The following is a 121,818-nucleotide window of genomic DNA, read 5'->3' as shown; positions in this document are numbered from 1 at the left end:
TCGTGAGCTTCAACTGCAACAAGCCAGAGAGGCGGCTTTCTGTGAGCTGCCCCAGTGCAAGATGGCAGGTGGTAAAGGCACGGCCCCGTCTCTGGCAGCCTGCGTAGCCAGCCGCGTTGCTGTCGTGCATGTGTGTGGTGCACCCTCAGCCTTGCTACTGGCCTGACCTGCAAACGGGAAAGCAGCAGCCGCATCCAAGGGTCTGGGACAGAGACACCCCCAGGTCTGGGGTGCACCAGGCCGGGCTCCTGCCGCCAGCAAGGACGAAGCCCCGGCTCACCAGATTTGTAACAACCCTTCGCTACTTGGCAGACACCGGCATCAAGCTTTAAGCTTCGCAGTATTAAGTTCACCAACGCCAAAAAGAAACCTGTTCTGTACCAGTAAGACTACGGATAAGAAGTAAATGACTCGTGAGACACTATGGATTGGTTTCTGCCCGTAGCTTGTTTTCCCCACCAGAAATCAACAACAAAGCTATTTACGAGTGGTTACATGGGAACTGATGAAATTGCAGCAAACAATTTTATTGAAATAACAAGCCTGAGAGTAGCGTTCCACGAGGGGAAGTTCTGATGGGGGATTAAACTGCTCGGTTATCCTCAGACATATCTGCACACTGGGCATATTCTTGCAATACGATCCATGGCTTTATCCAGTGCACTTCCAAAAGGAGAGACGAATTTTATTTCCACTGGTGGAGGTGACCTAGAGCCTCCTTTTCTTGTGGTCCTGAAAAGAAAGAGAAGTATCAAATTGATTTTTTGATTACCAACAGTATTCAGTCGAGGAAAACGTTTTGCAATGTTGGAATTACAAAATCGATGCCAAAGAATTGTTTATGGGCTTCTTTGAAGATAGGGTCAAGGCAGAAAACATACAGAAACAAGCTTCCTTTTGCTTTCGTTCCTTACCAGACTGTCCCAAGCATTCTCACTCAGTATTCGCATGAGCTTTTTGAGCGCCCCCACGCCCTGATTTTAAGAGGCAACTCTCCCCAGACGGTTTTCCAGAAGGAACCGGAAAACACGGCCAGAAACAAGACGTTCTCTTTACTCGTTGTCTGACCCACTCCTGCCTTCTATGGGGAACTAAAGACCGTAAGAGCGTGGTTTCGTAAGGTGGAATGACAGGAGAGCACGCCATCATTGCAAAGAGTAGCACCCACTTGGCCTTTCCTAGCCCCTCCCTCTTCTGGTTCCAATAGAAAACTGAACCGTGAAGTGGGGAAAACGGTGCCCAGGAGACCAGCAAGCTGGACAGGCTCGCAAAGTCAGAGCAGAACTGTACCGCCAAGTGAGGAAGAGCAAGTGAGGTGGCCAAAAGCTGAATTGCTACCAAAATAAAGGAATGCAAGTAAGCGTTCAAAAAGCTTTTCATACTTGCTTGCTTTCTTCATTTTTGATTTTGCAGTTCTACCTCTCTTCAATTTTTGCTTTCGCACAGACTCTGTGTATTTGGCATCCTCTTCCTCTTTACTCGGAAGCTCCTACATTAAGGCAACAAAACCATTACTTATTCACAAGTTCTTACACTTCTACAGAACACAGATGAATGTTTCTTTCATGAACAAGTCATGACAAAGGTATTGCCAAAAGCATTACAGTTTCCCTCCACAAAAACAAACCTTCCATCTCAAACTCTCACACCAACCTAAAAGCTGAAATTCAGAAATCAACAGATAACACACCCAGTACGTTTAAGGAAAGCCACTGTGCCTTTTCTTGAAGGCAAAGCAACACTTATTAACCACACTATCTTCAATCACTGAAAGTTAAAAAAAAGCCTGTTCATGCAATAGTCATTACCAAAGAGACCGACTTCAAACTGACCCAGATGAAACCAAGGACAGTGAAATGCTGCTTTTCCTTTCAGATCACTGCTGGGTGTGACGTTAGAAACATACAGTGTACTCTCTGCTACACACGACAGCTTCTGCGTTTAAGGGACAGAGAAGAGAGTGTTCAGTGTACGCCATCGCGTGCTCCATTTACCATCTAACAGGGTAAAAGGCAACGATGAGAGAAAAGCTGAAAGTTCCAGTCGGCAACACTTTGTCAAACTGGCCAGCTCTCACATCCCACAGCTCAACCCTGCACTCTAAGGAGCTGCTTGGATTGCCTGAGACAACACAGCATATTCTAAATAGCTCCACCTCGTGTTTTTATGGTGCGAACAAAGGCAGTATCTGTTACGTATTTCCAGGGACTCAGATGGTCAAGATAATTTAATCCACGTGTAAAGATCTTTTCCCAGCCCTCTAAGTTGTAGAGCTAGCCAACACCGGCAGAAGGAAGAAGCCCCTCAACAGCAGCTTCCAGTCTCCATAGAACCTGCTCATTTTCTTGCCTCCTGCTTTGTCAAAAGTTGCTAAAGCATCATATTATAGCAACACGCCATGCTTCAAAACTAAATCCAAGAAATACCAGTCTGCATAAGCTTTCCTTTTACACTTACAAATCTACGAACAAGAAAGCAGTAAGCAGTTTGCCCTAAGTTTCCCAAGTCTAGAACCATCTTCTCTACAGTGTTGGGCCAAATTCAAGTCTGCCATTCTGATTTGCAATTCCAGTTCTCAATTTAAGGAGGCAGGCAAACTCTATAAAAATCCAAATCCAAACACAGTCTATAAAGACTTTAACTGGAAAAAAAATCACTCACTGCAGCCCAACTTACCCCAACAGTCCATGCTGCGTTCGAGTTCTCCTCCCTGAATGATACTCTAGGTTTCTTTGCTCGTAAAGGAGGAGTGACCGATCGTCCCGGAGACGCGGAGGGAGTAGCTAGGGGAGTGGTGCGAAGGTTGGATCTGAGAATAGACCGAGGAGTAAACCCAGGAACACCAGAAGCAGATGTGGCCAAAACTTTAGCTCTCTAGGAAAAGAAATAAAAGCACTTAATTTAAAACCCATTAAATGTTCGAAACAGAAGGCTTCCCTTGTCAAAAGTAAGAGTTTAAATTACAAACCGAGTTTGTACCAGCAGGGAGGATGTTTAGCCTCTGCACTGCTCTTTTTCCAAAGGTACGAAAACCTTAACGATAAAAAAGCCCCGTGCTTTTTATGTCTACAAGCTTTTGGTTTGGTTGGTTGTCACTGGTGTGTTGCGTTGGTTTTTTTAATACAAACCTTAACCACAGGAGGAGTGGTAAGTAAATTCAGCTCTGAGCCTCCTGAAAAATTATTTTGTGAGATGGAACCATGCATATTTGATCTCGGTGGGCTGGATGGCATGAACGAAGTGGAAGCTCTGCATGGTGACTGTGCTGCAGAACATGAAGGAACGGGATGGACCATCAAATCAGGCAACCTGTTAAGAGACACGATTTAAAAGAGGAAAACAGATAAATCAATGGGGACAAGATCATGCTGCGTTCGAGAAATCTGACATGACACAGCACAAAAACATTCAATCAACAAGAAATATGGGTAAGCCCTCAGCTGTTCAGGTGATGTATCAGGCCCAGGAAGAAGTTACAGGCATTTCCTTTTTGTAATTATTTCTCTACATTTCACACTTAATTTCCCAAATCACTGCCTCTGAGGCAAGAGTAATCCCATTTCAAGTTGCACGAGGCATGTAAGTCCCATGCCAGAAGAAAACGTATCTACATTTCTACGCGGGGACCACTTCCAATTCTCCACTTAGTCGTGTCCCTAAGTTGGCCTTTTGGAAGCATTCATTCTGTGGATGTACTATAGCTGGAACGCTTCCATGAAGATTTCGTAACTGGCGTCCCAACAAATGCATCGCGCCACTCTGCACCAGGGAGAGGATGTGTTATGGCTGGTGGTCCTGTAGCTCGAGGTCTAGAATTAAAAGGAAAATGTAACTGACTGTCATTCCCCTGAAGTCCACACGTACCAGAACTCAAGTTCATTTGACCACGCCACTCGTAGGAAAGTCATCTGACAACTACGAGCCTCCTTCCTGCTCTTTATAACTCTGCCGAATTTTAAGCAAAAAGGGCAGAAACAAAGCAGACACTGGGCAGGAGGTGGTAAAACAGGACTATTTGATCCCACAATCAAGTCTATCAATATCTGTACACCCATACCTTGATGGTAATCATGGTCTTAGTTTCAGCTACCTAAAAGCCTGTAAACACACTTCCCGGAATGTAAACATATATGTATTTGCATAAATGAGATTACCATAGCAGAAAAACTGTCTCTCCACACAGTACTTATGAAGTATTGATTCTTAAATGTAATATGTTGAATGTGCAAAAAAGCCAAAGAAGGCTTTAGTCAGGTGCACCTTCCTTCTGGCACACAACATAACGTATCTGAGCAACTGAATGGTAAGGCTGTCTGACTAAGAAGATGTGTATTTATTGCTCAGTTGCAAAGAAACTGTTTTAAGTGGGGTCGTCAATGGTGTGTAACATTGAATAGCTTCATAGAGTAGCTTTGGAGTAGTGCCATATTTTGTTCAACATTTAGCTTCAGCTGTAAGCAAAGGTGTAGAAACTTATTCCTAGTGTTTCAATGGATAGTACAAAAAGTACAGGACGATTTTTATTGAGAACTAGCAAAACCAGTTAGTAACACCTAACAGAAGCTTGCACACTTGAGAGAACTTTCTCCTGGAGCAGGCTGCAAAGGTTGGCATCCAGGCGCCTTTTGGGTACCTCCAGTGAAGGAGACCCCACTACCTCACTGCAGGCAGGCGAGTAAGGACAAAAGACCACATAACCTCAAGACAACGGTACGGAGTCAGGTGACCTTTATAACACGTAGATCAAGACTGAACTTTGTTAAAAGGCTGCTTACCTATCAACTCGTGAGAAACCGGTTTCCTGCTCATTTCCTTCCCAGACTTCTCCAGTTTTGCACAATACAGCACTGAGGAAATTTTCTCTAGTACACAAATGTCCTGCATTAGCTGGGTTTGTTACTGTGGATAATGGCGTTGGTCTTGAGACTGGAAAGCAAGAGGGGAAAAATATCAGCCTGGTGCCATCAAAGAGGTGGTTAGTTCTCCACCATATTTCCCCCCCTAAAAGTTACCTTCTCTTACGACCGACGCAGGCAAATGGTAAGGCTTGGCTCTCTCTACGGCCAGCTTCCTTTGAATTCGTGGAAGGATCTTGCCATATTGGGGTAACGCAGAATTTCGGGCAACTGCCCTCTCTCTCAAGCGAGGATCATGATCATTCTGATGAAGGAAAAGAATAAAGGAAAATATTAACTAATTACAAGTAGTTCATTGCACAGACCTCTCCGTGCTATTTCGCATTAGTGAGCAGATTTCCTCTACGGGTGTGGGAAAACACCTCCACTGCACAGAACAGCGGCAAGTTCTACCCATCCGCACACACCGATTTCACCTGGTACTTTTAGCAAAGTGGAAGGAAGACTGGAACAGCAACAGAGCCTACAACTTGAAGTTAAAACAATGCTGGCACTCTGCAGAACCTTCTTCTGATACACCTGTTATCACCTGCAATTTTCTGATATCACCTGCAATTTGCAAACGACTTACTACATAGCAGGCTTTCCCTTGTTCTTCCTGAAACGCCAGTGCCCTGAATATACGGGACAACTGGAAATTACCCTGGACAACATGATGTGAAGATTAAAACAAGCAAGAAAAAGCGACCTACGCACACCACCTGGCCGCATGACAGTTTTCAAATGCAGGACCTACGACTTCCAAACCACCTTAGAAGTTTGAGTCACTGGAAAACTATGATTCCAGAAAACAGCAAACGCGTCACAAATCCAGAACACAAGTTCATGTAACACAAAATGTAATCTGGCTATTTTGAGAAATAGAGGTTAGACAAGAATTTTTGTCATAAAAGCCGTGAAATGAAAGTTGTGGAATTGGAGAGCACACTATAACTCGCAGAAATTAAAAAACAAACAAAACCCACAGAAATTTAACCTGTGGATTGGCACCTAGCCTGCTCTCAGCTAGAAAAATACAGTTGCGTGCAAGACACGAGCGATGACATACAACCTACTCGTCATCCCACAGGAAGGAGTGACACAAACAACTTCCAGTAATCTAAGCCACGCATAACATACGTATCTCAATAACGGAATGGTAAGACTGGCAGATGGGAAAGATACATGTTTATTCCTCAGATGCAAACAAACTGTTCTCAGTGGGGTCAACAGTGGTGTGTAACATTTAATTTATAGCTTCATAGAGTAGCTTTGGAGTAGTGACGTATATTGGTCAACATTTAGCTTCAGATGTAACCAAAGGTGTAGAAACTTATTCCGAGTGTTTCAAAGACTGGTATGAAAAAAACAAAGCAAGATTCTGAACACCAGCGCTGCTCCTTAAAAACTTCTCCAAACACTCCCATGAGGAAAAAAAAATTCATTCCAAAAATCTGTTATGGCTCTGCCTTTTCTCTTTTCAAAGAGACGATGAACATTTTTCCTTGCTCCCACTTACTTGTTCGGTGTCTGTGAAAGGCAGCTTCAGCAAGTCTTCCATCAGGCCCATCTCCCGGCACGTTTCGTACATGTGTTTTAAGAGGTCTTCTAAGTTTGCCTGAGTGGCATGTTGGTGCAACAGACCCCAAGCCTCCACCATGCACCTGTAATTAATGTTTCAGACGTAAAGGGATGTTAATAGCATAACCAAAGAGATGCCCCAAGAGTCTTGTACTCAAAGTTTAAAGGAAGCTTAGGGGATGATGATGTCTATTCTTTGTTCTCCATTTTCACAAGATTTGCGTGATAAAATGGTGGGATATATTTCTTTACCTATTGGAGAGCAACACAGTGAGGAGAAGTTGTACTTCCCCGCTGCTTGCCGTGGGTGGCCTCATCAGCTGGATGTATCTGAGGGCTTGCCCATGCTCCCCTTGGCACAGGAGGGACTGAATAATTCTCTTATGTTGCCATGATGCGGTTTTGATTGTAGCAGGATGAAAGAGCAGGGCCAGTGAATTCTGTACGAGTTAGAGATCGGGTTTTTTACTACGTAAACACAAGCACACGCAACAAAAATCCTCAAAAGCTTCTTAAGTAAGGGTGAATGCATGTTATTAAACAAACAGAGGTGACTAATGAAGCAATTGATACAGGACAGGTAAACAAAAATGCAAAAAAACCATTCAGCTAGCCATACAGAACAAAGCGAGTGTTTTAAAAGGAGTAATTCACCCTCTCCTAGGTTAATGAAAGCTCTGTCTACAAACACCACTGTTTAGAAACACATTACTAAATACTAAGCTACTCTGTCAGACAAGCAGATTATATCAACGTCATGACAGGCAAAGAACAACCTTCAGCATCAGAAAGAACATGAATGAGGTTGAAAAGTGCCTTCTGCACTCTTCTGTCTCACATCTTGCTGCTGTGCTCATGGCTTTCATATTGAAAGGACCTAAAACACTCTTTGTGAGAAAGTGCTCATCCGCTCGGGCTGCTGAAAACAACCTAAACGGAGGGCTTTGAAAATTCAGATAGCAACCATTATTACAGTTGATTTCGTCTTTAATCGATTTCCTGTCAAAGTAATTCGAACAGAATTGCAAATCATAATTGACTGCTGAAGATGTAGCAGTATTACAAAACAAGCTTCTAACATTTTAGCACTTGTTTTTAGCTAAGCACCCATATTGAAAAATCATTTTCTAGATTATAGCTTTGTACTGCAATGTATGTCTAACTCAACTCTACCATACTTACTTCGTAATCATCGTGATCTAGAAGCCAAAAACCTTCAACAAGCTTAACAAGACCCCAGGGGATGCCAAAGGCAGTTGCAAAGGAGTCGACTGAAGTCTCTGTCTCACTCGGAAAGGAACGCTTGATATCCAGCAGCAAGTAAATTGTCTGACATCAGGTATCTCATTAAGGCTAATCAGTTTGTAAGACCAAAACTTTATCACATTACCCTTAGAAAAACATAATGAAGTAAGAATAAGAATATAAAGGAAGCAGGTAGCAGAAAATACATTCAACACATTGAGCTTAATTATTACAGCAAGTAAATTCCACAGTTGGTTTTTTCCCCTCATTTCCAGCGTCTATAAAACAGTGTAAATTGTGGCATCCTTACAGGACAGCTCAGCTCCGAATGATTAAAACTGGATTTAAACCAGTATGCGGGTCACTCATTGGTAGCGTCATTTTCTCTTTCTGACGTCCGTTTTTAGGGACATCATCTAACAAGACAGCTCCGGGCTATAAGCGTTTCTAAGCCCCTTGCTCTCTAGGCTCCCCTCGCGGGTTAGGCAACAAACAGCAAAAGCAAGGCTGTGTATTTCAGCAGCTTAAAAATTAAGTTTCTGCCCCATGACTTTTCTCTTCTCCCTGTTGCTTATTCCGTGTGCCTGCACTTTCAACGGAACCAAAGCTGTGAGCTGCGCTGGAAAACCCATGATTTCAGCAAAAAATCCGGTACTAGTAAACCACTCTTAGAAATCCTTTTGCTCTGAAACAGGATATTTTACCACATCATTCTAGTAAGAAGCCATTTGCTACAGATAGGAGGGTTTTAAAAAATTTAAAACAGTGTTTAAATTTGGAGAAAAACTAAGGACATTTTATATCTTCAACCCTTATTACTAAAACTGTTTTCTCCCTATTGGAGAAGACTTTTGCAACCAAACATTTAAGAAAAAAGTCATCAAAAATCCACAGTACAAAGAAATAAAACAGCGCTTCTGTCTACAACTTAACGCTAAACTAAATGTTTTCACTTGCATCGTCTTTGAAGCATAAATGAAAAAATGTCATGAAACAGGTCAGGGACAAACACTGAAGAACATTTATGTGCATCCCCTGAAGGTGTAATAAAAATATCTAGAAAGGATACAATTGCGTGTTTGCAGTTTTCTTCAATGCTTTCTAGCAAATAGAGATCCAGCAGTGCCTGAAATGAAAAATTAACAGTTCTGAAAAAACGCCTGTCTTCCCTAAATCATTGGCTTTTGGGTGGGGTTTGGCGGGGAGGGCGGCCGTTTGTTGTTGTTCTCAGTGAACAGGACACTCACATGCAAACTGGCAGGCGGGTATTTCCCAGTTCCTCCTGCATCTCTCCGCCACAGCTTCTCCACTTGGTCTCCTAACTGGGAAACCATTCCATCAACCATCAAGCAGTCCGAGTCCCATTTTCCTCTGGAACAAAAGGTAGCAAGGATTTGGACAGAGTTAAACACTAATTCCAGCCTCCCGGTGTAACGGCTTTCCTCCAGTCTTCTGCTGACTGCAGCCCTGCCCTTTAATCTCCCGATGGCACAAAGCAGAAAAAGGACACTAGAGGCTCTGTGCTTCGAAGGAACACACGAGCCTGTATGTAAGTTACTTGAGAAGTAAGCCAAGGAAGATGAACTTTGAAGTCAATACCTCCTACCCTGCAGCTTCCACCTTAACTCACCTTGCAGCCTCTTGGTCACAGTGCCATCGCCGAAGCTTGGTCAGGTCTTTATTCAGTTTTCAGTACAATTTCCAAAGAAAAACCTATTATCAGCTAATCCAAGGCATGCCGCCTATGTGCTAGGCAGCTAGTCCAGGAAAGAGAGCTGACGTTCGCAAGTGACTTCTGTCCGACAGCCAGGAGAGTGCGAGGCGTGCCAACTCCATGTACCTCCAACCATCTTACGAAATCACACCACGTACTTGTGAGAAGGGGACTTAGGCCAATACAGTTATGACCCTCTATTACCAGTCAAGGACGGAGATGATTGTTTGTTAAATAACACGCTTTCTTCTGCTTCCAAAACAATTGTTCTGTGAACACCCTGCTTTGCTGAACTGGAGGTGACTGATCCTGTCCTAATCACATGGCCTTTTTCAGCAGTCAGAAATTATACACATTAGCCAATGAATAAAGTAGACTCCCGAAAAATGATGATACCAACCAGTGGTACTAAGCAGCGGTAGATATCAACGTTTTAACACAGGAAAGTAACCTCTCTGTTCAACAGAACACACGTGTCACTGAAGTCAAGAGTATTGCTGGCAGCGGCATTACGCATAGCCCATGCAACTGTTGAGATAAAAGCCATTCCCTTCCACTTCTGAATTTGCCGTGGAAGTGTTCTAGAGTCTTCCTCTAGCTCTTACCTTGATAAACGCTCAAGTTTCTGTCGGTGACCAGTATAGTAGCTCTCAATCAGAGGATAATTGTAGAAAGGTCTCGACAAACGCGTATCGTCATCTACAGGCAACAAAGTAGAAGCAAGTTAAAGCAGTCATATCACACTTGTAAACGAAAATTTTTGCCTAAAGAGACAGAAGATCGTACAAGCTAAGCATCAAGAAGCCTCCAACTCTGAAAGAAGCCAATCCTCTTTCCGCCTTTGCTAAAAGAACTCTAAGAGACAAGACTCAATTCCTTCTTGCCCCAAGTGCCGTTTCAAGGTTACAGTTCACGCAGCATTCACAACATGTAGGGTAAGCTGAAGTTCACTATAAAAAAACCCACCCAGTTCTCAAAGGGAATGGTTTTAAAACATGCCGCGTGAGCATCTGTGAGACAATTAAGGCTGACAATGGAATTTCTAATCCATCCAACTAAAGAAGGATTTCCAAGGTGTACTTTCTCCTCAAGCAACTGATAGAAAGTTCAAAACATGCAGGTAATGCTCTCACTGTAAAAACAAGCATTCCGGTACTTGTTGTTTAATAGTACTTTGTTTAAAATCTCAAGTAGTTCAAGCTGTGGACACAAGCAGCGCCTTGAAGTCAGGGGTCCATTGCTATTCCTAAAATCCACCCAGGAAAGAAACTGCCTGCCTCATTCTATGCTGTGTACTTGACAACCCAGCAAAATCTCAACTTCACCCACAGAACTTCAGCACACCCTGCCACTGAAGGCACTGCACTTGGGACTGCCGGGTCCTGCACTTGGGTCACAACAACCCCATGCAGCGCTACAGGATTGGGGCAGAGTGGCTCGAAAGCAGCTCAGCAGAAAAGGACCTGGGGGTGTTGGCTGACAGCCGGCTGAATATGAGCCAGCAGTGCGCCCAGGTGGCCAAGAAGGCCAACAGCATCCTAGCCTGTATCAGGAATAGTGTGGTGAGCCGGACTAGGGAAGTGATCATCCCCCTGTACTCGGCACTGGTTGAGGCCCCACCTCGAGTACTGCGTTCAGTTTTGGGCCCCTCGCTACAAGAGGGACATTGAGGTGTTGGAGCGTGTCCAGAGAAAGGCTACAAAGCTGGTGAGGGGTCTGGAGGACAAACCTTATGAAGAACGACTGAGGGAGCTGGGGTTGTTTAGCCTGGAGAGGAGGAGGCTGACGGGAGACCTTATCACCCTCTACAACTACCTGAAAGGCGGTTGTAGAGAGACGGGGGCTGACCTCTTCTCCCTGGTGACAAGTGATAGGACAAGAGGAAATGGGTTCAAGTTATGTCAGGGGAGGTTTAGATTGGATATTAGGAAACAGTTTTTCACTAAGAGGGTTATTAAACATTGGAATAGGCTGCCCAGGGAGGTGGTGGATTCACCATCCCTGGAGGTGTTTAAAAAAAGGGTAGATGGGGCACTTAGGGACATGGTTTAGAAGTGGCTTTTGTCAGGGCAGGTTAAAGGTTGGACTTGATGATCTTAAAGGTCCCTTCCAACCTCAGCAATTCTATGATTCTATGATTCTATGAACCAGCACGACTTCTTCCTGACGAAACCGTTACAAAAACATGGCTAAGCACGCGTTCGTGGGAGTCACTCACTGGATGGTCGCCTTGTTGCAAACGTATGACAGGTCACGCTTACCTAAACCCTCTGGAAGGAGACCGGATCGACAGAACCAGATGACCACTCGTGCATACAAAGAAATGAGGCCGGTTACCGCTTGCTTATTTGTCACGTCTGCAAAACCTGAAAAAAGGCAGGAGATGATTAGCGTTATGCAATTCTGTTCATTTTCACAAAACTCCCTTCATCCTACTAAACCAAAAGTATAAAAATAGCACATTAGAAATCTTTGTCTTTGCGTTTTTCACGCTGTATCACTTTCTTATTTGAAGAAAACCCACACTATCACCACCAAAACAAAAAGCAATCCCTATAAAGAACCAGACACACTAAAGGCTAAAATAAAAAAAAAGCCCCAAAGCCTGAACTACTAAATGCACGCAGGAATAAGACATCTGTTTCTCACGTAGCAGAGATTCTTCTGATAGCAAAGGGATATTCTTTTCTTTTCTCAATAGGCCAAGAACCATTTCTAAGAGAAAAAGCTGTAGAAACTCAAGTAACTTACTTTGCACGTTACTCGTTTACGCTTCCTTCGTATTGTTTAGCAATTTGCAACACGGTGTCTGCATGCAACTAGAACTTGCTAGCTAAGAACTCAAAGGAATAATTTTCAGCAATACCACATTCGGTTGCTGTAATTTCAGCCCAGTTGCCTACTAAGCTTCTCTCTGAATGTAGCCTCCCCCACCCCCTTGCATGAGCTCCACCATAAACTGTTGCCCTGAACTCCATGCGTGTTTTGTGGTGGTCCCAAGCGCTCAGCTTTAAGCCCCTTCTCCCAGCTAAATGTGACTGTCTTCCAATCCTCAAAAACAACAAAAGCCCATGTTGCCACAATTCCAAATCTTAATAAAACATACCAAAGATTTTGTAGCACTACTACAAACCTTTTTCAGTAAGCTCTTGTGCTTCTGTGAGAAAACAGTTTAAGACCGTGCTAAGGTTGCTCAAAAGCAACTGGCAGCGCTGGAGAGACCGTAATGTCTGGGGGTCAATGAAGTTGCAAGAGCCATCAAACAGCGGAACACCTTTTCAAGAATAAATATTAAATCGTTAGCCGACAGAGCAATTCCAGAGTTTCAAGGCGCACTTCAAGGACCGCGTGCAATATCCTATAGCGGCATATTACTGAGGAAGCTCAATCAGAAAGAACGACTTTAGGTTTGCAGAATGACTACACTAGTACTCACAGATTTGGTCAAATTCTTCCTTTGTAGAGATCACTTGGTTCCATGTCCACTCAAGAACAAACCGTAAATTACCAGCAGACCTTGGCTGCTCTTTAAACAAAGAGAACAAAAAAGAAATGAATCAACTCCATTGATTCATTTGGAGGCTCCAACTCAAAGGCTCCAACTCAAAGAGGTACCACGTAAAAAACCAACGTTCGAAGTATTACCTTCAGATATCCAATGTTTAATGCATCCAGTCAGAAGTCCCACAGAACCTGTCTGGACAGCAGCTGACAATACTGCTTCCAGCTGCTCCTCCTAAACGTAACAGACAAACTCAAATGAGAATCTTACCTACTTGCACCATGTGAACCATCAACAGTAAATGTTTCTTTCTAACTGCATACTCATTCAGACATCACAAAGTCAATCAGGACACAGGCCAGGAATGCCACGTCCTTTCTCTTAATTCCAGCCACAGGCTGGACTGCTCACTGCTCTGAGGAACACATTAACACACTTTTCCTCTGACATTTCAACTTACTGCAGCCTAATTCTAATCTTTCTTCGCGTGCCTCTGCATTACAGTCTTCACGTACTGAGTTCCAACTTACTACGTCCAGAAACATCCTCTGCTAATACGCGTTACACATCTGTGCATATAAGTTTGCCATCAGGAACGCAGGAAGGGGACAGGACAAACACAACTGTGCAACGTTTGCATGGAAACAGTGAAGCTACGGCCAAGCAGCTTTCTAGACTATGAAGACATGAAGCAGTTCTGACACCCAAAACACTACGTTGGAATTTTGTAACGTGACAGAAAAGAAGCGAAACATTTACATCCTAACGGTTTAAATGTTAGGCTCTTCAAATACTGTATTATAGTGTAGTGGTAATCCTTACAAGGATAAATCACAGCTATGCACAGACGCGCGATATTAAGTAGTAGCTTATCTCAGCTGGTGTTCTCGTACTTCTCTCAGGTGAGAGGACCCTTCGTAAGTTTTTACTTTGGTTTTTGGGATGGGATTTGTTTGGTTGGTTGGGTTTTTTTAAACACATTCAAAAGTATCTTTCCCCTCTAGGCAAAATCATGACATTCAAAGCGACTTCTACACATGTAGAACACACATGTGATATTGCCATCTTTTTCTGAAAACTGGTTTCAGACAAGGAAACAGACCATTGGCCAGCTTGCCAAGAAATTTCTTTGAGCTACCACACTGTGCAGAAGCGTTCATGTCCTAACACACGTCCACAAATGTGGTGACGAATGCAGGAGACAGGAAGAGGAGGGCAGCGGGAAGGCTGCTCTCCCCTTCCTGCTGATTGCTCCAGGGAAAGGTTGGTGCATTGCAAATGGAAAACCTATGGCAGGGGGAGTGAAGTCACTGTGGTGGCATAAAGCACATAGAAGGTAGCGAGTGTCATGAGATAAAGGTGATTAAGGTGTTGCAGCTGCAAGAGGGCAGTCTCAGAGGAGCAAATTGGGCTACTGCAGCACAAGGCAGAGGCTACAGAGCTGAAGATCCGCCCGGAGAGGATGCAGAAAAGGCTACCGATGAAGGGAAAACGAGGGCAAGCCGTGAAGAAATTGCCAGGGAGAGCTGACAGCAGTAATCCTTTACCACAGCCCACTTCCTTGGAAGCAAATGACCACGTACAGTGCAGCAAGCCGACGTCTGCAAGAGCTCGCATCCCAGTGAGACGCCCCCATCGTCGGCTACTGCACTGAACCGCTGCTTTGAGAAACTGACAGGGATGGGGGTTACTCTGGGGGACACATGCGTTATGTTGGGCATGACCAGCACTGACTGCACGCTTCCTTGTGCGCATCTGTGTGTGGCACCGAATTAAGAGAGGGGTCTCTAAAGACAGATCTCTTAGGGCTGTTCCCAGTCAAAGTCACTACTTTGGATCTAAGGATACGATTACTTCTGCTAGCTCAGGTCACGCCTGTATTTCAACGAAACTTTGAAAAGAATCCAAAAATTGGAGTATCGTGTCTTGTAGCCCCTCCAGCCCTGTCAGACCAGATGGATGTATTTCCCCCTTGATTCCCTCATAGGCACTCACCTGACTCAAACTGGATGGCTGGACATCAACTGGTCTTGGAGACAGCAAGCCAGCTACAAGACACCTATTGTAGCTATCCTGAATGGCTTCCCATATTGAAGGACCAGATTTCTTCAAAAAATTCAAGGTCTGAAACATCAATCGAAAACCACAGATTAAGACAGCATTGTTATTCCGTCACTACGCTTCTGGATAACCTCTAAAAGGAAGAATCTAAATGTTCACTGACACCGTCAGACAGCCTGAACCACTAAGATGCTTTAGGTTAGCAATCTGCGTAATTAAGTCTTTTCTACCTTCTCTGTCTATACACAGGCCTTGCTCTTTCCCTCAACACTGACACAAAATACATTCTATATAAGCTCAGCTAACATGCAGCTTCACGCTTTGGAAGATCCTTTCCATGCCTATTCGTATGGAAGCCGATTCATGTTGGAAACATTTAGTGAGCTGAAACTTCACTCAAAATTATCTGTCACAATCTGTGCCGTGGCTCAGAAGTTATAATTTGGCCGAGTTTGGGAGAAAACAAAATTTTCACTCCTCAAACAGTTATGTGGTTTTTCATTTTCTCCATTCCCTCCTTTTTCAAGAGAGTTGGGGATCAAAACTCTAACTCAAGACTATGCAGGCAGTTCGACTGAGGGGCAATAAAGAAGTAACACCTTTCCCCGCCTTCTACAGTGGTTTTGTTCTTGCTCCTGGAGCAACGTTGCATTCCTTTCTAGACATTCAATCCCCGATCGTGCTTCAAGAGGAGACAACGGCAGTTGTACAGTCCCAAGAGGGGACCTAAAACATTACCATTTGCATACAACTGGCGACAGGATACAATTGCAACTATGCGTGTGGACGGGCAGGATGAGCATGAAACGGTCCCTAACACGGAAAGCAGTGCAACAGAAAACTTAGAAAAGCTACATCTCCTGCCACTCGCAATAAAGATACAGTAAAAGATCACCTCCTTCTGGAAGCCGGTGCAAGTCATGTGAACGACTCCGGAGGTCAGCAAGCACGTACCATCTGCAGAAACAGGGAACGTTTGACAACCTTCCGTACTCTCACAGTTATGCCATGACCAGTTTACAGTTTTTACACACCGGTATCTAGAAACATATAACTGAGTGCTTTGAGCTTCAGTTCACAGTCATTTCAGGCTATAACCAGCACCACTTCACCGGCTACATTACAAAAGCACCAAAACTCAGCCGGCTGTCAGATATGTTCCACAATAGCAAATACCTTGTCAGTACAACGTGATCAGAGTTGGGTTTGGGGGGGACTGGGTGTTTTTTTGGTTTGGTTTGGGTTTTGAATGACAAACAATGACTGAACAAGAGAACCAATGAATGGCATTTGACCTCATTTTAAGCTTATCACTCTCAAAAGCAGTGAAATACCTACCAAAGTTATAGTTGCCTGGATGAAAAAACCGCTCAGGTGGTGGATAAGAAGGAGGAACTCCCCGACTTAGACTCCGCTCATGGACCAGAATATCCAAAAGGAGCTTCGGAGAAGTCACGCTCACTACGGTATCCAGCGACCACAGTGCAAAATAGGGGCACTCATGAGGGAATTCTTCCGGCCTTAAAGAAAACAAGCGCGTAAGCTAAATGCCGACATTCAAATGAATTATTGGCAGGCATATGGAAAACTACTGAAGAAAAATCTACCTTAGTGAATCTGGCATTTGAGCAGAATACCAGCGATTAATGTCAAATACACCCAGGTAAGTAGATGGTTTTCCCTGACCGTACGTATTCACTTGCCAACTGAAGACTGAGACACTGGTGTCAGGAGACGTGACTGTAAAAGACAAGACATTGTTTCTGACTTGTAGAAAATACGATAGATCCGATAGTTTTAAAACACCACTTTCTATTTTGGCTTCATTCTGTTCTGTCACTCGTGAAACACAACACTTCCTAAGAGTGATTACAGTAATTACGGAATAGCAAACATCTCTGTGATAGGTTTCAGTCACACTGCCCCTTTTTCTTGTCCCCTCGTCCAGATCACTGGTCAAGATACTAAAGAGAAGTGGCCCCAGTGCAGTGCCCTGGGGAACAGCACTTGTGACGGGCTACCATCTGGATGCAGATGCGGACATCGGTTTGAAGAAGGGAAAAAATTCTGGTAACATTCCTAAGCAATGGAGAGTTTGAACTTCTTGTTCAAAGATGGCAGCTGGAGGAGTAAAACGACTGACCATCATCATACAAACGGCCCCACCATACATCGCGATAGCATGTCAGCAAGCATAAAATAAAACCCACTTTTTCCCTTAAAGAAGTCCCACATAACTTAAGCATCCATTTTTTCTTCGTAAATAATCCCAACAGTCTAGTCTATGCAGATAGGCAAGACTTTCAGACTGTGGGGACAGAACAGCATTCGTTGCTTAGGTTCCAAAAGCACTTCTTTTAAAATCACCAAACACAGACATCAGAACAAACCTTCATTTACGCTATCCTCTCCGTCAACGTCGCTGCGGAATTTTTCGACAGTCTGGCAGCTGATTAATTTAGTACTAGTCTGGCCTCTCAAGGGAAAGACTCCACCCGTGAGATCTAAACTGAACTTTTTGCCACGGTATTCCAAAACCTGGGGGAAAAAATCAGAGAAGAGAGCAAAGGTCATTCTAAGAGAAAAACATACATTATGGCTAAATATGAAAGACAGTCTAACAGAATAGGCTTATTATACTGTGTATTTCGCATGAGCCTATTTCTGATGGTAAATAGAAACTGCGCCTGACATGCAAGAGAATGCAGTGTCAAATCGTAACGGGTAAGTTTGGCTGTAAAGGCTTTGCACTTTTTCAAAATTTAGAATTTCCCTAACATTATTCAGATCTAAACATGTTTTGCAGAATTCCTTGCGACATCCAAGAATGTTCTTTATAAAAATAAATATATCGCTACAAAGAGATATCTAAAATGATGCAACACACATGCATGCAAAGCTCTTTGCTCCATGTCTTGATTGCAGAACTGATGAAGTTAGAGAAGCCCCAGCATTCGAGCAGCTAAAGCTGTCAAGAGGTATTTTCTATGGGCACACCACCAGAGTGACCGTGCACCCCTCTCTAGTTACTGTGAGAACTTCATACTGATTAGCAATCTTCTTTCAAGCCACGTAAGCTATGACAGCTCCTCCTCTCATCTTGTCAGAGACTAACGGGTGAAATATCCCTCAGCTCCTTCACCAAGCACAGCCAACAGCAAAAGGGAAAACCAGAAAGGACACCGGGTGCACGTGGCCAAGGCTTTTAGCATCACGAATTACTACACAGTAAACAAACTAATTTTGAGATACACAGAAACCCCGGCACGATTGTGTTGAACCTCTGATAGTGCCATTTGTTAAGTAAGCGTGAAGTGAAATACCGTCTTTCCAAATACAGCATTCATTCAAACTGTCTACCATACAACACATGAACGGGTGTACTGGGGACAAATAGCAGCTCTATAATTAAAAAAAAAAAAAAAAGAGGGAAAAAGAAACCCAACCCACACAACCCATAAACTGATAACGCCACATTCTACCCAAGTTTCCTAAACTTGCAGAGCTCTGAAATGAACTGGCATGAAACCACACATTCCCGTATGATCTCATAGGATACATCTAATTCACCTAATCTGAGAAGAGGTGAGCTTTCTCTTAATGATTCCAGGAAGTGTTACAAATAAATATGAAGGTTGTCTAAAAAGAAAAATTAAATAATTAAAAAAAGTCTTTCATAACTAAAAAGAAAATGCTTCTGAAGCAAAGCAGTGCATTTTAAACTTTCCACGCCGGGCAAAGTCATTCTAAGGAACTCCATTGTATGGGAGATGTTAAGTAACGACTCCATTGACTAGCAAAACACAAAAACAAGTTTTCAAACGAGATGCACTGGTCAAACTCTGATATCAAAGTAGAGAGTGTATACTCTGCCCATCCGCAAGCATTGTGCAGAACGAGGGTAAAGATGCGCTCTACAATCGTGATTTGATGCACCAGATTTAGCAACTGCTGCGACAGTACAAAAAAGGTCTTTGGAAGCATTACTTAAACATACCTTTCTGTTTAATTACTTAAGCAGACTTAAACCAGCCTTGAAGGCAATGGAGACGAGAGTTTGACACGCATATAGAAAAACACAGTACCACATGTTCCATAAGTCCTATTTGTGACTTTTACCATGACACACAGTCAAAGAGGCACTGCTTCATAGCCTCAAACCTAATTCCTGGAACAAAAAGCACTGCTGTATTGAAAAAGTCTTTTGAGCTCCTATGAACTCTATCCAATGAACAAGGATCAACAGTAGATTCCTCCTTCTTTACTCAAACTTGGCCTAGCAAACGGGAGACACTTAAATTTTCTACCCCTGAAGATGGACAAGAAACTTGACTCAGACAGCCATGCAGGCAGACAGTCATGTAGTACTAACCAATCTGTGACTACAAGGAAGTGTTCTGAGACTAAAAGTATCCGCTGTGGAGCACAGGTCCCGCACATCAACAAAGATAAAGAGATAGCATCCAGCACGCGATGAATCACTGGAAGATCCTTCTACTTGGTCACCGTGATAGATAATGCATTTTAAAGAAACACCACCTTTTCCAAACACCTAACCTCTATCTATGCAAAAGCAACAGTGGCAAATGAGGAAGCACCTTTCCTACACATAAGCAAAACACTCAAAATCTAAATTAATCCAAAAAAATCAAAAGGCACAGTCCCTACAAAAACCAGAGTACCACGATACAAGAGTCACCCCTGTTTCGTTCCATAGCTATTGAGAATATGCAAGAGAAAGTACCAAATCAGGAGGAAAGACTTGCTCTGAACTAAGATTACTGTCCCCTCAAAAAGATTTTGGAAGACTTCCAGGCGTACAACTGAATGGAATTACACATCTAACAGATGCGCCTTGTCTCTGTTAGCTATCTGAGATACAATGATACCTCACATCTGTATTTTAAACGCATCCTCCTTGGAGCCAGATCTAACATTTAGGTACACTCTTCTGACCAAATTACATATTTTCCTGGCTTTAAGAGTAGATTGAATAGGTCACCCAGCCAAAAAGAAGAACGAGTTATCTTTACAGCTACTAAGTGTCAGGATCAACACTGAAGAGACACTGTAGGTGCATTTCATGTGAGAAGTCCGGCTGACAAAGCTCTAAGGGAAACCAAGAATATAAAACTGAAGATCAGCAAAGACTAGAGTATGACTGTATTTTAAGAAAGGGAGAGAGACAGAAGCTTATTCAAGTCCGAAGCTTGGTTAAACCAAGCGATTCAAGGCCCAATCTTCTCTTCCTACATGCCATTCGTTTGGTATTTCAGAATAATTTTATTTGCAAAAGCCGCGTCCTCTTCAGGAATTTCATTTATACGGGCTCTTTGCAGATGAATCTAGCTGGAACACACGACACTGCAGTATAAAATGGTACGCCTTCTTTCCAAAAGGTATGGACAAAGGCCGTGCCCAAGAAGACTCAGCAAAACATTATTATTTTTTCAGCCAGCTCTGAAGTTTGATGGTAAATCTCACCCCTGTAACTCAACTGATACTCCCTTAGAGAAAATTACTATTGTCTGCTTTTCCCACGCATGCACCTCTTACCTCATACATGACTTGTCCTGAGGCCACGCGTTTTCTGTCACCAAACGCTAACTGCAGCAGGTGTAAACTCACCACATCGCCTTCGCTGAAAAAGGGATAAATTATGAAATTTGGTTACAAAGCTGCTTTATAGTCCTCATTGTCGTGTTAGTAGACCTAGACGTTTTCTTAATAGCATGCTCCCGCTGAAAAGAACACCACCTCTTCCCAAAACATGATCATCGGCCACATTTAGCCACTGAAACATGAAGGAGGGCGTTTTGACACTAACAGCTTCAGGGGCAAAAGCCAACCGTACAATTGGAAAGCTGTAATATGTTGTATGGACTAAGAATTGTTGGAAATAGTTCTTCACAATGAAGAGTTCTCCATCAAAACTGCTTTGAAGTCAAATTTTAAAAGACTGCCACTCTACCAACAGCTGAGCTGATGGAATCGCTTGCTGATGCAGAAAGAGAGATCTCTCTGCCCTTCCCTTACCACCAAAGTTCCCCTCCCCCTCTTGCACACCCTGCACCCTTCCAAGTCCGATTTGATTCAGCAGAACAGCAGGAACCCATTGGCTTTTCTGCTGAATCGTTTTCTGCCAGGGGAGCTGCACTGGCTCACCAAGGCTCCACAGACTGCTGACGCTGGCACAAGGCCATCGGCAATACTGTCACCGCCGCCTTTAGGGGCGGCAGGCTGTTGTGTGGGCACGTCTGGTGTTCTAGATCTGCAGCCTCAACTGCTCCTAGTGGTATTTTAATACCACGGTGTGACTATCAAACAAATGATGAAGCGGTCATCGAGGAACAAAAGCAAACCATTTGAGAATGCGAGCAGAAGAATATGGCCACTGTTGCTTTGCCTTCTGACAGAAGGCAGGAACTAGTAGGTCCCTCTTCACGTCTGGTAAATCCTGTAAAAATTGCATTCTAAGTTTAACACCCTCCGTACCGGAAAGAATCGCAGACACACAACAAATACACATGTTCAACTGTATGGGAACAAATATCCTTAAAAACAAAAAGAATTAATTCAGTGGCTGATAGTTTTTATTCACCTTTCCTGCGTAGACTGAACAGCCCACAAGTAGCAACAATTGCGAGGATCATTCTCAGGCTCTTGAAAAGTGACAGCATAGACAGGAATCCTCCCTCCTTCAAGCTGAGAGTGGTGCCTACAGGTTTAGGGGAAAAAAAAGCAAAACGAAAAAGAAAACAAAAGGTGAGCCTAGTGGCCCAAACACAGGTAGTTTCTCGTTTCTTGGACTACGTCAAGCATTGTTCTTCCTGACTTCTGAACCTTATTTGTACCTCCACACTCTACTCTTGCCACCTAATTATTCCTCCACTGTCTATTTATGCATCCAACAGCTTCTGGGGAGTCAGTGCAGATCTGCTGAAGGGAATCCCAACCAGAAGTTAGCCAAATATTTCAGGTGAGATTGCTCTTTCGGCCAAAGCTGACATGCAGGAAAGAATACATTTTTCAGGCACAGGTCAGCTATTGAGTTTTCATGTCTCACTAGTTTCACCCTGGACACTTTAGAGAATATCGGCACCAAAATCACATCACTGACATACTTCAGCCTTTCAATGGATGCCCCAGTTGCAGTAACCGGTTCTGAAAACCCCAGGAAGCATGCTTTCCACAATTCCTCAATCCACAGGCACAATAAGGAAAACAATCCTAGTCCACTGGGGAGAAGGCGGACCACTTGATCCAGGTATGACTGAAAAGTTACGTCAGAAGAGGATTTCTGAACGTGCCAAGATTATACTCATACTCATTTCAGTCCCTGAAAAAGTTCTCTTTACATCCACATACTTCCTTAAGCAACAAATCGAGAGCCCCACACCTCCAGGCATGGCCAAGTGTAAAGGCCTACTTACTCTCTCTTCAAAGTTTTCATATTCCAGAGCGACAGGTAGCCATCCGAGAAACCCACAACGAGCTGGTTGCTTCTGCTTATGTAGCACAGGGCTGATACTGCTGTTCCGGAAGCATTTTGTAGTTGAAAACAGAGACACCTCCCTTCGCTGGTCGCAGTTTCTCTTCTTTGTGCAACTTCAGCAGGATTTTTAGTGACAACTTCTAGATCTACACACACAAAACCAAGCAATAAATGAATACGTTATGCCACTTAGGCTGCATTTTAGGCACTGACGTGACAACCCCTATCATCTAATGCTACCGTGCCAGGCAAAATAGCCATTTATGCAACACTTTTTTTTGCCATTTCCATTATGTATGTCTTCAAAGAACATAAGAACTCTCGGATCAGACAAGTATTCTCACTCACATTTGAAAGCTGGGTAAAAGCGTAACCTTAATAACGTAACCAAATTCTTCCTGGACTCTGAAAAGCAGGAGTTTGGGCCTCGTGATGAAATTTGAAGTGGCACCTCGTGTTTGAAGTGGCACCAATTTCTGAAGCTGCTGTTGTAATAGCCAAAACGGTGTATGCAATCTGAGTACACCTATTCGAGATTTCATTCATCCAAATGCATGGGTGTTGGTAAGTGGGGTTTATTTTAAAAAACAAGCCCAAAATTTGCCCCAAGTCAATTAACACAAGCAGAAGAGCATTCCCAGGAAACAGGGCTCCTCCAACACAACTTCCTACCAGGCGGCCGCACCGGCTCACGTGGCAAAATTCCTACACCTCTCTGGCAAGAATCATAGTGGCACAGGGATCTTGGTGGGAGGGGGCATTTACAACACTGCGAGGAGCAGTCAGACACTCCCAGGTTTAATCAGGTCAGGACTATACGATGTCAAACTGCCACCTGTAACCAGTCGTCAGAAATGTCTGACACAAGGGTCTTCAAAGTGGGATGCATACTGTTTCGTTAGAAGACAGAAGTTTTCTTGCGTTTAAATTCATGTGGAAAAACTGCAGGCTTACCCAATGCTTCGATATCATTCTGAGTGCAGGAGCAATCATCCAAACTAAGGTCAACCAGAAGTAGATGGCCAGCATCTGTAGCCACTGCTGCCACCCCAAAGAGCCATCGCAGACTCTGATGGAGGTGCTGAGTGCTCACGCTGGGTCCTCCGTGATTCGCTATGGGTTCTATAGCGGTTACCTACAGGAAAACTACAAGTTACTATTTGAGCTCTTTGACAAGCTCAATAGAAAAAGTAAATACAGGAGCATCAAAGCATTGTTTGCAATTAGATCAAGAAAAGAGACAAAGACAAAAAAGCCCCGTACAAAAACCTGTTACTGCCTTCCATTTACTAGATTTCCTGCGGGTAAGTGACTTAACTTCAACTTAAATGGGGCATTCTATTAGTACAGCTTAGCAATTTCCATTTCCTACTTCGCAGTAATTAACTGGAGGAAAACACAGAAAATCAGTTATACGCAAGAAACTTTATCGTATTCAAGGGGCTTAAGACAGACAAACACAACTACATCGAGGTCTCCCACCGCTCACAGCCCACCAGCACCGCGATACGGTCTATGCCTTCTTTGACAAACGGGCGTTAGGATAAATCAGGGCTCGAGAGTCAGACGAGGCAGCGGCCAAGTTGCATGGGAGACACACCATTTCCATGGGAGTGAAACGTATTTAGAAAGCGTTGAAGGGAGAGACCAGCTTAGTAAAATTCACACTAGTCCGCATTTAGAAGAAAAGTAACAACCACATAAAGGAAAAGAAGCTTTAAATGCACACCAGCGCTTTCACGAATGTTGAGAAAAATGTTAAAAGCCAGCCTAAAGCAGCAGCTTCTCAGATAAAAAGGTGACTCCACCTAAAGGAGGAAGCTCACACTGCTCTTTCACGTGCCCAGCAGTCTGCACGCAACTGTCTCACAAGGCGAAGACAGACCTTTCAGCACACGTTGCAGCACATCCCAGGACAACACTGACTGCTAGAGCAGAGACACGGTATTTCTGATGGAAATCAAGCAATTAGGGCCAAAAAAAGGTGCTTTTCAATGCCTTTTTGTGGAAGGAGAGAATCAGGTAACTCTGTGCTCTACAATAAAACCAGAAAACTTGTTTTACTCTCAGCAAACTCCAACAATAATGGCACATTAAGCCCAAGATTTTACAGCAACACCATCTTGACTGGATACTCTCAAGTGACAGGATGTTAACGCACGATAGAAAAAATACCTCCTACAAAGAGACGCTCCAAAGCTTGTCCTAAAACAGGCCTACCCAGCACCTAACAACATCAAAGCTTCGTTTCTCCAATTAAAAAGTACCTACCCTCCCGGGAAGAACAACTGCTTTAACCACTCTTGAGAGTCCAAGGTCGTACAGACAGAGAACACTTCCCTCTGCGTCTTCCAACCCAACCAGCAGTCCAGTTCTCTTCTCCCAGGAAAACTCCTTCACCACACGAACAGTGGGAGGCTGTTCATTGACTCCACTGAAACGGTACGCAGAGAGCCGCTCTCCTGTCACAGAGTTCACCACCTCAAGGTGAGGACCACGTGCCAACCACGCCAGGCCGTTTCTCCCTGTGAGAGAAAAGAAAGAGGACTGAAGCAAATGTCCAACGGAAGACTGAAAACAGCTGAAAAAAAATCACAGTGCCTGCCCCTTTCCTTCAATAAACGTACCTAGCAGAGGAAGACCGACCTACCTCATTCTAGTCAATGATTCAAAATCACCCGTTGAAATCCCCAAGCAATCCCTCCTAAAATTAACCACCTTGTTATTTTGCATTTGTACTTGTCATTCCCGCACCGAAGAATCTGGGTTGTTTGGGATAAAGATGACAAGGTCCTGATCGACAGCCTTTATACCATATTCACCTTGGTTTTGCTAGAAATGATCTAAACGCATATGGGAATACAAGTCTTAGAGCGTAGAGGAAGAATCGAAGGCATTTTGTTTCACTGAACTACTGCCAGCCCAAAGGAAGTATGAGCTCAATCCCTGCATTTACACTCAGGTAGATAGATTCTACCTGGTCTTAACAGAAGCCTAGACCTCCAGATAGGCACCCAGCTCTACTGTCACATCACCTGGAAAGTCCACTTCAAAGTTTAACTATACTCACGTTTTAATATTAGCATTTGTCATCGCTGAAGCACCCTTTTTGTTCTCTCTCTCTAAACAGGATGCCTCTTAACAGCACCAACCTGACACAGCTGATACGATGACCTGAGGCTTCAGGTAGCCTCCAGGCAAGAACAACTTTATACCGAGACCAAATTTAAAGGAAAATGCTCACCTCCAGAAAACCTCCCGCACAGCACCGAGCCGAGGGTTCCCTCATCTTCCCCAAGTGCCTGAAGAGTCACCTCTGGAAACTGCAGCAGGCTGCTCGTTACCTCAGCTGTTAGGTCTCGCATTCTTCGCTGTAAATACAGGAAAAAATTGCACAACTAGACTCACGTCAGCCAGAACTATTCTTGAGAGTGACAGAAGTTTCATCAGTATGCAGTGAAAAATCCCCTAGACATCACCTCTAGCTCTTTTCCTTGCAAATAATGGCACTCGGGAGACTTTTTGCTCTCCCAGCAGAGCAAAAGGAGAATCCTTTGCTTTTCTGATGCCTGTGAGATCACCAACAAAAAGTGACCCAGACGTATCAACAGAGAAATAACAGGAAAAAGCCCAATACACTGAGTTCAAGTCTACTCACACAGGTTAGGAAGATGGGAGCTGAGAAAAATCAGATTTTAAAAAGCTTCTCAGTAACAGGTACAACTTTCCATTTGTCCTTTCCCTTGATTTCGTACTTTACCCTTTGTTACTTATTGTCAGTTGTCTTCTAGCAGCCAAAATTACCATTGGTCTTCACCTTAGGTACTTATGACTTCCAAACTATTTCCAAAGAAAGGAGCGTACCACGAGTCACACGCTGAGGATAGATTTTTGCATTAAAAAGCTCCAAGAAGAATAAACATGGAGAAATTACATGTTCAAGCAGAATCACATTCAGCCAAGTCAGGGTTCAGGGACGTCAGTTTTGACTGACGGTAGTACCTGAAAATCCGTTTCAAGGGCCAACAATGCAATGGGCTTACTGACAAAAAAGCTAAAAATATGGCCAGCCGCAGCTGAAGAGGTGGTTTCACAAAACATGCTGACTTCCCTGCCACCAAAAGAGAGGACTTGCCGCCGCCTCCCATCTCTCCATCTGCTCCTTTGTTCTACTACCGTACTCCTGTGGCTCACCTCGCACTGCCTTAACAGTGCCTTAGAGCACTTTAGGAGCCAAGTTCACTCCCTGAGCAGGCAGGAAACTCACCCAGAAAAGCAGGTGGTGTTCCACCAGCTTCGAGAGCTCAACTGCCTTGCAGAGACAACCAGCAAGCATAAGAGGTGGCACAAGGAAGGAGGCAGGACCACGCATCGGGAAGAAGGAGAGGGAATTTGTCCATCTCCTTTTTGTGGCAGTCAGCCCGGGCTGCTAGCTCATACCCGGGTGAAACGGCACACTCAGTTTGCAGGGAGGGCTAAAAACCCCTTCACTTTTAGAAAGGACACCACCCAGGACACAGTCAGGCATCTTTTAAGGCAACTTTTAACTCCCTCTTGCACGGAGAGACTCCCTAGCTCTCTGGGAAAGGCTGCAGCTGACAGGCGTCGTTCTTTCACTCTGCCAGAGGTGGAAGCTAAAGTGATTTCAGGGAAGGGTTATAAAAGGGTTTATAAAAGTTATACCAATTTTTGAATTGTTGTTAATGACTGGTTCCATGACATTTTCCCCAGAGAAACAGGAAGCAACTCACAAGCACTGGAGGAGCAGCAGATGGAAAAGTCACTTTCTGCACTCTCGTAGTCGTCAGGTTCGGTGAATTTGCACTTTGCCGGATTTTACTCCTGCAGAAAGAGGATTTAGCGAGTGAGTGAGCAGGTGATTTAGGGAGTACCACCGGGTCAGGTCTTTCCCGCTTCAGCAGAAAGCCTCCCCGCTCCCGGCGGTTTAGGCAAAAACCCTACATTTCATCCAAGCCCTAAGCTGTAGTCTAAAAAGCCACCAGCGTGACAGAGACGGTCTGTACCAGAATCCTACAGTCGGCCTTATTTCACTCAAGTGCAGCCTACAGATTGTCTTGCCGAGTTTGTGCAGATGCTCCACAAGCACAAAGCTACAGCAGAAGGTGAGACGAGGAAAGAATTTCAGCTCTCTACCCCAACAGCCCCCAACAGCGAAGACCCTGTGTCTGATGCAGACCACAGATGTGACATCCCTCTCCATGAAAAAACAAACAAAACCAACACAGATCAGAACTTGACGCTGGAGCCACTTTACCCAGCTACCTCCTGCGGTTATTCCCTAACACGACTATACTTCCGTTCAAGAGTTGCAGTCCCCGTCTACCGTGGCGAAGCTCGCAGCGGTTCCCAAAGGCACTTCTGACCTTACGCTCTTTTTTACCTTGCTCGGTGCACCTGCACAGACAGACGTAGGCGCTGAGTGTCTCAGGACAGAACATACACGCAGCCTTCCCAGCACAGGGAGACAGTGGTGAGCAAGGCACTCCCAGCACACCACACCGCTCGCCTCTCCCAGCACGAATTCCAGAATCCCAGCACGAATTCCAGAATCCCAGCATCACAATGAAGAGAAAGGCCTTCCAGAATCACTGGAGGTCCTCTGGTCCAGCCCCCCTGCTCAGGCAGGGTCACCTACAGCAGGCTGCCCACGACCGTGTCCAGGCGGCTTTTGCGTATCTCATTCTGAAACATACTTTGACAAAGAGCAACCTGACAAGCCCAACTGCAAATGCATTTGCAACACGTGCAACAGGCCCGGCTTGTTGGTGACTCTCTCCTGCCAATTTAAGGCTTCTCTCCACCACACAAGTCAAGCAATACCACACCAGCAAAGCCTTGTCACCATTAGTTCTCTAAAACTGTATCCGACAGCTTCCTAGGTAGAAGGCACAAAATTAACAGAAGCCTGATTATGTCCGTTTCACTGTCTTAACAAAGCAAACCCCAGGCAGATCAATGCAGGAAAACCAGTTGATGCAGCAGGTGAACAAGAAGCTGTCCTCAGCAGAACAGGGTACGGTACTGTGTGCCCAAACGCCTGTGCCAGCTGCCAGCCAAGACCGATACAACCATCCAGAGGGAGCACCTGAACGACCCCGGTTAGCCATACACCCCACACAGGGCTCAGCATTCCCGACAGAATTAAGTCCCTAATTTTTATCAAACCCCCATCATTTTATCAAACATGATCAGGAAGCAATTATTAGATCTGAAAGACTGACGCCACGCTTCCTTTCTATTGGCAGAAGTTCCAGACCTGGAGTCACGGTTTATTAAGGAAGGGCAGAGAGGGGCGTGAGTAACAAATCTTAAAGATGACAAAAAGGGGAAAACATCAGACTCAGAAGACCAGAGGTTAATGGATCTGGCCGCAATGCCCGTTACTGGGAAACTCGCCTGAGCCACAGCAATGTGCTGGTGCTCCCACTCCTTCCAGGCTTCCTCCGGACGGGACTCCCACGTGGCCTGTGTGCTCCGGATCCGCCACTCATTCCCAGCCAGCAGAAACTCTTCTCCCTCCTGCCTGCAATAGCCTTACTTACACTGGGTTTGGGCTTTTGTCTTGATCAGCACTTGATAAGGGAACTGACTCTGAGCAACTGGATGTGCCCACGCCAGTGCTGCAGATGAGGACAGGGACCATTTCTCAAAGGCAGAGCTGTCTTCTTTTCTTCTCAAGTTTTTAAAACCAATGTGTCTGTGGAGAAAAAAACCAAACAGAACACCTTTGAAAAAAAATCCCAAGTCACAGCTATTAAGTACTACTCCTGTATCGCCAGGCAGAAATGCAGCGGTGCTGCTAAGATGCCTTAATAGAGCAGAGCACCAGCTGGCCAGCAGGCAGTAAGGGGAGAGCAGCCGCTGTCAGGGAGCGCCCACCCCAGACAAGGCTTCTGGGGGTCTTGGTTCACATGGGCCTCATCTCCGGGTCAGATGGAGTCCTAATTCAGACACAACAAGGGGTCTGCGTTCATCGGCACGTGAAAGCAATTCAGCTCTTTGCAGGACTGAACTGGTGCGGGAAACGTTAAATCTTCTGCTCCTGGTATCTCCTCGTAGCCAGGCAGCTGCAGCCACGCGGTCACTGAGCCATGAACCGCGTTGGGACAGCAGACATCTAAGTGCCTGAGCTCTTTTCAGGGGAGCTGGAATAAGAAGGAATAATTAGTGCTGGAGTCCCAGCGAAAGCCTGTCTGGAAGGACTGCAAAGAGGGCCGTTTTCAGTTCTGAGCCCCAGAAAGGCCAGGAGGAGAGAGGGAACCTCCTCTTGCAGAAGGAGACGAGGGACTGGGGAAGCGGCCGGGAAGCAAACTGCTCCTGGGCAGGAAGGAATAGCTCTGTGTGGCACTGTCGCTGGGATCCGGCATCGGGAAGCAGAGACAACCAACGCCTGGCAGCAGGGGTCATCTGTACGCTCTACGTTTCAACTCTGTGCTGCATTGCCGGCAGAGAAAGGGAAGGAAAGAAGCTGAATTAAGTCACGCACACGAGAGAGACCCAGAATTCTCAGGAAAAAGAGCTACCTCCGTCACATAACTTAGCTGTCAAAATATACGCCGTGCGTTAATAAGAATACAGAATAAGCTCTTAATATGCTGCCCTCCCTTATTGGCACATTCACCCTTTCCTTCCTCCTCAGCTGTCAGTCACTTTGAGCTGGTATCTCTTCTCATTTTGCCCAGCACCTGACCGCAATTGGCACCGAGACCAGAGCGGGAAAAACTATGAAAGTGTGCCTTTCAGCGTATCGTCAGGTTGACAGAGTTCCTTCGTAACAGAGGTCTGCTGGAGTCTCGGCTGCAGTCTGTGAGCGTATCAAACGTATTACCTGCCATTGCATTTTGAAGGAGGTTTTTAAAATTAGTTTTAAACCCTACCAAAAATGAGATAGGGATTAACATGGAAAAGATGACCATAAAGTCCTTAAACATAAAAGAAGAATCCTAGTGTCTTAGCAATCTGGCTATAAACTAACTCTTTTTAGCAGGTTAGCAATTTAGGAGAAAGAGAGACAGACAGATGAGGAGACAGAGGTGGTTTTTGTCAAAGTGAATACCGAAGGTGCTCAAATCCTGGTAACTCTGCCTTACGCTAGCACCAACGTAAAAAGAACCCTCAAAACCACGTCGATGGTATTGGTACAAGTAACAGTTGAAGAATCTGTCCTTAAATTTGTTCAAAACAGTAAGAAAGTTAGCATTTGAAGAAACTCAGGTAAGCTGTTTGAAGACTGTCAGCATTTACAGTCAACATTTTCGCATGTGCACGTTTTCTATTTGTATTCTTCCATCTTTCATTTGATAGTACTTGCTTTAAGAAAAAATACCTCTTCAAAGGTGCTGGAGTATACAGTTAATTCACCCGAGACAAAGAGGACCCTGTGGGGGTTTCATCTTATTTAGGAATGCAACATCTGGTGCACAGGACCAACAGTAATCGCAGATTACAGGAAACAAAACTACTTGTTTTATAATACTGCCTCGCTTTATGTAAAGAACACGGCGTTTATATAAAACAGGTGCTTATAGTTTTATAGCTGCATTTATCTCTATTTAGTTAAATTTTTCCAAATATGCAGAGAACTCTTGCAAAAGAAGCGGGGTTTCAATCTCTAACGTAGAAAGCGAGAGATCGATTTTGTGTCAGCCACGTTTCTGTTCTGAAAACAGAAATGGTCTCCATTTGAGTGATGCATTAATAGTGCTACGAATCTTTTAGAATCATAGAATGGTTTGGGTTGGAAGGGACCTTAAAGATCATGTAGTTCCAACCCCCCTGCCCTGGGCAGGGACACCTCCCACTAGGCCAGGCTGCTCAAAGCCCCATCCAGCCTGGCCTTGAACACTTCCAGGGAAGGGGCATCCACAGCTTCCCTGGGCAACCTGTTCCAGTGCCTCACCACCCTGACAGTAAAGAATTTCTGCCTGATATCTAATCTAAATCTACCCTCCTTCAGCTGTAAACCGTTACCCCTCATCCTATCGCTACACTCCCTGATAAAGAGTCCCTCCCCATCCTTCCTGTAGGCCCCCTTTAGGTACTGGAAGGCTGCTATAAGATCTCCCCAGAGCCTTCTCTTCTGCAGGCTGAAGAACCCCAACTCTCTCAGCCTGTCTTCATAGGAGAGGTGCTCCAGCCCTCGGATCTTCCTTCTTAACCCCCTTTTTTCTTCAAAAAAGGAGGACAACCCAGAAAAGAGAAAGAAGGAATGTACTACAAGAGATGAAACAGCTTGGCCAGTGTTACGGCAGAGCAGCCGGGTGGCTCAAGCAGCAAAACGATGCTCTTAGGTCCAGGCAGCACCCACACACTTCAGCCAACATGCCCAGAAGGGTCACTTTAAGAGAGCATAAAGGATGATTTTCAAATTACAATGAGCAAAAAAGAAATCAATGTACACAGAAAACTAAGATTTGTTAATACGGAAGCAAAGCGACCTCATTACCTGGTCATTATAGATTTCCAGCACGTTGAAAGTGTTCTGTAAAGACAAGAAGTAATTAGAAGGTAAAACAGACAGGCAACAAACAGCAAAAGCTAGGCTCTGTATTTCAGCAGCTTAAAAATTAAGTTTCTGCCCCATGACTTTTCTCTTCTCCCTGTTGCTTATTCCGTGTGCCTGCACTTCCAACGGAACCAAAGCAAGCACCGTGAGCTGCGCTGGAAAACCCGTGATTTCAGCAAAAATCCGGTACTGGTAAACCACTCTTAGAAATCCTTTTGCTCTGAAACAGGATATTTCACCACATCATTCTAGTAAGAAGCCATTTGCTACAGATAGGAGGGTTTTAAAAAAATTAAAACGGTGTTTAAACTTTGAGAAAAACTAAGGGATTTTATATCTTCAACATTTCCTACTAAAACTGTTTTCTCTTATCAGAGAAGACTTTCTAAACTCCATCGTAACATACGTTTCAATACACCATTTTATTGTATTTTTGTTGTATCTTCCCCTAGCCAAATGTGCATGAGGAAACCGCTAGCAGACCTCAGGGTGGGCTAGCCAGTGAGCAGGAGGAAAAGCCATCTCTGGAAAGATGCGGTGTCTCAGCCAGAGGTCAGAGACGGAGCCCAGAATTGGGGCACAGACGACAGCTGGGCTCAAGGCTCTGCTGATCCTCTGGGGCTCTGCAAATGTGGCTGCGTGGGGGAACCTGCAGAGTGACAGCATGCCTCTGGTGTCACTCGTGAGCTTCAACTGCAACAAGCCAGAGAGGCGGCTTTCTGTGAGCTGCCCCAGTGCAAGATGGCAGGTGGTAAAGGCACGGCCCCGTCTCTGGCAGCCTGCGTAGCCAGCCGCGTTGCTGTCGTGCATGTGTGTGGTGCACCCTCAGCCTTGCTACTGGCCTGACCTGCAAACGGGAAAGCAGCAGCCGCATCCAAGGGTCTGGGACAGAGACACCCCCAGGTCTGGGGTGCACCAGGCCGGGCTCCTGCCGCCAGCAAGGACGAAGCCCCGGCTCAGCAGATTTGTAACAACCCTTCGCTACTTGGCAGACACCGGCATCAAGCTTTAAGCTTCGCAGTATTAAGTTCACCAACGCCAAAAAGAAACCTGTTCTGTACCAGTAAGACTACGGATAAGAAGTAAACGACTCGTGAGACCCTATGGATTGGTTTCTGCCCGTAGCTTGTTTTCCCCACCAGAAATCAACAACAAAGCTATTTACGAGTGGTTACATGGGAACTGATGAAATTGCAGCAAACAATTTTATTGAAATAACAAGCCTGAGAGTAGCGTTCCACGAGGGGAAGTTCTGATGGGGGATTAAACTGCTCGGTTATCCTCAGACATATCTGCACACTGGACATATTCTTGCAATACGATCCATGGCTTTATCCAGTGCACTTCCAAAAGGAGAGACGAATTTTATTTCCACTGGTGGAGGTGACCAAGAGCCTCCTTTTCTTGTGGTCCTGAAAAGAAAGAGAAGTATCAAATTGATTTTTTGATTACCAACAGTATTCAGTAGAGGAAAACATTTTGCAATGTTGGAATTACAAAATCGATGCCAAAGAATTATTTATGGGCTTCTTTGAAGATAGGGTCAAGGCAGAAAACATACAGAAAGAAGCTTCCTTTTGCTTTCGTTCCTTACCAGACTGTCGCAAGCATTCTCACTCAGTATTCGCGTGAGCTTTTTGAGCGCCCCCACGCCCTGATTTTAAGAGGCAACTCTCCCCAGACGGTTTTCCAGAAGGAACCGGAAAACACGGCCAGAAACAAGACGTTCTCTTTACTCGTTGTCTGACCCACTCCTGCCTTCTATGGGGAACTAAAGACCGTAAGAGCGTGGTTTCGTAAGGTGGAATGACAGGAGAGCACGCCATCGTTGCAAAGAGTAGCACCCACTTGGCCTTTCCCAGCCCCTCCCTCTTCTGGTTCCAATAGAAAACTGAACCGTGAAGTGGGGAAAACGGTGCCCAGGAGACCAGCAAGCTGGACAGGCTCGCAAAGTCAGAGCAGAACTGTACCGCCAAGTGAGGAAGAGCAAGTGAGGTGGCCAAAAGCTGAATCGCTACCGTTGTTTCTTAATGACTGCAACCTGGCTCTGTTCAGGGGAAGAGTGGGATTCTTTCCCCTTCTCAGACACTTTTTCAAGCATTTCATGAAGAAGTTTAGCACTTTTCTCATTTTGCTCAGCTATTGTCTTAGTCATTTTCTCCACCGCCTCCGGGCTGGAGCCGTGGCGTTTGCCGGGGCCCGTGTGGGGGCAGCCCATGCCGCTGGCGGCGGTGTCCCTACGGCCGGGCCGTGGCTTTGGCCTGTATGGGCGGAGGCGTGGCTTTCGCCGGGGCCTCTGGGCGGCGCAGCCGCCGTGGGCCTGGCCGATGCTGGGGCCGGTGGGGGGCAGCCGATGCCGCTCGGGCTGGTGTCGGGGCCGGTGGCGTTGTTTGTGCCTGTGTTGCGGCTTGGGCAGTCACCTGAGTTGTTTGAGTTTCTGCTGTAGCTTTCCGTGGGGGGGTTGTCTGAATTCCTACTGCAGCTTTCGGTGGCAGGGCTGCCCGAGTTTCTGCTGTCTTTGGCTTTGGCCCCGGGGTCTGAGTAGCAACATCACATGTCACATCATACTCACTCCTGCACCGATATTTAACAATAAACCAGCCCTGCAACACACTCGGGAAAACCGACAACAGGATCACGTACGAATGAAAGTAACCTTCACTCTCGAAACGGCCCGAAGGTTTCTCATCCCGATTCTGTTACTGTCGCTTTGGCATCATCACCGAAGGGCAAAGTCAACTTTCCCCAGGTACGACCAAGAGCGTAATTAGGAAAAGAACCCATCCCGAAAGTGTAATTAGGAAAAGCCTCCATCACGAGATGCCCAAGATAGGCAGGCAGAACCGTTATCCAAGCAATTATTTTATACCTCTGAAGGCAAACCCACGCCAACGTGGCACGCTTAGACCACCGCGTCCAAACACAAACGAGAAACAGGCCATGCAATATATTTGACCGCTTAAACCCCACTGCGTCCATTAACTTCATACAAAGCTCTCTAAAGGCACGATACCAGATTTCACGTAAGACCGACATGCTGTGAACTCTCTGTTCTCCCTGAACAAGCTGGAATTCAAACTATTCAGGCAATCTATCAGAGCTGCGTTCGTGCCCCACGTCGGGCGCCAATAAATCTGTCGTGGTTTTGGCCGAATTGGCCAATGGCCGGCGACAGATGCTCCCCCCCAACCTCTCGTACACGGAGAGGAGGAGGAGAGGTAGAGAGAGATTTACGAGCTTAGGAGAAACTAAACTGCTTTCATGAAATCCTAATAATAAAATCAAAAGGGAAATAATGAAATAGATACAGTCCATACAAAACTGGACGAAGCTCCCAGGATGACGTCACCGCACAAACCTCAAATCTCAAATTCTCCTAATTCCGAGTGTTCCTGCAGGCAGGCAGGTGACGTTACAGAAGGCCTAACATAGCCGTTTAAGACCAAATGCAAGTCTGCCATTCTGATTTGCAGTTCCAGTTCTCAACGTAAGCAGTTTGAGCAAACTCTATGAAACTGCAAGTGTAATCACGGTCTGTAAAGCCTTTAACTGGAAAAATCACTAACTACAGCCCACCTTACGCCATCAGTCCACGTGGGGTTTGAGTTCTCCTTCCTGGAAGATATTCTGGGTTCCTTTGCTCGTAGAGGAGGGCGAACTGATCATCCCGGAGATGCAGAGGGAGCTGCTAGGGGTGCGGTGCGAAGGCTGGGTCTGAGAAAGGACTCAGGAGGAAAAAAGACAAGATCCTGGGAGGGCACGTAGCCAGGACAGCTGACCCAAACTGACCAAAGGGATGTTCCATACCCTCTGCCGTCTGCTCAGCTACAAAAGCTAAGCGAGAGGAGGAGGGCTGGGGGGCATTCCTTATTACAACGCTTGTCGCTGAAAATTACTCTGAGGTGTAAAAAGCTCTCCGTCTCCTTCAGCTGCATCACATTCAACAATGTTTATTGACAGTCAAACAACATGCTAACTATGACTCTGGAGAATCCTAGCTGTATGGACGATCGCCCGATGGATGTCCTTCACTTTATCCTGGTGTTGCCGGTGCTGCTTCTGAGGTTGGTGACTTAAGCGCACTATCTTCCACCACCTACAGTTAAAAAAAAGCCTGTTAATGCAATAGTCGTTACCAAACAGACTGACTTCACACTCACACAGATGAAACTGAGGACAGTGAAATGCCGCTTTTCCTTTCAGATCACTGCTGGGTGTAAAGTCAGAAACATACAGTGTACTCTCTGCTACCGATGACAGCCTCTGTGTCTAAGGGACAGAGAAGAGAGTGTTCAGTGTAGGCCATCGCGTGCCCCGTTTCTGGTGTTTCTGTTCCTGACTACGATTTGCCACCACTCCTGGACAAAGTGAGCAGTTTTACAATGCGAGCTGTAGCCACAACTGGCAGAAATCATCCCATTGCAGTACTTCCTGCACTGACGACAAATGCCCACAGGGCGACCCACTCTGCATCTAACAGGGTAAAAGGCAACGATGAGAGAAAAGCTGAAAGTTCCAGTCGGCAACACTTTGTCAAACTGGCCAGCCCTCACATCCGACAGCTCAACCCTGCACTTCAAGGAATCGCTTGGACTGCCTGAGACAACACAGTATATTCTAAATAGCTCCACCTCGTCTTTTCCCGTTCCCTGTGCTGAGCAAGTATTCGTTCCTTCTAGATCCACGTGAAGATACTCGGGGTTTTATGGGGAGAACAAAAGCAGTAACCGTTACTTATTTCCAGGGACTCGGATGGTCGGGATAATTGAATCCACGTGTAAAGACCTTTGCCCAGCCCTCTAAGTTGCAGTGCTAGCCAACAACGGCAGAAGGAAGCAGCCCCTCAACAGCAGTCTCCATAGAATCAGCTTATTTTCTTGCCTCCCGCCTCGTCAAAACTTGCGAAAGCGATATATTATTAGCAACACGCCATGCTTCAAAACTAAAGTCAAGAAATACTAGTCTGCGTAAACTTTCCTTTTATGCTTACAAATCTACGAACAAGAAAGCAGTAAGCAGTTTGTCCTAAATTCAGTGAGGGCCCACAAGCCAAAACCAGGCGCTTACATCTACATCAGTACCCACCAGTTATAACGCAAGCAGAAACACCTTCACTGCGCTGCTACGGGAATGACTGCGGAAGCTTTGTGACCTGCTGCCTTCTTCCCATCCCAAATTTTCCATTGACTCCCATGAGGGATTTGCGTATTCCCAAGTCCAGCCCCGTCTTCTCTACAGTGTTGTCCTAAATCCCAAAGCCGAGACGAGCTGAATAAGTGAATGCATCTAAGGTCTCTTCTTGTTCCTGTCTCTAGTGAGGGACTGGCGGGTGCTGTTGAAACCCAACTGCTTGCTCTCCTGTTTGGATCTCAACAGGTCCCATTTTAGAAACATCCTCAATTTTAGAAACATCCTGCTGAAGAAACAGCACGTTTAGCAGCTATAAAAACGACAGCATCTTTAAAATCCACCTTGTGAGAAACTGGTTTTCTCCTTCATTCCTGCCCAGGATTCTTTAATTCTGGACAATATTTTTGCCAGAAAATTTGGTCTTCGACGCACATTTCCTGCTTTCGCTTGTTTTCTTACTGGAGTTAATGGCTTTGGTCTTGAGACTGGAAAGCAAGAGGGGAAAAATTTCAGCCTGGTGTCATCCAAGTGACAGGGAATTCTCCCCTCTATTTCCCCCCGCTAAAAGTTACCTTCTCTTGAGGCCAGTGCAGGCAAATGGTAAAGCTTGGCTCTCTCTACGGCCAGCTGCCTTTCAATTCGTGGAAGGATCTTGCCATATTGGGCTAATAGAGAATTTCTGGCAACTGCTCTGTCGGTCAAGCGATGATCGCCGTCGTTCTGATGAAGGAAAAGCGGAAAGCAAAAGCTTAACTAATTACAAGAAGTTCATTGCACAGACCTCTCCGTGCTATTTCGCATTAGTGAGCAGATTTCCTCTACGGGTGTGGGAAAACACCTCCACTGCACAGAACAGCGGCAAGTTCTACCCATCCGCACACACCGATTTCACCTGGTACTTTTAGCAAAGTGGAAGGAAGACTGGAATAGCAACAGAGCCTACAACTTGAAGTTAAAACAATGCTGGCACTCTGCAGAACCTTCTTCTGATACACCTGTTACCACCTGCAATTTTCTGATATCACCTGCAATTTGCAAACGACTTACTACATAGCAGGCTTTCCCTTGTTCTTCCTGAAACGCCACTGCCCTGAATATACGGGACAACTGGAAATTACCCTGGACAACATGATGTGAAGATTAAAACAAGCAAGAAAAAGCGACCTACGCACACCACCTGGCCGCATGACAGTTTTCAAATGCAGGACCTACGACTTCCAAAACCACCTTAGAAGTTTGAGTCACTGGAAAACTATGATTCCAGAAAACAGCAAACGCGTCACAAATCCAGAACACAAGTTCATGTAACACAAAATGTAATCTGGCTATTTTGAGAAATAGAGGTTAGACAAGAATTTTTGTCATAAAAGCCGTGAAATGAAAGTTGTGGAATTGGAGAGCACACTATAACTCGCAGAAATTAAAAAAACAAACAAAACCCACAGAAATTTAACCTGTGGACTGGCATCTAGCCTGCTCTCAGCTAGAAAAATACAGTTGCGTGCAAGACACAAGCGATGACATACAACCTACTCGTCATCCCACAGGAAGGAGTGACACAAACAACTTCCAGTAATCTAAGCCACGCATAACATACGTATCTCAATAACGGAATGGTAAGACTGGCTGATGGGAAAGATACATGTTTATTCCTCAGATGCAAACAAACTGTTCTCAGTGGGGTCAACAGTGGTGTGTAACATTTAATTCATAGCTTCATAGAGTAGCTTTGGAGTAGTGACGTATATTGGTCAACATTTAGCTTCAGCTGTAACCAAAGGTGTAGAAACTTGTTCCGAGTGTTTCAAAGACTGGTATGAAAAAAACAAAGCAGGATTCTTATTGAGTACTATCCAAACCAGTTAGTAACACCCAGCAGAAACTTGCACGCTTGACAGAACAGAACTTTCACGCTTACCATAAGATTGACATTCATGGATTGATTCAGCTCTAGTGCTGCAATGTAGTTGGCACGCTGCAGATGGTAGACTAAAAGGAATTCTTGATTCTGAACACCAGCACTGGTCCTTAAAAACTTCTCCAAACACTCCTATGAGAAAAAAAAAATCATTCCAAAAATCTGTTATGGCTCTGCCTTTTCTCTTTTCAAAGAGACGATGAACATTTTTCCTTGCTCCCACTTACTTGTTCGGTGTCTGTGAAAGGCAGCTTCAGCAAGTCTTCCATCAGGCCCATCTCCCGGCACATTTCGTACATGCGTTTTAAGAGGTCTTCTAAGTTTGCCTGAGCGGCATGTTGGTGCAACAGACCCCAAGCCTCCACCATGCACCTGTAATTAATTTTTCAGACGTAAAGGGATGTTAATAGCATAACCAAAGAGATGCCCCAAGAGTCTTGTACTCAAAGTTTAAAGGAAACTTAGGGGATGATGATTTCTATTCTTTGTTCTCCATTTTCACAAGATTTGCATGACAAAATGGTGGGGTATATTTCTTTACCTATTGGAGAGCAACACAGTGAGGAGAAGCTGCACTTCCCCGCTGCTTGCCGTGGGTGGCCTCATCAGCTGGATGTATCTGAGGGCTTGCCCATGCTCCCCTTGGCACAGGAGGGACTGAATAATTCTCTTGTGCTGCCATGACGCGGTTTTGATTGTAGCGGGATGAAAGAGCAGGGCCAGTGAATTCTGTACAAGTTAGAGATCGGGTTTTAAAATCATTTTCTAGATTATAGCTTTGTACTGCAATGTATGTCTAACTCAACTCTACCATACTTACTTCGTAATCATTGTGATCTAGAAGCCAAAAACCTTCAACAAGCTTAACAAGTCCCCAGGGGATGCCAAAGGCAGTTGCGAAGGAGTCGATTGAAGTTTCTGTCTCACTCGGAAAGGAACGCTTGATATCCAGCAGCAAGTAAATTGTCTGACATCAGGTATCTCATTAAGGCTAATCAGTTTGTAAGACCAAAAGTTTATCACATTACCTTTAGAAAACCATAATGAAGTAAGAATATAAAAGTGGTAGGAAGCAGAAAATACATTCAAAACATTGGAGCATCCAACGCTCAATTATTACAGGAAGTAAATTCCACAGTTGGTTTTTTCCCTCATGTCCAGCGTCTATAAAACAGTGTAAATTGTGGCATCCTTACAGTACAGCTCAGCTCCGAATGCTTAAAACTGGATTTAAACCAGTATGCGGGTCACTCATTGGTAGCGTCATTTTCTCTTTCTGACGTCCGTTTTTAGGGACATCATCTAACAAGACAGCTCTGGGCTATAAGCGTTTCTAAGCCCCTTGCTCTCTAGGCTCCCCTCGCGGGTTAGGCAACAAACAGCAAAAGCAAGGCTGTGTATTTCAGCAGCTTAAAAATTAAGTTTCTGCCCCATGACTTTTCTCTTCTCCCTGTTGCTTATTCCGTGTGCCTGCACTTTCAACGGAACCAAAGCAAGCACCGTGAGCTGCGCTGGAAAACCCGTGATTTCAGCAAAAATCCGGTACTGGTAAACCACTCTTAGAAATCCTTTTGCTCTGAAACAGAAATTGTTTTATAACCCATCATGGGTGTTTTAGACAATTTTAAACGCTGTTTAAATTTGGAGAAAAACTAAGGACATTTTATATCTTCAACCCTTATTACTAAAACTGTTTTCTCCCTATCGGAGAAGACTTTTGCAACCAAACGTTTAAGAAAAAAGTCATCAAAAATCCACAGTACAAAGAAATAAAACAGCGCTTCTGTCTACAACTTAACGCTAAACTAAATGTTTTCACTTGCATCGTCTTTGAAGCATAAATGAAAAAATGTCATGAAACAGGTCGGCGACCAACACTGAAGAACATTTATGTGCATCCCCTGAAGGTGTAATAAAAATAACTAGAAAGGATACAATTGCGTGTTTGCAGTTTTCTTCAATGCTTTCTAGCAAATAGAGATCCAGCAGTGCCTGAAATGAAAAATTAAAAGTTCTGAAAAAACGCCCGTCTTCCCTAAATCATTGGCTTTTGGGTGGGGTTTGGCGGGGAGGGCGGCCGTTTGTTGTTGTTCGCAGTGAACAGGACACTCACATGCAAACTGGCAGGCGGGTATTTCCCAGTTCCTCCTGCATCTCTCCGCCACAGCTTCTCCACTTGGTCTCCTAACTGGGAAACCATTCCATCAACCATCAAGCAGTCCGAGTCCCATTTTCCTCTGGAACAAAAGGTAGCAAGGATTTGGACAGAGTTAAACACTAATTCCAGCCTCCCGGTGTAACGGCTTTCCTCCAGTCTTCTGCTGACTGCAGCCCTGCCCTTTAATCTCCCGATGGCACAAAGCAGAAAAAGGACACTAGAGGCTCTGTGCTTCGAAGGAACACACGAGCCTGTATGTAAGTTACTTGAGAAGTAAGCCAAGGAAGATGAACTTTGAAGTCAATACCTCCTACCCTGCAGCTTCCACCTTAACTCACCTTGCAGCCTCTTGGTCACAGTGCCATCGCCGAAGCTTGGTCAGGTCTTTATTCAGTTTTCAGTACAATTTCCAAAGAAAAACCTATTATCGGCTAATCCAAGGCATGCCGCCTATGTGCTAGGCAGCTAGTCCAGCAAAGAGAGCTGACGTTCGCAAGTGACTTCTATCCGACAGCCAGGAGAGTGCGAGGCGTGCCAACTCCATGTAACTCCAACCATCTCACAAAATCACACCACGTACTTGTGAGAAGGGGACTTAGGCCAATACAGTTATGACCCTCTATTACCAGTCAAGGACGGAGATGATTGTTTGTTAAAAAACACGCTTTCTTCTGCTTCCAAAACAATTGTTCTGTGAACACCCTGCTTTGCTGAACTGGAGGTGACTGATCCTGTCCTAATCGCATGGCCTTTTTCAGTAGTCAGAAATTATACACATTAGCCAATGAATAAAGTAGACTCCCGAAAAATGATGATACCAACCAGTGGTACTAAGCAGAGGTAGATAGCAACGTTTTAACACAGGAAAGTAACCTCTCTGTTCAACAGAACACGCGTGTCACTGAAGTCAAGAGTATTGCTGGCAGCGGCATTACGCATAGCCCATGCAACTGTTGAGATAAAAGCCATTCCCTTCCACTTCTGAATTTGCCGTGGAAGTGTTCTAGAGTCTTCCTCTAGCTCTTACCTTGATAAACGCTCAAGTTTCTGTCGGTGACCAGTATAGTAGCTCTCAATCAGAGGATAATTGTAGAAAGGTCTTGACAAACGCGTATCGTCATCTACAGGCAACAAAGCAGAAGCAAGTTAAAGCAGTCATATCACACTTGTAAACGAAAATTTTTGCCTAAAGAGACAGAAGATCGTACAAGCTAAGCATCAGAAGCCTCCAACTCTGAAAGAAGCCAATCCTCTTTCTGCCTTTGCTAAAAGAACTCTAAGAGACAAGACTCAATTCCTTCTTGCCCCAAGTGCCGTTTCAAGGTTACAGTTCACGCAGCATTCACAACATGTAGGGTAAGCTGAAGTTCACTATAAAAAAACCCACCCAGTTCTCAAAGGGAATGGTTTCTAAACATGCCGCGTGAGCATCTGTGAGACAATTAAGGCTGACAATGGAATTTCTAATCCATCCAACTAAAGAAGGATTTCCAAGGTGTACTTTCTCCTCAAGCAACTGATAGAAAGTTCAAAACATGCAGGTAATGCTCTCACTGTAAAAACAAGCATTCCGGTACTTGTTGTTTAATAGTACTTTGTTTAAAATCTCAAGTAGTTCAAGCTGTGGACACAAGCAGCGCCTTGACGTCAGGGGTCCATTGCTATTCCTAAAATCCACCCAGGAAAGAAACTGCCTGCCTCATTCTATGCTGTGTACTTGACAACCCAGCAAAATCTCAACTTCACCCACAGAACTTCAGCACACCCTGCCACTGAACCAGCACGACTTCTTCCTGACGAAACCGTTACAAAAACATGGCTAAGCACGCGTTCGTGGGAGTCACTCACTGGATGGTCGCCTTGTTGCAAACGTATGACAGGTCACGCTTACCTAAACCCTCTGGAAGGAGACCGGATCGACAGAACCAGATGACCACTCGTGCATACAAAGAAATGAGGCCGGTTACCGCTTGCTTATTTGTCACGTCTGCAAAACCTGAAAAAAGGCAGGAGATGATTAGCGCTATGCAATTCTGTTCATTTTCACAAAACTCCCTTCATCCTACTAAACCAAAAAGTATAAAAATAGCACATTAGAAATCTTTGTCTTTGCGTTTTTCACGCTGTATCGCTTTCTTATTTGAAGAAAAAAACCACTATCACCACCAAAAGAAAAAACAACCCCTATAAAGAACTAAACTCACTAAAGGCTAAAATAAAAAAAAAACACAAAAACCCCAAAGCCTGAACTACTAAATGCACGCAAGAATAAGACATCTGTTTCTCACATAGCAGAGATTCTTCTGATAGCAAAGGGATATTCTTTTCTTTTCTCAATAGGCCAAGAACCATTTCTAAGAGAAAAAGCTGTAGAAACTCAAGTAACTTACTTTGCATGTTACTCGTTTACGCTTCCTTCGTATTGTTTAGCAATTTGCAACACAGTGTCTGCATGCAACTAGAACTTGCTAGCTAAGAACTCAAAGGAATAATTTTCAGCAATACCACATTCGGTTGCTGTAATTTCAGCCCAGTTGCCTACAAAGCTTCTCTCTGAATGTAGCCTCCCCCACCCCCTTGCATGAGCTCCACCATAAACTGTTGCCCTGAACTCCATGCGTGTTTTGTGGTGGTCCCAAGCGCTCAGCTTTAAGCCCCTTCTCCCAGCTAAATGTGACTGTCTTCCAATCCTCAAAAACAACAAAAGCCCATGTTGCCACAATTCCAAATCTTAATAAAACATACCAAAGATTTTGTAGCACTACTACAAACCTTTTTCAGTAAGCTCTTGTGCTTCTGTGAGAAAACAGTTTAAGACCGTGCTAAGGTTGCTCAAAAGCAACTGGCAGCGCTGGAGAGACCGTAATGTCTGGGGGTCAATGAAGTTGCAAGAGCCATCAAACAGCGGAACACCTTTTCAAGAATAAATATTAAATCGTTAGCCGACAGAGCAATTCCAGAGTTTCAAGGCGCACTTCAAGGACCGCGTGCAATATCCTATAGCGGCGTATTACTGAGGAAGCTCAATCAGAAAGAACGACTTTAGGTTTGCAGAATGACTACACTAGTACTCACAGATTTGGTCAAATTCTTCCTTTGTAGAGATCACTTGGTTCCATGTCCACTCAAGAACAAACCGTAAATTACCAGCAGACCTTGGCTGCTCTTTAAACAAAGAGAACAAAAAAGAAATGAATCAACAGGCTCCAACTCAAAGAGGTACCACGTAAAAAAACAACGTTCGAAGTATTACCTTCAGATATCCAATGTTTAATGCATCCAGTCAGAAGTCCCACAGAACCTGTCTGGACAGCAGCTGACAATACTGCTTCCAGCTGCTCCTCCTAAACGTAACAGACAAACTCAAATGAGAATCTTACCTACTTGCACCATGTGAACCATCAACAGTAAATGTTTCTTTCTAACTGCATACTCATTCAGACATCACAAAGTCAATCAGGACACAGGCCAGGAATGCCACGTCCTTTCTCTTAATTCCAGCCACAGGCTGGACTGCTCACTGCTCTGAGGAACACATTAACACACTTTTCCTCTGACATTTCAACTTACTGCAGCCTAATTCTAATCTTTCTTCGCGTGCCTCTGCATTACAGTCTTCACGTACTGAGTTCCAACTTACTACGTCCAGAAACATCCTCTGCTAATACGCGTTACACATCTGTGCAGATAAGTTTGCCATCAGGAACGCAGGAAGGGGACAGGACAAACACAACTGTGCAACGTTTGCATGGAAACAGTGAAGCTACGGCCAAGCAGCTTTCTAGACTATGAAGACATGAAGCAGTTCTGACACCCAAAACACTACGTTGGAATTTTGTAACGTGACAGAAAAGAAGCAAAACATTTACATCCTAATGGTTTAAATGGTAGGCTCTTCAAATACTGTATTATAGTGTAGTGGTAATCCTTACAAGGATAAATCACAGCTATGCACAGACGCGCGATACTAAGTAGTAGCTTATCTCAGCTGGTGTTCTCGTACTTCTCTCAGGTGAAAGGACCCTTCGTAAGTTTTTACTTTGGTTTTTGGGATGGGATTTGTTTGGTTGGTTGGGTTTTTTTAAACACATTCAAAAGTATCTTTCCCCTCTAGGCAAAATCATGACATTCAAAGCGACTTCTACACATGTAGAACACACATGTGATATTGCCATCTTTTTCTGAAAACTGGTTTCAGACAAGGAAACAGACCATTGGCCAGCTTGCCAAGAAATTTCTTTGAGCTACCACACTGTGCAGAAGCGTTCATGTCCTAACACACGTCCACAAATGTGGTGACGAATGCAGGAGACAGGAAGAGGAGGGCAGCGGGAAGGCTGCTCTCCCCTTCCTGCTGATTGCTCCAGGGAAAGGTTGGTGCATTGCAAATGGAAAACCTATGGCAGGGGGAGTGAAGTCACTGTGGTGGCATAAAGCACATAGAAGGTAGCGAGTGTCATGAGATAAAGGTGATTAAGGTGTTGCAGCTGCAAGAGGGCAGTCTCAGAGGAGCAAATTGGGCTACTGCAGCACAAGGCAGAGGCTACAGAGGTGAAGATCCGCCCGGAGAGGATGCAGAAAAGCCTACCGATGAAGGGAAAACGAGGGCAAGCCGTGAAGAAATTGCCAGGGAGAGCTGACAGCAGTAATCCTTTACCACAGCCCACTTCCTTGGAAGCAAATGATCACGCACAGTGACAGTGCAGCAAGCCGACGTCTGCAAGAGCTCGCATCCCAGTGAGACGCCCCCATCGTCGGCTACTGCACTGAACCACTGCTTTGAGAAACTGACAGGGATGGGGGTTACTCTGGGGGACACATGCGTTATGTTGGGCATGACCAGCACTGACTGCACGCTTCCTTGTGCGCATCTGTGTGTGGCACCGAATTAAGAGAGGGGTCTCTAAAGACAGATCTCTTAGGGCTGTTCCCAGTCAAAGTCACTACTTTGGATCTAAGGATACGGTTACTTCTGCTAGCTCAGGTCAACACCTGTATTTCAAATTGGAGTATCGTGTCTTGTAGCCCCTCCAGCCCTGTCAGACCAGATGGATGTATTTCCCCCTTGATTCCCTCATAGGCACTCACCTGACTCAAACTGGATGGCTGGACATCAACTGGTCTTGGAGACAGCAAGCCAGCTACAAGACACCTATTGTAGCTATCCTGAATGGCTTCCCATATTGAAGGGCCAGATTTCTTCAAAAAATTCAAGGTCTGAAACATCAATCGAAAACCACAGATTAAGACAGCATTGTTATTCCGTCACTACGCTTCTGGATAACCTCTAAAAGGAAGAATCTAAATGTTCACTGACACCATCAGACAGCCTGAACCACTAAGATGCTTTAGGTTAGCAATCTGCGTAATTAAGTCTTTTCTACCTTCTCTGTCTATACACAGGCCTTGCTCTTTCCCTCAACACTGACACAAAATACATTCTATATAAGCTAAGCTAACATGCAACTTCATGCTTTGGAAGATCCTTTCTATGCCTATTCGTATGGAAGCCGATTCATGTTGGAAACATTTAGTGAGCTGAAACTTCACTCAAAATTATCTGTCACAATCTGTGCCGTGGCTCAGAAGTTATAATTTGGCCGAGTTTGGGAGAAAACAAAATTTTCACTCCTCAAACAGTTATGTGGTTTTTCATTTTCTCCATTCCCTCCTTTTTCAAGAGAGTTGGGGATCAAAACTCTAACTCAAGACTATGCAGGCAGTTCGACTGAGGGGCAATAAAGAAGTAACACCTTTCCCCGCCTTCTACAGTGGTTTTGTTCTTGCTCCTGGAGCAACGTTGCGTTCCTTTCTAGACATTCAATCCCCGATGGTGCTTCAAGAGGAGACAACGGCAGTTGTACAGTCCCAAGAGGGGACCTAAAACATTACCATTTGCATACAACTGGCGACAGGACACAATTGCAACTATGCGTGTGGACGGGCAGGATGAGCATGAAACGGTCCCTAACACGGAAAGCAGTGCAACAGAAAACTTAGAAAAGCTACATCTCCTGCCACTCGCAATAAAGATACAGTAAAAGATCACCTCCTTCTGGAAGCCGGTGCAAGTCATGTGAACGACTCCGGAGGTCAGCAAGCACGTACCATCTGCAGAAACAGGGAACGTTTGACAACCTTCCGTACTCTCACAGTTATGGCATGACCAGTTTACATTTTTTACACACCGGTATCTAGAAACATATAACTGAGTGCTTTGAGCTTCAGTTCACAGGCATTTCAGGCTATAACCAGCACCACTTCACCGGCTACATTACAAAAGCACCAAAACTCAGCCGGCTGTCAGATATGTTTCACAATAGTAAATACCTTGTCAGTACAACGCGATCAGAGTTGGGTTTGTGGGGGACTGGGTGTTTTTTTGGTTTGGTTTGGGTTTTGAATGACAAACAATGACTGAACAAGAGAACCAATGAATGGCATTTGACCTCATTTTAAGCTTATCACTCTCAAAAGCAGTGAAATACCTACCAAAGTTATAGTTGCCTGGATGAAAAAACCGCTCAGGTGGTGGATAAGAAGGAGGAACTCCCCGACTTAGACTCCGCTCATGGACCAGAATATCCAAAAGGAGCTTCGGAGAAGTCACGCTCACTACGGTATCCAGCGACCACAGTGCAAAATAGGGGCACTCATGAGGGAATTCTTCCGGCCTTAAAGAAAACAAGCGCGTAAGCTAAATACCGACATTCAAATGAATTATTGGCAGGCATATGGAAAACTACTGAAGAAAAATCTACCTTACTGAATCTGGCATTTGAGCAGAATACCAGCGATTAATGTCAAATACACCCAGGTAAGTAGATGGTTTTCCCTGACCGTACGTATTCACTTGCCAACTGAAGACTGAGACACTGGTGTCAGGAGACGTGACTGTAAAAGACAAGACATTGTTTCTGACTTGTAGAAAATACGATAGATCCGATAGTTTTAAAACACCACTTTCTATTTTGGCTTCATTCTGTTCTGTCACTCGTGAAACACAACACTTCCTAAGAGTGATTACAGTAATTACGGAATAGCAAACATCTCTGTGATAGGTTTCAGTCACACTGCCCCTTTTTCTTGTCCCCTCGTCCAGATCACTGGCCAAGATACTAAAGAGAAGTGGCCCCAGTGCAGTGCCCTGGGGAACAGCACTTGTGACGGGCTACCATCTGGATGCAGATGCGGACATCGGTTTGAAGAAGGGAAAAAATTCTGGTAACATTCCTAAGCAATGGAGAGTTTGAACTTCTTGTTCAAAGATGGCAGCTGGAGGAGTAAAACGACTGACCATCATCATACAAACGGCCCCACCATACATCGCGATAGCATGTCAGCAAGCATAAAATAAAACCCACTTTTTCCCTTAAAGAAGTCCCACATAACTTAAGCATCCATTTTTTCTTCGTAAATAATCCCAACAGTCTAGTCTATGCAGATAGGCAAGACTTTCAGACTGTGGGGACAGAACAGCATTCGTTGCTTAGGTTCCAAAAGCACTTCTTTTAAAATCACCAAACACGGACATCAGAACAAACCTTCATTTACGCTATCCTCTCCGTCAACGTCGCTGCGGAATTTTTCGACAGTCTGGCAGCTGATTAATTTCGTACTCCTCGTCTGGCCTCTCAAGGGAAAGACTCCACCCGTGAGATCTAAACTGAACTTTTTGCCACGGTATTCCAAACCCTGGGGGAAAAAATCAGAGAAGAGAGCAAAGGTCATTCTAAGAGAAAAACATACATTATGGCTAAATATGAAAGACAGTCTAACAGAATAGGCTTATTATACTGTGTATTTCGCATGAGCCTATTTCTGATGGTAAATAGAAACTACGCCTGACATGCAAGAGAATGCAGTGTCAAATCGTAACGGGTAAGTTTGGCTGTAAAGGCTTTGCACTTTTTCAAAATTTAGAATTTCCCTAACATTATTCAGATCTGAACATGTTTTGCAGAATTCCTTGCGACATCCAAGAATGTTCTTTATAAAAATAAATATATCGCTACAAAGAGATATCTAAAATGATGCAACACACATGCATGCAAAGCTCTTTGCTCCATGTCTTGATTGCAGAACTGATGAAGTTAGAGAAGCCCCAGCATTCGAGCAGCTAAAGCTGTCAAGAGGTATTTTCTATGGGCACACCACCAGAGTGACCGTGCACCCCTCTCTAGTTACTGTGAGAACTTCATACTGATTAGCAATCTTCTTTCAAGCCACGTAAGCTATGACAGCTCCTCCTCTCATCTTGTCAGAGACTAACGGGTGAAATATCCCTCAGCTCCTTCACCAAGCACAGCCAACAGCAAAAGGGAAAACCAGAAAGGACACGGGGTGCACGTGGCCAAGGCTTTTAGCATCACGAATTACTACACAGTAAACAAACTAATTTTGAGATACACAGAAACCCCGGCACGATTGTGTTGAACCTCTGATAGCGCCATTTTTTAAGTAAGCGTGAAGTGAAATACCGTCTTTCCAAATACAGCATTCATTCAAACTGTCTACCATACAACACATGAACGGGTGTACTGGGGACAAATAGCAGCTCTATAATTAAAAAAAAAAAAAAAAAAAAAAGAGGGAAAAAGAAACCCAACCCACACAACCCATAAACTGATAACGCCACATTCTACCCAAGTTTCCTAAACTTGCAGAGCTCTGAAACGAACTGGCATGAAACCACACATTCCCGTATGATCTCATAGGATACATCTAATTCACCTAATCTGAGAAGAGGCGAGCTTTCTCTTAATGATTCCAGGAAGTGTTACAAATAAATATGAAGGTTGTCTAAAAAGAAAAATTAAATAATTAAAAAAAGTCTTTCATAACTAAAAAGAAAATGCTTCTGAAGCAAAGCAGTGCATTTTAAACTTTCCACGCCGGGCAAAGTCATTCTAAGGAACTCCATTGTATGGGAGATGTTAAGTAACGACTCCATTGACTAGCAAAACACAAAAACAAGTTTTCAAATGAGATGCACTGGTCAAACTCTGATATCAAAGTAGAGAGTGTATACTCTGCCCATCCGCAAGCATTGTGCAGAACGAGGGTAAAGATGCGCTCTACGATCGTGATTTGATGCACCAGATTTAGCAACTGCTGCAACAGTACAAAAAAGGTCTTTGGAAGCATTACTTAAACATACCTTTCTGTTTAATTACTTAAGCAGACTTAAACCAGCCTTGAAGGCAATGGAGACGAGAGTTTGACACGCATATAGAAAAACACAGTACCACATGTTCCATAAGTCCTATTTGTGACTTTTACCATGACACACAGTCAAAGAGGCACTGCTTCATAGCCTCAAACCTAATTCCTGGAACAAAAAGCACTGCTGTATTGAAAAAGTCTTTTGAGCTCCTGTGAACTCTATCCAATGAACAAGGATCAACAGTAGATTCCTCCTTCTTTACTCAAACTTGGCCTAGCAAACGGGAGACACTTAAATTTTCTACCCCTGAAGATGGACAAGAAACTTGACTCAGACAGCCATGCAGGCAGACAGTCATGTAGTACTAACCAATCTGTGACTACAAGGAAGTGTTCTGAGACTAAAAGTATCCGCTGTGGAGCACAGGTCCCGCACATCAACAAAGATAAAGAGATAGCATCCAGCACGCCATGAATCACTGGAAGATCCTTCTACTTGGTCACCGTGATAGATAATGCATTTTAAAGAAACACCACCTTTTCCAAACACCTAACCTCTATCTATGCAAAAGCAACGGTGCCAAATGAGGAAGCACCTTTCCTACACATAAGCAAAACACTCAAAATCTAAATTAATCCAAAAAAATCAAAAGGCACAGTCCCTACAAAAACCAGAGTACCACGATACAAGAGTCACCCCTGTTTCGTTCCATAGCTATTGAGAATATGCAAGAGAAAGTACCAAATCAGGAGGAAAGACTTGCTCTGAACTAAGATTACTGTCCCCTCAAAAAGATTTTGGAAGACTTCCAGGCGTACAACTGAATGGAATTACACATCTAACAGATGCGCCTTGTCTCTGTTAGCTATCTGAGATACAAGGATACCTCACATCTGTATTTTAAACGCATCCTCCTTGGAGCCAGATCTAACATTTAGGTACACTCTTCTGACCAAATTACATATTTTCCTGGCTTTAAGAGTAGATTGAATAGGTCACCCAGCCAAAAAGAAGAACGAGTTATCTTTACAGCTACTAAGTGTCAGGATCAACACTGAAGAGACACTGTAGGTGCATTTCATGTGAGAAGTCCGGCTGACAAAGCTCTAAGGGAAACCAAGAATATAAAACTGAAGATCAGCAAAGACTAGAGTATGACTGTATTTTAAGAAAGGGAGAGAGACAGAAGCTTATTCAAGTCCGAAGCTTGGTTAAACCAAGCGATTCAAGGCCCAATCTTCTCTTCCTACATGCCATTCATTTGGTATTTCAGAATAATTTTATTTGCAAAAGCCACGTCCTCTTCAGGAATTTCATTTATACTGGCTCTTTGCAGATGAATCTAGCTGGAACACACGACACTGCAGTATAAAATGGTACGCCTTCTTTCCAAAAGGTATGGACAAAGGCCGTGCCCAAGAAGACTCAGCAAAACATTATTATTTTTTCAGCCAGCTCTGAAGTTTGATGGTAAATCTCACCCCTGTAACTCAACTGATACTCCCTTAGAGAAAATTACTATTGTCTGCTTTTCCCACGCATGCACCTCTTACCTCATACATGACTTGTCCTGAGGCCACGCGTTTTCTGTCACCAAACGCTAACTGCAGCAGGTGTAAACTCACCACATCCCCTTCACTGAAAAAGGGATAAATTATGAAATTTGGTTACAAAGCTGCTTTATAGTCCTCATTGTCGTGTTAGTAGACCTAGACGTTTTCTTAATAGCATGCTCCCGCTGAAAAGAACACCACCTCTTCCCAAAACATGATCATCGGCCACATTTAGCCACTGAAACATGAAGGAGGGCGTTTTGACACTAACAGCTTCAGGGGCAAAAGCCAACCGTACAATTGGAAAGCTGTAATATGTTGTATGGACTAAGAATTGTTGGAAATAGTTCTTCACAATGAAGAGTTCTCCATCAAAACTGCTTTGAAGTCAAGATTTAAAAGACTGCCACTCTACCAACAGCTGAGCTGATGGAATCGCTTGCTGATGCAGAAAGAGAGATCTCTCTGCCCCTCCCTTAGCACCAAAGTTCCCCTCCCCCTCTTGCACACTCTGCACCCTTCCAAGTCCGATTTGATTCAGCAGAACAGCAGGAACCCATTGGCTTTTCTGCTGAATCGTTTTCTGCCAGGGGAGCTGCACTGGCTCACCAAGGCTCCACAGACTGCTGACGCTGGCACAAGGCCATCGGCAATACTGTCACCGCCGCCTTTAGGGGCGGCAGGCTGTTGTGTGGGCACGTCTGGTGTTCTAGATCTGCAGCCTCAACTGCTCCTAGTGGTATTTTAATACCGCGGTGTGACTATCAAACAAATGATGAAGCGGTCATCGAGGAACAAAAGCAAACCATTTGAGAATGCGAGCAGAAGAATATGGCCACTGTTGCTTTGCCTTCTGACAGAAGGCAGGAACTAGTAGGTCCCTCTTCACGTCTGGTAAATCCTGTAAAAATTGCATTCTAAGTTTAACACCCTCCGTACCGGAAAGAATCGCAGACACACAACAAATACACATGTTCAACTGTATGGGAACAAATATCCTTAAAAACAAAAAGAATTAATTCAGTGGCTGATAGTTAAAGTTTTTATTCACCTTTCCTGCGTAGACTGAACAGCCCACAAGTAGCAACAATTGCGAGGATCATTCTCCAGCTCTTGAAAAGTGACAGCATAGACAGGAATCCTCCCTCCTTCAAGCTGAGAGTGGTGCCTACAGGTTTAGGGGAAAAAAAAAGCAAAACGAAAAAGAAAAAAAAAGGGGAGCCTAGTGGCCCAAACACAGGTAGTTTCTCGTTTCTTGGACTACGTCAAGCATTGTTCTTCCTGACTTCTGAACCTTATTTGTACCTCCACACTCTACTCTTGCCACCTAATTATTCCTCCACTGTCTATTTATGCATCCAACAGCTTCTGGGGAGTCAGTGCAGATCTGCTGAAGGGAATCCCGACCAGAAGTTAGCCAAATATTTCAGGTGAGATTGCTCTTTCGGCCAAAGCTGACATGCAGGAAAGAATACATTTTTCAGGCACAGGTCAGCTATTGAGTTTTCATGTCTCACTAGTTTCACCCTGGACACTTTAGAGAATATCGGCACCAAAATCACATCACTGACATACTTCAGCCTTTCAATGGATGCCCCAGTTGCAGTAACCGGTTCTGAAAACCCCAGGAAGCATGCTTCCCACAATTCCTCAATCCACAGGCACAATAAGGAAAACAATCCTAGTCCACTGGGGAGAAGGCGGACCACTTCATCCAGGTATGACTGAAAAGTTATGTCAGAAGAGGATTTCTGAACGTGCCAAGATTATACTCATACTCACTTCAGTCCCTGAAAAAGTTCTCTTTACATCCACATACTTCCTTAAGCAACAAATCGAGAGCCCCGCACCTCCAGGCATGGCCAAGTGTAAAGGCCTACTTACTCTCTCTTCAACGTTTTCATATTCCAGAGCGACAGGTAGCCATCCGAGAAACCCACAACGAGCTGGTTGCTTCTGCTTATGTAGCACAGGGCTGATACTGCTGTTCCGGAAGCATTTTGTAGTTGAAAACAGAGACACCTCCCTTCGCTGGTCGCAGTTTCTCTTCTTTGTGCAACTTCAGCAGGATTTTTAGTGACAACTTCTAGATCTACACACACAAAACCAAGCAATAAATGAATACGTTATGCCATTTAGGCTGCATTTTAGGCACTGACGTGACAACCCCTATCATCTAATGCTACCGTGCCAGGCACAATAGCCATTTATGCAACACTTTTTTTTGCCATTGCCATTATGTATGTCTTCAAAGAACATAAGAACTCTTGGATCAGACAAGTATTCTCACTCACGTTTGAAAGCTAGGTAAAAGCGTAACCAAATTCTTCCTGGACTCTGAAAAGCAGGAGTTTGGGCCTCGTGATGCAATTTGAAGTGGCACCTCGTGTTTGAAGTGGCACCAGTTGCTGAAGCTGCTGTTGTAATAGCCAAAACGGTGTATGCAAGCTGAGTACACCTATTCGAGATTTCATTCATCCAAATGCATGGGTGTTGGTAAGTGGGGTTTATTTTAAAAAACAAGCCCAAAATTTGCCCCAAGTCAATTAACACAAGCAGAAGAGCATTCCCGGGAAACAGGGCTCCTCCAACACAACTTCCTACCAGGCGGCCGCACCGGCTCACGTGGCAAAATTCCTACACCTCTCTGGCAAGAATCATAGTGGCACAGGGATCTTGGTGGGAGGGGGCATTTACAACACTGCGAGGAGCAGTCAGACACTCCCAGGTTTAATCAGGTCAGGACTATACGATGTCAAACTGCCACCTGTAACCAGTCGTCAGAAATGTCTGACACAAGGGTCTTCAAAGTGGGATGCATACTGTTTCGTTAGAAGACAGAAGTTTTCTTGCGTTTAAATTCATGTGGAAAAACTGCAGGCTTACCCAATGCTTCGATATCATTCTGAGTGCAGGAGCAATCATCCAAACTAAGATCAACCAGAAGTAGATGGCCAGCATCTGTAGCCACTGCTGCCACCCCAAAGAGCCATCGCAGACTCTGATGGAGGTGCTGAGTGCTCACGCTGGGTCCTCCGTGATTCGCTATGGGTTCTATAGCGGTTACCTACAGGAAAACTACAAGTTACTACTTGAGCTCTTTGACAAGCTCAATAGAAAAAGTAAATACAGGAGCATCAAAGCATTGTTTGCAATTAGATCAAGAAAAGAGACAAAGACAAAAAAGCCCCGTACAAAAACCTGTTACTGCCTTCCATTTACTAGATTTCCTGCGGGTAAGTGACTTAACTTCAACTTAAATGGGGCATTCTATTAGTACAGCTTAGCAATTTCCATTTCCTACTTCGCAGTAATTAACTGGAGGAAAACACAGAAAATCAGTTATACGCAAGAAACTTTATCGTATTCAAGGGGCTTAAGACAGACAAACACAACTACATCGAGGTCTCCCACCGCTCACAGCCCACCAGCACCGCGATACAGTCTATGCCTTCTTTGACAAACGGGCGTTAGGATAAATCAGGGCTCGAGAGTCAGACGAGGCAGCGGCCAAGTTGCATGGGAGACACACCATTTCCATGGGAGTGAAACGTATTTAGAAAGCGTTGAAGGGAGAGACCAGCTTAGTAAAATTCACACTAGTCCGCATTTAGAAGAAAAGTAACAACCACATAAAGGAAAAGAAGCTTTAAATGCACACCAGCGCTTTCACGAATGTTGAGAAAAATGTTAAAAGCCAGCCTAAAGCAGCAGCTTCTCAGATAAAAAGGTGACTCCACCTAAAGGAGGAAGCGCACACTGCTCTTTCACGTGCCCAGCAGTCTGCACGCAACTGTCTCACAAGGCGAAGACAGACCTTTCAGCACACGTTGCAGCACATCCCAGGACAACACTGACTGCTAGAGCAGAGACACGAGCACACAAAGACTCCTGCGCTAAAGCTGCACGTATTTCTCTCTCTCAGTGACCCCAATACGAATGCTTACTACTAGTCATCACACTGTAGCATTACAAACAAACAAAACTCCACCTGTATTCTAGCAAGTCAAACCAAAGCAGCTGATGGAAAGCTGGCTAAGAAGTTAGTTAGTTAGTTGTTGCAGATTCTAAGATGATAGAAATGAATCTTGATGTTCTATTGACTTCCACCGATTCTTGTTTACATTGAGATAATGAGGCTAGGGGACACACATCATTTGAGTTTCTGGGTTACAGAAGACAGAAAACATCAGCAACATTACACCAGTGTGTCCCATCTACACAAACACACTAGTCAGAGAGCAGAGATTCAAGGACTGCAGGCTGAAAGGTGACCTCCCAACACTCTGTCAGATAACTCACTAGAGGCTCTTTTTTCCTCTCCTAAGTCAACAGAAAAATGTGTTCTCCTCAGCCTGCTTGCTAGGCTGAGATTCAAGGCAATGTGTCGAAGTCATTTACAGCACAACTATGGAATTCTGAGCCATTTTAAAGACGGTATTTCTGATGGAAATCAAGCAATTAGGGTCAAAAAAAGGTGCTTTTCAAGGCCTTTTTGTGGAAGGAGAGAATCAGGTGAATTTGTGCTCTACAATAAAACCAGAAAACTTGTTTTACTCTCAGCAAACTCCAACAATAATGGCACATTAAGCCCAAGATTTTACAGCAACACCATCTTGACTGGATACTCTCAAGTGACAGGATGTTAACGCACGATAGAAAAAATACCTCCTACAAAGAGACGCTCCAAAGCTTGTCCTAAAACAGGCCTACGCAGCACCTAACAACATCAAAGCTTCGTTTCTCCAATTAAAAAGTACCTACCCTCCCGGGAAGAACAACTGCTTTAACCACTCTTGAGAGTCCAAGGTCGTACAGACAGAGAACACTTCCCTCTGCGTCTTCCAACCCAACCAGCAGTCCAGTTCTCTTCTCCCAGGAAAACTCCTTCACCACACGAACAGTGGGAGGCTGTTCATTGACTCCACTGAAACGGTACGCAGAGAGCCGCTCTCCTGTCACAGAGTTCACCACCTCAAGGTGAGGACCACGTGCCAACCACGCCAGGCCGTTTCTCCCTGTGAGAGAAAAGAAAGAGGACTGAAGCAAATGTCCAACGGAAGACTGAAAACAGCTGAAAAAAAATCACAGTGCCTGCCCCTTTCCTTCAATAAACGTACCTAGCAGAGGAAGACCGACCTACCTCATTCTAGTCAATGATTCAAAATCACCCGTTGAAATCCCCAAGCAATCCCTCCTAAAATTAACCACCTTGTTATTTTGCATTTGTACTTGTCATTCCCGCACCGAAGAATCTGGGTTGTTTGGGATAAAGATTACAAGGTCCTGATCGACAGCCTTTATACCATATTCGCCTTGGTTTTGCTAGAAATGATCTAAACGCATATGGGAATACAAGTCTTAGAGCGTAGAGGAAGAATCGAAGGCATTTTGTTTCACTGAACTACTGCCAGCCCAAAGGAAGTATGAGCTCAATTCCTGCATTTACACTCAGGTAGATAGATTCTACCTGGTCTTAACAGAAGCCTAGACCTCCAGATAGGCACCCAGCTCTACTGTCACATCACCTGGAAAGTCCACTTCAAAGTTTAACTATACTCACGTTTTAATATTAGCATTTGTCATCGCTGAAGCACCCTTTTTGTTCTCTCTCTCTAAACAGGATGCCTCTTAACAGCACCAACCTGACACAGCTGATACCATGACCTGAGGCTTCAGGTAGCCTCCAGGCAAGAACAGCTTTATACCGAGACCAAATTTAAAGGAAAATGCTCACCTCCAGAAAACTTCCCGCACAGCACAGAGCCGAGGGTTCCCTCATCTTCCCCAAGTGCCTGAAGAGTCACCTCTGGAAACTGCAGCAGACTGCTCGTTACCTCAGCTGTTAGGTCTCGCATTCTTCGCTGTAAATACAGGAAAAAATTGCACAACTAGACTCACGTCAGCCAGAACTATTCTTGAGAGTGACAGAAGTTTCATCAGTATGCAGTGAAAAATCCCCTAGACATCACCTCTAGCTCTATTTCTTGCAAATAATGGCACTCAGGAGACTTTTTGCTCTCCCAGCAGAGCAAAAGGAGAATCCTTTGCTTTTCTGATGCCTGTGAGATCACCAACAAAAAGTGACCCAGACGTATCAACAGAGAAATAACAGGAAAAAGCCCAATACACTGAGTTCAAGTCTACTCACACAGGTTAGGAAGATGGGAGCTGAGAAAAATCAGATTTTAAAAAGCTTCTCAGTAACAGGTACAACTCTCCATTTGTCCTTTCCCTTGATTTCGTACTTTACCCTTTGTTACTTATTGTCAGTTGTCTTCTAGCAGCCAAAATTACCACTGGTCTTCACCTTAAGTACTTATGACTTCCAAACTATTTCCAAAGAAAGGAGCGTACCACGAGTCACAGGCTGAGGATAGATTTTTGCATTAAAAAGCTCCAAGAAGAATAAACATGGAGAAATTACATGTTCAAGCAGAATCACATTCAGCCAAGTCAGGGTTCAGGGACGTCAGTTTTGACTGACGGTAGTACCTGAAAATCCGTTTCAAGGGCCAACAATGCAATGGGCTTACTGACGAAAAAGCTAAAAATATGGCCAGCCGCAGCTGAAGAGATGGTTTCACAAAACATGTTGACTTCCCTGCCACCAAAAGAGAGGACTTGCCGCCGCCTCCCATCTCTCCATCTGCTCCTTTGTTCTACTACCGTACTCCTGTGGCTCACCTCGCACTGCCTTAACAGTGCCTTAGAGCACTTTAGGAGCCAAGTTCACTCCCTGAGCAGGCAGGAAACTCACCCAGAAAAGCAGGTGGTGTTCCACCAGCTTCGAGAGCTCAACTGCCTTGCAGAGACAACCAGCAAGCATAAGAGGTGGCACAAGGAAGGAGGCAGGACCACGCATCGGGAAGAAGGAGAGGGAATTTGTCCATCTCCTTTTTGTGGCAGTCAGCCCGGGCTGCTAGCTCATACCCGGGTGAAACGGCACACTCAGTTTGCAGGGAGGGCTAAAAACCCCTTCACTTTTAGAAAGGACACCACCCAGGACACAGTCAGGCATCTTTTAAGGCAACTTTTAACTCCCTCTTGCACGGAGAGACTCCCTAGCTCTCTGGGAGAGGCTGCAGCTGACAGGCGTCGTTCTTTCATTCCGCCAGAGGTGGAAGCTAAAGTGATTTCAGGGAAGGGTTATAAAAGGGTTTATAAAAGTTATACCAATTTTTGAATTGTTGTTAATGACTGGTTCCATGACATTTTCCCCAGAGAAACAGGAAGCAACTCACAAGCACTGGAGGAGCAGCAGATGGAAAAGTCACTTTCTGCACTCTCGTAGTCGTCAGGTTCAGTGAATTTGCACTTTGCCGGATTTTACTCCTGCAGAAAGAGGATTTAGCGAGTGAGTGAGCAGGTGATTTAGGGAGTACCACCGGGTCAGGTCTTTCCCGCTTAGGCAGAAAGCCTCCCCGCTCCCGGCGGTTTAGGCAAAAACCCTACATTTCATCCAAGCCCTAAGCTGTAGTCTAAAAAGCCACCAGCGTGACAGAGACGGTCTGTACCAGAATCCTACAATCGGCCTTATTTCACTCAAGTGCAGCCTACAGATTGTCTTGCCGAGTTTGTGCAGATGCTCCACAAGCACAAAGCTACAGCAGAAGGTGAGACGAGGAAAGAATTTCAGCTCTCTACCCCAACAGCCCCCAACAGCGAAGACCCTGTGTCTGATGCAGACCACAGATGTGACATCCCTCTCCATGAAAAAACAAACAAAACCAACACAGATCAGAACTTGACGCTGGAGCCACTTTACCCAGCTACCTCCTGCGGTTATTCCCTAACACGACTATACTTCCGTTCAAGAGTTGCAGTCCCCGTCTACCGTGGCGAAGCTCGCAGCGGTTCCCAAAGGCACTTCTGACCTTACGCTCTTTTTTACCTTGCTCGGTGCACCTGCACAGACAGACGTAGGCGCTGAGTGTCTCAGGACAGAACATACACGCAGCCTTCCCAGCACAGGGAGACAGTGGTGAGCAAGGCACTCCCAGCACACCACACCGCTCGCCTCTCCCAGCACGAATTCCAGAATCCCAGCACGAATTCCAGAATCCCAGCATCACAATGAAGAGAAAGGCCTTCCAGAATCACTGGAGGTCCTCTGGTCCAGCCCCCCTGCTCAGGCAGGGTCACCTACAGCAGGCTGCCCAGGACCGTGTCCAGGCGGCTTTTGCGTATCTCATTCTGAAACATACTTTGACAAAGAGCAACCTGACAAGCCCAACTGCAAATGCATTTGCAACACGTGCAACAGGCCCGGCTTGTTGGTGACTCTCTCCTGCCAATTTAAGGCTTCTCTCCACCACACAAGTCAAGCAATACCACACCAGCAAAGCCTTGTCACCATTAGTTCTCTAAAACTGTATCCGACAGCTTCCTAGGTAGAAGGCACAAAATTAACAGAAGCCTGATTATGTTCGTTTCACTGTCTTAACAAAGCAAACCCCAGGCAGATCAATGCAGGAAAACCAGTTGATGCAGCAGGTGAACAAGAAGCTGTCCTCAGCAGAACAGGGTACGGTACTGTGTGCCCAAACGCCTGTGCCAGCTGCCAGCCAAGACCGATACAACCATCCAGAGGGAGCACCTGAACGACCCCGGTTAGCCATACACCCCACACAGGGCTCAGCATTCCCGACAGAATTAAGTCCCTAATTTTTATCAAACCCCCATCATTTTATCAAACATGATCAGGAAGCAATTATTAGATCTGAAAGACTGACGCCACGCTTCCTTTCTATTGGCAGAAGTTCCAGACCTGGAGTCACGGTTTATTAAGGAAGGGCAGAGAGGGGCGTGAGTAACAAATCTTAAAGATGACAAAAAGGGGAAAACATCAGACTCAGAAGACCAGAGGTTAATGGATCTGGCCGCAATGCCCGTTACTGGGAAACTCGCCTGAGCCACAGCAATGTGCTGGTGCTCCCACTCCTTCCAGGCTTCCTCCGGACGGGACTCCCACGTGGCCTGTGTGCTCCGGATCCGCCACTCATTCCCAGCCAGCAGAAACTCTTCTCCCTCCTGCCTGCAATAGCCTTACTTACACTGGGTTTGGGCTTTTGTCTTGATCAGCACTTGATAAGGGAACTGACTCTGAGCAACTGGATGTGCCCACGCCAGTGCTGCAGATGAGGACAGGGACCATTTCTCAAAGGCAGAGCTGTCTTCTTTTCTTCTCAAGTTTTTAAAAACAATGTGTCTGTGGAGAAAAAAACCAAACAGAACACCTTTGAAAAAAAATCCCAAGTCACAGCTATTAAGTACTACTCCTGTATCGCCAGGCAGAAATGCAGCGGTGCTGCTAAGATGCCTTAATAGAGCAGAGCACCAGCTGGCCAGCAGGCAGTAAGGGGAGAGCAGCCGCTGTCAGGGAGCGCCCACCCCAGACAAGGCTTCTGGGGGTCTTGGTTCACATGGGCCTCATCTCCGGGTCAGATGGAGTCCTAATTCAGACACAACAAGGGGTCTGCGTTCATCGGCACGTGAAAGCAATTCAGCTCTTTGCAGGACTGAACTGGTGCGGGAAACGTTAAATCTTCTGCTCCTGATATCTCCTCGTAGCCAGGCAGCTGCAGCCACGCGGTCACTGAGCCATGAACCGCGTTGGGACAGCAGACATCTAAGTGCCTGAGCTCTTTTCAGGGGAGCTGGAATAAGAAGGAATAATTAGTGCTGGAGTCCCAGCGAAAGCCTGTCTGGAAGGACTGCAAAGAGGGCCGTTTTCAGTTCTGAGCCCCAGAAAGGCCAGGAGGAGAGAGGGAACCTCCTCTTGCAGAAGGAGACGAGGGACTGGGGAAGTGGCCGGGAAGCAAACTGCTCCTGGGCAGGAAGGAATAGCTCTGTGTGGCACTGTCGCTGGGATCCGGCATCGGGAAGCAGAGACAACCAACGCCTGGCAGCAGGGGTCATCTGTACGCTCTACGTTTCAACTCTGTGCTGCATTGCCGGGAGACAAAGGGAAGGAAAGAAGCTGAATTAAGTCACGCACACGAGAGAGACCCAGAATTCTCAGGAAAAAGAGCTACCTCCGTCACATAACTTAGCTGTCAAAATATACGCCGTGCGTTAATAAGCCAGAGAGGTGGCTTTCTGTGAGCTGCCCCAGTGCAAGATGGCAGGTGGTAAAGGCACGGCCCCGTCTCTGGCAGCCTGCGTAGCCAGCCGCGTTGCTGTCGTGCATGTGTGTGGTGCACCCTCAGCCTTGCTACTGGCCTGACCTGCAAACGGGAAAGCAGCAGCCGCATCCAAGGGTCTGGGACAGAGACACCCCCAGGTCTGGGGTGCACCAGGCCGGGCTCCTGCCGCCAGCAAGGACGAAGTCCCGGCTCAGCAGATTTGTAACAACCCTTCGCTACTTGGCAGACACCGGCATCAAGCTTTAAGCTTCGCAGTATTAAGTTCACCAACGCCAAAAAGAAACCTGTTCTGTACCAGTAAGACTACGGATAAGAACTAAATGACTCGTGAGACCCTATGGATTGGTTTCTGCCCGTAGCTTGTTTTCCCCACCAGAAATCAACAACAAAGCTATTTACGAGTGGTTACATGGGAACTGATGAAATTGCAGCAAACAATTTTATTGAAATAACAAGCCTGAGAGTAGCGTTCCACGAGGGGAAGTTCTGATGGGGGATTAAACTGCTCGGTTATCCTCAGACATATTCGCACACTGGGCATATTCTTGCAATACGATCCATGGCTTTATCCAGTGCACTTCCAAAAGGAGAGACGAATTTTATTTCCACCGGTGGAGGTGACCAAGAGCCTCCTTTTCTTGTGGTCCTGAAAAGAAAGAGAAGTATCAAATTGATTTTTTGATTACCAACAGTATTCAGTAGAGGAAAACTTTTTGCAATGTTGGAATTACAAAATCGATGCCAAAGAATTATTTATGGGCTTCTTTGAAGATAGGGTCAAGGCAGAAAACATACAGAAACAAGCTTCCTTTTGCTTTCGTTCCTTACCAGACTGTCCCAAGCATTCTCACTCAGTATTCGCGTGAGCTTTTTGAGCGCCCCCACGCCCTGATTTTAAGAGGCAACTCTCCCCAGACGGTTTTCCAGAAGGAACCGGAAAACACGGCCAGAAACAAGACGTTCTCTTTACTCGTTGTCTGACCCACTCCTGCCTTCTATGGGGAACTAAAGACCGTAAGAGCGTGGTTTCGTAAGGTGGAATGACAGGAGAGCACGCCATCGTTGCAAAGAGTAGCACCCACTTGGCCTTTCCCAGCCCCTCCCTCTTCTGGTTCCAATAGAAAACTGAACCGTGAAGTGGGGAAAACGGTGCCCAGGAGACCAGCAAGCTGGACAGGCTCGCAAAGTCAGAGCAGAACTGTACCGCCAAGTGAGGAAGAGCAAGTGAGGTGGCCAAAAGCTGAATCGCTACCGTTGTTTCTTAATGACTGCAACCTGGCTCTGTTCAGGGGAAGAGTGGGATTCTTTCCCCTTCTCAGACACTTTTTCAAGCATTTCATGAAGAAGTTTAGCACTTTTCTCATTTTGCTCAGCTATTGTCTTAGTCATTTTCTCCACCGCCTCCGGGCCGGAGCCGTGGCGTTTGCCGGGGCCCGTGTGGGGGCAGCCCATGCCGCTGGCGGCGGTGTCCCTACGGCCGGGCCGTGGCTTTGGCCTGTATGGGCGGAGGCGTGGCTTTCGCCGGGGCCTCTGGGCGGCGCAGCCGCCGTGGGCCTGGCCGATGCCGGGGCCGGTGGGGGGCAGCCGATGCCGCTCGGGCTGGTGTCGGGGCCGGTGGCGTTGTTTGTGCCTGTGTTGCGGCTTGGGCAGTCACCTGAGTTGTTTGAGTTTCTGCTGTAGCTTTCCGTGGGGGGGTTGTCTGAATTCCTACTGCAGCTTTCGGTGGCAGGGCTGCCCGAGTTTCTGCTGTCTTTGGCTTTGGCCCCGGGGTCTGAGTAGCAACATCACATGTCACATCATACTCACTCCTGCACCGATATTTAACAATAAACCAGCCCTGCAACACACTCGGGAAAACCGACAACAGGATCACGTACGAATGAAAGTAACCTTCACTCTCGAAACGGCCCGAAGGTTTCTCATCCCGATTCTGTTACTGTCGCTTTGGCATCATCACCGAAGGGCAAAGTCAACTTTCCCCAGGTACGACCAAGAGCGTAATTAGGAAAAGAACCCATCCCGAAAGTGTAATTAGGAAAAGCCTCCATCACGAGATGCCCAAGATAGGCAGGCAGAACCGTTATCCAAGCAATTATTTTATACCTCTGAAGGCAAACCCATGCCAACGTGGCACGCTTAGACCACCGCGTCCAAACACAAACGAGAAACAGGCCATGCAATATATTTGACCGCTTAAACCCCACTGCGTCCATTAACTTCATACAAAGCTCTCTAAAGGCACGATACCAGATTTCACGTAAGACCGACATGCTGTGAACTCTCTGTTCTCCCTGAACAAGCTGGAATTCAAACTATTCAGGCAATCTATCAGAGCTGCGTTCGTGCCCCACGTCGGGCGCCAATAAATCTGTCGTGGTTTTGGCCGAATTGGCCAATGGCCGGCGACAGATGCTCCCCCCCAACCTCTCGTACACGGAGAGGAGGAGGAGAGGTAGAGAGAGATTTACGAGCTTAGGAGAAACTAAACTGCTTTCATGAAATCCTAATAATAAAATCAAAAGGGAAATAATGAAATAGATACAGTCCATACAAAACTGGACGAAGCTCCCAGGATGACGTCACCGCACAAACCTCAAATCTCAAATTCTCCTAATTCCGAGTGTTCCTGCAGGCAGGCAGGTGACGTTACAGAAGGCCTAACATAGCCGTTTAAGACCAAATGCAAGTCTGCCATTCTGATTTGCAGTTCCAGTTCTCAACGTAAGCAGTTTGAGCAAACTCTATGAAACTGCAAGTGTAATCACGGTCTGTAAAGCCTTTAACTGGAAAAATCACTAACTACAGCCCACCTTACGCCATCAGTCCACGTGGGGTTTGAGTTCTCCTTCCTGGAAGATATTCTGGGTTCCTTTGCTCGTAGAGGAGGGCGAACTGATCATCCCGGAGATGCAGAGGGAGCTGCTAGGGGTGCGGTGCGAAGGCTGGGTCTGAGAAAGGACTCAGGAGGAAAAAAGACAAGATCCTGGGAGGGCACGTAGCCAGGACAGCTGACCCAAACTGACCAAAGGGATGTTGCATACCCTCTGCCGTCTGCTCAGCTACAAAAGCTAAGCGAGAGGAGGAGGGCTGGGGGGCATTCCTTATTACAACGCTTGTCGCTGAAAATTACTCTGAGATGTAAAAAGCTCTCCGTCTCCTTCAGCTGCATCACATTCAACAATGTTTATTGACAGTCAAACAACATGCTAACTATGACTCTGGAGAATCCTAGCTGTATGGACGATCGCCCGATGGATGTCCTTCACTTTATCCTGGTGTTGCCGGTGCTGCTTCTGAGGTTGGTGACTTAAGCGCACTATCTTCCACCACCTACAGTTAAAAAAAAGCCTGTTAATGCAATAGTCGTTACCAAACAGACTGACTTCACACTCACACAGATGAAACTGAGGACAGTGAAATGCCGCTTTTCCTTTCAGATCACTGCTGGGTGTAAAGTCAGAAACATACAGTGTACTCTCTGCTACCGATGACAGCCTCTGTGTCTAAGGGACAGAGAAGAGAGTGTTCAGTGTAGGCCATCGCGTGCCCCGTTTCTGGTGTTTCTGTTCCTGACTACGATTTGCCACCACTCCTGGACAAAGTGAGCAGTTTTACAATGCGAGCTGTAGCCACAACTGGCAGAAATCATCCCATTGCAGTACTTCCTGCACTGACGACAAATGCCCACAGGGCGACCCACTCTGCATCTAACAGGGTAAAAGGCAACGATGAGAGAAAAGCTGAAAGTTCCAGTCGGCAACACTTTGTCAAACTGGCCAGCCCTCACATCCGACAGCTCAACCCTGCACTTCAAGGAATCGCTTGGACTGCCTGAGACAACACAGTATATTCTAAATAGCTCCACCTCGTCTTTTCCCGTTCCCTGTGCTGAGCAAGTATTCGTTCCTTCTAGATCCACGTGAAGATACTCGGGGTTTTATGGGGAGAACAAAAGCAGTAACCGTTACTTATTTCCAGGGACTCGGATGGTCGGGATAATTGAATCCACGTGTAAAGACCTTTGCCCAGCCCTCTAAGTTGCAGTGCTAGCCAACAACGGCAGAAGGAAGCAGCCCCTCAACAGCAGTCTCCATAGAATCAGCTTATTTTCTTGCCTCCCGCCTCGTCAAAACTTGCGAAAGCGATATATTATTAGCAACACGCCATGCTTCAAAACTAAAGTCAAGAAATACTAGTCTGCGTAAACTTTCCTTTTATGCTTACAAATCTACGAACAAGAAAGCAGTAAGCAGTTTGTCCTAAATTCAGTGAGGGCCCACAAGCCAAAACCAGGCGCTTACATCTACATCAGTACCCACCAGTTATAACGCAAGCAGAAACACCTTCACTGCGCTGCTACGGGAATGACTGCGGAAGCTTTGTGACCTGCTGCCTTCTTCCCATCCCAAATTTTCCATTGACTCCCATGAGGGATTTGCGTATTCCCAAGTCCAGCCCCGTCTTCTCTACAGTGTTGTCCTAAATCCCGAAGCCGAGACGAGCTGAATAAGTGAATGCATCTAAGGTCTCTTCTTGTTCCTGTCTCTAGTGAGGGACTGGCGGGTGCTGTTGAAACCCAACTGCTTGCTCTCCTGTTTGGATCTCAACAGGTCCCATTTTAGAAACATCCTCAATTTTAGAAACATCCTGCTGAAGAAACAGCACGTTTAGCAGCTATAAAAACGACAGCATCTTTAAAATCCACCTTGTGAGAAACTGGTTTTCTCCTTCATTCCTGCCCAGGGTTCTTTAATTCTGGACAATATTTTTGCCAGAAAATTTGGTCTTCGACGCACATTTCCTGCTTTCGCTTGTTTTCTTACTGGAGTTAATGGCTTTGGTCTTGAGACTGGAAAGCAAGAGGGGAAAAATTTCAGCCTGGTGTCATCCAAGTGACAGGGAATTCTCCCCTCTATTTCCCCCCGCTAAAAGTTACCTTCTCTTGAGGCCAGTGCAGGCAAATGGTAAAGCTTGGCTCTCTCTACGGCCAGCTGCCTTTCAATTCGTGGAAGGATCTTGTCATATTGGGCTAATAGAGAATTTCTGGCAACTGCTCTGTCGGTCAAGCGATGATCGCCGTCGTTCTGATGAAGGAAAAGCGGAAAGCAAAAGCTTAACTAATTACAAGAAGTTCATTGCACAGACCTCTCCATGCTATTTCGCATTAGTGAGCAGATTTCCTCTACGGGTGTGGGAAAACACCTCCACTGCACAGAACAGCGGCAAGTTCTACCCATCCGCACACACCGATTTCACCTGGTACTTTTAGCAAAGTGGAAGGAAGACTGGAATAGCAACAGAGCCTACAACTTGAAGTTAAAACAATGCTGGCACTCTGCAGAACCTTCTTCTGATACACCTGTTATCACCTGCAATTTTCTGATATCACCTGCAATTTGCAAACGACTTACTACATAGCAGGCTTTCCCTTGTTCTTCCTGAAACGCCACTGCCCTGAATATACGGGACAACTGGAAATTACCCTGGACAACATGATGTGAAGATTAAAACAAGCAAGAAAAAGCGACCTACGCACACCACCTGGCCGCATGACAGTTTTCAAATGCAGGACCTACGACTTCCAAAACCACCTTAGAAGTTTGAGTCACTGGAAAACTATGATTCCAGAAAACAGCAAACGCGTCACAAATCCAGAACACAAGTTCATGTAACACAAAATGTAATCTGGCTATTTTGAGAAATAGAGGTTAGACAAGAATTTTTGTCATAAAAGCCGTGAAATGAAAGTTGTGGAATTGGAGAGCACACTATAACTCGCAGAAATTAAAAAAACAAACAAAACCCACAGAAATTTAACCTGTGGACTGGCATCTAGCCTGCTCTCAGCTAGAAAAATACAGTTGCGTGCAAGACACAAGCGATGACATACAACCTACTCGTCATCCCACAGGAAGGAGTGACACAAACAACTTCCAGTAATCTAAGCCACGCATAACATACGTATCTCAATAACGGAATGGTAAGACTGGCTGATGGGAAAGATACATGTTTATTCCTCAGATGCAAACAAACTGTTCTCAGTGGGGTCAACAGTGGTGTGTAACATTTAATTATAGCTTCATAGAGTAGCTTTGGAGTAGTGACGTATATTGGTCAACATTTAGCTTCAGCTGTAACCAAAGGTGTAGAAACTTGTTCCGAGTGTTTCAAAGACTGGTATGAAAAAAACAAAGCAGGATTCTTATTGAGTACTATCAAAACCAGTTAGTAACACCCAGCAGAAACTTGCACGCTTGACAGAACAGAACTTTCACGCTTACCATAAGATTGACGTTCATGGACTGATTCAGCTCTAGGGCTGCAATGTAGTTGGCACGCTGCAGATGGTAGACTAAAAGGAATTCTTGATTCTGAACACCAGCACTGGTCCTTAAAAACTTCTCCAAACACTCCTATGAGAAAAAAAAAATCATTCCAAAAATCTGTTATGGCTCTGCCTTTTCTCTTTTCAAAGAGACGATGAACATTTTTCCTTGCTCCCACTTACTTGTTCGGTGTCTGTGAAAGGCAGCTTCAGCAAGTCTTCCATCAGGCCCATCTCCCGGCACATTTCGTACATGCGTTTTAAGAGGTCTTCTAAGTTTGCCTGAGCGGCATGTTGGTGCAACAGACCCCAAGCCTCCACCATGCACCTGTAATTAATTTTTCAGACGTAAAGGGATGTTAATAGCATAACCAAAGAGATGCCCCAAGAGTCTTGTACTCAAAGTTTAAAGGAAACTTAGGGGATGATGATTTCTATTCTTTGTTCTCCATTTTCACAAGATTTGCATGACAAAATGGTGGGGTATATTTCTTTACCTATTGGAGAGCAACACAGTGAGGAGAAGCTGCACTTCCCCGCTGCTTGCCGTGGGTGGCCTCATCAGCTGGATGTATCTGAGGGCTTGCCCATGCTCCCCTTGGCACAGGAGGGACTGAATAATTCTCTTGTGCTGCCATGACGCGGTTTTGATTGTAGCGGGATGAAAGAGCAGGGCCAGTGAATTCTGTACAAGTTAGAGATCGGGTTTTAAAATCATTTTCTAGATTATAGCTTTGTACTGCAATGTATGTCTAACTCAACTCTACCATACTTACTTCGTAATCATTGTGATCTAGAAGCCAAAAACCTTCAACAAGCTTAACAAGTCCCCAGGGGATGCCAAAGGCAGTTGCGAAGGAGTCGATTGAAGTTTCTGTCTCACTCGGAAAGGAACGCTTGATATCCAGCAGCAAGTAAATTGTCTGACATCAGGTATCTCATTAAGGCTAATCAGTTTGTAAGACCAAAAGTTTATCACATTACCTTTAGAAAACCATAATGAAGTAAGAATATAAAAGTGGTAGGAAGCAGAAAATACATTCAAAACATTGGAGCATCCAACGCTCAATTATTACAGGAAGTAAATTCCACAGTTGGTTTTTTCCCTCATGTCCAGCGTCTATAAAACAGTGTAAATTGTGGCATCCTTACAGTACAGCTCAGCTCCGAATGCTTAAAACTGGATTTAAACCAGTATGCGGGTCACTCATTGGTAGCGTCATTTTCTCTTTCTGACGTCCGTTTTTAGGGACATCATCTAACAAGACAGCTCTGGGCTATAAGCGTTTCTAAGCCCCTTGCTCTCTAGGCTCCCCTCGCGGGTTAGGCAACAAACAGCAAAAGCAAGGCTGTGTATTTCAGCAGCTTAAAAATTAAGTTTCTGCCCCATGACTTTTCTCTTCTCCCTGTTGCTTATTCCGTGTGCCTGCACTTTCAACGGAACCAAAGCAAGCACCGTGAGCTGCGCTGGAAAACCCGTGATTTCAGCAAAAATCCGGTACTGGTAAACCACTCTTAGAAATCCTTTTGCTCTGAAACAGAAATTGTTTTATAACCCATCATGGGTGTTTTAGACAATTTTAAACGCTGTTTAAATTTGGAGAAAAACTAAGGACATTTTATATCTTCAACCCTTATTACTAAAACTGTTTTCTCCCTATCGGAGAAGACTTTTGCAACAAAACGTTTAAGAAAAAAGTCATCAAAAATCCACAGTACAAAGAAATAAAACAGCGCTTCTGTCTACAACTTAACGCTAAACTAAATGTTTTCACTTGCATCGTCTTTGAAGCATAAATGAAAAAATGTCATGAAACAGGTCGGCGACCAACACTGAAGAACATTTATGTGCATCCCCTGGAGGTGTAATAAAAATAACTAGAAAGGATACAATTGCGTGTTTGCAGTTTTCTTCAATGCTTTCTAGCAAATAGAGATCCAGCAGTGCCTGAAATGAAAAATTAAAAGTTCTGAAAAAACGCCCGTCTTCCCTAAATCATTGGCTTTTGGGTGGGGTTTGGCGGGGAGGGCGGCCGTTTGTTGTTGTTCGCAGTGAACAGGACACTCACATGCAAACTGGCAGGCGGGTATTTCCCAGTTCCTCCTGCATCTCTCCGCCACAGCTTCTCCACTTGGTCTCCTAACTGGGAAACCATTCCATCAACCATCAAGCAGTCCGAGTCCCATTTTCCTCTGGAACAAAAGGTAGCAAGGATTTGGACAGAGTAAAACACTAATTCCAGCCTCCCGGTGTAACGGCTTTCCTCCAGTCTTCTGCTGACTGCAGCCCTGCCCTTTCATCTCCCGATGGCACAAAGCAGAAAAAGGACACTAGAGGCTCTGTGCTTCGAAGGAACACACGAGCCTGTATGTAAGTTACTTGAGAAGTAAGCCAAGGAAGATGAACTTTGAAGTCAATACCTCCTACCCTGCAGCTTCCACCTTAACTCACCTTGCAGCCTCTTGGTCGCAGTGCCATCGCCGAAGCTTGGTCAGGTCTTTATTCAGTTTTCAGTACAATTTCCAAAGAAAAACCTATTATCGGCTAATCCAAGGCATGCCGCCTATGTGCTAGGCAGCTAGTCCAGGAAAGAGAGCTGACGTTCGCAAGTGACTTCTATCCGACAGCCAGGAGAGTGCGAGGCGTGCCAACTCCATGTAACTCCAACCATCTCACAAAATCACACCACGTACTTGTGAGAAGGGGACTTAGGCCAATACAGTTATGACCCTCTATTACCAGTCAAGGACGGAGATGATTGTTTTTTAAAAAACACGCTTTCTTCTGCTTCCAAAACAATTGTTCTGTGAACACCCTGCTTTGCTGAACTGGAGGTGACTGATCCTGTCCTAATCGCATGGCCTTTTTCAGTAGTCAGAAATTATACACATTAGCCAATGAATAAAGTAGACTCCCGAAAAATGATGATACCAACCAGTGGTACTAAGCAGAGGTAGATAGCAACGTTTTAACACAGGAAAGTAACCTCTCTGTTCAACAGAACACGCGTGTCACTGAAGTCAAGAGTATTGCTGGCAGCGGCATTACGCATAGCCCATGCAACTGTTGAGATAAAAGCCATTCCCTTCCACTTCTGAATTTGCCGTGGAAGTGTTCTAGAGTCTTCCTCTAGCTCTTACCTTGATAAACGCTCAAGTTTCTGTCGGTGACCAGTATAGTAGCTCTCAATCAGAGGATAATTGTAGAAAGGTCTTGACAAACGCGTATCGTCATCTACAGGCAACAAAGCAGAAGCAAGTTAAAGCAGTCATATCACACTTGTAAACGAAAATTTTTGCCTAAAGAGACAGAAGATCGTACAAGCTAAGCATCAGAAGCCTCCAACTCTGAAAGAAGCCAATCCTCTTTCTGCCTTTGCTAAAAGAACTCTAAGAGACAAGACTCAATTCCTTCTTGCCCCAAGTGCCGTTTCAAGGTTACAGTTCACGCAGCATTCACAACATGTAGGGTAAGCTGAAGTTCACTATAAAAAAACCCACCCAGTTCTCAAAGGGAATGGTTTCTAAACATGCCGCGTGAGCATCTGTGAGACAATTAAGGCTGACAATGGAATTTCTAATCCATCCAACTAAAGAAGGATTTCCAAGGTGTACTTTCTCCTCAAGCAACTGATAGAAAGTTCAAAACATGCAGGTAATGCTCTCACTGTAAAAACAAGCATTCCGGTACTTGTTGTTTAATAGTACTTTGTTTAAAATCTCAAGTAGTTCAAGCTGTGGACACAAGCAGCGCCTTGACGTCAGGGGTCCATTGCTATTCCTAAAATCCACCCAGGAAAGAAACTGCCTGCCTCATTCTACGCCGTGTACTTGACAACCCAGCAAAATCTCAACTTCACCCACAGAACTTCAGCACACCCTGCCACTGAACCAGCACGACTTCTTCCTGACGAAACCGTTACAAAAACATGGCTAAGCACGCGTTCGTGGGAGTCACTCACTGGATGGTCGCCTTGTTGCAAACGTATGACAGGTCACGCTTACCTAAACCCTCTGGAAGGAGACCGGATCGACAGAACCAGATGACCACTCGTGCATACAAAGAAATGAGGCCGGTTACCGCTTGCTTATTTGTCACGTCTGCAAAACCTGAAAAAAGGCAGGAGATGATTAGCGCTATGCAATTCTGTTCATTTTCACAAAACTCCCTTCATCCTACTAAACCAAAAAGTATAAAAATAGCACATTAGAAATCTTTGTCTTTGCGTTTTTCACGCTGTATCGCTTTCTTATTTGAAGAAAAAAACCACTATCACCACCAAAAGAAAAAACAACCCCTATAAAGAACTAAACTCACTAAAGGCTAAAATAAAAAAAAACCACAAAAACCCCAAAGCCTGAACTACTAAATGCACGCAAGAATAAGACATCTGTTTCTCACGTAGCAGAGATTCTTCTGATAGCAAAGGGATATTCTTTTCTTTTCTCAATAGGCCAAGAACCATTTCTAAGAGAAAAAGCTGTAGAAACTCAAGTAACTTACTTTGCACGTTACTCGTTTACGCTTCCTTCGTATTGTTTAGCAATTTGCAACACGGTGTCTGCATGCAACTAGAACTTGCTAGCTAAGAACTCAAAGGAATAATTTTCAGCAATACCACATTCGGTTGCTGTAATTTCAGCCCAGTTGCCTACAAAGCTTCTCTCTGAATGTAGCCTCCCCCACCCCCTTGCATGAGCTCCACCATAAACTGTTACCCTGAACTCCATGCGTGTTTTGTGGTGGTCCCAAGCGCTCAGCTTTAAGCCCCTTCTCCCAGCTAAATGTGACTGTCTTCCAATCCTCAAAAACAACAAAAGCCCATGTTGCCACAATTCCAAATCTTAATAAAACATACCAAAGATTTTGTAGCACTACTACAAACCTTTTTCAGTAAGCTCTTGTGCTTCTGTGAGAAAACAGTTTAAGACCGTGCTAAGGTTGCTCAAAAGCAACTGGCAGCGCTGGAGAGACCGTAATGTCTGGGGGTCAATGAAGTTGCAAGAGCCATCAAACAGCGGAACACCTTTTCAAGAATAAATATTAAATCGTTAGCCGACAGAGCAATTCCAGAGTTTCAAGGCGCACTTCAAGGACCGCGTGCAATATCCTATAGCGGCGTATTACTGAGGAAGCTCAATCAGAAAGAACGACTTTAGGTTTGCAGAATGACTACACTAGTACTCACAGATTTGGTCAAATTCTTCCTTTGTAGAGATCACTTGGTTCCATGTCCACTCAAGAACAAACCGTAAATTACCAGCAGACCTTGGCTGCTCTTTAAACAAAGAGAACAAAAAAGAAATGAATCAACAGGCTCCAACTCAAAGAGGTACCACGTAAAAAAACAACGTTCGAAGTATTACCTTCAGATATCCAATGTTTAATGCATCCAGTCAGAAGTCCCACAGAACCTGTCTGGACAGCAGCTGACAATACTGCTTCCAGCTGCTCCTCCTAAACGTAACAGACAAACTCAAATGAGAATCTTACCTACTTGCACCATGTGAACCATCAACAGTAAATGTTTCTTTCTAACTGCATACTCATTCAGACATCACAAAGTCAATCAGGACACAGGCCAGGAATGCCACGTCCTTTCTCTTAATTCCAGCCACAGGCTGGACTGCTCACTGCTCTGAGGAACACATTAACACACTTTTCCTCTGACATTTCAACTTACTGCAGCCTAATTCTAATCTTTCTTCGCGTGCCTCTGCATTACAGTCTTCACGTACTGAGTTCCAACTTACTACGTCCAGAAACATCCTCTGCTAATACGCGTTACACATCTGTGCAGATAAGTTTGCCATCAGGAACGCAGGAAGGGGACAGGACAAACACAACTGTGCAACGTTTGCATGGAAACAGTGAAGCTACGGCCAAGCAGCTTTCTAGACTATGAAGACATGAAGCAGTTCTGACACCCAAAACAGTACGTTGGAATTTTGTAACGTGACAGAAAAGAAGCAAAACATTTACATCCTAATGGTTTAAATGGTAGGCTCTTCAAATACTGTATTATAGTGTAGTGGTAATCCTTACAAGGATAAATCACAGCTATGCACAGACGCGCGATACTAAGTAGTAGCTTATCTCAGCTGGTGTTCTCGTACTTCTCTCAGGTGAGAGGACCCTTCGTAAGTTTTTACTTTGGTTTTTGGGATGGGATTTGTTTGGTTGGTTGGGTTTTTTTAAACACATTCAAAAGTATCTTTCCCCTCTAGGCAAAATCATGACATTCAAAGCGACTTCTACACATGTAGAACACACATGTGATATTGCCATCTTTTTCTGAAAACTGGTTTCAGACAAGGAAACAGACCATTGGCCAGCTTGCCAAGAAATTTCTTTGAGCTACCACACTGTGCAGAAGCGTTCATGTCCTAACACACGTCCACAAATGTGGTGACGAATGCAGGAGACAGGAAGAGGAGGGCAGCGGGAAGGCTGCTCTCCCCTTCCTGCTGATTGCTCCAGGGAAAGGTTGGTGCATTGCAAATGGAAAACCTATGGCAGGGGGAGTGAAGTCACTGTGGTGGCATAAAGCACATAGAAGGTAGCGAGTGTCATGAGATAAAGGTGATTAAGGTGTTGCAGCTGCAAGAGGGCAGTCTCAGAGGAGCAAATTGGGCTACTGCAGCACAAGGCAGAGGCTACAGAGGTGAAGATCCGCCCGGAGAGGATGCAGAAAAGCCTACCGATGAAGGGAAAACGAGGGCAAGCCGTGAAGAAATTGCCAGGGAGAGCTGACAGCAGTAATCCTTTACCACAGCCCACTTCCTTGGAAGCAAATGATCACGTACAGTGACAGTGCAGCAAGCCGACGTCTGCAAGAGCTCGCATCCCAGTGAGACGCCCCCATCGTCGGCTACTGCACTGAACCACTGCTTTGAGAAACTGACAGGGATGGGGGTTACTCTGGGGGACACATGCGTTATGTTGGGCATGACCAGCACTGACTGCACGCTTCCTTGTGCGCATCTGTGTGTGGCACCGAATTAAGAGAGGGGTCTCTAAAGACAGATCTCTTAGGGCTGTTCCCAGTCAAAGTCACTACTTTGGATCTAAGGATACGGTTACTTCTGCTAGCTCAGGTCAACACCTGTATTTCAAATTGGAGTATCGTGTCTTGTAGCCCCTCCAGCCCTGTCAGACCAGATGGATGTATTTCCCCCTTGATTCCCTCATAGGCACTCACCTGACTCAAACTGGATGGCTGGACATCAACTGGTCTTGGAGACAGCAAGCCAGCTACAAGACACCTATTGTAGCTATCCTGAATGGCTTCCCATATTGAAGGGCCAGATTTCTTCAAAAAATTCAAGGTCTGAAACATCAATCGAAAACCACAGATTAAGACAGCATTGTTATTCCGTCACTACGCTTCTGGATAACCTCTAAAAGGAAGAATCTAAATGTTCACTGACACCATCAGACAGCCTGAACCACTAAGATGCTTTAGGTTAGCAATCTGCGTAATTAAGTCTTTTCTACCTTCTCTGTCTATACACAGGCCTTGCTCTTTCCCTCAACACTGACACAAAATACATTCTATATAAGCTAAGCTAACATGCAACTTCATGCTTTGGAAGATCCTTTCTATGCCTATTCGTATGGAAGCCGATTCATGTTGGAAACATTTAGTGAGCTGAAACTTCACTCAAAATTATCTGTCACAATCTGTGCCGTGGCTCAGAAGTTATAATTTGGCCGAGTTTGGGAGAAAACAAAATTTTCACTCCTCAAACAGTTATGTGGTTTTTCATTTTCTCCATTCCCTCCTTTTTCAAGAGAGTTGGGGATCAAAACTCTAACTCAAGACTATGCAGGCAGTTCGACTGAGGGGCAATAAAGAAGTAACACCTTTCCCCGCCTTCTACAGTGGTTTTGTTCTTGCTCCTGGAGCAACGTTGCGTTCCTTTCTAGACATTCAATCCCCGATGGTGCTTCAAGAGGAGACAACGGCAGTTGTACAGTCCCAAGAGGGGACCTAAAACATTACCATTTGCATACAACTGGCGACAGGATACAATTGCAACTATGCGTGTGGACGGGCAGGATGAGCATGAAACGGTCCCTAACACGGAAAGCAGTGCAACAGAAAACTTAGAAAAGCTACATCTCCTGCCACTCGCAATAAAGATACAGTAAAAGATCACCTCCTTCTGGAAGCCGGTGCAAGTCATGTGAACGACTCCGGAGGTCAGCAAGCACGTACCATCTGCAGAAACAGGGAACGTTTGACAACCTTCCGTACTCTCACAGTTATGGCATGACCAGTTTACATTTTTTACACACCGGTATCTAGAAACATATAACTGAGTGCTTTGAGCTTCAGTTCACAGGCATTTCAGGCTATAACCAGCACCACTTCACCGGCTACATTACAAAAGCACCAAAACTCAGCCGGCTGTCAGATATGTTCCACAATAGTAAATACCTTGTCAGTACAACGCGATCAGAGTTGGGTTTGGGGGGGACTGGGTGTTTTTTTGGTTTGGTTTGGGTTTTGAATGACAAACAATGACTGAACAAGAGAACCAATGAATGGCATTTGACCTCATTTTAAGCTTATCACTCTCAAAAGCAGTGAAATACCTACCAAAGTTATAGTTGCCTGGATGAAAAAACCGCTCAGGTGGTGGATAAGAAGGAGGAACTCCCCGACTTAGACTCCGCTCATGGACCAGAATATCCAAAAGGAGCTTCGGAGAAGTCACGCTCACTACGGTATCCAGCGACCACAGTGCAAAATAGGGGCACTCATGAGGGAATTCTTCCGGCCTTAAAGAAAACAAGCGCGTAAGCTAAATGCCGACATTCAAATGAATTATTGGCAGGCATATGGAAAACTACTGAAGAAAAATCTACCTTACTGAATCTGGCATTTGAGCAGAATACCAGCGATTAATGTCAAATACACCCAGGTAAGTAGATGGTTTTCCCTGACCGTACGTATTCACTTGCCAACTGAAGACTGAGACACTGGTGTCAGGAGACGTGACTGTAAAAGACAAGACATTGTTTCTGACTTGTAGAAAATACGATAGATCCGATAGTTTTAAAACACCACTTTCTATTTTGGCTTCATTCTGTTCTGTCACTCGTGAAACACAACACTTCCTAAGAGTGATTACAGTAATTACGGAATAGCAAACATCTCTGTGATAGGTTTCAGTCACACTGCCCCTTTTTCTTGTCCCCTCGTCCAGATCACTGGCCAAGATACTAAAGAGAAGTGGCCCCAGTGCAGTGCCCTGGGGAACAGCACTTGTGACGGGCTACCATCTGGATGCAGATGCGGACATCGGTTTGAAGAAGGGAAAAAATTCTGGTAACATTCCTAAGCAATGGAGAGTTTGAACTTCTTGTTCAAAGATGGCAGCTGGAGGAGTAAAACGACTGACCATCATCATACAAACGGCCCCACCATACATCGCGATAGCATGTCAGCAAGCATAAAATAAAACCCACTTTTTCCCTTAAAGAAGTCCCACATAACTTAAGCATCCATTTTTTCTTCGTAAATAATCCCAACAGTCTAGTCTATGCAGATAGGCAAGACTTTCAGACTGTGGGGACAGAACAGCATTCGTTGCTTAGGTTCCAAAAGCACTTCTTTTAAAATCACCAAACACGGACATCAGAACAAACCTTCATTTACGCTATCCTCTCCGTCAACGTCGCTGCGGAATTTTTCGACAGTCTGGCAGCTGATTAATTTCGTACTCCTCGTCTGGCCTCTCAAGGGAAAGACTCCACCCGTGAGATCTAAACTGAACTTTTTGCCACGGTATTCCAAACCCTGGGGGAAAAAATCAGAGAAGAGAGCAAAGGTCATTCTAAGATAAAAACATACATTATGGCTAAATATGAAAGACAGTCTAACAGAATAGGCTTATTATACTGTGTATTTCGCATGAGCCTATTTCTGATGGTAAATAGAAACTACGCCTGACATGCAAGAGAATGCAGTGTCAAATCGTAACGGGTAAGTTTGGCTGTAAAGGCTTTGCACTTTTTCAAAATTTAGAATTTCCCTAACATTATTCAGATCTGAACATGTTTTGCAGAATTCCTTGCGACATCCAAGAATGTTCTTTATAAAAATAAATATATCGCTACAAAGAGATATCTAAAATGATGCAACACACATGCATGCAAAGCTCTTTGCTCCATGTCTTGATTGCAGAACTGATGAAGTTAGAGAAGCCCCAGCATTCGAGCAGCTAAAGCTGTCAAGAGGTATTTTCTATGGGCACACCACCAGAGTGACCGTGCACCCCTCTCTAGTTACTGTGAGAACTTCATACTGATTAGCAATCTTCTTTCAAGCCACGTAAGCTATGACAGCTCCTCCTCTCATCTTGTCAGAGACTAACGGGTGAAATATCCCTCAGCTCCTTCACCAAGCACAGCCAACAGCAAAAGGGAAAACCAGAAAGGACACGGGGTGCACGTGGCCAAGGCTTTTAGCATCACGAATTACTACACAGTAAACAAACTAATTTTGAGATACACAGAAACCCCGGCACGATTGTGTTGAACCTCTGATAGCGCCATTTTTTAAGTAAGCGTGAAGTGAAATACCGTCTTTCCAAATACAGCATTCATTCAAACTGTCTACCATACAACACATGAACGGGTGTACTGGGGACAAATAGCAGCTCTATAATTAAAAAAAAAAAAAAAAAAAAAAGAGGGAAAAAGAAACCCAACCCACACAACCCATAAACTGATAACGCCACATTCTACCCAAGTTTCCTAAACTTGCAGAGCTCTGAAACGAACTGGCATGAAACCACACATTCCCGTATGATCTCATAGGATACATCTAATTCACCTAATCTGAGAAGAGGCGAGCTTTCTCTTAATGATTCCAGGAAGTGTTACAAATAAATATGAAGGTTGTCTAAAAAGAAAAATTAAATAATTAAAAAAAGTCTTTCATAACTAAAAAGAAAATGCTTCTGAAGCAAAGCAGTGCATTTTAAACTTTCCACGCCGGGCAAAGTCATTCTAAGGAACTCCATTGTATGGGAGATGTTAAGTAACGACTCCATTGACTAGCAAAACACAAAAACAAGTTTTCAAATGAGATGCACTGGTCAAACTCTGATATCAAAGTAGAGAGTGTATACTCTGCCCATCCGCAAGCATTGTGCAGAACGAGGGTAAAGATGCGCTCTACAATCGTGATTTGATGCACCAGATTTAGCAACTGCTGCAACAGTACAAAAAAGGTCTTTGGAAGCATTACTTAAACATACCTTTCTGTTTAATTACTTAAGCAGACTTAAACCAGCCTTGAAGGCAATGGAGACGAGAGTTTGACACGCATATAGAAAAACACAGTACCACATGTTCCATAAGTCCTATTTGTGACTTTTACCATGACACACAGTCAAAGAGGCACTGCTTCATAGCCTCAAACCTAATTCCTGGAACAAAAAGCACTGCTGTATTGAAAAAGTCTTTTGAGCTCCTGTGAACTCTATCCAATGAACAAGGATCAACAGTAGATTCCTCCTTCTTTACTCAAACTTGGCCTAGCAAACGGGAGACACTTAAATTTTCTACCCCTGAAGATGGACAAGAAACTTGACTCAGACAGCCATGCAGGCAGACAGTCATGTAGTACTAACCGATCTGTGACTACAAGGAAGTGTTCTGAGACTAAAAGTATCCGCTGTGGAGCACAGGTCCCGCACATCAACAAAGATAAAGAGATAGCATCCAGCACGCCATGAATCACTGGAAGATCCTTCTACTTGGTCACCGTGATAGATAATGCATTTTAAAGAAACACCACCTTTTCCAAACACCTAACCTCTATCTATGCAAAAGCAACGGTGCCAAATGAGGAAGCACCTTTCCTACACATAAGCAAAACACTCAAAATCTAAATTAATCCAAAAAAATCAAAAGGCACAGTCCCTACAAAAACCAGAGTACCACGATACAAGAGTCACCCCTGTTTCGTTCCATAGCTATTGAGAATATGCAAGAGAAAGTACCAAATCAGGAGGAAAGACTTGCTCTGAACTAAGATTACTGTCCCCTCAAAAAGATTTTGGAAGACTTCCAGGCGTACAACTGAATGGAATTACACATCTAACAGATGCGCCTTGTCTCTGTTAGCTATCTGAGATACAAGGATACCTCACATCTGTATTTTAAACGCATCCTCCTTGGAGCCAGATCTAACATTTAGGTACACTCTTCTGACCAAATTACATATTTTCCTGGCTTTAAGAGTAGATTGAATAGGTCACCCAGCCAAAAAGAAGAACGAGTTATCTTTACAGCTACTAAGTGTCAGGATCAACACTGAAGAGACACTGTAGGTGCATTTCATGTGAGAAGTCCGGCTGACAAAGCTCTAAGGGAAACCAAGAATATAAAACTGAAGATCAGCAAAGACTAGAGTATGACTGTATTTTAAGAAAGGGAGAGAGACAGAAGCTTATTCAAGTCCGAAGCTTGGTTAAACCAAGCGATTCAAGGCCCAATCTTCTCTTCCTACATGCCATTCATTTGGTATTTCAGAATAATTTTATTTGCAAAAGCCACGTCCTCTTCAGGAATTTCATTTATACTGGCTCTTTGCAGATGAATCTAGCTGGAACACACGACACTGCAGTATAAAATGGTACGCCTTCTTTCCAAAAGGTATGGACAAAGGCCGTGCCCAAGAAGACTCAGCAAAACATTATTATTTTTTCAGCCAGCTCTGAAGTTTGATGGTAAATCTCACCCCTGTAACTCAACTGATACTCCCTTAGAGAAAATTACTATTGTCTGCTTTTCCCACGCATGCACCTCTTACCTCATACATGACTTGTCCTGAGGCCACGCGTTTTCTGTCACCAAACGCTAACTGCAGCAGGTGTAAACTCACCACATCCCCTTCACTGAAAAAGGGATAAATTATGAAATTTGGTTACAAAGCTGCTTTATAGTCCTCATTGTCGTGTTAGTAGACCTAGACGTTTTCTTAATAGCATGCTCCCGCTGAAAAGAACACCACCTCTTCCCAAAACATGATCATCGGCCACATTTAGCCACTGAAACATGAAGGAGGGCGTTTTGACACTAACAGCTTCAGGGGCAAAAGCCAACCGTACAATTGGAAAGCTGTAATATGTTGTATGGACTAAGAATTGTTGGAAATAGTTCTTCACAATGAAGAGTTCTCCATCAAAACTGCTTTGAAGTCAAGATTTAAAAGACTGCCACTCTACCAACAGCTGAGCTGATGGAATCGCTTGCTGATGCAGAAAGAGAGATCTCTCTGCCCCTCCCTTAGCACCAAAGTTCCCCTCCCCCTCTTGCACACTCTGCACCCTTCCAAGTCCGATTTGATTCAGCAGAACAGCAGGAACCCATTGGCTTTTCTGCTGAATCGTTTTCTGCCAGGGGAGCTGCACTGGCTCACCAAGGCTCCACAGACTGCTGACGCTGGCACAAGGCCATCGGCAATACTGTCACCGCCGCCTTTAGGGGCGGCAGGCTGTTGTGTGGGCACGTCTGGTGTTCTAGATCTGCAGCCTCAACTGCTCCTAGTGGTATTTTAATACCACGGTGTGACTATCAAACAAATGATGAAGCGGTCATCGAGGAACAAAAGCAAACCATTTGAGAATGCGAGCAGAAGAATATGGCCACTGTTGCTTTGCCTTCTGACAGAAGGCAGGAACTAGTAGGTCCCTCTTCACGTCTGGTAAATCCTGTAAAAATTGCATTCTAAGTTTAACACCCTCCGTACCGGAAAGAATCGCAGACACACAACAAATACACATGTTCAACTGTATGGGAACAAATATCCTTAAAAACAAAAAGAATTAATTCAGTGGCTGATAGTTAAAGTTTTTATTCACCTTTCCTGCGTAGACTGAACAGCCCACAAGTAGCAACAATTGCGAGGATCATTCTCCAGCTCTTGAAAAGTGACAGCATAGACAGGAATCCTCCCTCCTTCAAGCTGAGAGTGGTGCCTACAGGTTTAGGGGAAAAAAAAAGCAAAACGAAAAAGAAAAAAAAAGGGGAGCCTAGTGGCCCAAACACAGGTAGTTTCTCGTTTCTTGGACTACGTCAAGCATTGTTCTTCCTGACTTCTGAACCTTATTTGTACCTCCACACTCTACTCTTGCCACCTAATTATTCCTCCACTGTCTATTTATGCATCCAACAGCTTCTGGGGAGTCAGTGCAGATCTGCTGAAGGGAATCCCGACCAGAAGTTAGCCAAATATTTCAGGTGAGATTGCTCTTTCGGCCAAAGCTGACATGCAGGAAAGAATACATTTTTCAGGCACAGGTCAGCTATTGAGTTTTCATGTCTCACTAGTTTCACCCTGGACACTTTAGAGAATATCGGCACCAAAATCACATCACTGACATACTTCAGCCTTTCAATGGATGCCCCAGTTGCAGTAACCGGTTCTGAAAACCCCAGGAAGCATGCTTCCCACAATTCCTCAATCCACAGGCACAATAAGGAAAACAATCCTAGTCCACTGGGGAGAAGGCGGACCACTTCATCCAGGTATGACTGAAAAGTTATGTCAGAAGAGGATTTCTGAACGTGCCAAGATTATACTCATACTCACTTCAGTCCCTGAAAAAGTTCTCTTTACATCCACATACTTCCTTAAGCAACAAATCGAGAGCCCCGCACCTCCAGGCATGGCCAAGTGTAAAGGCCTACTTACTCTCTCTTCAACGTTTTCATATTCCAGAGCGACAGGTAGCCATCCGAGAAACCCACAACGAGCTGGTTGCTTCTGCTTATGTAGCACAGGGCTGATACTGCTGTTCCGGAAGCATTTTGTAGTTGAAAACAGAGACACCTCCCTTCGCTGGTCGCAGTTTCTCTTCTTTGTGCAACTTCAGCAGGATTTTTAGTGACAACTTCTAGATCTACACACACAAAACCAAGCAATAAATGAATACGTTATGCCATTTAGGCTGCATTTTAGGCACTGACGTGACAACCCCTATCATCTAATGCTACCGTGCCAGGCACAATAGCCATTTATGCAACACTTTTTTTTGCCATTGCCATTATGTATGTCTTCAAAGAACATAAGAACTCTTGGATCAGACAAGTATTCTCACTCACGTTTGAAAGCTAGGTAAAAGCGTAACCAAATTCTTCCTGGACTCTGAAAAGCAGGAGTTTGGGCCTCGTGATGCAATTTGAAGTGGCACCTCGTGTTTGAAGTGGCACCAGTTGCTGAAGCTGCTGTTGTAATAGCCAAAACGGTGTATGCAAGCTGAGTACACCTATTCGAGATTTCATTCATCCAAATGCATGGGTGTTGGTAAGTGGGGTTTATTTTAAAAAACAAGCCCAAAATTTGCCCCAAGTCAATTAACACAAGCAGAAGAGCATTCCCGGGAAACAGGGCTCCTCCAACACAACTTCCTACCAGGCGGCCGCACCGGCTCACGTGGCAAAATTCCTACACCTCTCTGGCAAGAATCATAGTGGCACAGGGATCTTGGTGGGAGGGGGCATTTACAACACTGCGAGGAGCAGTCAGACACTCCCAGGTTTAATCAGGTCAGGACTATACGATGTCAAACTGCCACCTGTAACCAGTCGTCAGAAATGTCTGACACAAGGGTCTTCAAAGTGGGATGCATACTGTTTCGTTAGAAGACAGAAGTTTTCTTGCGTTTAAATTCATGTGGAAAAACTGCAGGCTTACCCAATGCTTCGATATCATTCTGAGTGCAGGAGCAATCATCCAAACTAAGATCAACCAGAAGTAGATGGCCAGCATCTGTAGCCACTGCTGCCACCCCAAAGAGCCATCGCAGACTCTGATGGAGGTGCTGAGTGCTCACGCTGGGTCCTCCGTGATTCGCTATGGGTTCTATAGCGGTTACCTACAGGAAAACTACAAGTTACTACTTGAGCTCTTTGACAAGCTCAATAGAAAAAGTAAATACAGGAGCATCAAAGCATTGTTTGCAATTAGATCAAGAAAAGAGACAAAGACAAAAAAGCCCCGTACAAAAACCTGTTACTGCCTTCCATTTACTAGATTTCCTGCGGGTAAGTGACTTAACTTCAACTTAAATGGGGCATTCTATTAGTACAGCTTAGCAATTTCCATTTCCTACTTCGCAGTAATTAACTGGAGGAAAACACAGAAAATCAGTTATACGCAAGAAACTTTATCGTATTCAAGGGGCTTAAGACAGACAAACACAACTACATCGAGGTCTCCCACCGCTCACAGCCCACCAGCACCGCGATACAGTCTATGCCTTCTTTGACAAACGGGCGTTAGGATAAATCAGGGCTCGAGAGTCAGACGAGGCAGCGGCCAAGTTGCATGGGAGACACACCATTTCCATGGGAGTGAAACGTATTTAGAAAGCGTTGAAGGGAGAGACCAGCTTAGTAAAATTCACACTAGTCCGCATTTAGAAGAAAAGTAACAACCACATAAAGGAAAAGAAGCTTTAAATGCACACCAGCGCTTTCACGAATGTTGAGAAAAATGTTAAAAGCCAGCCTAAAGCAGCAGCTTCTCAGATAAAAAGGTGACTCCACCTAAAGGAGGAAGCGCACACTGCTCTTTCACGTGCCCAGCAGTCTGCACACAACTGTCTCACAAGGCGAAGACAGACCTTTCAGCACACGTTGCAGCACATCCCAGGACAACACTGACTGCTAGAGCAGAGACACGAGCACACAAAGACTCCTGCGCTAAAGCTGCACGTATTTCTCTCTCTCAGTGACCCCAATACGAATGCTTACTACTAGTCATCACACTGTAGCATTACAAACAAACAAAACTCCACCTGTATTCTAGCAAGTCAAACCAAAGCAGCTGATGGAAAGCTGGCTAAGAAGTTAGTTAGTTAGTTGTTGCAGATTCTAAGATGATAGAAATGAATCTTGATGTTCTATTGACTTCCACCGATTCTTGTTTACATTGAGATAATGAGGCTAGGGGACACACATCATTTGAGTTTCTGGGTTACAGAAGACAGAAAACATCAGCAACATTACACCAGTGTGTCCCATCTACACAAACACACTAGTCAGAGAGCAGAGATTCAAGGACTGCAGGCTGAAAGGTGACCTCCCAACACTCTGTCAGATAACTCACTAGAGGCTCTTTTTTCCTCTCCTAAGTCAACAGAAAAATGTGTTCTCCTCAGCCTGCTTGCTAGGCTGAGATTCAAGGCAATGTGTCGAAGTCATTTACAGCACAACTATGGAATTCTGAGCCATTTTAAAGACGGTATTTCTGATGGAAATCAAGCAATTAGGGTCAAAAAAAGGTGCTTTTCAAGGCCTTTTTGTGGAAGGAGAGAATCAGGTGAATTTGTGCTCTACAATAAAACCAGAAAACTTGTTTTACTCTCAGCAAACTCCAACAATAATGGCACATTAAGCCCAAGATTTTACAGCAACACCATCTTGACTGGATACTCTCAAGTGACAGGATGTTAACGCACGATAGAAAAAATACCTCCTACAAAGAGACGCTCCAAAGCTTGTCCTAAAACAGGCCTACGCAGCACCTAACAACATCAAAGCTTCGTTTCTCCAATTAAAAAGTACCTACCCTCCCGGGAAGAACAACTGCTTTAACCACTCTTGAGAGTCCAAGGTCGTACAGACAGAGAACACTTCCCTCTGCGTCTTCCAACCCAACCAGCAGTCCAGTTCTCTTCTCCCAGGAAAACTCCTTCACCACACGAACAGTGGGAGGCTGTTCATTGACTCCACTGAAACGGTACGCAGAGAGCCGCTCTCCTGTCACACAGTTCACCACCTCAAGGTGAGGACCACGTGCCAACCACGCCAGGCCGTTTCTCCCTGTGAGAGAAAAGAAAGAGGACTGAAGCAAATGTCCAACGGAAGACTGAAAACAGCTGAAAAAAAATCACAGTGCCTGCCCCTTTCCTTCAATAAACGTACCTAGCAGAGGAAGACCAACCTACCTCATTCTAGTCAATGATTCAAAATCACCCGTTGAAATCCCCAAGCAATCCCTCCTAAAATTAACCACCTTGTTATTTTGCATTTGTACTTGTCATTCCCGCACCGAAGAATCTGGGTTGTTTGGGATAAAGATTACAAGGTCCTGATCGACAGCCTTTATACCATATTCGCCTTGGTTTTGCTAGAAATGATCTAAACGCATATGGGAATACAAGTCTTAGAGCGTAGAGGAAGAATCGAAGGCATTTTGTTTCACTGAACTACTGCCAGCCCAAAGGAAGTATGAGCTCAATTCCTGCATTTACACTCAGGTAGATAGATTCTACCTGGTCTTAACAGAAGCCTAGACCTCCAGATAGGCACCCAGCTCTACTGTCACATCACCTGGAAAGTCCACTTCAAAGTTTAACTATACTCACGTTTTAATATTAGCATTTGTCATCGCTGAAGCACCCTTTTTGTTCTCTCTCTCTAAACAGGATGCCTCTTAACAGCACCAACCTGACACAGCTGATACGATGACCTGAGGCTTCAGGTAGCCTCCAGGCAAGAACAGCTTTATACCGAGACCAAATTTAAAGGAAAATGCTCACCTCCAGAAAACTTCCCGCACAGCACAGAGCCGAGGGTTCCCTCATCTTCCCCAAGTGCCTGAAGAGTCACCTCTGGAAACTGCAGCAGACTGCTCGTTACCTCAGCTGTTAGGTCTCGCATTCTTCGCTGTAAATACAGGAAAAAATTGCACAACTAGACTCACGTCAGCCAGAACTATTCTTGAGAGTGACAGAAGTTTCATCAGTATGCAGTGAAAAATCCCCTAGACATCACCTCTAGCTCTATTTCTTGCAAATAATGGCACTCAGGAGACTTTTTGCTCTCCCAGCAGAGCAAAAGGAGAATCCTTTGCTTTTCTGATGCCTGTGAGATCACCAACAAAAAGTGACCCAGACGTATCAACAGAGAAATAACAGGAAAAAGCCCAATACACTGAGTTCAAGTCTACTCACACAGGTTAGGAAGATGGGAGCTGAGAAAAATCAGATTTTAAAAAGCTTCTCAGTAACAGGTACAACTCTCCATTTGTCCTTTCCCTTGATTTCGTACTTTACCCTTTGTTACTTATTGTCAGTTGTCTTCTAGCAGCCAAAATTACCACTGGTCTTCACCTTAAGTACTTATGACTTCCAAACTATTTCCAAAGAAAGGAGCGTACCACGAGTCACAGGCTGAGGATAGATTTTTGCATTAAAAAGCTCCAAGAAGAATAAACATGGAGAAATTACATGTTCAAGCAGAATCACATTCAGCCAAGTCAGGGTTCAGGGACGTCAGTTTTGACTGACGGTAGTACCTGAAAATCCGTTTCAAGGGCCAACAATGCAATGGGCTTACTGACGAAAAAGCTAAAAATATGGCCAGCCGCAGCTGAAGAGATGGTTTCACAAAACATGTTGACTTCCCTGCCACCAAAAGAGAGGACTTGCCGCCGCCTCCCATCTCTCCATCTGCTCCTTTGTTCTACTACCGTACTCCTGTGGCTCACCTCGCACTGCCTTAACAGTGCCTTAGAGCACTTTAGGAGCCAAGTTCACTCCCTGAGCAGGCAGGAAACTCACCCAGAAAAGCAGGTGGTGTTCCACCAGCTTCGAGAGCTCAACTGCCTTGCAGAGACAACCAGCAAGCATAAGAGGTGGCACAAGGAAGGAGGCAGGACCACGCATCGGGAAGAAGGAGAGGGAATTTGTCCATCTCCTTTTTGTGGCAGTCAGCCCGGGCTGCTAGCTCATACCCGGGTGAAACGGCACACTCAGTTTGCAGGGAGGGCTAAAAACCCCTTCACTTTTAGAAAGGACACCACCCAGGACACAGTCAGGCATCTTTTAAGGCAACTTTTAACTCCCTCTTGCACGGAGAGACTCCCTAGCTCTCTGGGAGAGGCTGCAGCTGACAGGCGTCGTTCTTTCATTCCGCCAGAGGTGGAAGCTAAAGTGATTTCAGGGAAGGGTTATAAAAGGGTTTATAAAAGTTATACCAATTTTTGAATTGTTGTTAATGACTGGTTCCATGACATTTTCCCCAGAGAAACAGGAAGCAACTCACAAGCACTGGAGGAGCAGCAGATGGAAAAGTCACTTTCTGCACTCTCGTAGTCGTCAGGTTCAGTGAATTTGCACTTTGCCGGATTTTACTCCTGCAGAAAGAGGATTTAGCGAGTGAGTGAGCAGGTGATTTAGGGAGTACCACCGGGTCAGGTCTTTCCCGCTTAGGCAGAAAGCCTCCCCGCTCCCGGCGGTTTAGGCAAAAACCCTACATTTCATCCAAGCCCTAAGCTGTAGTCTAAAAAGCCACCAGCGTGACAGAGACGGTCTGTACCAGAATCCTACAATCGGCCTTATTTCACTCAAGTGCAGCCTACAGATTGTCTTGCCGAGTTTGTGCAGATGCTCCACAAGCACAAAGCTACAGCAGAAGGTGAGACGAGGAAAGAATTTCAGCTCTCTACCCCAACAGCCCCCAACAGCGAAGACCCTGTGTCTGATGCAGACCACAGATGTGACATCCCTCTCCATGAAAAAACAAACAAAACCAACACAGATCAGAACTTGACGCTGGAGCCACTTTACCCAGCTACCTCCTGCGGTTATTCCCTAACACGACTATACTTCCGTTCAAGAGTTGCAGTCCCCGTCTACCGTGGCGAAGCTCGCAGCGGTTCCCAAAGGCACTTCTGACCTTACGCTCTTTTTTACCTTGCTCGGTGCACCTGCACAGACAGACGTAGGCGCTGAGTGTCTCAGGACAGAACATACACGCAGCCTTCCCAGCACAGGGAGACAGTGGTGAGCAAGGCACTCCCAGCACACCACACCGCTCGCCTCTCCCAGCACGAATTCCAGAATCCCAGCACGAATTCCAGAATCCCAGCATCACAATGAAGAGAAAGGCCTTCCAGAATCACTGGAGGTCCTCTGGTCCAGCCCCCCTGCTCAGGCAGGGTCACCTACAGCAGGCTGCCCAGGACCGTGTCCAGGCGGCTTTTGCGTATCTCATTCTGAAACATACTTTGACAAAGAGCAACCTGACAAGCCCAACTGCAAATGCATTTGCAACACGTGCAACAGGCCCGGCTTGTTGGTGACTCTCTCCTGCCAATTTAAGGCTTCTCTCCACCACACAAGTCAAGCAATACCACACCAGCAAAGCCTTGTCACCATTAGTTCTCTAAAACTGTATCCGACAGCTTCCTAGGTAGAAGGCACAAAATTAACAGAAGCCTGATTATGTTCGTTTCACTGTCTTAACAAAGCAAACCCCAGGCAGATCAATGCAGGAAAACCAGTTGATGCAGCAGGTGAACAAGAAGCTGTCCTCAGCAGAACAGGGTACGGTACTGTGTGCCCAAACGCCTGTGCCAGCTGCCAGCCAAGACCGATACAACCATCCAGAGGGAGCACCTGAACGACCCCGGTTAGCCATACACCCCACACAGGGCTCAGCATTCCCGACAGAATTAAGTCCCTAATTTTTATCAAACCCCCATCATTTTATCAAACATGATCAGGAAGCAATTATTAGATCTGAAAGACTGACGCCACGCTTCCTTTCTATTGGCAGAAGTTCCAGACCTGGAGTCACGGTTTATTAAGGAAGGGCAGAGAGGGGCGTGAGTAACAAATCTTAAAGATGACAAAAAGGGGAAAACATCAGACTCAGAAGACCAGAGGTTAATGGATCTGGCCGCAATGCCCGTTACTGGGAAACTCGCCTGAGCCACAGCAATGTGCTGGTGCTCCCACTCCTTCCAGGCTTCCTCCGGACGGGACTCCCACGTGGCCTGTGTGCTCCGGATCCGCCACTCATTCCCAGCCAGCAGAAACTCTTCTCCCTCCTGCCTGCAATAGCCTTACTTACACTGGGTTTGGGCTTTTGTCTTGATCAGCACTTGATAAGGGAACTGACTCTGAGCAACTGGATGTGCCCACGCCAGTGCTGCAGATGAGGACAGGGACCATTTCTCAAAGGCAGAGCTGTCTTCTTTTCTTCTCAAGTTTTTAAAAACAATGTGTCTGTGGAGAAAAAAACCAAACAGAACACCTTTGAAAAAAAATCCCAAGTCACAGCTATTAAGTACTACTCCTGTATCGCCAGGCAGAAATGCAGCGGTGCTGCTAAGATGCCTTAATAGAGCAGAGCACCAGCTGGCCAGCAGGCAGTAAGGGGAGAGCAGCCGCTGTCAGGGAGCGCCCACCCCAGACAAGGCTTCTGGGGGTCTTGGTTCACATGGGCCTCATCTCCGGGTCAGATGGAGTCCTAATTCAGACACAACAAGGGGTCTGCGTTCATCGGCACGTGAAAGCAATTCAGCTCTTTGCAGGACTGAACTGGTGCGGGAAACGTTAAATCTTCTGCTCCTGATATCTCCTCGTAGCCAGGCAGCTGCAGCCACGCGGTCACTGAGCCATGAACCGCGTTGGGACAGCAGACATCTAAGTGCCTGAGCTCTTTTCAGGGGAGCTGGAATAAGAAGGAATAATTAGTGCTGGAGTCCCAGCGAAAGCCTGTCTGGAAGGACTGCAAAGAGGGCCGTTTTCAGTTCTGAGCCCCAGAAAGGCCAGGAGGAGAGAGGGAACCTCCTCTTGCAGAAGGAGACGAGGGACTGGGGAAGTGGCCGGGAAGCAAACTGCTCCTGGGCAGGAAGGAATAGCTCTGTGTGGCACTGTCGCTGGGATCCGGCATCGGGAAGCAGAGACAACCAACGCCTGGCAGCAGGGGTCATCTGTACGCTCTACGTTTCAACTCTGTGCTGCATTGCCGGGAGACAAAGGGAAGGAAAGAAGCTGAATTAAGTCACGCACACGAGAGAGACCCAGAATTCTCAGGAAAAAGAGCTACCTCCGTCACATAACTTAGCTGTCAAAATATACGCCGTGCGTTAATAAGCCAGAGAGGTGGCTTTCTGTGAGCTGCCCCAGTGCAAGATGGCAGGTGGTAAAGGCACGGCCCCGTCTCTGGCAGCCTGCGTAGCCAGCCGCGTTGCTGTCGTGCATGTGTGTGGTGCACCCTCAGCCTTGCTACTGGCCTGACCTGCAAACGGGAAAGCAGCAGCCGCATCCAAGGGTCTGGGACAGAGACACCCCCAGGTCTGGGGTGCACCAGGCCGGGCTCCTGCCGCCAGCAAGGACGAAGTCCCGGCTCAGCAGATTTGTAACAACCCTTCGCTACTTGGCAGACACCGGCATCAAGCTTTAAGCTTCGCAGTATTAAGTTCACCAACGCCAAAAAGAAACCTGTTCTGTACCAGTAAGACTACGGATAAGAACTAAATGACTCGTGAGACCCTATGGATTGGTTTCTGCCCGTAGCTTGTTTTCCCCACCAGAAATCAACAACAAAGCTATTTACGAGTGGTTACATGGGAACTGATGAAATTGCAGCAAACAATTTTATTGAAATAACAAGCCTGAGAGTAGCGTTCCACGAGGGGAAGTTCTGATGGGGGATTAAACTGCTCGGTTATCCTCAGACATATTCGCACACTGGGCATATTCTTGCAATACGATCCATGGCTTTATCCAGTGCACTTCCAAAAGGAGAGACGAATTTTATTTCCACCGGTGGAGGTGACCAAGAGCCTCCTTTTCTTGTGGTCCTGAAAAGAAAGAGAAGTATCAAATTGATTTTTTGATTACCAACAGTATTCAGTAGAGGAAAACTTTTTGCAATGTTGGAATTACAAAATCGATGCCAAAGAATTATTTATGGGCTTCTTTGAAGATAGGGTCAAGGCAGAAAACATACAGAAACAAGCTTCCTTTTGCTTTCGTTCCTTACCAGACTGTCCCAAGCATTCTCACTCAGTATTCGCGTGAGCTTTTTGAGCGCCCCCACGCCCTGATTTTAAGAGGCAACTCTCCCCAGACGGTTTTCCAGAAGGAACCGGAAAACACGGCCAGAAACAAGACGTTCTCTTTACTCGTTGTCTGACCCACTCCTGCCTTCTATGGGGAACTAAAGACCGTAAGAGCGTGGTTTCGTAAGGTGGAATGACAGGAGAGCACGCCATCGTTGCAAAGAGTAGCACCCACTTGGCCTTTCCCAGCCCCTCCCTCTTCTGGTTCCAATAGAAAACTGAACCGTGAAGTGGGGAAAACGGTGCCCAGGAGACCAGCAAGCTGGACAGGCTCGCAAAGTCAGAGCAGAACTGTACCGCCAAGTGAGGAAGAGCAAGTGAGGTGGCCAAAAGCTGAATCGCTACCGTTGTTTCTTAATGACTGCAACCTGGCTCTGTTCAGGGGAAGAGTGGGATTCTTTCCCCTTCTCAGACACTTTTTCAAGCATTTCATGAAGAAGTTTAGCACTTTTCTCATTTTGCTCAGCTATTGTCTTAGTCATTTTCTCCACCGCCTCCGGGCCGGAGCCGTGGCGTTTGCCGGGGCCCGTGTGGGGGCAGCCCATGCCGCTGGCGGCGGTGTCCCTACGGCCGGGCCGTGGCTTTGGCCTGTATGGGCGGAGGCGTGGCTTTCGCCGGGGCCTCTGGGCGGCGCAGCCGCCGTGGGCCTGGCCGATGCCGGGGCCGGTGGGGGGCAGCCGATGCCGCTCGGGCTGGTGTCGGGGCCGGTGGCGTTGTTTGTGCCTGTGTTGCGGCTTGGGCAGTCACCTGAGTTGTTTGAGTTTCTGCTGTAGCTTTCCGTGGGGGGGTTGTCTGAATTCCTACTGCAGCTTTCGGTGGCAGGGCTGCCCGAGTTTCTGCTGTCTTTGGCTTTGGCCCCGGGGTCTGAGTAGCAACATCACATGTCACATCATACTCACTCCTGCACCGATATTTAACAATAAACCAGCCCTGCAACACACTCGGGAAAACCGACAACAGGATCACGTACGAATGAAAGTAACCTTCACTCTCGAAACGGCCCGAAGGTTTCTCATCCCGATTCTGTTACTGTCGCTTTGGCATCATCACCGAAGGGCAAAGTCAACTTTCCCCAGGTACGACCAAGAGCGTAATTAGGAAAAGAACCCATCCCGAAAGTGTAATTAGGAAAAGCCTCCATCACGAGATGCCCAAGATAGGCAGGCAGAACCGTTATCCAAGCAATTATTTTATACCTCTGAAGGCAAACCCATGCCAACGTGGCACGCTTAGACCACCGCGTCCAAACACAAACGAGAAACAGGCCATGCAATATATTTGACCGCTTAAACCCCACTGCGTCCATTAACTTCATACAAAGCTCTCTAAAGGCACGATACCAGATTTCACGTAAGACCGACATGCTGTGAACTCTCTGTTCTCCCTGAACAAGCTGGAATTCAAACTATTCAGGCAATCTATCAGAGCTGCGTTCGTGCCCCACGTCGGGCGCCAATAAATCTGTCGTGGTTTTGGCCGAATTGGCCAATGGCCGGCGACAGATGCTCCCCCCCAACCTCTCGTACACGGAGAGGAGGAGGAGAGGTAGAGAGAGATTTACGAGCTTAGGAGAAACTAAACTGCTTTCATGAAATCCTAATAATAAAATCAAAAGGGAAATAATGAAATAGATACAGTCCATACAAAACTGGACGAAGCTCCCAGGATGACGTCACCGCACAAACCTCAAATCTCAAATTCTCCTAATTCCGAGTGTTCCTGCAGGCAGGCAGGTGACGTTACAGAAGGCCTAACATAGCCGTTTAAGACCAAATGCAAGTCTGCCATTCTGATTTGCAGTTCCAGTTCTCAACGTAAGCAGTTTGAGCAAACTCTATGAAACTGCAAGTGTAATCACGGTCTGTAAAGCCTTTAACTGGAAAAATCACTAACTACAGCCCACCTTACGCCATCAGTCCACGTGGGGTTTGAGTTCTCCTTCCTGGAAGATATTCTGGGTTCCTTTGCTCGTAGAGGAGGGCGAACTGATCATCCCGGAGATGCAGAGGGAGCTGCTAGGGGTGCGGTGCGAAGGCTGGGTCTGAGAAAGGACTCAGGAGGAAAAAAGACAAGATCCTGGGAGGGCACGTAGCCAGGACAGCTGACCCAAACTGACCAAAGGGATGTTGCATACCCTCTGCCGTCTGCTCAGCTACAAAAGCTAAGCGAGAGGAGGAGGGCTGGGGGGCATTCCTTATTACAACGCTTGTCGCTGAAAATTACTCTGAGATGTAAAAAGCTCTCCGTCTCCTTCAGCTGCATCACATTCAACAATGTTTATTGACAGTCAAACAACATGCTAACTATGACTCTGGAGAATCCTAGCTGTATGGACGATCGCCCGATGGATGTCCTTCACTTTATCCTGGTGTTGCCGGTGCTGCTTCTGAGGTTGGTGACTTAAGCGCACTATCTTCCACCACCTACAGTTAAAAAAAAGCCTGTTAATGCAATAGTCGTTACCAAACAGACTGACTTCACACTCACACAGATGAAACTGAGGACAGTGAAATGCCGCTTTTCCTTTCAGATCACTGCTGGGTGTAAAGTCAGAAACATACAGTGTACTCTCTGCTACCGATGACAGCCTCTGTGTCTAAGGGACAGAGAAGAGAGTGTTCAGTGTAGGCCATCGCGTGCCCCGTTTCTGGTGTTTCTGTTCCTGACTACGATTTGCCACCACTCCTGGACAAAGTGAGCAGTTTTACAATGCGAGCTGTAGCCACAACTGGCAGAAATCATCCCATTGCAGTACTTCCTGCACTGACGACAAATGCCCACAGGGCGACCCACTCTGCATCTAACAGGGTAAAAGGCAACGATGAGAGAAAAGCTGAAAGTTCCAGTCGGCAACACTTTGTCAAACTGGCCAGCCCTCACATCCGACAGCTCAACCCTGCACTTCAAGGAATCGCTTGGACTGCCTGAGACAACACAGTATATTCTAAATAGCTCCACCTCGTCTTTTCCCGTTCCCTGTGCTGAGCAAGTATTCGTTCCTTCTAGATCCACGTGAAGATACTCGGGGTTTTATGGGGAGAACAAAAGCAGTAACCGTTACTTATTTCCAGGGACTCGGATGGTCGGGATAATTGAATCCACGTGTAAAGACCTTTGCCCAGCCCTCTAAGTTGCAGTGCTAGCCAACAACGGCAGAAGGAAGCAGCCCCTCAACAGCAGTCTCCATAGAATCAGCTTATTTTCTTGCCTCCCGCCTCGTCAAAACTTGCGAAAGCGATATATTATTAGCAACACGCCATGCTTCAAAACTAAAGTCAAGAAATACTAGTCTGCGTAAACTTTCCTTTTATGCTTACAAATCTACGAACAAGAAAGCAGTAAGCAGTTTGTCCTAAATTCAGTGAGGGCCCACAAGCCAAAACCAGGCGCTTACATCTACATCAGTACCCACCAGTTATAACGCAAGCAGAAACACCTTCACTGCGCTGCTACGGGAATGACTGCGGAAGCTTTGTGACCTGCTGCCTTCTTCCCATCCCAAATTTTCCATTGACTCCCATGAGGGATTTGCGTATTCCCAAGTCCAGCCCCGTCTTCTCTACAGTGTTGTCCTAAATCCCGAAGCCGAGACGAGCTGAATAAGTGAATGCATCTAAGGTCTCTTCTTGTTCCTGTCTCTAGTGAGGGACTGGCGGGTGCTGTTGAAACCCAACTGCTTGCTCTCCTGTTTGGATCTCAACAGGTCCCATTTTAGAAACATCCTCAATTTTAGAAACATCCTGCTGAAGAAACAGCACGTTTAGCAGCTATAAAAACGACAGCATCTTTAAAATCCACCTTGTGAGAAACTGGTTTTCTCCTTCATTCCTGCCCAGGGTTCTTTAATTCTGGACAATATTTTTGCCAGAAAATTTGGTCTTCGACGCACATTTCCTGCTTTCGCTTGTTTTCTTACTGGAGTTAATGGCTTTGGTCTTGAGACTGGAAAGCAAGAGGGGAAAAATTTCAGCCTGGTGTCATCCAAGTGACAGGGAATTCTCCCCTCTATTTCCCCCCGCTAAAAGTTACCTTCTCTTGAGGCCAGTGCAGGCAAATGGTAAAGCTTGGCTCTCTCTACGGCCAGCTGCCTTTCAATTCGTGGAAGGATCTTGTCATATTGGGCTAATAGAGAATTTCTGGCAACTGCTCTGTCGGTCAAGCGATGATCGCCGTCGTTCTGATGAAGGAAAAGCGGAAAGCAAAAGCTTAACTAATTACAAGAAGTTCATTGCACAGACCTCTCCATGCTATTTCGCATTAGTGAGCAGATTTCCTCTACGGGTGTGGGAAAACACCTCCACTGCACAGAACAGCGGCAAGTTCTACCCATCCGCACACACCGATTTCACCTGGTACTTTTAGCAAAGTGGAAGGAAGACTGGAATAGCAACAGAGCCTACAACTTGAAGTTAAAACAATGCTGGCACTCTGCAGAACCTTCTTCTGATACACCTGTTATCACCTGCAATTTTCTGATATCACCTGCAATTTGCAAACGACTTACTACATAGCAGGCTTTCCCTTGTTCTTCCTGAAACGCCACTGCCCTGAATATACGGGACAACTGGAAATTACCCTGGACAACATGATGTGAAGATTAAAACAAGCAAGAAAAAGCGACCTACGCACACCACCTGGCCGCATGACAGTTTTCAAATGCAGGACCTACGACTTCCAAAACCACCTTAGAAGTTTGAGTCACTGGAAAACTATGATTCCAGAAAACAGCAAACGCGTCACAAATCCAGAACACAAGTTCATGTAACACAAAATGTAATCTGGCTATTTTGAGAAATAGAGGTTAGACAAGAATTTTTGTCATAAAAGCCGTGAAATGAAAGTTGTGGAATTGGAGAGCACACTATAACTCGCAGAAATTAAAAAAACAAACAAAACCCACAGAAATTTAACCTGTGGACTGGCATCTAGCCTGCTCTCAGCTAGAAAAATACAGTTGCGTGCAAGACACAAGCGATGACATACAACCTACTCGTCATCCCACAGGAAGGAGTGACACAAACAACTTCCAGTAATCTAAGCCACGCATAACATACGTATCTCAATAACGGAATGGTAAGACTGGCTGATGGGAAAGATACATGTTTATTCCTCAGATGCAAACAAACTGTTCTCAGTGGGGTCAACAGTGGTGTGTAACATTTAATTATAGCTTCATAGAGTAGCTTTGGAGTAGTGACGTATATTGGTCAACATTTAGCTTCAGCTGTAACCAAAGGTGTAGAAACTTGTTCCGAGTGTTTCAAAGACTGGTATGAAAAAAACAAAGCAGGATTCTTATTGAGTACTATCAAAACCAGTTAGTAACACCCAGCAGAAACTTGCACGCTTGACAGAACAGAACTTTCACGCTTACCATAAGATTGACGTTCATGGACTGATTCAGCTCTAGGGCTGCAATGTAGTTGGCACGCTGCAGATGGTAGACTAAAAGGAATTCTTGATTCTGAACACCAGCACTGGTCCTTAAAAACTTCTCCAAACACTCCTATGAGAAAAAAAAAATCATTCCAAAAATCTGTTATGGCTCTGCCTTTTCTCTTTTCAAAGAGACGATGAACATTTTTCCTTGCTCCCACTTACTTGTTCGGTGTCTGTGAAAGGCAGCTTCAGCAAGTCTTCCATCAGGCCCATCTCCCGGCACATTTCGTACATGCGTTTTAAGAGGTCTTCTAAGTTTGCCTGAGCGGCATGTTGGTGCAACAGACCCCAAGCCTCCACCATGCACCTGTAATTAATTTTTCAGACGTAAAGGGATGTTAATAGCATAACCAAAGAGATGCCCCAAGAGTCTTGTACTCAAAGTTTAAAGGAAACTTAGGGGATGATGATTTCTATTCTTTGTTCTCCATTTTCACAAGATTTGCATGACAAAATGGTGGGGTATATTTCTTTACCTATTGGAGAGCAACACAGTGAGGAGAAGCTGCACTTCCCCGCTGCTTGCCGTGGGTGGCCTCATCAGCTGGATGTATCTGAGGGCTTGCCCATGCTCCCCTTGGCACAGGAGGGACTGAATAATTCTCTTGTGCTGCCATGACGCGGTTTTGATTGTAGCGGGATGAAAGAGCAGGGCCAGTGAATTCTGTACAAGTTAGAGATCGGGTTTTAAAATCATTTTCTAGATTATAGCTTTGTACTGCAATGTATGTCTAACTCAACTCTACCATACTTACTTCGTAATCATTGTGATCTAGAAGCCAAAAACCTTCAACAAGCTTAACAAGTCCCCAGGGGATGCCAAAGGCAGTTGCGAAGGAGTCGATTGAAGTTTCTGTCTCACTCGGAAAGGAACGCTTGATATCCAGCAGCAAGTAAATTGTCTGACATCAGGTATCTCATTAAGGCTAATCAGTTTGTAAGACCAAAAGTTTATCACATTACCTTTAGAAAACCATAATGAAGTAAGAATATAAAAGTGGTAGGAAGCAGAAAATACATTCAAAACATTGGAGCATCCAACGCTCAATTATTACAGGAAGTAAATTCCACAGTTGGTTTTTTCCCTCATGTCCAGCGTCTATAAAACAGTGTAAATTGTGGCATCCTTACAGTACAGCTCAGCTCCGAATGCTTAAAACTGGATTTAAACCAGTATGCGGGTCACTCATTGGTAGCGTCATTTTCTCTTTCTGACGTCCGTTTTTAGGGACATCATCTAACAAGACAGCTCTGGGCTATAAGCGTTTCTAAGCCCCTTGCTCTCTAGGCTCCCCTCGCGGGTTAGGCAACAAACAGCAAAAGCAAGGCTGTGTATTTCAGCAGCTTAAAAATTAAGTTTCTGCCCCATGACTTTTCTCTTCTCCCTGTTGCTTATTCCGTGTGCCTGCACTTTCAACGGAACCAAAGCAAGCACCGTGAGCTGCGCTGGAAAACCCGTGATTTCAGCAAAAATCCGGTACTGGTAAACCACTCTTAGAAATCCTTTTGCTCTGAAACAGAAATTGTTTTATAACCCATCATGGGTGTTTTAGACAATTTTAAACGCTGTTTAAATTTGGAGAAAAACTAAGGACATTTTATATCTTCAACCCTTATTACTAAAACTGTTTTCTCCCTATCGGAGAAGACTTTTGCAACAAAACGTTTAAGAAAAAAGTCATCAAAAATCCACAGTACAAAGAAATAAAACAGCGCTTCTGTCTACAACTTAACGCTAAACTAAATGTTTTCACTTGCATCGTCTTTGAAGCATAAATGAAAAAATGTCATGAAACAGGTCGGCGACCAACACTGAAGAACATTTATGTGCATCCCCTGGAGGTGTAATAAAAATAACTAGAAAGGATACAATTGCGTGTTTGCAGTTTTCTTCAATGCTTTCTAGCAAATAGAGATCCAGCAGTGCCTGAAATGAAAAATTAAAAGTTCTGAAAAAACGCCCGTCTTCCCTAAATCATTGGCTTTTGGGTGGGGTTTGGCGGGGAGGGCGGCCGTTTGTTGTTGTTCGCAGTGAACAGGACACTCACATGCAAACTGGCAGGCGGGTATTTCCCAGTTCCTCCTGCATCTCTCCGCCACAGCTTCTCCACTTGGTCTCCTAACTGGGAAACCATTCCATCAACCATCAAGCAGTCCGAGTCCCATTTTCCTCTGGAACAAAAGGTAGCAAGGATTTGGACAGAGTAAAACACTAATTCCAGCCTCCCGGTGTAACGGCTTTCCTCCAGTCTTCTGCTGACTGCAGCCCTGCCCTTTCATCTCCCGATGGCACAAAGCAGAAAAAGGACACTAGAGGCTCTGTGCTTCGAAGGAACACACGAGCCTGTATGTAAGTTACTTGAGAAGTAAGCCAAGGAAGATGAACTTTGAAGTCAATACCTCCTACCCTGCAGCTTCCACCTTAACTCACCTTGCAGCCTCTTGGTCACAGTGCCATCGCCGAAGCTTGGTCAGGTCTTTATTCAGTTTTCAGTACAATTTCCAAAGAAAAACCTATTATCGGCTAATCCAAGGCATGCCGCCTATGTGCTAGGCAGCTAGTCCAGGAAAGAGAGCTGACGTTCGCAAGTGACTTCTATCCGACAGCCAGGAGAGTGCGAGGCGTGCCAACTCCATGTAACTCCAACCATCTCACAAAATCACACCACGTACTTGTGAGAAGGGGACTTAGGCCAATACAGTTATGACCCTCTATTACCAGTCAAGGACGGAGATGATTGTTTTTTAAAAAACACGCTTTCTTCTGCTTCCAAAACAATTGTTCTGTGAACACCCTGCTTTGCTGAACTGGAGGTGACTGATCCTGTCCTAATCGCATGGCCTTTTTCAGTAGTCAGAAATTATACACATTAGCCAATGAATAAAGTAGACTCCCGAAAAATGATGATACCAACCAGTGGTACTAAGCAGAGGTAGATAGCAACGTTTTAACACAGGAAAGTAACCTCTCTGTTCAACAGAACACGCGTGTCACTGAAGTCAAGAGTATTGCTGGCAGCGGCATTACGCATAGCCCATGCAACTGTTGAGATAAAAGCCATTCCCTTCCACTTCTGAATTTGCCGTGGAAGTGTTCTAGAGTCTTCCTCTAGCTCTTACCTTGATAAACGCTCAAGTTTCTGTCGGTGACCAGTATAGTAGCTCTCAATCAGAGGATAATTGTAGAAAGGTCTTGACAAACGCGTATCGTCATCTACAGGCAACAAAGCAGAAGCAAGTTAAAGCAGTCATATCACACTTGTAAACGAAAATTTTTGCCTAAAGAGACAGAAGATCGTACAAGCTAAGCATCAGAAGCCTCCAACTCTGAAAGAAGCCAATCCTCTTTCTGCCTTTGCTAAAAGAACTCTAAGAGACAAGACTCAATTCCTTCTTGCCCCAAGTGCCGTTTCAAGGTTACAGTTCACGCAGCATTCACAACATGTAGGGTAAGCTGAAGTTCACTATAAAAAAACCCACCCAGTTCTCAAAGGGAATGGTTTCTAAACATGCCGCGTGAGCATCTGTGAGACAATTAAGGCTGACAATGGAATTTCTAATCCATCCAACTAAAGAAGGATTTCCAAGGTGTACTTTCTCCTCAAGCAACTGATAGAAAGTTCAAAACATGCAGGTAATGCTCTCACTGTAAAAACAAGCATTCCGGTACTTGTTGTTTAATAGTACTTTGTTTAAAATCTCAAGTAGTTCAAGCTGTGGACACAAGCAGCGCCTTGACGTCAGGGGTCCATTGCTATTCCTAAAATCCACCCAGGAAAGAAACTGCCTGCCTCATTCTACGCCGTGTACTTGACAACCCAGCAAAATCTCAACTTCACCCACAGAACTTCAGCACACCCTGCCACTGAACCAGCACGACTTCTTCCTGACGAAACCGTTACAAAAACATGGCTAAGCACGCGTTCGTGGGAGTCACTCACTGGATGGTCGCCTTGTTGCAAACGTATGACAGGTCACGCTTACCTAAACCCTCTGGAAGGAGACCGGATCGACAGAACCAGATGACCACTCGTGCATACAAAGAAATGAGGCCGGTTACCGCTTGCTTATTTGTCACGTCTGCAAAACCTGAAAAAAGGCAGGAGATGATTAGCGCTATGCAATTCTGTTCATTTTCACAAAACTCCCTTCATCCTACTAAACCAAAAAGTATAAAAATAGCACATTAGAAATCTTTGTCTTTGCGTTTTTCACGCTGTATCGCTTTCTTATTTGAAGAAAAAAACCACTATCACCACCAAAAGAAAAAACAACCCCTATAAAGAACTAAACTCACTAAAGGCTAAAATAAAAAAAAACCACAAAAACCCCAAAGCCTGAACTACTAAATGCACGCAAGAATAAGACATCTGTTTCTCACGTAGCAGAGATTCTTCTGATAGCAAAGGGATATTCTTTTCTTTTCTCAATAGGCCAAGAACCATTTCTAAGAGAAAAAGCTGTAGAAACTCAAGTAACTTACTTTGCACGTTACTCGTTTACGCTTCCTTCGTATTGTTTAGCAATTTGCAACACGGTGTCTGCATGCAACTAGAACTTGCTAGCTAAGAACTCAAAGGAATAATTTTCAGCAATACCACATTCGGTTGCTGTAATTTCAGCCCAGTTGCCTACAAAGCTTCTCTCTGAATGTAGCCTCCCCCACCCCCTTGCATGAGCTCCACCATAAACTGTTGCCCTGAACTCCATGCGTGTTTTGTGGTGGTCCCAAGCGCTCAGCTTTAAGCCCCTTCTCCCAGCTAAATGTGACTGTCTTCCAATCCTCAAAAACAACAAAAGCCCATGTTGCCACAATTCCAAATCTTAATAAAACATACCAAAGATTTTGTAGCACTACTACAAACCTTTTTCAGTAAGCTCTTGTGCTTCTGTGAGAAAACAGTTTAAGACCGTGCTAAGGTTGCTCAAAAGCAACTGGCAGCGCTGGAGAGACCGTAATGTCTGGGGGTCAATGAAGTTGCAAGAGCCATCAAACAGCGGAACACCTTTTCAAGAATAAATATTAAATCGTTAGCCGACAGAGCAATTCCAGAGTTTCAAGGCGCACTTCAAGGACCGCGTGCAATATCCTATAGCGGCGTATTACTGAGGAAGCTCAATCAGAAAGAACGACTTTAGGTTTGCAGAATGACTACACTAGTACTCACAGATTTGGTCAAATTCTTCCTTTGTAGAGATCACTTGGTTCCATGTCCACTCAAGAACAAACCGTAAATTACCAGCAGACCTTGGCTGCTCTTTAAACAAAGAGAACAAAAAAGAAATGAATCAACAGGCTCCAACTCAAAGAGGTACCACGTAAAAAAACAACGTTCGAAGTATTACCTTCAGATATCCAATGTTTAATGCATCCAGTCAGAAGTCCCACAGAACCTGTCTGGACAGCAGCTGACAATACTGCTTCCAGCTGCTCCTCCTAAACGTAACAGACAAACTCAAATGAGAATCTTACCTACTTGCACCATGTGAACCATCAACAGTAAATGTTTCTTTCTAACTGCATACTCATTCAGACATCACAAAGTCAATCAGGACACAGGCCAGGAATGCCACGTCCTTTCTCTTAATTCCAGCCACAGGCTGGACTGCTCACTGCTCTGAGGAACACATTAACACACTTTTCCTCTGACATTTCAACTTACTGCAGCCTAATTCTAATCTTTCTTCGCGTGCCTCTGCATTACAGTCTTCACGTACTGAGTTCCAACTTACTACGTCCAGAAACATCCTCTGCTAATACGCGTTACACATCTGTGCAGATAAGTTTGCCATCAGGAACGCAGGAAGGGGACAGGACAAACACAACTGTGCAACGTTTGCATGGAAACAGTGAAGCTACGGCCAAGCAGCTTTCTAGACTATGAAGACATGAAGCAGTTCTGACACCCAAAACACTACGTTGGAATTTTGTAACGTGACAGAAAAGAAGCAAAACATTTACATCCTAATGGTTTAAATGGTAGGCTCTTCAAATACTGTATTATAGTGTAGTGGTAATCCTTACAAGGATAAATCACAGCTATGCACAGACGCGCGATACTAAGTAGTAGCTTATCTCAGCTGGTGTTCTCGTACTTCTCTCAGGTGAGAGGACCCTTCGTAAGTTTTTACTTTGGTTTTTGGGATGGGATTTGTTTGGTTGGTTGGGTTTTTTTAAACACATTCAAAAGTATCTTTCCCCTCTAGGCAAAATCATGACATTCAAAGCGACTTCTACACATGTAGAACACACATGTGATATTGCCATCTTTTTCTGAAAACTGGTTTCAGACAAGGAAACAGACCATTGGCCAGCTTGCCAAGAAATTTCTTTGAGCTACCACACTGTGCAGAAGCGTTCATGTCCTAACACACGTCCACAAATGTGGTGACGAATGCAGGAGACAGGAAGAGGAGGGCAGCGGGAAGGCTGCTCTCCCCTTCCTGCTGATTGCTCCAGGGAAAGGTTGGTGCATTGCAAATGGAAAACCTATGGCAGGGGGAGTGAAGTCACTGTGGTGGCATAAAGCACATAGAAGGTAGCGAGTGTCATGAGATAAAGGTGATTAAGGTGTTGCAGCTGCAAGAGGGCAGTCTCAGAGGAGCAAATTGGGCTACTGCAGCACAAGGCAGAGGCTACAGAGCTGAAGATCCGCCCGGAGAGGATGCAGAAAAGCCTACCGATGAAGGGAAAACGAGGGCAAGCCGTGAAGAAATTGCCAGGGAGAGCTGACAGCAGTAATCCTTTACCACAGCCCACTTCCTTGGAAGCAAATGATCACGCACAGTGACAGTGCAGCAAGCCGACGTCTGCAAGAGCTCGCATCCCAGTGAGACGCCCCCATCGTCGGCTACTGCACTGAACCACTGCTTTGAGAAACTGACAGGGATGGGGGTTACTCTGGGGGACACATGCGTTATGTTGGGCATGACCAGCACTGACTGCACGCTTCCTTGTGCGCATCTGTGTGTGGCACCGAATTAAGAGAGGGGTCTCTAAAGACAGATCTCTTAGGGCTGTTCCCAGTCAAAGTCACTACTTTGGATCTAAGGATACGGTTACTTCTGCTAGCTCAGGTCAACACCTGTATTTCAAATTGGAGTATCGTGTCTTGTAGCCCCTCCAGCCCTGTCAGACCAGATGGATGTATTTCCCCCTTGATTCCCTCATAGGCACTCACCTGACTCAAACTGGATGGCTGGACATCAGCTGGTCTTGGAGACAGCAAGCCAGCTACAAGACACCTATTGTAGCTATCCTGAATGGCTTCCCATATTGAAGGGCCAGATTTCTTCAAAAAATTCAAGGTCTGAAACATCAATCGAAAACCACAGATTAAGACAGCATTGTTATTCCGTCACTACGCTTCTGGATAACCTCTAAAAGGAAGAATCTAAATGTTCACTGACACCATCAGACAGCCTGAACCACTAAGATGCTTTAGGTTAGCAATCTGCGTAATTAAGTCTTTTCTACCTTCTCTGTCTATACACAGGCCTTGCTCTTTCCCTCAACACTGACACAAAATACATTCTATATAAGCTAAGCTAACATGCAACTTCACGCTTTGGAAGATCCTTTCCATGCCTATTCGTATGGAAGCCGATTCATGTTGGAAACATTTAGTGAGCTGAAACTTCACTCAAAATTATCTGTCACAATCTGTGCCGTGGCTCAGAAGTTATAATTTGGCCGAGTTTGGGAGAAAACAAAATTTTCACTCCTCAAACAGTTATGTGGTTTTTCATTTTCTCCATTCCCTCCTTTTTCAAGAGAGTTGGGGATCAAAACTCTAACTCAAGACTATGCAGGCAGTTCGACTGAGGGGCAATAAAGAAGTAACACCTTTCCCCGCCTTCTACAGTGGTTTTGTTCTTGCTCCTGGAGCAACGTTGCGTTCCTTTCTAGACATTCAATCCCCGATGGTGCTTCAAGAGGAGACAACGGCAGTTGTACAGTCCCAAGAGGGGACCTAAAACATTACCATTTGCATACAACTGGCGACAGGATACAATTGCAACTATGCGTGTGGACGGGCAGGATGAGCATGAAACGGTCCCTAACACGGAAAGCAGTGCAACAGAAAACTTAGAAAAGCTACATCTCCTGCCACTCGCAATAAAGATACAGTAAAAGATCACCTCCTTCTGGAAGCCGGTGCAAGTCATGTGAACGACTCCGGAGGTCAGCAAGCACGTACCATCTGCAGAAACAGGGAACGTTTGACAACCTTCCGTACTCTCACAGTTATGGCATGACCAGTTTACATTTTTTACACACCGGTATCTAGAAACATATAACTGAGTGCTTTGAGCTTCAGTTCACAGGCATTTCAGGCTATAACCAGCACCACTTCACCGGCTACATTACAAAAGCACCAAAACTCAGCCGGCTGTCAGATATGTTTCACAATAGTAAATACCTTGTCAGTACAACGCGATCAGAGTTGGGTTTGGGGGGGACTGGGTGTTTTTTTGGTTTGGTTTGGGTTTTGAATGACAAACAATGACTGAACAAGAGAACCAATGAATGGCATTTGACCTCATTTTAAGCTTATCACTCTCAAAAGCAGTGAAATACCTACCAAAGTTATAGTTGCCTGGATGAAAAAACCGCTCAGGTGGTGGATAAGAAGGAGGAACTCCCCGACTTAGACTCCGCTCATGGACCAGAATATCCAAAAGGAGCTTCGGAGAAGTCACGCTCACTACGGTATCCAGCGACCACAGTGCAAAATAGGGGCACTCATGAGGGAATTCTTCCGGCCTTAAAGAAAACAAGCGCGTAAGCTAAATGCCGACATTCAAATGAATTATTGGCAGGCATATGGAAAACTACTGAAGAAAAATCTACCTTACTGAATCTGGCATTTGAGCAGAATACCAGCGATTAATGTCAAATACACCCAGGTAAGTAGATGGTTTTCCCTGACCGTACGTATTCACTTGCCAACTGAAGACTGAGACACTGGTGTCAGGAGACGTGACTGTAAAAGACAAGACATTGTTTCTGACTTGTAGAAAATACGATAGATCCGATAGTTTTAAAACACCACTTTCTATTTTGGCTTCATTCTGTTCTGTCACTCGTGAAACACAACACTTCCTAAGAGTGATTACAGTAATTACGGAATAGCAAACATCTCTGTGATAGGTTTCAGTCACACTGCCCCTTTTTCTTGTCCCCTCGTCCAGATCACTGGCCAAGATACTAAAGAGAAGTGGCCCCAGTGCAGTGCCCTGGGGAACAGCACTTGTGACGGGCTACCATCTGGATGCAGATGCGGACATCGGTTTGAAGAAGGGAAAAAATTCTGGTAACATTCCTAAGCAATGGAGAGTTTGAACTTCTTGTTCAAAGATGGCAGCTGGAGGAGTAAAACGACTGACCATCATCATACAAACGGCCCCACCATACATCGCGATAGCATGTCAGCAAGCATAAAATAAAACCCACTTTTTCCCTTAAAGAAGTCCCACATAACTTAAGCATCCATTTTTTCTTCGTAAATAATCCCAACAGTCTAGTCTATGCAGATAGGCAAGACTTTCAGACTGTGGGGACAGAACAGCATTCGTTGCTTAGGTTCCAAAAGCACTTCTTTTAAAATCACCAAACACGGACATCAGAACAAACCTTCATTTACGCTATCCTCTCCGTCAACGTCGCTGCGGAATTTTTCGACAGTCTGGCAGCTGATTAATTTCGTACTCCTCGTCTGGCCTCTCAAGGGAAAGACTCCACCCGTGAGATCTAAACTGAACTTTTTGCCACGGTATTCCAAACCCTGGGGGAAAAAATCAGAGAAGAGAGCAAAGGTCATTCTAAGATAAAAACATACATTATGGCTAAATATGAAAGACAGTCTAACAGAATAGGCTTATTATACTGTGTATTTCGCATGAGCCTATTTCTGATGGTAAATAGAAACTACGCCTGACATGCAAGAGAATGCAGTGTCAAATCGTAACGGGTAAGTTTGGCTGTAAAGGCTTTGCACTTTTTCAAAATTTAGAATTTCCCTAACATTATTCAGATCTGAACATGTTTTGCAGAATTCCTTGCGACATCCAAGAATGTTCTTTATAAAAATAAATATATCGCTACAAAGAGATATCTAAAATGATGCAACACACATGCATGCAAAGCTCTTTGCTCCATGTCTTGATTGCAGAACTGATGAAGTTAGAGAAGCCCCAGCATTCGAGCAGCTAAAGCTGTCAAGAGGTATTTTCTATGGGCACACCACCAGAGTGACCGTGCACCCCTCTCTAGTTACTGTGAGAACTTCATACTGATTAGCAATCTTCTTTCAAGCCACGTAAGCTATGACAGCTCCTCCTCTCATCTTGTCAGAGACTAACGGGTGAAATATCCCTCAGCTCCTTCACCAAGCACAGCCAACAGCAAAAGGGAAAACCAGAAAGGACACGGGGTGCACGTGGCCAAGGCTTTTAGCATCACGAATTACTACACAGTAAACAAACTAATTTTGAGATACACAGAAACCCCGGCACGATTGTGTTGAACCTCTGATAGCGCCATTTTTTAAGTAAGCGTGAAGTGAAATACCGTCTTTCCAAATACAGCATTCATTCAAACTGTCTACCATACAACACATGAACGGGTGTACTGGGGACAAATAGCAGCTCTATAATTAAAAAAAAAAAAAAAAAAAAAAGAGGGAAAAAGAAACCCAACCCACACAACCCATAAACTGATAACGCCACATTCTACCCAAGTTTCCTAAACTTGCAGAGCTCTGAAACGAACTGGCATGAAACCACACATTCCCGTATGATCTCATAGGATACATCTAATTCACCTAATCTGAGAAGAGGCGAGCTTTCTCTTAATGATTCCAGGAAGTGTTACAAATAAATATGAAGGTTGTCTAAAAAGAAAAATTAAATAATTAAAAAAAGTCTTTCATAACTAAAAAGAAAATGCTTCTGAAGCAAAGCAGTGCATTTTAAACTTTCCACGCCGGGCAAAGTCATTCTAAGGAACTCCATTGTATGGGAGATGTTAAGTAACGACTCCATTGACTAGCAAAACACAAAAACAAGTTTTCAAATGAGATGCACTGGTCAAACTCTGATATCAAAGTAGAGAGTGTATACTCTGCCCATCCGCAAGCATTGTGCAGAACGAGGGTAAAGATGCGCTCTACGATCGTGATTTGATGCACCAGATTTAGCAACTGCTGCGACAGTACAAAAAAGGTCTTTGGAAGCATTACTTAAACATACCTTTCTGTTTAATTACTTAAGCAGACTTAAACCAGCCTTGAAGGCAATGGAGACGAGAGTTTGACACGCATATAGAAAAACACAGTACCACATGTTCCATAAGTCCTATTTGTGACTTTTACCATGACACACAGTCAAAGAGGCACTGCTTCATAGCCTCAAACCTAATTCCTGGAACAAAAAGCACTGCTGTATTGAAAAAGTCTTTTGAGCTCCTGTGAACTCTATCCAATGAACAAGGATCAACAGTAGATTCCTCCTTCTTTACTCAAACTTGGCCTAGCAAACGGGAGACACTTAAATTTTCTACCCCTGAAGATGGACAAGAAACTTGACTCAGACAGCCATGCAGGCAGACAGTCATGTAGTACTAACCGATCTGTGACTACAAGGAAGTGTTCTGAGACTAAAAGTATCCGCTGTGGAGCACAGGTCCCGCACATCAACAAAGATAAAGAGATAGCATCCAGCACGCCATGAATCACTGGAAGATCCTTCTACTTGGTCACCGTGATAGATAATGCATTTTAAAGAAACACCACCTTTTCCAAACACCTAACCTCTATCTATGCAAAAGCAACGGTGCCAAATGAGGAAGCACCTTTCCTACACATAAGCAAAACACTCAAAATCTAAATTAATCCAAAAAAATCAAAAGGCACAGTCCCTACAAAAACCAGAGTACCACGATACAAGAGTCACCCCTGTTTCGTTCCATAGCTATTGAGAATATGCAAGAGAAAGTACCAAATCAGGAGGAAAGACTTGCTCTGAACTAAGATTACTGTCCCCTCAAAAAGATTTTGGAAGACTTCCAGGCGTACAACTGAATGGAATTACACATCTAACAGATGCGCCTTGTCTCTGTTAGCTATCTGAGATACAAGGATACCTCACATCTGTATTTTAAACGCATCCTCCTTGGAGCCAGATCTAACATTTAGGTACACTCTTCTGACCAAATTACATATTTTCCTGGCTTTAAGAGTAGATTGAATAGGTCACCCAGCCAAAAAGAAGAACGAGTTATCTTTACAGCTACTAAGTGTCAGGATCAACACTGAAGAGACACTGTAGGTGCATTTCATGTGAGAAGTCCGGCTGACAAAGCTCTAAGGGAAACCAAGAATATAAAACTGAAGATCAGCAAAGACTAGAGTATGACTGTATTTTAAGAAAGGGAGAGAGACAGAAGCTTATTCAAGTCCGAAGCTTGGTTAAACCAAGCGATTCAAGGCCCAATCTTCTCTTCCTACATGCCATTCGTTTGGTATTTCAGAATAATTTTATTTGCAAAAGCCACGTCCTCTTCAGGAATTTCATTTATACTGGCTCTTTGCAGATGAATCTAGCTGGAACACACGACACTGCAGTATAAAATGGTACGCCTTCTTTCCAAAAGGTATGGACAAAGGCCGTGCCCAAGAAGACTCAGCAAAACATTATTATTTTTTCAGCCAGCTCTGAAGTTTGATGGTAAATCTCACCCCTGTAACTCAATTGATACTCCCTTAGAGAAAATTACTATTGTCTGCTTTTCCCACGCATGCACCTCTTACCTCATACATGACTTGTCCTGAGGCCACGCGTTTTCTGTCACCAAACGCTAACTGCAGCAGGTGTAAACTCACCACATCGCCTTCGCTGAAAAAGGGATAAATTATGAAATTTGGTTACAAAGCTGCTTTATAGTCCTCATTGTCGTGTTAGTAGACCTAGACGTTTTCTTAATAGCATGCTCCCGCTGAAAAGAACACCACCTCTTCCCAAAACATGATCATCGGCCACATTTAGCCACTGAAACATGAAGGAGGGCGTTTTGACACTAACAGCTTCAGGGGCAAAAGCCAACCGTACAATTGGAAAGCTGTAATATGTTGTATGGACTAAGAATTGTTGGAAATAGTTCTTCACAATGAAGAGTTCTCCATCAAAACTGCTTTGAAGTCAAGATTTAAAAGACTGCCACTCTACCAACAGCTGAGCTGATGGAATCGCTTGCTGATGCAGAAAGAGAGATCTCTCTGCCCCTCCCTTAGCACCAAAGTTCCCCTCCCCCTCTTGCACACTCTGCACCCTTCCAAGTCCGATTTGATTCAGCAGAACAGCAGGAACCCATTGGCTTTTCTGCTGAATCGTTTTCTGCCAGGGGAGCTGCACTGGCTCACCAAGGCTCCACAGACTGCTGACGCTGGCACAAGGCCATCGGCAATACTGTCACCGCCGCCTTTAGGGGCGGCAGGCTGTTGTGTGGGCACGTCTGGTGTTCTAGATCTGCAGCCTCAACTGCTCCTAGTGGTATTTTAATACCACGGTGTGACTATCAAACAAATGATGAAGCGGTCATCGAGGAACAAAAGCAAACCATTTGAGAATGCGAGCAGAAGAATATGGCCACTGTTGCTTTGCCTTCTGACAGAAGGCAGGAACTAGTAGGTCCCTCTTCACGTCTGGTAAATCCTGTAAAAATTGCATTCTAAGTTTAACACCCTCCGTACCGGAAAGAATCGCAGACACACAACAAATACACATGTTCAACTGTATGGGAACAAATATCCTTAAAAACAAAAAGAATTAATTCAGTGGCTGATAGTTAAAGTTTTTATTCACCTTTCCTGCGTAGACTGAACAGCCCACAAGTAGCAACAATTGCGAGGATCATTCTCCAGCTCTTGAAAAGTGACAGCATAGACAGGAATCCTCCCTCCTTCAAGCTGAGAGTGGTGCCTACAGGTTTAGGGGAAAAAAAAAGCAAAACGAAAAAGAAAAAAAAAGGGGAGCCTAGTGGCCCAAACACAGGTAGTTTCTCGTTTCTTGGACTACGTCAAGCATTGTTCTTCCTGACTTCTGAACCTTATTTGTACCTCCACACTCTACTCTTGCCACCTAATTATTCCTCCACTGTCTATTTATGCATCCAACAGCTTCTGGGGAGTCAGTGCAGATCTGCTGAAGGGAATCCCGACCAGAAGTTAGCCAAATATTTCAGGTGAGATTGCTCTTTCGGCCAAAGCTGACATGCAGGAAAGAATACATTTTTCAGGCACAGGTCAGCTATTGAGTTTTCATGTCTCACTAGTTTCACCCTGGACACTTTAGAGAATATCGGCACCAAAATCACATCACTGACATACTTCAGCCTTTCAATGGATGCCCCAGTTGCAGTAACCGGTTCTGAAAACCCCAGGAAGCATGCTTCCCACAATTCCTCAATCCACAGGCACAATAAGGAAAACAATCCTAGTCCACTGGGGAGAAGGCGGACCACTTCATCCAGGTATGACTGAAAAGTTATGTCAGAAGAGGATTTCTGAACGTGCCAAGATTATACTCATACTCACTTCAGTCCCTGAAAAAGTTCTCTTTACATCCACATACTTCCTTAAGCAACAAATCGAGAGCCCCGCACCTCCAGGCATGGCCAAGTGTAAAGGCCTACTTACTCTCTCTTCAACGTTTTCATATTCCAGAGCGACAGGTAGCCATCCGAGAAACCCACAACGAGCTGGTTGCTTCTGCTTATGTAGCACAGGGCTGATACTGCTGTTCCGGAAGCATTTTGTAGTTGAAAACAGAGACACCTCCCTTCGCTGGTCGCAGTTTCTCTTCTTTGTGCAACTTCAGCAGGATTTTTAGTGACAACTTCTAGATCTACACACACAAAACCAAGCAATAAATGAATACGTTATGCCATTTAGGCTGCATTTTAGGCACTGACGTGACAACCCCTATCATCTAATGCTACCGTGCCAGGCACAATAGCCATTTATGCAACACTTTTTTTTGCCATTGCCATTATGTATGTCTTCAAAGAACATAAGAACTCTTGGATCAGACAAGTATTCTCACTCACGTTTGAAAGCTAGGTAAAAGCGTAACCAAATTCTTCCTGGACTCTGAAAAGCAGGAGTTTGGGCCTCGTGATGCAATTTGAAGTGGCACCTCGTGTTTGAAGTGGCACCAGTTGCTGAAGCTGCTGTTGTAATAGCCAAAACGGTGTATGCAAGCTGAGTACACCTATTCGAGATTTCATTCATCCAAATGCATGGGTGTTGGTAAGTGGGGTTTATTTTAAAAAACAAGCCCAAAATTTGCCCCAAGTCAATTAACACAAGCAGAAGAGCATTCCCGGGAAACAGGGCTCCTCCAACACAACTTCCTACCAGGCGGCCGCACCGGCTCACGTGGCAAAATTCCTACACCTCTCTGGCAAGAATCATAGTGGCACAGGGATCTTGGTGGGAGGGGGCATTTACAACACTGCGAGGAGCAGTCAGACACTCCCAGGTTTAATCAGGTCAGGACTATACGATGTCAAACTGCCACCTGTAACCAGTCGTCAGAAATGTCTGACACAAGGGTCTTCAAAGTGGGATGCATACTGTTTCGTTAGAAGACAGAAGTTTTCTTGCGTTTAAATTCATGTGGAAAAACTGCAGGCTTACCCAATGCTTCGATATCATTCTGAGTGCAGGAGCAATCATCCAAACTAAGATCAACCAGAAGTAGATGGCCAGCATCTGTAGCCACTGCTGCCACCCCAAAGAGCCATCGCAGACTCTGATGGAGGTGCTGAGTGCTCACGCTGGGTCCTCCGTGATTCGCTATGGGTTCTATAGCGGTTACCTACAGGAAAACTACAAGTTACTACTTGAGCTCTTTGACAAGCTCAATAGAAAAAGTAAATACAGGAGCATCAAAGCATTGTTTGCAATTAGATCAAGAAAAGAGACAAAGACAAAAAAGCCCCGTACAAAAACCTGTTACTGCCTTCCATTTACTAGATTTCCTGCGGGTAAGTGACTTAACTTCAACTTAAATGGGGCATTCTATTAGTACAGCTTAGCAATTTCCATTTCCTACTTCGCAGTAATTAACTGGAGGAAAACACAGAAAATCAGTTATACGCAAGAAACTTTATCGTATTCAAGGGGCTTAAGACAGACAAACACAACTACATCGAGGTCTCCCACCGCTCACAGCCCACCAGCACCGCGATACAGTCTATGCCTTCTTTGACAAACGGGCGTTAGGATAAATCAGGGCTCGAGAGTCAGACGAGGCAGCGGCCAAGTTGCATGGGAGACACACCATTTCCATGGGAGTGAAACGTATTTAGAAAGCGTTGAAGGGAGAGACCAGCTTAGTAAAATTCACACTAGTCCGCATTTAGAAGAAAAGTAACAACCACATAAAGGAAAAGAAGCTTTAAATGCACACCAGCGCTTTCACGAATGTTGAGAAAAATGTTAAAAGCCAGCCTAAAGCAGCAGCTTCTCAGATAAAAAGGTGACTCCACCTAAAGGAGGAAGCGCACACTGCTCTTTCACGTGCCCAGCAGTCTGCACGCAACTGTCTCACAAGGCGAAGACAGACCTTTCAGCACACGTTGCAGCACATCCCAGGACAACACTGACTGCTAGAGCAGAGACACGAGCACACAAAGACTCCTGCGCTAAAGCTGCACGTATTTCTCTCTCTCAGTGACCCCAATACGAATGCTTACTACTAGTCATCACACTGTAGCATTACAAACAAACAAAACTCCACCTGTATTCTAGCAAGTCAAACCAAAGCAGCTGATGGAAAGCTGGCTAAGAAGTTAGTTAGTTAGTTGTTGCAGATTCTAAGATGATAGAAATGAATCTTGATGTTCTATTGACTTCCACCGATTCTTGTTTACATTGAGATAATGAGGCTAGGGGACACACATCATTTGAGTTTCTGGGTTACAGAAGACAGAAAACATCAGCAACATTACACCAGTGTGTCCCATCTACACAAACACACTAGTCAGAGAGCAGAGATTCAAGGACTGCAGGCTGAAAGGTGACCTCCCAACACTCTGTCAGATAACTCACTAGAGGCTCTTTTTTCCTCTCCTAAGTCAACAGAAAAATGTGTTCTCCTCAGCCTGCTTGCTAGGCTGAGATTCAAGGCAATGTGTCGAAGTCATTTACAGCACAACTATGGAATTCTGAGCCATTTTAAAGACGGTATTTCTGATGGAAATCAAGCAATTAGGGTCAAAAAAAGGTGCTTTTCAAGGCCTTTTTGTGGAAGGAGAGAATCAGGTGAATTTGTGCTCTACAATAAAACCAGAAAACTTGTTTTACTCTCAGCAAACTCCAACAATAATGGCACATTAAGCCCAAGATTTTACAGCAACACCATCTTGACTGGATACTCTCAAGTGACAGGATGTTAACGCACGATAGAAAAAATACCTCCTACAAAGAGACGCTCCAAAGCTTGTCCTAAAACAGGCCTACGCAGCACCTAACAACATCAAAGCTTCGTTTCTCCAATTAAAAAGTACCTACCCTCCCGGGAAGAACAACTGCTTTAACCACTCTTGAGAGTCCAAGGTCGTACAGACAGAGAACACTTCCCTCTGCGTCTTCCAACCCAACCAGCAGTCCAGTTCTCTTCTCCCAGGAAAACTCCTTCACCACACGAACAGTGGGAGGCTGTTCATTGACTCCACTGAAACGGTACGCAGAGAGCCGCTCTCCTGTCACACAGTTCACCACCTCAAGGTGAGGACCACGTGCCAACCACGCCAGGCCGTTTCTCCCTGTGAGAGAAAAGAAAGAGGACTGAAGCAAATGTCCAACGGAAGACTGAAAACAGCTGAAAAAAAATCACAGTGCCTGCCCCTTTCCTTCAATAAACGTACCTAGCAGAGGAAGACCAACCTACCTCATTCTAGTCAATGATTCAAAATCACCCGTTGAAATCCCCAAGCAATCCCTCCTAAAATTAACCACCTTGTTATTTTGCATTTGTACTTGTCATTCCCGCACCGAAGAATCTGGGTTGTTTGGGATAAAGATTACAAGGTCCTGATCGACAGCCTTTATACCATATTCGCCTTGGTTTTGCTAGAAATGATCTAAACGCATATGGGAATACAAGTCTTAGAGCGTAGAGGAAGAATCGAAGGCATTTTGTTTCACTGAACTACTGCCAGCCCAAAGGAAGTATGAGCTCAATTCCTGCATTTACACTCAGGTAGATAGATTCTACCTGGTCTTAACAGAAGCCTAGACCTCCAGATAGGCACCCAGCTCTACTGTCACATCACCTGGAAAGTCCACTTCAAAGTTTAACTATACTCACGTTTTAATATTAGCATTTGTCATCGCTGAAGCACCCTTTTTGTTCTCTCTCTCTAAACAGGATGCCTCTTAACAGCACCAACCTGACACAGCTGATACCATGACCTGAGGCTTCAGGTAGCCTCCAGGCAAGAACAGCTTTATACCGAGACCAAATTTAAAGGAAAATGCTCACCTCCAGAAAACTTCCCGCACAGCACAGAGCCGAGGGTTCCCTCATCTTCCCCAAGTGCCTGAAGAGTCACCTCTGGAAACTGCAGCAGACTGCTCGTTACCTCAGCTGTTAGGTCTCGCATTCTTCGCTGTAAATACAGGAAAAAATTGCACAACTAGACTCACGTCAGCCAGAACTATTCTTGAGAGTGACAGAAGTTTCATCAGTATGCAGTGAAAAATCCCCTAGACATCACCTCTAGCTCTATTTCTTGCAAATAATGGCACTCAGGAGACTTTTTGCTCTCCCAGCAGAGCAAAAGGAGAATCCTTTGCTTTTCTGATGCCTGTGAGATCACCAACAAAAAGTGACCCAGACGTATCAACAGAGAAATAACAGGAAAAAGCCCAATACACTGAGTTCAAGTCTACTCACACAGGTTAGGAAGATGGGAGCTGAGAAAAATCAGATTTTAAAAAGCTTCTCAGTAACAGGTACAACTCTCCATTTGTCCTTTCCCTTGATTTCGTACTTTACCCTTTGTTACTTATTGTCAGTTGTCTTCTAGCAGCCAAAATTACCACTGGTCTTCACCTTAAGTACTTATGACTTCCAAACTATTTCCAAAGAAAGGAGCGTACCACGAGTCACAGGCTGAGGATAGATTTTTGCATTAAAAAGCTCCAAGAAGAATAAACATGGAGAAATTACATGTTCAAGCAGAATCACATTCAGCCAAGTCAGGGTTCAGGGACGTCAGTTTTGACTGACGGTAGTACCTGAAAATCCGTTTCAAGGGCCAACAATGCAATGGGCTTACTGACGAAAAAGCTAAAAATATGGCCAGCCGCAGCTGAAGAGATGGTTTCACAAAACATGTTGACTTCCCTGCCACCAAAAGAGAGGACTTGCCGCCGCCTCCCATCTCTCCATCTGCTCCTTTGTTCTACTACCGTACTCCTGTGGCTCACCTCGCACTGCCTTAACAGTGCCTTAGAGCACTTTAGGAGCCAAGTTCACTCCCTGAGCAGGCAGGAAACTCACCCAGAAAAGCAGGTGGTGTTCCACCAGCTTCGAGAGCTCAACTGCCTTGCAGAGACAACCAGCAAGCATAAGAGGTGGCACAAGGAAGGAGGCAGGACCACGCATCGGGAAGAAGGAGAGGGAATTTGTCCATCTCCTTTTTGTGGCAGTCAGCCCGGGCTGCTAGCTCATACCCGGGTGAAACGGCACACTCAGTTTGCAGGGAGGGCTAAAAACCCCTTCACTTTTAGAAAGGACACCACCCAGGACACAGTCAGGCATCTTTTAAGGCAACTTTTAACTCCCTCTTGCACGGAGAGACTCCCTAGCTCTCTGGGAGAGGCTGCAGCTGACAGGCGTCGTTCTTTCATTCCGCCAGAGGTGGAAGCTAAAGTGATTTCAGGGAAGGGTTATAAAAGGGTTTATAAAAGTTATACCAATTTTTGAATTGTTGTTAATGACTGGTTCCATGACATTTTCCCCAGAGAAACAGGAAGCAACTCACAAGCACTGGAGGAGCAGCAGATGGAAAAGTCACTTTCTGCACTCTCGTAGTCGTCAGGTTCAGTGAATTTGCACTTTGCCGGATTTTACTCCTGCAGAAAGAGGATTTAGCGAGTGAGTGAGCAGGTGATTTAGGGAGTACCACCGGGTCAGGTCTTTCCCGCTTAGGCAGAAAGCCTCCCCGCTCCCGGCGGTTTAGGCAAAAACCCTACATTTCATCCAAGCCCTAAGCTGTAGTCTAAAAAGCCACCAGCGTGACAGAGACGGTCTGTACCAGAATCCTACAATCGGCCTTATTTCACTCAAGTGCAGCCTACAGATTGTCTTGCCGAGTTTGTGCAGATGCTCCACAAGCACAAAGCTACAGCAGAAGGTGAGACGAGGAAAGAATTTCAGCTCTCTACCCCAACAGCCCCCAACAGCGAAGACCCTGTGTCTGATGCAGACCACAGATGTGACATCCCTCTCCATGAAAAAACAAACAAAACCAACACAGATCAGAACTTGACGCTGGAGCCACTTTACCCAGCTACCTCCTGCGGTTATTCCCTAACACGACTATACTTCCGTTCAAGAGTTGCAGTCCCCGTCTACCGTGGCGAAGCTCGCAGCGGTTCCCAAAGGCACTTCTGACCTTACGCTCTTTTTTACCTTGCTCGGTGCACCTGCACAGACAGACGTAGGCGCTGAGTGTCTCAGGACAGAACATACACGCAGCCTTCCCAGCACAGGGAGACAGTGGTGAGCAAGGCACTCCCAGCACACCACACCGCTCGCCTCTCCCAGCACGAATTCCAGAATCCCAGCACGAATTCCAGAATCCCAGCATCACAATGAAGAGAAAGGCCTTCCAGAATCACTGGAGGTCCTCTGGTCCAGCCCCCCTGCTCAGGCAGGGTCACCTACAGCAGGCTGCCCAGGACCGTGTCCAGGCGGCTTTTGCGTATCTCATTCTGAAACATACTTTGACAAAGAGCAACCTGACAAGCCCAACTGCAAATGCATTTGCAACACGTGCAACAGGCCCGGCTTGTTGGTGACTCTCTCCTGCCAATTTAAGGCTTCTCTCCACCACACAAGTCAAGCAATACCACACCAGCAAAGCCTTGTCACCATTAGTTCTCTAAAACTGTATCCGACAGCTTCCTAGGTAGAAGGCACAAAATTAACAGAAGCCTGATTATGTTCGTTTCACTGTCTTAACAAAGCAAACCCCAGGCAGATCAATGCAGGAAAACCAGTTGATGCAGCAGGTGAACAAGAAGCTGTCCTCAGCAGAACAGGGTACGGTACTGTGTGCCCAAACGCCTGTGCCAGCTGCCAGCCAAGACCGATACAACCATCCAGAGGGAGCACCTGAACGACCCCGGTTAGCCATACACCCCACACAGGGCTCAGCATTCCCGACAGAATTAAGTCCCTAATTTTTATCAAACCCCCATCATTTTATCAAACATGATCAGGAAGCAATTATTAGATCTGAAAGACTGACGCCACGCTTCCTTTCTATTGGCAGAAGTTCCAGACCTGGAGTCACGGTTTATTAAGGAAGGGCAGAGAGGGGCGTGAGTAACAAATCTTAAAGATGACAAAAAGGGGAAAACATCAGACTCAGAAGACCAGAGGTTAATGGATCTGGCCGCAATGCCCGTTACTGGGAAACTCGCCTGAGCCACAGCAATGTGCTGGTGCTCCCACTCCTTCCAGGCTTCCTCCGGACGGGACTCCCACGTGGCCTGTGTGCTCCGGATCCGCCACTCATTCCCAGCCAGCAGAAACTCTTCTCCCTCCTGCCTGCAATAGCCTTACTTACACTGGGTTTGGGCTTTTGTCTTGATCAGCACTTGATAAGGGAACTGACTCTGAGCAACTGGATGTGCCCACGCCAGTGCTGCAGATGAGGACAGGGACCATTTCTCAAAGGCAGAGCTGTCTTCTTTTCTTCTCAAGTTTTTAAAAACAATGTGTCTGTGGAGAAAAAAACCAAACAGAACACCTTTGAAAAAAAATCCCAAGTCACAGCTATTAAGTACTACTCCTGTATCGCCAGGCAGAAATGCAGCGGTGCTGCTAAGATGCCTTAATAGAGCAGAGCACCAGCTGGCCAGCAGGCAGTAAGGGGAGAGCAGCCGCTGTCAGGGAGCGCCCACCCCAGACAAGGCTTCTGGGGGTCTTGGTTCACATGGGCCTCATCTCCGGGTCAGATGGAGTCCTAATTCAGACACAACAAGGGGTCTGCGTTCATCGGCACGTGAAAGCAATTCAGCTCTTTGCAGGACTGAACTGGTGCGGGAAACGTTAAATCTTCTGCTCCTGATATCTCCTCGTAGCCAGGCAGCTGCAGCCACGCGGTCACTGAGCCATGAACCGCGTTGGGACAGCAGACATCTAAGTGCCTGAGCTCTTTTCAGGGGAGCTGGAATAAGAAGGAATAATTAGTGCTGGAGTCCCAGCGAAAGCCTGTCTGGAAGGACTGCAAAGAGGGCCGTTTTCAGTTCTGAGCCCCAGAAAGGCCAGGAGGAGAGAGGGAACCTCCTCTTGCAGAAGGAGACGAGGGACTGGGGAAGTGGCCGGGAAGCAAACTGCTCCTGGGCAGGAAGGAATAGCTCTGTGTGGCACTGTCGCTGGGATCCGGCATCGGGAAGCAGAGACAACCAACGCCTGGCAGCAGGGGTCATCTGTACGCTCTACGTTTCAACTCTGTGCTGCATTGCCGGGAGACAAAGGGAAGGAAAGAAGCTGAATTAAGTCACGCACACGAGAGAGACCCAGAATTCTCAGGAAAAAGAGCTACCTCCGTCACATAACTTAGCTGTCAAAATATACGCCGTGCGTTAATAAGCCAGAGAGGTGGCTTTCTGTGAGCTGCCCCAGTGCAAGATGGCAGGTGGTAAAGGCACGGCCCCGTCTCTGGCAGCCTGCGTAGCCAGCCGCGTTGCTGTCGTGCATGTGTGTGGTGCACCCTCAGCCTTGCTACTGGCCTGACCTGCAAACGGGAAAGCAGCAGCCGCATCCAAGGGTCTGGGACAGAGACACCCCCAGGTCTGGGGTGCACCAGGCCGGGCTCCTGCCGCCAGCAAGGACGAAGTCCCGGCTCAGCAGATTTGTAACAACCCTTCGCTACTTGGCAGACACCGGCATCAAGCTTTAAGCTTCGCAGTATTAAGTTCACCAACGCCAAAAAGAAACCTGTTCTGTACCAGTAAGACTACGGATAAGAACTAAATGACTCGTGAGACCCTATGGATTGGTTTCTGCCCGTAGCTTGTTTTCCCCACCAGAAATCAACAACAAAGCTATTTACGAGTGGTTACATGGGAACTGATGAAATTGCAGCAAACAATTTTATTGAAATAACAAGCCTGAGAGTAGCGTTCCACGAGGGGAAGTTCTGATGGGGGATTAAACTGCTCGGTTATCCTCAGACATATTCGCACACTGGGCATATTCTTGCAATACGATCCATGGCTTTATCCAGTGCACTTCCAAAAGGAGAGACGAATTTTATTTCCACCGGTGGAGGTGACCAAGAGCCTCCTTTTCTTGTGGTCCTGAAAAGAAAGAGAAGTATCAAATTGATTTTTTGATTACCAACAGTATTCAGTAGAGGAAAACTTTTTGCAATGTTGGAATTACAAAATCGATGCCAAAGAATTATTTATGGGCTTCTTTGAAGATAGGGTCAAGGCAGAAAACATACAGAAACAAGCTTCCTTTTGCTTTCGTTCCTTACCAGACTGTCCCAAGCATTCTCACTCAGTATTCGCGTGAGCTTTTTGAGCGCCCCCACGCCCTGATTTTAAGAGGCAACTCTCCCCAGACGGTTTTCCAGAAGGAACCGGAAAACACGGCCAGAAACAAGACGTTCTCTTTACTCGTTGTCTGACCCACTCCTGCCTTCTATGGGGAACTAAAGACCGTAAGAGCGTGGTTTCGTAAGGTGGAATGACAGGAGAGCACGCCATCGTTGCAAAGAGTAGCACCCACTTGGCCTTTCCCAGCCCCTCCCTCTTCTGGTT

At 45.2% G+C, this 121,818-nt stretch overlaps 3 protein-coding genes and 1 pseudogene across 3 annotated transcripts; all 4 read right to left on the bottom strand.

Annotated features, from left to right (window-relative positions):
• LOC141740523 (protein ELYS-like) overlaps positions 1–25,858 on the bottom strand; it is a 43,222-nt pseudogene extending 17,364 nt beyond the window's left edge.
• An 11,621-nt stretch (positions 25,859–37,479) lies between these two features.
• LOC141740522 (protein ELYS-like) lies at positions 37,480–57,802 on the bottom strand. The gene is made up of 24 exons (XM_074579349.1): positions 57,682–57,802; positions 56,709–56,962; positions 54,831–55,011; positions 53,829–54,036; positions 52,996–53,112; positions 51,945–52,029; positions 48,770–48,920; positions 47,987–48,119; positions 47,718–47,899; positions 47,275–47,336; positions 46,314–46,442; positions 44,479–44,569; positions 44,301–44,390; positions 43,998–44,138; positions 43,117–43,221; positions 42,253–42,346; positions 41,181–41,304; positions 41,003–41,059; positions 39,888–40,034; positions 39,609–39,796; positions 39,295–39,439; positions 39,068–39,199; positions 37,722–37,869; positions 37,480–37,634 (listed from the first exon to the last, which is right to left on the bottom strand). The coding sequence occupies exons 1-24, from the start codon at positions 57,800–57,802 to the stop codon at positions 37,480–37,482; spliced, it is 3,240 nt and encodes a 1,079-aa protein (XP_074435450.1).
• Positions 57,803–66,786: 8,984 nt separating this feature from the next.
• On the bottom strand, positions 66,787–87,108 carry LOC141740521 (protein ELYS-like). The gene is made up of 24 exons (XM_074579348.1): positions 86,988–87,108; positions 86,015–86,268; positions 84,137–84,317; positions 83,135–83,342; positions 82,302–82,418; positions 81,251–81,335; positions 78,076–78,226; positions 77,293–77,425; positions 77,024–77,205; positions 76,581–76,642; positions 75,620–75,748; positions 73,785–73,875; positions 73,607–73,696; positions 73,304–73,444; positions 72,423–72,527; positions 71,559–71,652; positions 70,487–70,610; positions 70,309–70,365; positions 69,194–69,340; positions 68,915–69,102; positions 68,601–68,745; positions 68,374–68,505; positions 67,029–67,176; positions 66,787–66,941 (listed from the first exon to the last, which is right to left on the bottom strand). The coding sequence occupies exons 1-24, from the start codon at positions 87,106–87,108 to the stop codon at positions 66,787–66,789; spliced, it is 3,240 nt and encodes a 1,079-aa protein (XP_074435449.1).
• Positions 87,109–96,092: 8,984 nt separating this feature from the next.
• LOC141740520 (protein ELYS-like) lies at positions 96,093–116,414 on the bottom strand. Its single transcript, XM_074579346.1, has 24 exons — positions 116,294–116,414; positions 115,321–115,574; positions 113,443–113,623; positions 112,441–112,648; positions 111,608–111,724; positions 110,557–110,641; positions 107,382–107,532; positions 106,599–106,731; positions 106,330–106,511; positions 105,887–105,948; positions 104,926–105,054; positions 103,091–103,181; positions 102,913–103,002; positions 102,610–102,750; positions 101,729–101,833; positions 100,865–100,958; positions 99,793–99,916; positions 99,615–99,671; positions 98,500–98,646; positions 98,221–98,408; positions 97,907–98,051; positions 97,680–97,811; positions 96,335–96,482; positions 96,093–96,247 (listed from the first exon to the last, which is right to left on the bottom strand). The coding sequence occupies exons 1-24, from the start codon at positions 116,412–116,414 to the stop codon at positions 96,093–96,095; spliced, it is 3,240 nt and encodes a 1,079-aa protein (XP_074435447.1).
• Positions 116,415–121,818: the final 5,404 nt, after the last annotated feature.

The sequence above is a fragment of the Larus michahellis genome, chromosome 3, assembly GCF_964199755.1.
Source record: "Larus michahellis chromosome 3, bLarMic1.1, whole genome shotgun sequence".
In the NCBI taxonomy this organism is placed as follows: domain Eukaryota; kingdom Metazoa; phylum Chordata; class Aves; order Charadriiformes; family Laridae; genus Larus; species Larus michahellis.
The sequence above is the reverse complement of the archived record's forward strand: the minus strand, read 5'-3'. Positions and strand labels throughout refer to the sequence as shown.

What these genes read in the sequence shown, in the direction of transcription:
- LOC141740522 (XM_074579349.1), bottom strand. Translation starts at nt 57,802, where the DNA reads ATGCGAGACCTAACAGCTGAGGTAACGAGCAGTCTGCTGCAGTTTCCA. An exon ending in TCCAGGCAACTATAACTTTG is followed by an intron (nt 47,337 to 47,717) that starts GTAGGTATTTCA and finishes CTGTTTCTGCAG; the next exon opens with ATGGTACGTGCTTGCTGACC. An exon ending in TAAACATTGGATATCTGAAG is followed by an intron (nt 44,391 to 44,478) that starts GTAATACTTCGA and finishes CTTTGTTTAAAG; the next exon opens with AGCAGCCAAGGTCTGCTGGT.
- LOC141740521 (XM_074579348.1), bottom strand. Translation starts at nt 87,108, where the DNA reads ATGCGAGACCTAACAGCTGAGGTAACGAGCAGTCTGCTGCAGTTTCCA. An exon ending in CAGGACAAGTCATGTATGAG is followed by an intron (nt 78,227 to 81,250) that starts GTAAGAGGTGCA and finishes TTTTTCCCCCAG; the next exon opens with GGTTTGGAATACCGTGGCAA. An exon ending in ACCCGCCTGCCAGTTTGCAT is followed by an intron (nt 70,366 to 70,486) that starts GTGAGTGTCCTG and finishes TTTTCATTTCAG; the next exon opens with GCACTGCTGGATCTCTATTT.
- LOC141740520 (XM_074579346.1), bottom strand. Translation starts at nt 116,414, where the DNA reads ATGCGAGACCTAACAGCTGAGGTAACGAGCAGTCTGCTGCAGTTTCCA. An exon ending in GTGCGGGAAGTTTTCTGGAG is followed by an intron (nt 115,575 to 116,293) that starts GTGAGCATTTTC and finishes TTTCTCTCACAG; the next exon opens with GGAGAAACGGCCTGGCGTGG. An exon ending in GGAAGAATTTGACCAAATCT is followed by an intron (nt 102,751 to 102,912) that starts GTGAGTACTAGT and finishes ATTCTTGAAAAG; the next exon opens with GTGTTCCGCTGTTTGATGGC.